Here is a 144179-nt window from a genome sequence, read left to right as displayed (position 1 = left end):
TGGTTCTCAACCTGGGGTCCCCAGATGTTTTTGGCCTTCAATTCCCAGAAATCCTAACAGCTAGTAAACTGGCTGGGATTACTGGGAGTTGTAGGCCAAAAACATCTGGGGACCCCAGGTTGAGAACCACTGTCTTAGGACACCCATCGTAACTTTATGGCAGAATTTGACCACTGAATTACACAAGGACTTAGAGTGACATTCCTAGATTCCTAGGGCCTTCAACGTGAGTCATTGGTCAACTACTGGCAGAAGTTATCCCTAGAATTGGAGAATCTTGAGATGTCTAGAGAATCCTAGAGTTGGAAGGGATCCCCAAGGGCCCTCCAGTCCAACCCCCTTCTGCCAGACAGGAAAAGCCCAATCAAAGCCCTCCTGACAGATGGCCATCCAGCCTCTGCTTAAAAGTCTCCAGAGAAAGAGTTTCCACCAAGGCAGTATTTTAATTAAATCTGTGAATAATCAAATCCTCAAATGTCAAAGCAGAGAGCAAAATGTATACTGCTGAGTATCTCTTATCCAAAATTCTTGGAACCAGAAGTGCTTTGAATTTCAGATTTGTTCAGATTTTGGAATACCTGTATTTTCAATATATATACATACACACACACATACATGATGAGATATTTTGGAGCTTGGACCCAAGGCTCATCATGAAACCTCTATATGTTTCATGTGCACCTGATACACAAAGCCTGAAGGTCATTGTATACAGTGTTTTAAACAATTTTGTGCATGAAATAAAGTCTGTGTACAATGAACCCTAAAAGATGTCATCTCCAAGCCATCTATATAGACAATTCTGGATTTTGGACCATTCGGAGTAAAGGCACAGTAAATCCTTCAAAATAAATCATAAATGATTTCCCAGATTTGTCCACAAGGTGGCAATAATGGAAAAGAAGAAAGAAGCATTTGTAAAATGCATATTAAAGGGAATGTTCTACCATTGGACCCATTTGGGAAGTTACAGTTCTGGGGGATTTTGGAGTTGCCGTCCAAAAAGGGACTTCTCTGAGCTCCAATAACTTTCCCAGATATTTGGAATGGGATTTCTCGCTCAGTGTATTTCCTCTTATTTGTTATTTCTGTTAAGATAAATAAAGTCATGGTGCAGCCCACATCTGGGCAACTACAACTCCCATCATCCCTGCATCTAGATAGATTTCAACTCCCACCATCCTCTATCACCCCCTGCCAACCTGGCCATGAAGGGTATGTGTACCAATTGTGCTTCAGATACATCTTATTTGGGATTAACACAGCTCCCCAGATGTAGCTGGACTATAACTCCGATCATCTTCTATCAATACTTAAGACCTGGTCTGGCTGAAACTCCCATTAGCCACAGACCCAAGTGGTTGCAACTCCCATCAGCCCCAGATCTGACTGCTTCCTCTTCATCCTGGAAAGAAGTGACAAGTGGAGTGCCGCAGGATTCCGTCCTGGGCCCGGTCCTGTTCAACATCTTTATTAATGACTTAGATGAAGGGCTAGAAGGCATGATCATCAAGTTTGCAGACGACACCAAATTGGGAGGGATAGCCAATGCCCCAGAGGACAGGAGCAGAATTCAAAACGATCTTGACAGATTAGAGAGATGGGCCAAAACTAAGAAAATGAAGTTCAACAGTGACAAATGCAAGATACTCCACTTTGGCAGGAAAAAATGAAATGGAAAGATACAGAATGGGGGACGATGATGCCTGGCTCGAGAGCAGTATGTGTGAAAAAGATCTTGGAATCCTTGTGGACAACAAGTTAAACATGAGCCAACAATGTGATGTGGCGGCAAAAAAAGCCAATGGGATTTTGGCCTGCATCAATAGGAGCATAGTGTCTAGATCTAGGGAAGTCATGCTACCCCTCTATTCTGCTTTGGTTAGACCACACCTGGAATATTGTGTCCAATTCTGGGCACCACAATTGAAGAGAGATATTGACAAGCTGGAATGTGTCCAGAGGAGGGTGACTAAAATGATCAAGGGTCTGGAGAACAAGCCCTATGAGGAGCTGCTTAAGGAGCTGGGCATGTTTAGCCTGAAGAAGAGAAGGCTGAGAGGAGATATGATAGCCATGTAGAAATATGTGAGAGAAAGCCACAGGGAAGAGGGAGCAAGCTTGTTTTCTGCTTCCCTGGAGACTAGGACACGAAACAATGGCTTCAAACTACAAGAGAGGAGATTCCATCTGAACATGAGGAAGAACTTCCTGACTGTGAGAGCCGTTCAGCAGTGGGACTCTCTTCCCTAGGGTGTAGTGGAGGCTCCTTCTTTGGAAGCTTTTAAACAGAGGCTGGATGGCCATCTGTCAGGGGTGATTTGAGTGCAATATTCCTGCTTCTTGGCAGGGGGTTGGACTGGATGGCCCATGAGGTCTCTTCCAACTCTTTGATTCTATGACTGGCTGCAAATCCCATCATTCTCTATCAGGCCCCAAGACCTGGTTGGACTACCACTCCCATCAGTGCATGACCTGGTCAGTTGGTAGCTCCGATCAACTCCCATCAGCCCCAGATCTGACTGGCTGCAAATCCCATCATTCTCTATCAGGCCCCAAGACCTGGTTGGACTACCACTCCCATCAGTCCATGACCTGGTCAGTTGGTAGCTCCGATCAACTCCCATCAGCCCCAGATCTGACTGGCTGCAAATCCCATCATCCCCTATCAGGCCCCAAGGCCTGGTTGGACTACCACTCCCATCAGTCCATGACCTGGTCAGTCTGTAGCTTCCAAACTTGGCCAGCTACCCTTCTCACCAGGCCCAGTTCTGGCTGACTGCAACTCCCATCAGCTCCAGATCTGACTGGCTGCAATTCCCATTATCCTCTATCAGGCACCAAGACCTGGTTGGGCAACTACTCCCATCAGTCCATGACCTGTTCGGTTGGTAGCTCCAATCAACTCCCATCAGTCCCAGATCTAGCCAGGCTTCAATTCCTATCAGCCCCAAGTCTGACCAGACTGCAACTTGCGGTTGTCCAGCCCAGCATTCTTGTTGGGCTGCAACTCCCATCATCCCCAGCCTGCTTAGCAAATGAGTAAAGATGTTGGGAAGTAAAACTGCTCTGATCAAGGGCTGATGGGAGTTGCCGTCTGACCAGGACATGGAGTGATGGAAGTTGCAACCAACCAGGCTTTAGGGACTGATAGATCTGGGGCTGATGGGAGATGCATTCTGCCAAATGTGGATCTGATTAAAGTAACAGCCCAACTAGATCTTGGGGTCTGAAAGATGACAAGAGTTAAAACCTGGCCAAATCTGGGGCTGATGGAAGTTGCAACCACTCAGACCTGGGTGCTTATGGTGTGAACCTGACCAGGTGAGCTCATGCTACACGAGGGGCATATCGAAATTGTAGAAATAATGCAGTTCGACACTACTTGAACAGCCATTGTGCAGAATGGTGGGAGTTGGGGTTTTAGGAGGTCTTGAGCCTTCTCTATAAACTACAGCCCTCAGGATTCCATAATTGCATTGAGCCACGACAGTTCAAGTGGTGTCAATCTGCATTTGTTCTGCAGGTTAGAAGCACCTGTCCCAGTGGTGGCATTCAAACCGAGCATGGACTCAGCGCCGCACGCAGCTGTTGCTGCGACCTCAAACTGACATCTCCAGATATAGAAGCAGAGCATCTTTTGGTTTCCTTTTTCAACTTTGCTGAGTTCCATTTCACGCTCTAGAACCTGACTCCGGGTCACAGAAAGTCACAACAGTGTCGAGTGTGTATTGTTTTCTTTGCAAACCTCATCCATTCCAGACATGTCCCTAGCCTTAAACCGTATGGGACACAAACTTTTCTGGGAGTGCAGACAGATGAGACAGGAGGATGCATTGAAAACCCATAGCGAAATGTGCTGCAAGATGTGTTGCAGCTTAATAAACTTTCTCTGTGTTTTTATGATAGAATCAATTCGGAAATAACATTTATAACCCCAAAATCGTGTTAGATAGTGTAATCAGTGTAAGGCTGGATCTACATTGTTCTATAATCCTGTTTCAGAATGTGGATTAACTACGAGGGTTATCCGGAAAGTAAAGTTACAAGGCACGCAGCTCTCACAGGGTATTTTCTAGAGTATCACTGCCGTGTAGCGAGAAACCAATGGAAGTGAACGAGCAGTGCCAGTCATCAGTAGCTCATCACCTGGCGTTGTGATGAAGGTTAGAGATGAATGTCCTCATTCTGTTTCCCTCCAAGTGCACTGTAATACGCTACCTAAATGCTTGCTTACTTACTTACTTAGGCGATCCCTCGTTGGCTGAGTAGGATAGTCTTTCAGGATCAGTATTCTGGTGGGTCTGTAGGTGACTGTGGAGCCCTATTCTTGACCTGCATCTTCTCCCACAGTGAGGGCATGGGTTTCCAGGTGGAAGGCGGTCTCGGTCGGGGTTGGCTTGATGCGCCTTCGTCTTGACACGTTTCTCTCTTTCGCCCTCCATTCGTGCCTCTTCAAATTCTGCAGCACTACTGGTCACAGCTGACCTCCAGCTGGAGCGCTCAAGGGCCAGGGCTTCCCGGTTCTCAGTGTCTATGCCAGAGTTTTTAAGGTTGGCTTTGAGCCCATCTTTAAATCTCTTTTCCTGTCCACCAACATTCCATTTTCCGTTCTTGGGTTCGGAGTAGAGCAACTGCTTTGGGAGACGGTGGTCGGGCATCCGGACAATGTGGCTGGTCCAGCGGAGTTGATGGCAGAGGACCATTGCTTCAATGCTGGTGGTCTTTGCTTCTTCCAGCACGCTGACGTTTGTCTGCCTGTCTTCCCAAGAGATTTGCAGAATTTTCCGGAGGCAGTGCTGATGGAATTGTTCCAGGAGTGGCATGTGACATCTGTAGACTGCCCACGTCTCGCAGGTGTATAGCAGGGTTGGGAGGACAATAGCTTTATAAACAATCACCTTGTCCCGGTCCTCAAACACACTCTGCTTCATTCGGAAAGGTGCAGAGCAGAAGCAGACCTAAATGCTAAGGGCATGAACGCTCCTGTGATTCATCGCAAAATCGTTTCAGTTTATGGAGAGGACGTAATGTCAAGACAGCATGTGACAAAATGGGTATGGAATATATTGCAGAGCCATCCAAAACAAACGTTGTGAGATGCTGATGGCAGGAATCTGTCTCCTTCATGACAACGCCTATCTGCACTTTACTCATACAACACAAGAGTGGTTGACTTCATTTGGTTAGGATGTTTCAAGACAGTTCTCTAACAGCCCCGATCTTGCACCCAGTGACTATCATCTGTTCACGAAATTGAAGGAACACCTGGGTAGAAAACCCTTTTCCTCCTCCGGCGAAGTGAAAACTGAACTGGCTGAAAAAGGCGGAGGGAAACTTCTATGACACAGGCATCAAAAGCTCATCCCACTGATGACAAAATGTATTGAGCTGAATGGTGATTATGTGGAAAAATAGTGTAGTACCTATGCTACAATCCATATAAGATTTATTAAAATATATTCATTTTTTGTATTTTTTTAAAAATTGTAACCTTACTTTCTGGTTAACCCTCGTACATAGAACTGAACCACATCAGTCTATGGAGAGCCGAACTCAGATGGTGGAGCTGGGCGACTCCTGTTTGACTCTCTGACCAGTGGCCTATGGGGTCCCTCACGGCTCAATTCTGTCCCCCATGCTGTTTAACTTTTACATGAAACCGCTGGAAGAGATCATCCAGAGTTTTGGAGTTCTGTGCCAAATTTATGCAGATGACATCCAACGCTATTACTCCTTTCTACTTAATACTAAGGATGCCACCTTGGTCCTAAACCAATGCCGGTCATCAGTAATGGACTGTATGAGGGTGAACTAGTTGAAATTAAATCCAAACAAGACAGAGGTATTCCTAATCAGTCGGAAGGGTTACAGCCTATGTTGGACAGGGTTACACTCCCCCTGAAGACACAGGTTCGCAGCTTGGGGGTGATCCTGTATTCACCGCTGAGCCTGGAACCCCAAGTATCATGGTGGCCAGGAGCACCTTTGCACAATTAAAACTTGAGACCCATACCTTGACCGCCTTACTCATATCCCATCTGGACTACTGCAATGCTCTCTACGTGGAGCTGCCTTTGAAGACAGTTCGAAAGCTTCAATTAGTACAAACAGGCTAGATACAAAGTGTTGGTCATTACCTTTAAAGTCCTAAATGGCTCAGGTCCAGGCTATTTGTCAAATTGCACCTCCTCTGATGTACCAACTCGGACACTATGGTCAGCAGAGGAGGCCCTACTTTCCCACCCCCATCTCAAGCGCAGCTGGTGGAAACAAGAGAGGGCCTTCTCTGTGATCGCCCCCACCTCTGGAATTCCCTCCCTAAAGAAATAAAAATACCCTCCTTCCTCCTCTCCTTCAAAAAATTAATTAAAACTTATTTTTGTACTCTGCCATTTGGAGAGGATGATGATTAGAAGTTTATACTACTCAATAGATCTGTTCCGAATTTGTCATCATACTCTTACTATTTCATCACACTAGAGAATGAATCCACCCTGCAGAATTCTGGCGTTTGTAGTTTAGTGAAGCTGTTAAAGGCTCCTCCCTAAACTACAAACCCCAGAATTCTGCAGGAAGCAGCAACCAGATTTAAAGTGGATTCATTCTCTAGTGTGATGAGGTCCTTAGTTGGTTTTGGCTTAGGTGACTCTGCTGTTCTCGCTGGCTCAATTGCGTCTTTTAGTTATACGTATTGTATTTTAATAAAGATTTTAAATTCATATTAGGTGTTAATTAAACATATAGTTTATGTTTAATGTCTATATCAAACTTTTTAAACAGAGGGCCAGGTCATAGTCCTTCAAACTGTTGGAGGGCCGGATTATAATTTGAAAAAAAACATGAATGAATACCTATGCACACTGCACATATCTTATTTTTAGTACAAAATACACTTTAAAACAATACAGTAATTAAAATGGAGAACAATTTTAACAAATATAAACTTATTAGTATTTCAATGGGAAGTGTGGACCTGCTTTTGGTTGATGAGATAGGATTGTTGTTGTTGTGTGCTTTCAAGTTGTTTTAGACTTAGGTTGACCCTGAGCGAAGGCCGGGTAAATGACCTTGGAGGGCCGTATCCGGCCCTCGGCCCTTAGTTTGAGGACCCCTGGTCTATATTGTTAGATGCTAGATTAACTGATTGGTTTTGTTTCTACTTGTGTATTGGACCTGGCCTTGAATATTTGCCATTTTCTGTTGTAATCCAGGAAGAGACGGTGGAAAATAAATTAAGTTGTTGTTGTTGTACTGCTCTAAAATCCAGATCAATGCAGTTAATCCACATTCTGAAACTGGATTATAGGGCAGTGTGGATCCATTATATGGCAGTGTAAATAGGACCCAGTTATTTAACTAGGAGCAGAATGACTGCAGTTTGGCCCCACTTTAACTGTCATGGCTCAATGCTATGGAATTCTGGGGGTTGTAATTTCCAGGGATCTTTAGCCTTCTCTGGCAAAGAGTGCTGGTGCCTCACCAAACTATATATCTCATGATTCTATATCACTAAGCCATTGGGAGGTAAAACCATTGTTGTTGTTGTTGTTACACTGCCCTAAAATCCAGATCAATGCAGTTAATCTACATTCTGAAACTGGATTACAGGGCAGTGTGGATCCAGCCTAAGACTTGTATTGAACTGCATTCTATGGCAGTGTAAAGGGGACCTAGTTATTTAACTAGGGGAAGAATGTCTGCAGTTTGGCCCCACTTTAACTGTCATGGCTCAATGCTATGGAATTCTGGGAGTTGTAATTTCCTGGTATTTGTAGCCTTCTCTGGCAATCATCATCATCATCATCATCATCTTTCTTTATACCCCGCCACCATCTCCCCCAACGGAGACTCAGGGCAGCTTACATGAGACCAAGAGTGCTTGTGTCTCACCAAACTATACATCTCATGATTCCATATCACTAAGCCATTGGGAGGTAAAGTCATATCAAACTACATTAATTCTACGGAGTAGATGCAACCATGGACAGTTTGCTGACAATGCAGATTGCCATTCTTGCTTGTGACCAGCAGGGGGAGCTTCAGACTGTCCATTTGCAGAAAAGTCATTTCCATTTGGTCCTAACCTTTGAGTGATATTCAACTTGGATATAATGGAACTGGAGCATCTACAGATTTGGAACCAAGCCCCACCAGATACTGAGGGCCCATTGTACTGGGCAGTTATAAAACATGATACATAAATCAATATTCAGGCGATGCAAGAGAGCCAGGTCATTCTGTTCTTGGCCCTTCTGCGGCTTTATAGGCAGAGAGTGTCCCTTTCGCTGTCCTCTTGGACTTAAGAAGCCATTGTACTATCTGGCAAACACTCCTTTCAAGAGTCCTCGGCATTCAAGAGCCTCCAATAAAGGAGGACTCTTGAAAACCTTCAGATTAAATGTCACATTTGAGTGCTATTATGCCTTTCTCCCCTTCTGCACTACACAGGTGGAGCAGCTTGGCCCCATCTTCACTGCCAAAGTCCCATCCTATTAAATCAGCGTAACTGATTGGACAGTTTGGAGAACAAGATATCCATATACGTGTAGGGATCTTTTATCAGAAGCCTTCTGTGCAGTCAGAATGACGTTTTGCAACCATATATGATGGAGCACCAAGGAAGTGTAGTGGGTTGAGCATTGGATTACAACCCTGGAGCAGGCCTGTAGCGAGGGGGTGGTTTTAGGCTCTATTGATAAACTTCGGTGGACACTCAAGAGTGCAAGTCCAGTAAGTCTTTCTTGCCTCATTGTGCTTCTTGTGTATGTTTTCAAACATTTAAGGGTTGAAAACGACCTTTCATTTGTAGCTGTTGACACTGGCAATGTTGCAGAAATCTGAAGAAGTTTCTTCACATTCGGAAAAAACTGTCCATCACAGACAAGATAAAATATGCTTCCAGTGCATTTGATGGTTTTTCTGCAGGTGCAATCTCATAGACTTAGCATGGGGATTTAGTTAACCAGTTAAAATTCACGAGTAAACCAGGTTTTTTTTTTCTAACCTGAAAATTTTCGGGGGGGGGGGATTTATTTATTTATTTATTTGCAATATTTATATTCCACCCTTTTCACCCCAAATGGGACTCAGAGCAGATCACAAAACACATGTACAGCAAACATTCAAAGCCATTATACACTGACAAGAGAGACTGTACATAGATATAGGCTTTCCCATTTTCGGCATCTTGGTGGCTGTGCTCATTTCCGGAGGCTCTCGCTGCATTTCCTCTGCCAAAGAGCTTCGTTCATAAACTTCCTCCTTGATCGAATTGCTGGCATTTTGCTGGCATCTCCTTATGGGTAGCTTAAATACCTCACCGCTTAAATAGTGCCTATTTATCTACTCACATTGCTATTTTCGAAACTGCTAGGTAGGCAGAAGCTGGGCTAAAGGCCAGGAGCTCACGCTGACCCAGGCTTCTGCCTACCTAACCGTTTTGATTGGCAAGATTTACAGCAGCTGGCAGTTAACTTGCTGTGCTAAAGCCCAGCCCTATCTATATACATACATATCTATCTATACACGCACACAGCTTTTTCTATTAGTAGCACTGAAATTAATGTGCATATTTGAATCGATGGCCTCTTAAAATCAAAGAAATTGTTGGGGTTTGGTCTAGATCCATCATATGGGTGCATACTATGCTCTGGATGTAGGTGAGCTATAACTCCTATAAATCCCTCCAAAGACCTCCAGCATTTTTGTTGGTTATGGGGTTTTGTGTGCCAAGATCGTTCCAAGTCCATAAGTGGTGGAGTTCAGAGTGCTCAATGACTGCATGTGAACTATACATCCCAGTACCTACAACTCCTATGCATCATGATGAATTCTAGGTTTGTTTCCTAGATAATTAAATAAAGATTTTCCGGCTATGACTGATTGAATCCATGGCTACAGAAAGCTGGCTGTAATGGGAAAGGCTTAAAATAACCATGCTGTGCAAGCCAGTTAATGCTTGCGTAAACAGGGCTTTTAATAATAATGAAAGCCAACATGGCACTGCCATTCCATGGTGGTGAGATTGGGACAATAGACTGTATTTATAATGTCAGAAGCTGTACAGTAATCGTGTATTTAAAAAGACACAAACAGAGCTAAAAACTTGGCATTACACTAAATGTCCATTGACCAGAAGCTGGCCACTTGGAGTGCCTTTGGTGTTGCTTTGGGAAGGTCCTCCATCGTGCATGTGGCAGGGCTCAGGCTGCATTGTAGTAAGTGGTCTGTGGTTTGCTGCTCTCCACACTCGCATGTCGTGGTCTCCACTTTGTGGCCCCGTTTCTTAAGATTGGCCCTGCATCTTGTGGTGCCAGAGCACAGTCCGTTCATTGCCTTCCAAGTTGCCCAGTCTTCCTTGTGCCCAGGAGGGAGTTTCTCATTCGTTATCAGCCATGGATTGAGGCTCTGGGTTTAGCCTGCCACTTTTGGACTATTGCTTGCTGAGGTATCCCTGTGAGTATCTCTGTAGATATTAGTAAGCTATTTCTTCATTTAAGGCATTTCCTTGCTGGCTGATATCCAAAAAGAGGATGGGCCGGAGATGTCCCTGCTTTGAATCATAGAATCATAGAGTTGGAAGAGACCTCATGGGCCATCCAGTCCAATCCCATTCTGCCAAGAAAGAGGAAAATATCATTCAAAGCACCCCTGACAGATGGCTATCCAGCCTCTGTTTAAAAGCTTCCAAAGAAGGAGCCTCTACCACTCTCCGAGGCAGAGAGTTCCACTGCTGAACGCCTCTTACAGTCAGGAAGTTATTCCTAATGTTCAGATGGAATCTCCTTTCTTGTAGTTTGAAGCCATTGTTCCATTGCGTCCTAGTCTCTAAGGAAGCAGAACACAAGCTTGCTCCCTCCTCCCTGTGACTTCCTCTCACATATTTATACATGGCTATCATGTCTCCTCTCAGTTTTCTCTTCTTCAGGCTAAACATGCCCAGGTTTAAGCCGCTCCTCATGGGGCTTGTTCTCCAGACCCTTGATCATTTTAGTCGCCCTCCTCTGGACACATTCCAGCTTGTAAATATCTCTCTTCAATTGTGATGCCCAAAATTGGACACAATATTCCAGGTGTGGTTTAACCAAGGCAGAATAGAGCATGGGGAGCATGACTTCCCTGGATCTAGACACTAGAATCCTACTGATGCAGGCCAACATCCCATTGGCTTTTTTTTGCCGCCGTATCACATTGCTGGCTCATGTTTAACTTGTTGTCCACAAGGACCCCAAGATCTTTTTCACATGTACTGCTCTTGAGCCACGCGTCCCTCATCCTGTATCTTTGCATTTCATTTTTGACAGAAGTCAAACTCGAAAGCTCTTATTTACCCAGGGTCCCCCTTCCTCTTTTCTGTTCTCTTTTCCCCTTCTAACAATTAAACATCACCTGGCTGTGTTCTTATTTATTTATTTACTGCGCTTATATACCGCAATTCTCAGCCCTAGGGCGACTCATTGCGGTGTACAACATAGAAAAACATAGTGCAAAATACAAAACATAGTGTAAAGTAATCCACTATTCCACATTATCAGAAAACATCTCATCAAAACATCAACATTACTACAAAGCCATTCTGAGTCACTTCATCGTCAACCCACAATCTGATATCGTTTCCATTGTTCCATTCCTATGGTCAAATTACCAGTCATTGCACTTCTTGATCAAATGCCTTCTTAAATAGCCAGGTCTTTAACTTCCTGCGGAATATCAACAGGGAGGGAGCTAACCTGATGTCCACAGGAAGGGTGTTCCACAGCCGAGGAGCCACCACAGAGAAGGCCCTATCTCTCGTCCCCGCCAGACATGCCTGTGAGGCAGGCAGGATCGAGAGCAGGGCCTCCCCGGAAGATCTCAAAGTCCTCGTGGGCTCATAGGCCGAGAGGCGGTCAGTTAGGTATCTTGGGCCGGAACCATCTAGGGCTTTATAGGCCAATGCCAGCACCTTGAATTGAGCCCGGTAGCAGATGAAACTCTTGAGAAACTCTAAAACAATTCAAGCTGTCACAGTGATTTAAGGATGAAGACATGTCAAGAGGTGACCTAGTAAACATGTGCCATGCCAAATGCCTCATTTCTGAAGGATTAGGGTCCAATCTGCCCCTCTCTTCTGATAGGCGGTCCTGATTTATAAAGACTGCATGTAGATAAAAGTTCTACAAATGCTTTGTAGAAATGCCTTCACCTCAGCACTCATAATACAAAGCCTGACTTCTATTTGCATGCAAGCTTCTATGCCAACATAAATGTAGTCTGAACCATTTCATACTTGCCAGCATGATGTAAAGGACCCAGAGTGTAAATGAAATTCAAGGGAGGAAGAGCAACTATAATGTACAATGTAAGGTACAATGTCCCTCTCATAGGAGCCTGCATGTCATAAGCATTTGAATTAAAATTACCATATTGAATTCAAATCTGATTTTTTTTAAAAAAATTATTTGGTGTGCATTGGAAGAGGGGTAGCCTTATACGGCAAGTATATCCAAAACTCTATATTTTAACTGGAAAAGTTGGGGTCGTCTTATATGCCCAGTCGTCTTATATGCCAGAATATACGGTAAGTAAGCAAGTAAGTTTGGTGCGCATTAGATTCAATGGTGCATTCAATAATTACAATGAGTCGCTTGTATCCAGCTGACTAGTTCTTTGCAGATAGTTGAGTAGTGATGTGTAATATGTTACATCCAAGCCCCGGTATTAATAAATGATGTTACTTGCATGGCTGTCTGTCTGGAAGCTTTCGCCCACCTACCCACCTATTAAGTTTGGAATGTAAAATGATCTTATTTCGCCACAGGAATGAGGTGGCCATATCTCCCCGCCTGCCTCCTACATCGTGGTTTTGGAATTCGCTCCCTGCATTGTTTGGGTCAGGCTCCCAGCCACGTGTCGCTCTCTCCCACCCACTTTGAGCAGAGTCCAAGAATGAATGCAGTATCCATTGCTCCTGATGGAAAAGGGGTGAAAGGGTGACATGTGTCCCTTTTCTTTCTTTATTGGGCGACACAACAACATAACCTTTGGAACGCCAGCCTGAGAAGGACCAGAGAGATAAGCAAGGACATGCAAACGTATGACCGAGGACCACAATGCTCCAGAGAGAAAGGTTTAAGTTCGCCATCAGCTGGAGACTCTTCCAAGAGGATGACCTCTTCTGCTGTCATTGTGCCAAACTTTTTCTATTTTCAGAAAGCATCCGAGACCTCTACTGTACCAGCTGTATCTCACATCGCGTTCGCTTATTTCTGCATGCAGCCTCAGTCCTGCTGAGTTCTGTCACCAGGGTTCAAAATAGTAAAGCGTCTGTGTCGAAGATGGCACGATCCAACATCTCCCACTGAACCTACAGCAGAGTTCAACTGCCCTGTATTACATTTCCAAAGTTTCAGAAAGCCTTCCCCGAGTTACAAACATTCAACTTACAAACAATTCATAGTTAAGAATGGGGAAGAGAAAACAGGAAGAGAGAGAAATCTATTCATCAGAAGGGAAATCCACTCCTGGAAGAGTTGCTTACTTATTTACTTAGGTGAACCCTTGTAGCTCGAGGATAATTGTCTCCAAATGTCTTGGCGGTGGGTACATAGGTGGCTGTGGAGCCCTATTCATGATCTGCATGTTCTTCCGCAGTGAGGACATCGGTTTCCAGGTGGAAGGCAGTGCCAGTCGGGGTTGGCTCTTTGAATTCCACAGCACTACTAGTCACAGCTGACCTCCAATTAGAGCACTCAAGGGCAAGGGCTTCCCAGTTCTCTTTGTCTATGCCACAGTTTTGCACCACCTGACATCCGCCAGGTATTACACCACCTGACATCCGCCGGGAAGTAGCAGCCAATAGTGAAAGGACCAAGGCAGTGACATCTCCAGCTCATCCCTTGTTTGGGTATCAGCCAGCATATCAACAACTTAAATCAAGAAATAGTTTTCCAAGAGTATTGAAGGAACTAGCGGAAGTCATTTCGGAACCATTGGCAACCATCTTTGAGAGTTCTTGGAGAACGGGAGAAGTTCCAGCAGATTGGAGGAGGGCCAATGTGGTCCCAATCTTCAAGAAGGGAAAAAAGGACGACCCAAACAACTACCGTCCGGTCAGCCTCACGTCGATACCGGGCAAGATTCTGGAAAAGATTGTTAAGGAAGTGGTCTGCAAACACTTAGAAACAAATGCAGTCATCGCTAATAGTCAACATGGATTTATCAAAAACAAGTCATGCCAGACTAATCTGATCTCTTTCTTCGATAGAGCTACAAGCTGGGTAGATGCGGGGAATGCCGTGGATGTAGCGTACCTGGATTTCAGTAACGCCTTCGACAAGGTCCCCCATGACCTTCTGGCAAGGAAACTAGTCCAATGTGGGCTAGGCAAAACTACGGTGAGGTGGATCTGTAATTGGTTAAGTGGACGAACACAGAGAGTGCTCACTAATGCTTCCTCTTCATCTTGGAAAGAAGTGACGAGCGGAGTGCCGCAGGGTTCCGTCCTGGGCCCGGTCCTGTTCAACATCTTTATTAATGACTTAGATGAAGGGCTAGAAGGCATGATCATCAAGTTTGCAGACGACACCAAATTGGGAGGGATAGCCAATAGTCCAGAGGACAGGAGCAGAATTCAAAACGATCTTGACAGATTAGAGAGATGGGCCAAAACTAACAAAATGAAGTTCAACAATGACAAATGCAAGATACTCCACTTTGGCAGAAAAAATGAGATGCAAAGATACAGAATGGGGGACGCCTGGCTCGAGAGCAGTACGTGTGAAAAAGATCTTGGAGTCCTCGTGGACAACAAGTTAAACATGAGCCAACAATGTGATGTGGCGGCAAAAAAAGCCAATGGGATTTTGGCCTGCATCAATAGGAGCATAGTGTCTAGATCTAAGGAAGTAATGCTACCCCTCTATTCTGCTTTGGTTAGACCACATCTGGAATATTGTGTCCAATTCTGGGCACCACAATTCAAGAGAGATATTGACAAGCTGGAAAGTGTCCAGAGGAGGGCGACTAAAATGATCAAGGGTCTGGAGAACAAGCCCTATGAGGAGCGGCTTAGGGAACTGGGCATGTTTAGCCTGAAGAAGAGAAGGCTGAGAGGAGATATGATAGCCATGTATAAATATGTGAGAGGAAGCCACAGGGAGGAGGGAGCTAGCTTGTTTTCTGCTTCCTTGGAGACTAGGACACGGAACAATGGCTTCAAACTACAAGAAAGGAGATTCCATCTGAACATTAGGAAGAACTTCCTGACTGTGAGAGCCGTTCAGCAGTGGAACTCTCTGCCCCGGAGTGTGGTGGAGGCTCCTTCCTTGGAAGCTTTTAAACAGAGGCTGGATGGCCATCTGTCAGGGGTGATTTGAATGCAATATTCCTGCTTCTTGGCAGGGGGTTGGACTGGATGGCCCATGAGGTCTCTTCCAACTCTTTGATTCTATGATTCTATGATTCTATCTACAGAGACACTCGCTGGATCACCCCAGCAAGTGAGAGTCCAAAAGTGGCAGGCTCAAACCCAGAACCTCAATCAATGGCTGATACCAAATGAGAGACTCCCCCCTGGGCACACGAAAACTGGGCAACTTGGAAGGCGCTGAACAGACTGCGCTCTGGCACCACGAGATGCAGAACCAACCTCAAGAAATGGGGCTACAAAGTGGAATCCACGACATGTGAGTGTGGAGAAGAGCAAACCACTGACCACCTGCTGCAATGCAACCTGAGCCCTGCCACATGCACAATGAAGGACCTCCTTGCGGCAACACCAGAGGCACTCCAAGTGGCCAGATACTGGTCAAAGGACATTTAATCAACTACCAAGCTTGCAAACTTTGTGTTTTGTTTGTCTGTTTGTTTGTTTGTTTGTTTGTTTTGTTAAAAATGTAATACAACTGTCCGCTTCCTCCTGACACAATAAATAAATAAATAAATAAATAAATAAAAGAATTTTTTAAGGTTGGCTTTGAGCCCATCTTTAATTCTCTTTTCCTGTCCTCCAACATTCTGTTTTCCATTCTTGAGTTCGGATTAAAGTAGCTGCTTTGGGAGATGGTGACTGGGCATTCGGACAATGTGGCCAGTCCAGCAGAGTTGATGGTGGAGGTGCATTGCTTCAATGCTGATGGTCTTTGCTTCTTCCAGCACACTGACATTTGTCCACCAGTCTTCCCAAGAGATTTACAGGATTTGTCAGAGGCAGCACTGATGGAATCATTCCAGGAGTAGCATATGACGTCTGTAGACAGTCCATGTTTCGCAAGCGTATAGCAGGGTTGGGAGGACAATGGCTTTATAAACAAGCACTTTGGTCTTCCTACGGATGTCCCAATCCTCAAACACTCTCTGCTTCATTCAGAAAAATGCTGCACTCACAGAGCTCAGGTGGTGTTGTATTTCAGTGTCAATGTTGACTTTAGTGGAGAGGTGGCTGCCAAGGTAATGGAAATGGTTAACATTTTCTAAAGTTACACCATTAAGCTGTATTTCTGGCATTGGAGAGGGACTGGCTGGTGACTGCTGAAAGAGCACTTTGGTTTTCTCGGTGTTCAATGACAGGCCGAGCTTCTCGTATGCTTCTGCGAAGGTGTTTAGAGTGGCGTGTAGGACTTCTTCTGAATGCGCACAGATGACATTGTCATCAGCATACTGGAGTTCGATAACAGATGTTTTTGTGACCTTGGTTTTGGCTTTCAGTCTTCTGAGGTTAAATAGCTTGCCATCTGTCCATTATCATGGGGAAAGGGGGACTCCACTGAAGCTTTATCTCCAATCCTTGTTTCCACAACAAGCCAATTTTTCCAAAATATAATTCTCACAGGGACAGAAAGTGAGGGGAAATCTTCTGGACAGGGGCACAGACAGCAAAACAAACACCATAGCAGTGTTCATCCTTCCCTATGCTGTCCAGAGTTTGTGTGTGTGTGTCCTTGCGTGTGCATGTGTGTGTGTGGCTGGAGTTACACTTAAGCACTGTACCTGTTCTGACTGACATACAAATTCAACTTAAGAACAAACCTACACAGAACCTATCTTGTTTGTGACTTGGGGACTGTCTGCAGGTTGAAAACTAGCACCCAAAGGATCAGGATGATCTAAAAACCATCCCTTAAGTGCTACCTTTCTGTCTACAGGGGATTCTTTAAATATAATGTATTTATATCCAGTCCTGGGTTCGGTGTTAAGGTCATAATATGTCATTTGAATAGTCTACTCAACCAAAAAGGGGAAGCATCTGAAGGTGGGAACGAATAACCTGGAACACAGTGTTCCCTAAAGCCAAGATGCTCAGTGACAGTTGGTGGCATGGCTATCAATCCTATTGATTCCACTTTGGATTTTAGTCCAATTTTTAAGAGAACTATTAGAAATATGGAACTTATGTTGTGAGCTAATGGTCAGCACACTATAAAAACTGGCCTAAAGCTAAGAGTGGATGCACACCCCAAAGATCAGGGCTACCAATCTCCTATCATCCAGGGACCACCGCCCAGCATCTCCTGTCTGAAGGCATTGTCTTGTCCCACTTAAGAATCGGGCCAGCTCTGGCTTAACCATGCAACTCAACAGAATCAAGTTCCACCCTCCTAAGTGCATCAATTTCCCAAATGCCAACGCCACGTTGCAAACCTTTCCCCAGAGTGCACTCCAAAGCACAAGAGCTATGAGGCCTCTCGCACCGGTGCTTCATGGTTTGAAAAGGTTGGGCAAACATTTGCTGTTCCTCTCCTTCTTCCCACCCTCCCTCCTTCTCACTCAGTAAAAGACCAGGTAGCCCTGACCTGGAACAGAGGCTGAGTTGCGCTGGAGCAACACTGAGCTTCTATTGGTGGAGAGCGAGTCAGAACACAATTGAGCACGGTCATTGGCTCAGCCTTACTTGCATCAGTTGTGAACAATTCAAGGAGGCACAGTGTGCTTCATTCCAGCCCCGTTGGCAACATCTTATTCCAAGTCAGCTTTGTCTCAAATTTGATTAGATTTACAAAAGATCTTTTTAACTGTTGTCAAGCTGGTTTTGACTTAGGCGTCACACTGCCATATAATTCAGATTTTCAAAGCAGATAATCCACATTGTCTGTTTTGAACTGGATTATATGGGTCTACACCAGGCATGGGCAAACTTGGGACCTCCAGGGTTTTGGACTTCAGCTCCCACAATTCCTAACAGCAGGTAGGCTGTTAGGAATTGTGAGAGCTGAAGTCCAAAACACCTGGAAGTCCCAAGTTTGCCCATGCCTGGTGTAGATTCATATAATCCAGTTCAAAGCAGACAAACTGGATTTTCTATGGCAGTGCAGAAGAAGCCTTAAAGCAGAGGTTCTCAACCTTCCTAATGCTGCAACCCCTTAATACAGTTCCTCGTGTTGTGGTGACCCCAACCATTAAATTATTTTCGTTGCTACTTCATAATTTAATTTTACTACTGTTATGAATCATAATGTAAATATCTGATATGCAGGATGTATTTTATTCACTGACCCAGTACCCCATATGCCCAAATTTGAAAACTAGTGGGGTTAGGGGGGAGGGATTGATTTTGTCATTTGGGAGTTGTAGTTGCTGGGATTTGTAGTTCAACTACAATGAAAGAGCATTCTGAACTTCACCAACAATGGAATCAAACAAACTTGGCACACAGAACTCCCAAGACCAACAGAAAATACTGGAAGGGTTTGGTGAGTAATGACATTGAGTTTGAAGTTGTAGTTCACCTACATCCAGAGAGTACTGTGGACTCAAACAATGATGGATTTGGACCAAACTTGGCACGAATGTTACATGTAAACACTGGTGGAGTTTGGGGAAAATAGACCTTGACATTTGAGAGTTTTAGTTGCTGGGATTTATAGTTCACCTACAATCAAAGAGCATTCTGAACCCCACCAGTGATAGAATTGGGTCAAACTTTCCACACAGAACCCCCATTTGAACACTGGTGGAGTTTGAGGAAAATAGACCTTGACATTTGAGAGTTGTAGTTGCTGGGATTTATAGTTCACCTACAATTAAAGAGCATTCTGAATCCCACCAGTGATAGAATTGGGCCAAACGTCCCACACAGAACCCCCATTTGAACACTGGTGGAGTTTGGGGAAAATAGACCTTGACATTTGAGAGTTGCAGTTGCTGGGATTTATAGCTCACCTACAATCAAAAAGCATTCTGAACCCCACCAGTGATAGAATTGGGTCAAACTTTCCTCACAGAACCCCCATGACCAACAGAAAATACTGGAAGCATTTGGTAGGCAGTGACCTTGAGTTTTCGAGTTGCAGTTCACCTACATCCAGAGAACAGAAGGAGGGCTTTTGATGGGAGGATTCACCGCCTGTTTCCAAAAAGGAAGAGAAGAACAGGCCAAGAGATCTTCAGCCTTCTCTGCCAAAGGGGTTCCGAAGGCCATCAGAAATATGTGTTTTCTGATTATCTCTGGCGACCCTCTGACACCCCCTCATGACCCCTCTTGGAGTCCCAACCCTCAGAATGAGAAATGCTGCCTTAGAGTGACCCGGTGAATGAAAGTCCTCCAAGGATTGTCCTCCGGGATTGTGGCGCAGCTGGCTGAGTGTCAGCTGCATTAAGATCACTCTCATCAAAAAGGTCATGAGTTCGAAGCCAGCCCAGGTTGGAGTGGGTTTCCAACCAATTGTGTGTAGCCTGTTGTCGACCTTTGCAACCCGAAATACAGTTGCATCTGTCAAGTAGGAAAATAAGGTACCACCTTAAAGTGTGGGGAGGCTAAATTAACTGACTTATGAGGCCATAAAGAAGACTCCAGCAAAGCATTCCAGCGGGGAAGCATGCGGGGAATGCGGAAGTGCTTCATCAGCATCGCAGATGGACGATGAAAGCGACAGATCCCCTGGCGGCCAGAAAAAAGTTAAATAGCCTCTGTGTATGTCTGTATATGTTTGTATGTCAAAAATTGGCATTGAATGTTTGCCATATATTTGTACACTGTAATCCGCCCTGAGTCCCCTGCGGGGTGAGAAGGGAGGAATATAAAAGCTGCAAATAAATAAATAAATAAATAAGTCACCCCATCGTCCACAGGTCTGGTCAAGGGCTGGGGGATTGGAGGAGTTCTAATACAAATAAGGTGTGTATCCACACAAGGGTTGCTTTAGATGAGAAAAAGGAAACAATCCCAAAATCTGGTTCAACTACTTTCACACAAAGGCCATCGTTGTTCAGAGGCACCCAAGGAGAGCCCCATTGAAACCAGAGGCGAATGAACACCCCTTTTGTCTTTGCATGTGCGGATAAGAGAGGAAAGTACCTGAAGGAGAAAAAACTCCATAGCAACCTCTCCATTGTCCTACCTCTGAGGGTCATCTGTATTAAGTATGAAATACAAAGTGTAGGGTTGAGTGTCATTCATCCAAAATGCTTGGTAGCAGAAATGTTATGCGTTTTGGAATTTTTTCAGATTTTGGAACACCTTTACCGTGAGATATCTTGGGGATAAGACAGAAGTCTCAATGCAAAATTCATTTAGGTTTCTTATAGACCTTATACCAGTGGTTCTCAACCTTCCTAATGCCACGACCCCTTAACACACTTATTTCGTGGTGACCCCCAGCCATACAATTATTTTCCTTGCTACTTCATAACTGTAATTTTGCTAGTGTTATGAATCATAATGTAAATATCTGATATGCAAGATACATCCAGAGAGCACTATGGACTCACACAATGATGGATCTGGACCAAACTTGGCATGAATGCTTCATGTGAACACTGGTGGAGTTTGGGGAAACTAGACCTTGACATTTGGGAGTTGTAGTTGCTGGGATTTATAGTTCACCTACAATGAAAGAGCATCCTGGACTCCACCAGTGATAGAATTGGGCCAAACTTCCGCACAGAACCCCCATGACCAACAGAAAATACTGGAAGGGTTTGGTGAGCATTGACCTTGGGTTTTGGAGTTGTAGTTCACCCACACCCAGAGAGCACTGTGGCCTCAAACAATGATGGATCTGGACCAAACTTGGCAGGAATACTCCATGTGAACACTGGTGGAGTTTGGGGAAAATAGACCTTGACATTTGGGAGTTGTAGTTGCTAGGATTTATTGTTCACCTACAATCGAAGACGATTCTGAACTCCACCAACAATATAATTGGGCCAAATTTCCCACACAGAAGCCCCATGACCAACAGAAAATACTGTGCTTTCTGATGGTCTTTGGCGAGCCCTCTGTCATCCCCTCGCGACCCCCCCCCCCAAGGGTCCCGACCCCCAGGTTGAGAAACACTGATCTAAAGTAATTTTATTTCAAGTTCTCACCACAATCCAGAAGAAATATAGTGCAATAGATGGACTGGAATTATGTGCAATGACCTGGCTTATGATTGCAGATAGCGTGGTTTTAAAGTGATGGTAATGTTTTTAAAATGTTGTAATGTATTTCCATTTTGCCTCTGTTCAAAAGTTTCCAAAGAAGGAGCCTCCACCACACTCTCTGCCCTGGAGTGTGGTGGAGGCTCCTTCTTTGGAAACTTTTGAACAGAGGCTGGATGGCCATCTGTCGGGGGTGCTTTGAATGTAATATTCCTGCTTCTTGGCAGGGGGTTGGACTGGATGGCCCATGAGGTCTCTTCCAACTCTATGATTCTATGATTCTATGATCTGAATTTTAATTTAAATGTTTATTTTAATTGTATGTTGTTGTTAAGGCACTTAATTGTTGCCTATCTGTAAGCCGTTTTGAGTCCCATTCAGATGGGATATAAATATAGTAAATAAATCAATAATCCAGAGATGCTAATCTACTGAATCTGAAAGTGGCCACTCCATTCTGATAAGATGCAGACATTTCTGGTGGCCTTTGAACCCAACTTGCCAACATTGATGAACTTTGAAGCCCTGGTTCGATGCCCTTCTTTGACACACTGTATTTTTAGCTTTTCATAGACTCATAGAACAACGGTTCCAGCACAAGATCCTTCACCATTAGCTTTCAATGGCAAATATATCCATTGCATTTATGAGTCACATTCTAACTCCAGGATCAGATTATACAAGACTGTAGACCCTTATATTTCTAAGCGGCCATTGAGACAGGTACAAATAATAATAATAATAATAATAATAATAATAATAATAATGAGTTGCTTTGGGTTTTCAGAGGTGAATGGCCATATTCTGAAGGCGAGGAGGGAGGGGGCTGATCTGATGTTGCAGGGGAGGGAGTTCCACAGCCGAGGGGCCACCACTGAGAAGGCCCTGTTTCTTGTCCCCACTAGGAAGGCGGGACCAAGAGTAGGGCCTCCCCAGACGATCTTAATCTCCAAGGTGGTTCATAGGGGGGGATAAGTTTGGACAGCTGGTAGTAGTAGTAGTAGTATTTTATATTATTAGATATGACATATTATATATATATATATATATATATATATATATATATTATAGATGATGATGATGATGATGGTTATTATTATTATTAACAACTTTATTTATTTATTTATTTTATTAATAAATAAATAAATAAAATAAACTTTATGCCCCACCTTTCTCCCCATGGGGACTCAAGACAGCTAACAACCACACCTCTAATGAATTTTTTAAAATAAAACTACAGATTCCGATATAGCAGACGTATATGTCATGCCCCACATAAGTAGACTATTATCATTATTATTAGTAGTAGTAGTATATATTGTTATATATGATATATTTATCATAATTATATTATTATTATTATTATTATTATTATTATTATTATTGTGTTGTCGAAGGCTTTCATGGCTGGAATCACTGCGTTGCTGTGAGTTTTCCGTCAGGAGCATTCTCTCCTGATGTTTCCCCCACATCTATGGTAGGCATCCTCAGAGGTTGTGAGGTCTCTTGGAAACTAGGTAAATGAGGTTTATATATCTGTGGAATGTCCAGGGTGGGAGAAAGAACTCTTGTCTGTTTGAAGCAAGTGTAAATGTTGCAATTGGCCACCCTGATTAGCATTGAATAGCTTTGCAGCTTCAAATCCTGGCTACTTCCTGCCTGGGGGAATCCTTCCTGCCTGGGGGAATTGCATCGGGACTGTGGTGCAGCTGTCTGAGTGTCAGCTGCATTAAGATCACTTCTGACCAAAAGGTCATCAGTTCGAAGCCAGCCCAGGTCGGAGTGAGCTTCCGACCAATTGTGTAGCTTGTTGTCAACCTTTGCAACCCGAAAGACAGTTGCATCTGTCAAGTAGGAAAATTAGGTACCACCTATGTGTGGGGAGGCAAATTTAACTAATTTATGAGGCCATAAAAAAGACTCCAGCAAAGAACTCCAGCAAAAGCATGCGGAGAATGCGGAAGTACTTCAGTGGTGTCGCAGATGGATGATGAAAGCGACAGCTCCCCCGGTGGCCAGAAAAGTTAAATAGCTTCTGACATCTGTCTGTATCTGTTGTGTGTCTTTGCCATTGAATGTTTGCCATATATGTGTAAATTGTAATCCGCCCTGAGTCCCCTGCGGGGTGAGAAGGGCAGAATATAAATACTGCAAATAAATAATGTGTTCCTGCCAGCTTCAAAGCCTGGCCGGAAGCAGCCAGGCTTTGAATCTGCAAGGCCATTCAATGGCTTGCAGATCCAAAGTGAATAAACCAGATTCACTTACTTGTAAGTGAGTCATTTTGCTCAGTACCTAAGTATCTAGTAGGCTTTGTATCCAGGAACCAAAATCTATGTTTGCTCAGTCCCCTAATATGCAAAGGTAGAATGAAATGGTATCCCTTCTATAAAAACGCTGCTGACACAGAAGTCATCACAGACCCGAAACTCTCATAAAAATGCTTCCGTTCGAACTCAGCTGCCAAAATCGAACCCATGTCTCCACCCTGTCCTTATTTAATCTGGTCCCAATTAGGTGTTTTGACCTGACCCAGTGCAAAAATCAATACCTTCTGTCTATTTTGGCAGGACTGCCTGGAACCCTCGAGATAAGGCTCATGGTCAGATGCGCCAAGCCATGACATTTTGCTGCCTGAAACAGAGTAACAAATGGTGCACCTGCCCTTCTAATGTCAAGGGACCCAAAAACAGCAAAGTTATTTTGAAATCAGGGGTGAACCCTCACAGGGCGCATCTATACTGTGGAATTAATGCAGTTTAGCATTCTATAGCGTGCATATGCCCCTCAGTGCAGAACTACAACTCCCATGGTTCCATAGCATTGAGCCATGGCAGGTAAAGTGGAGTCAAAGTGCAGCCATTCTATAGTGTTCATATGCTCCTAGTTAAGACCTTGAAAAACCACAACTTCCATTGAGCCATGGCAGGTAAAGTGGGGTCAAAGTGTAGTCATGCAATGCTGTACATATGCCCCTCGTTGAGACTTTGCAAAACTACAATTCCCACTGTTCAATAGCATTGAGCCATGGCAGATAAAGTGGGGTCAAAGTGCAGTTATTCTATAGTGTGCATATGCCCCTAGTTAAGGTCTTGCAAAAAAACTACAACTCCCACTATTCCATAACACTGAGTCATAACTGGTCAAACTACAGTCATTCTATAGTGTGCATATGCCCCTCGGTGCAAAACTACAACTCCTACTGTTCTATAGTGTGCATATGCCCCTCAGTGCAAAACTACAACTCCCACTGTTCCATAGCATTAAGCCATTGCAGGTAAAGTGGTGTCAAACTGCAGTCATTCTATAGTGTACATATGCCCCTAGTTAAGACCTTGCAAAACTACAGCTCCCATGGTTCCATAGCATTGAGCCATGACAGGTAAAGTGGTACAGTGCTACATCCATGTAGTGTAAATAGGCACAGCGTCAGGCTCTGGAAGTGGAAAAGTTACTTTTCTCGATCATAACTACTCCCAGGATTTGTTTTTTAGGGAATGCTTCGCCTAAAATGACACTTTCCCAAGCTCTCAGGCCTAGAAAAGAAGAAGGGAAGAAAGAAGAAAGGATGAAAGGAAAGAAGAAAAAGGGAAAAGTGGGAAAGAAATGCTTCTTTTTCAAAGGATTAATATGAAATCCCTTTGCTCCCCTCTTTCCTTTCCCCTCTGTGCTTGCTCACACACACTTTTTTTGCTCTTCTCTCCCTTAAAGAGCTACAGTTTTCCCTGTCTGGTTTCACTCATCAAGTCATTCCACTGGCTACTTTCCTGTTTGCATCATCCACTTTCTCGGTTTTCACATTGCTCAGAACCAAGGGGGCCCAATCTCAGTTTCAAATATTCACCAAAGATGCATCTACACTGTGGAACTAATGCAGTTTTACGGCACTTGGAACGGCTATGGCTCAATGCTACAGACTCTTGGGAGATGTAGCTTCACAAGGTCTTGAGCCTTTCTGGTCAAAGAGTGCTGATGATTCACTAAACTACAGGTTGTGCCAGTCAGCTGACTGGCACAACTTGGGGATCACAACCAGACACAGTGAAGACATCTGCCCTTGCCTATGCTACTCTGCTGCTGAGTATGCATGCCCAGTGTGGAATACATCTCACCACGCTAAAACAGTGGATGTGCCTCTTAATGAGACATGCCGCATTATCACGGGGTGTCTGTGCCCTACACTACTGGAGAAATGACACTGTCTAGCCAGTATTGCACCACCTGACATCCGCCAGGAAGTAGCAGCCAATAATGAAAGGACCAAGGCAGTGACATCTCCAGCTCAACCCCTGTTTGGATTCAGCCAGCACGTCAATGACTTAAATCAATAAATAGTTTTCTAAGATCTACAGAGACACTTGCTGGAACACCCCAGCAAGCGAGAGTCCAAAAGTGGCAGGCTCTAACCCAGAACCTTAATCAATGACTGATACCAAATGAGAGACTCCCCCCTGGGCACACAGAAAACTGGGCAACTTGGAAGGCGCTGAACAGACTGTGCTCTGGCACCACGAGATGACGAGCCAATCTTAAGAAATGGGGCTACAAAGTGGACTCCACGACATGTGAGTGTGGAGAAGAGCAAACCACTGACCACCTGCCGCAATGCAACCTGACCCCTGCTACATGCACAATGGAGGACCTTCTTGCGGCAACACCAGAGGCACTCCAAGTGGCCAGCTACTGGTCAAAGGACATTTAATCAACTACCAAGCTTGTAAACTTTGTGTTTTCTCATTTGTTTGTTTGTTTTGTTAAAAATGTAATACAACTGTCTGGTTGCTCCTGACATGAGAGAGAACCAAACTACAACTGCCAGGATTGCGCCCCCAGTGATGCAGTAAGTTAAACCCTTGTGACAGCAGGACTGAAGACAGACAGGTCGGAGGTTTGAATCCAGGGAGAGTGTGGATGAGCTCCCGTCTGTCAGCTCCAGCTCCACATGCGGGGACATGAGGGAAGCCCCCCACAAGGATGCTATAAATAAATAAATAAATAAATATACCTTTAAAACCAGAGATATTCTTGCTGGGAATAAGAGACCATAAACTAGAAAGAAATACCGACAAACACTTGTTTTTACTAACTACTGCGGCAAGAATATGCTATGCAAAACTGTGGAAAAAACAAGAGATACCAGAAGACACTTGGCTAGAAAAGATACTTGACATAAGAAATATAGACAGACTTGCCTCCCTGATAACTAAATGAAATGAAAATGAAATATGCAAAACAACAATATTTCCAAAACTCAAATAAATGTCGAAAATGGTTATCCAGGAAAATAATAAACAACATATAACGAAAATTATTTCGGAAGGGAAAACCTATTCTAAAGATAAAGAGATGCAGCAACCGTTCAATAAGTACTATAAGAAACTTTATGCAGAAGAACAAATAAGAAAAGAAGACATAATTCATTACTTGGAGAAACAGAAATTGTCTAAAATCACAGAACAACAAAGAGATCAAGAAATAAACGCAGCCATAAATAAATTGGATATCACCAAAGCTCCGGGACCGGATGGGTTCACGGCTATTTATTACAAAGCACTCAAGGATGAATTAAGACCACATCTGAAACAAATAATGAACTAAGCTTTAAAGTACAAGAAGATACCAGATATGTGGAAACAAGGCAATGTAACAATGATTCAAAAGAAAATACAGAACCAGAAGATGTAAAAAATTACAGACCCATTTCCCTATTGAATCTGGACTACAAAATATTTGCAAATATTTTGGCAGAGAGACTAACATCATACCTCAAAGACTGAATCAAAGGTGACCAAACAGGTTTTCTACCTCAAAGAAACATCAAAGACAATGTCAGAGAAATACTCAACATATTGGAATATTACAAAGCTAATAACCAAAAAGAACTGGCATTAATGTTCATAGATGCAGAGAAAGTTTTGTCAATGTAAATTGGAACTTTATAATATTCTTACTCAAAGAAATTGATGCAGGATATTGTTTTATTAATGCCATCCAAGCTATTTATACAAATCAAGAAACCACAATAACTATAAATGGCCAAGAAGATTTTAAAAAATCTGAATCCAGAAAGGGAAAAGGCAAGGATGCCCCTTATCACCGCTATTGTTTATTATGACTCTGGAGATATTATTGAACAAAATCAGAGAGAACAAAAAATTAACTGGAACATAAGTAAGAAAAGAAACCTACAAAGATAAAAGTTTTTGCTGATTACTTGGTCTGTATAGTGGAAAACCCAAGAAAAAACATAGAGAATTGGATAGATACAATTGAAGATTTAAAAAAAGAATATTTCGACTCTGTTTAAAAGGAAGGGAGAAGGAGAAACTAAAGACAGAAAAAGAAAAAGAAAAGAAAAGGAAGACACCTCACGGAAGACACTCAGGAAGTCAAGAAAAACTATTTTGGTAAAGGTTTTTTCTCTTCTATTTTGCTTTTTATTCCTTTTTTTTCTTTTCTTTTTTGGTTTAGTAATTTTTTAAATTTGGATTTTACATAATATGTATTTTAATGAAAACTCTCAATAAAGATTATTAACCAAAAAAAGGATGGTAAAAAATCAAAACATCCAGGCATCTCCTGGGCAACATCCTTGCAGATGGCCAATTCTCTCACACCAGAAGCGACTTGCAGTTTCTCAAGTTGCTCCTGACATGAAAAAAAAAACCTGCCAGGATTCCATAGCATTGAGCCCTGACAGTCAAACTACATTAATTCTACAGCATGGATGCACCTAAGCATCCCCTTACGCCACAAGCTGGGAGTATTAGAGAGAGTGCATGAAATAGAAAGCATAACACTCAACCCAGCTCCTGATTTGTTTGTTTGTTTTTGCTCCAAGCAAAAGTGGCTCCTGGTTTGGGAACCTTGCCCTTCTTTCAATGTTATCTTTGAAGTTTAAACCATCAAGTGAAGGTCCTTAATTGTTTTCTGTTTGCCAAACCTTCCCGGAGGCAGAAACACCTTCTGAGGCTCACCTGTTTAAACAGGGCTTGTTTTGGCTGTCAGTAATGCGGTTTACGAAAGAGCGGTCAAGCCAAAATAAACTACAGAAGAAGAGGAGAGGACCTAGAGACAGAGGGCTGCTCTCTACGGAGGAATCAATGCGGTTTGACACCGCTTTAACTGATGTGGTTCAATGCAATCGAAATCTGGTGGTTGTAGTTTGGCAAAGAGTGCCGCAAACTTCAGATCCCAGGATTCCATCACACTGGGGCATGGGAGTTCAGCCTCAATTTCCACTCATTTTATAATATAAATGCACAAAGACACAATGCACAAATCGATGCAGTTTCATGCCACTTCACCTGCCACGGCTAAGGAGTTGTAGTTTTACAAGGACTTTCACCTTCTCTGCCCAAGAGAACTGTTTCCTCACCATACTATAACTCCCGAGATCCATAGCATCGACCCATGGCAGTTCAAGTGGTATCAAACCGCATCAGTTCTATAGTGTAGATGCAACCAGGTGGGCATAGAGACAGGAAGTTGAAAAGGAAACACGTGAGCAACTAATACATGTGCCCTTTATTTTGGGACAGAGGATTTGTTATTGATTGATTGATATGTCATTGATTTGTTGACAGGGATGCCCAAAGGGAGGTGGTTTTAGAATGCAATATCTGTCAAATGCAGTCATTATCCGAGTCGATGCAATATTAATTGCAATCTCAACAAGATCACAGCAACGTCCGCTGGAAATGACACAACATCCCATCACGGGTATGGCCTGATTTCCTTTTCCCTTTCCTAAGCCCCAGAAGATTATCCACTGAAAGATAGGAGAGATGAATGAGGCATCTCAGTTCAGGCTTGGATCAGAATTAGCTTAGTACTGTGTTTTGGGCACCAAGTTAAAGGAGGGTATTCAAGCTGGAAAGAGGAGGGCAACGTTCTGGAAATGAAACCCAAGGTGGGATGTCTTCAGGACCAAATTAGGCTTAACCTACAGAAGACTGTAGGGTGGTAGGAGAACTGTCTATGTTTTGTTATAGGATGCTGGGAACTGTAGTTTGGTGCAGCTTTGGCACTCTTTGACAGAGAAGGCTCAAGACCTTGCAAAACCACAACCCCCAGGATTCCATAGCATGGAGCCATGGCAATTAAAATGCCATGATCTATACTAACCATTAATTTGGCTAGTATAGATCAGGTATGGGGAAGATTTGGCCCTTCAGGTGTTTTGAACTTCAACTCCCACAATTCCTAACAGCCTCAGACCTCTTCCTTTTCCCCCCTCAGTGGCTTATGGCTGAGGAGGAAAAGGAAGGGGCTTGAGGCTGTTGGGAATTGTGGGAGCTGTCCAAAATACCTGGAGGGCCAAAGTTTACCTATGCCTGGTGTAGATGCATTGAAATCTGAATTGTAAGACAGCTCTCCAAGGTCCTGAATCCCCCATAAGTCATTCAGGGTGACTTAACCAGAGCCTGTGCGCATTATCTGCATGTTTCCTTTAGTTTGCGTACCACATTCATTTATTTGAGATGACTATATCTTGGCACCTAAAATGAAGACTTTATCTTAGGAAGTAAAAAAGGTCTAGCACCTGAAGTACATGGCATGGGCATGAATAAAGGCGGAAAAGAAAATGGATTCTCTTGAATCAACAAATCACTAATCCACTATTACAAAGTAGAACAATTCCAAGCATGTATTTGTTTCCACAACTTGTACAAGACACAATAAGCATTCATATACAATGAAACGTAAGTATGAGGGTCGCCACAACATGAGGAACTGTATTAAGGGATTGCAGCAATAGAAAGGTTGAGAACCACTGGTATAGGGCTTTATAAGTAATCACCTCCACTTAGAATTGGGCCCAGAAATTTGTCATAAGCCAGTGGAGCTGCTTTAAAAGGGGGTGGTATTCTCCCTAAAGTTCACCCAGTTAATAATCTGGCTGCCACTCTTTGCACTAGCTGCAGTTTCCAAGTCATCTTCAAAGGCAGGCCCACATAGAGTCCATTCTGGATATAACTAAGGCATGAACCACCATGGCCAAGTCAGGCTTCTCGAGGTATGGTCGCAGCTGGCACACAAGTTTTATCTGTGCAAAGGCCCTCCCAGCCATGTCCTCAGGGGGGAGTGTAACAGGCAGACATCCTAAACCCAGATCGGCCTCACGACTGACCAAGAGGACCTCTGTGTTGTCTGGATTAAGCCTCAGCTTGTTGACCCGCATACAATCTGTCACAGTTTCCAGGCACTGGTTTAGGATCCGAGATATTAAAAAGCATGGGGGAAATAATAGAACCTTGCAGGACCCCACAGGTCAATAGAGACTGGGGAGCATGGCCTTACTGTGGCTCCACTCCTTCATGGAGGGTCATTCCCAGTTGGTGAAGCTAGGGGACACATGCTCGGACCCCTAGCCATTGACCTGTGGGGTCCTGCAAGGTTCCATTCTGTTCCCCATGCTCTTTAAGATCTACATGAAACTCCTGGGTAAGGTCATCTGGAGTTTCGGAGTATGGAGCCATCTCTATGCAGATGACACCCAACTCTACTACTCTTTTCCACTGAAATCCAAGGAAGCTGGACCAGTGCCTGGCTGCTGTGTCAGTCTGGATGAAGACAAGCAGGTTGAAGATCAATCCTGACAAGACAGAGGTCCTCCAGACCAATCGTCTGTCAGATCAGGGTATAGGGTGGCAACCTGTTCTTGATGGGGTTGTACTCTCCCTGAAGACACAGATCCGCAGTCTGGGGGTCTTCCTGAACTCAGCACTGATGCTTGATGCTCAGGTGTCGGCGGTGGCTGGGAGGGCTTTCGCACAGTTAAAACTAGTGCGCCAGCTGCGACTGTACCTCGTGAAGTCGGATTTGGCCATGGTGGTCCATGCTTTAATTACCTCTACATTGGAGTATTGCAATGCACTCTTCATGGGGCGGCCCTTGAAGATGATCCAGAAACTTCAATTGTTTCAATGCTCAGCAGCCAGATTACTAACTGGAGCAAATTACAGGGAGCGTTCTACCCTCTTGGCTGCCTTTCATTTTCCGGTCCCAATTCAAGGTGCAGGTGAACAAACTACAAAGCCCTGAACAGTTTAGGACCCACCTACCTTCATGACCGCATTTCCCTCTATGAAGCTACATGTCCCCTTCTATCTTCCAAGGAGGCCCTCCTCTTGCTCCCACCTCAGTCGCAAGCGCAGCTTGAGGGGATGTGAGAGAGGGCCTTCTCAGCGGTAGCCCCCCAGCTTTGGAACTCATTACCTGAGAAGATTAGGCAAGCTCCCATCTTGTCAGCTTTTAGGGAAAGCTTGAAAACCTGGCTGTTCTGCCTTGCTTTTAATTAATGAACAACAATCCCCATACCATGCCCGTCCCAGCATATGCTCATCCTTTTGATTCCGAGCGGGTAATTGAGCCCCATAGCTTGTCCCTCCTGTACCTCCCACCAGATAAATTGCTCCAGTTTCCTATCCCGCTCTATGTCCCCTGTTTTTATCTGCACATCTGGCCTAGCCCATCCTGATGTACTCCTTGTCCGTAATTCTTTTTTCACTTCCTACTTGATGTTATATCCCACTGTGTTAACTCTCCTTTATTGTTTTTATGTTATTTTTGTGGTATATTATTTTAATTTAATTTTAATTCTAACTATTATTTTGCTATATGTATTTCATTTGTTTATTATATTCGTCGGGCTTAGCCTCATGTTAGCCATCCTGAGTCCCTGAGGGGAGATGGTAGTGGGGTAGAAATAAAGTTTAATAATAATAATAATAATAATAATAATAATAATAATAACAATAACAATAATAATAGCCATGATTCAAGCAAGTGTCCCCCAGTATCACCATCTGGGTACGATCCTCCAGGAAAGAGCAGAGCTACCGCTACCGCAACGCAGCGCCCCCAAAACCCATTCTGGAGAACCACCCCAGAAGGATACCATGGTCGATGGTATCGAAAGCTGGTGAGAAGTCCAAGAGAACCAGCAGGGACACACTCCCCCTGTCTAGTCCTCTGCAGAGGACATCCACCAAGGAGACCAAAGCTATGATTCTATGAAAGGAAGCCACAGGGAGGAGGGAGCAAGCTTGTTTTCTGCTTCCTTGGAGACTAGGACGCGGAACAATGGCTTCAAACTACAAGAGAGGAGATTCCATCTGAACATTAGGAAGAACTTCCTGACTGTGAGAGCCGTTCAGCAGTGGAACTCTCTGCCCCGGAGTGTGGTGGAGGCTCCTTCTTTGGAAGCTTTTAAGCAGAGGCTGGATAGCCATTTGTCAGGGGTGATTTGAATGCAATATTCCTGCTTCTTGGCAGGGGGTTGGACTGGATGGCCCATGAGGTCTCTTCCAACTCTATGATTCTATGATTCTATGATTCTATGAAAGCTGTCCCAGTTTCGTGACCAGGCCTAAAAACAGAATATCTGCCTTGTATCTGCATATGTCTGCATATGCTGGAATCTGCCCTGAGTCCTCTCAGGAAGATAGGGCAGAATACAAATAAAGTGTTATTGTTATTATAAATACTAGACTTTATTTCGAAGGAAAGAACTGGGAGAAGCAGCACTGGGTTTTCCCTGTGAAACCCATGATCAACAGGTGACTGGGTGCATCAACACTATTGAATTAATGCACTTTGACTCCACTTTAACTGCCATGGCTCAATGCAATGCGATCATGGGGCTTGTAGCTTTACACTCTCTTTAGTCTCCCCTGCTTACAGATGCAAACTAACTCTCTCATCCTCAAAAAAAGACTGACAAAAACTCCCTTGCAACAACCAATAAAAGCACCCTCTAAAAGCTTCCATAGGTCCAGACTGACTTGAGGACACACAACAAAGACAAGAAGGAAGCATGTGTTGGGATTGCAACAGGCTTTGGAGTATTCAGCTCCCCCGTACTAATAGATTGTTCGTCAGGATGGTTTCAACACAGAATAATGACTTTTCGAAAGGAGAATTGAGTCACCCTTGGGATGGATTTAACGATCCATGCAGCACAGAAACTGGGTCTGATTCATATGCGGTTTCACAACTGACTTCCGTCTCTCGATTACAAATACTCCTAATATCTATTGGATATTGGAGATACAGGAAATCCATTGACCATATAGGGCATATGCTACAAAAGTGCTAAGCTCAGGGAGCATCTACACTGTCTAATGAATGCAGTTTGACGCCACTTGAACTTCCATGGATCAATGCTATAGGACCTTGGGAGTTGTAGTTTGGTGAGGCCCCAAAGCTCTTTGGCATAGAATACCAAAGACTTCATAAAACTACAACTGCCATGATTTCTTAACATTGAGGCACATAGCAGTTCAAGTGGTGCCAAACTGCATTAATATGGCAATGCTGATGCACTGATACTTCCATCACACTAGAGAATAAATCCACTTTAAATCCAGTTTTGGCCTCCTGCAGAATTCTGGGGTTTAGTGAAGCTGTTAAAAAATTCTGGATTAATTCTCTAGTGCAGCATTTCTCAACTTAGGGGTTGGGACCCCTGGGGGGGTCACGAGGAGTTTTCAGAGGAGTCGCCAAAGACCATCAGAAAACCTATATTTCTGATGGTCTTAGGAATTCCTTTGGCAGAGAAGGCTGAAGATCTCTCAGCCTGTCCTTCTCTTCCTTTTTGGAAACAGACGGAAAATCCTCCCACCAAAAGCCCTCCTCCGCTGTGATTAGCTGGCCTCTCAACCAAGGGAGGGCTGTTTCTGAGAATCCAGAGGGGGGGGAGAGCAGGCATGCCCAATGCATGGCAGGGTGGTGTGCATGTGTGGGCGAGGGAGAGTGTGTGAGGGTGGAGTCCCTTCAAGGCATGGGGGTTCTGTGTGGGAAGTTTGGCCCAATTCTATCATTGGTGGGGTTCAGAATGCTCTTTGATTGTAGGTGAACTATAAATCCCAGCAACTACAACTCCCAAATATCAAGGTCTATAATCCCCAAACTCCATTTGGGCATATTGTGTTATTTGTGCTAAATTTGGTCCAGATCTATCATTGTTTGAGTCCACAGTGCTCTCTGGTTGTAGGTGAACTACAACTCCAAAACCCAAAGTCAGTGCCCACCAAACCTTTCCAGTATTTTCTGTTGATCATGGGAGTTCTGTGTGCCAAGTTTGCTTCAATTCGATAATTGGTGAAGTTCAGAATGCTCTTTGGTTGTAGGTTAACTATAAATCCCAGCAACTACAATTCCCAGATGAAAAAATCAATCCCCGCTCTCAACCTCACCAGTATTCAAATTTGGGCGTACTGGGTATTTGTGCCAAAATTGGTCCAGTGAATGAAAATGCATCATGTATATTAGATATTTACATTATGATCCATAACCTTAGCAAAATTAGTTATGAAGTAGCAACTAAAATAATGGTGTGGTTGGGGGTCACCACAACATGAGGAAGTGTATTAAGGGGTTGCAGCACTAGGAAGGTTGAAAAACACTGGTGTAGAGGCACTCAGAGTGTTATGTAAAGTGACCCCAAATAGGATTGTGGACAGAGCTTGCGAATGGCACTTTTCCGACCTCCCATATTTCCTGAGACAAACTTTATTCTTGTTTTTAATTGTTCAACATCTTCCCTTCCCTTCCTCTTTCTTTCTTTCTTTCTTTCTTTCTTTCTTTCTTTCTTTCTTTCAGCACATTCCAAGCCCTCTTTCTTCCCAAGATATTCTTGAAAGCATGTGGGCAATGTCAGCTAATACTTCAGGCACCAAGAGCTTGGCAAAACACATTCCAGAGGGTTGAGAGAAAAAAAACTCGTGTGACTTTACCACATGAGTTAGAATTGTGCAACCCCCACAGGCATTGGGGGACTACAACTCCCAGCATTCTCATCATTGGCTGGGCAAGGTAGGGCTGCTGGAAGTTGCAGCCCAGCCAAACCTGGACTGTCAAATGATTCAAAAACATCTCTGTTGTATTCCTTCAAGACATTTTTCTGATTTATGGCCACTCTAAGCTGAACCCATTGTAGGGTTTTCTTGGCAATATTTGTACTTACTTACTTACTTAGGCGATCCCTCGTTGTCTAAGTAGGATTGTCTTCCAAGATCGGTGTACTGGCAGTGGGTCCGTAGGTGACTGTGGAGCCCTATTCTTGATCTGCATCTTCTCCCGCAGTGAGGGCATGGGTTTCCAGGTGGAAGGTGGTTCCGGTCGGGGTTGGCTAGATGTGCCTTCCTCTTGGCACGTGACTCTATTTCGCCCTCCATTCGTGCCTCTTCAAATTCTACAGCACTGCTGGTCACAGCTGACCTCCAGCTGGAGCGCTCAAGGGCCAAGGCTTCTCAGTTCTCAGTGTCTATGCCACTGTTTTTAAGGTTGGCTTTGAGCCCATCTTTAAATCTCTTTTCCTGCCAACCAACATTCTGTTTTCTGTTCTTGAGTTCAGAATAAGCAACTTCTTTGGGAGACGGTGGTCGGGCATCCAGACAGCGTAGCTTGTCCAGTGGAGTTGATGGCGGAGGACCACTGCTTCAATGCTGGTGGTCTTTGCTTCTTCCAGAACGCTGACATTTGTCCGCCTATCTTCCCAAGAGATTTGCAGGAATTTTCGGAGGCAGCACTGATGGAATTGTTCTAGGAGTTGGATGTGACATCTGTAGACAGTCCACGTTTCGCAGGCATATATTTATTTTATTTATTTATTTCGTGCATTTCTACCCCACCCTTCTCAACCCCCTAGGGGGGACTCAGGGTGGCTTCCAGTCCGCACAATTTGATGCCTACAGTTAAACAAAAATATGTATCAACAATAATTATAAATAATTAAACATAAAATTATTACAATAAAATCTCATAAAAAGCCAACTTAGTGGCCATTGTTTCGCCAAGTTCCGTATTTAGTGGCCCATTCATCTTATCATAATCCATTTCCAAAGCTCTTGTCGTCATTGTCCTTGTCAATCTGCCAGATTACCCAAATGCCTGGTCCCATATCCATGTTTTCAATTTCCTTCTAAAAGAGAGGAGGGAAGACGATGATCTAATTTCCCCAGGAAGCGAATTCCACAGGCGAGGGGCCACCACTGAAAAGGCCCTGTCCCTCGTCCCCGCCAGTCTCGTTTGTGGCAAGGGCGGGGCCGAGAGCAGGGCCCCTCCAGAAGATCTTAAATTCCTAGGCGGGATGTAGAAGGAGATACGTTTGGACAGGTACGCTGGGCCGGAGTCATATAGGAGGGTTGGGAGGACAATAGCTTTATAAACAAGCACATTGGTATCCCTGCGGATGTCCCAGTTTTCAAAGGCAATATTTGTAGGCAGGCAGACATAGGATGAGTTGGAGTTCAAATGCAACCCAATGCTGACCATCTGTTTCTCTAGCTCTCTCTTGCCATCCTTCCAATACTAATGCTGCTAAAAAGCATTCAGATGGCTAGAGGATGAGGTAGGAAAGGGGAGATGAGAAAGCATCTAAAGACTTTGAAAAGGGGGCTTCTTTGTCAAAGGTCTTGTTAAATGAGGTACTTTGAGATCTTCCATAGATTCAGCAATCCTTGGCTTGAAAATAGTCCAAAAAGCAAAGCTTGCTTCAGCCATTTTAGGTAAGGGGCACCATGTTACGACATCATTGCATATAATGGGATTGGACCATCCATAGAGTTTGGATCCTGAAACTTAATGTACTGAAAACTTGCTGTAAATATTTGCAAAGCATCCAGCATTGAATGGAACATTTGCTTGATCAAGAAGGACTTACATTCTCGTCTGCCAACATTTGGGCTTCCTGTACCAGCTTCATGTGTGACAAAGCCTCACAAACACACTTTTTCTATGCTTATCTCATCCAGGGTTTTATCATTTATCTTGTGCATTTGGCCCGCCCTTTTTGTTCGACTATTATTATGTTATTTTGCACTAGTCTAGGACTGTGTGATGTATCAACGAATAAAGCATGCAGATCCTGGTAAGGTGGCCTTCTGCAGCTGGCAGATGGTAATTTTGTCAGCTCCTATTGTGTTTAAGTGCAGGCCAAGGTTTTTAAGTACTGCACCCAGTGTTCCGATCACCACTGGGACCACCTTGACTGGCTTGTGCCAGAGTCTTTGCAGTCCTCATATCGTGCCAGCTTTTACAGTTGTTTCTCTTCAATCCTGCTGTCACCTGGGATTGCGACATCAACGATCATATTACTATTATTATTATAATACGTGTGACGTTTGTCTTTGTGTTACAACAAGAATTTGTGTTACAACAAGTTTCTCTCTGGGCTCATCTATACCAGGTATGGACAAACCTAGGTCTGGGGGCTGGATGTGGCCCCTTGGGCTTTTTTCTCAGGCCCTCCTCTTTCTCACCATATTACCCTTACTTCTTTCCTTCTCTCTTTCCTTCCACCTTCCTTACCTCCCTCCCTTCCTTACCTCCCTCTTTCTCCTTCCCTTCCACCCTTTCATCCTTCCTTCCTTCTTTCCTCCATCTCTCCCTCTTTCTCCTTCCTTCCTTCCCTTTTGTCTGTCCTTCCATCTCTCTTTCCTCCCTCCCCTCCCTCTTTCTCCTTTCCTTCATTCCCTTCCACACTTTTGTCCTTCCTTCCCTCTTTCCACTCTCTTTCCCTCTCTCCCTTTTCCTTCCTTCTTTCCTTCCCTCCCTCCTTCCATGCCCTTCCACACTTCCGTCCTTCCGTCCTTCCCTACCACCCTTTTGTCCTTCCTTCCCTCTTTCCTCCCTCTTTCCCTCTCTCCCTTTCTCCTTCCTTCCTTCCTCCCTTCCCCCCCTCCCTCCCTCCATTCCCTTCCACCCTTCCTTAATTCCATCCTTCTCTTCCTCCCCTACTTCCTTCCTTCTCTTTTTCCTTCCTCCTTTCCTCCTGGGGGATGTTGAGCTCGGTGAAGAGAAAGTAGAGAGGGAACATGGGAACCATGTTTCAAGATTTCAAAGGGTGTCCCATTGAGGAGGAGGAATAGGGGGGCTCACTTTCTGATGCTCTAGAGCAGGGATCCCCAAACTAAGCCCCGGGGGCTGGATACAGCCCTCCAAGGTCTGAAACGACCTGAAAGCACACAACAACAACAATCCTATCTCATCAGCTAAAAGCAGGCCCACACTTCCCATTGAAATACTAATAAGTTTATATTTGTTAAAATTGTTCTTCATTTTAATTATTGTGTTGTTTTTAAGTGTTTTTGCACTACAAATAAGATATGTGCAGTGTGCATAGGTATTCATTCATATATTTTTTCAAATTATTATCCGGCCCTCCAACAGTTTGAAGTATTGTGGCATGGCCCTCTGTTTAAAATGTTTGAGGACCCCTGCTCTAGAGCAAGGGTCCTCAAACTAAGGCCCAGGAGCCAGATACGGCCTTCCAAGGTCATTTACCCGGCCCTTACTCAGGGTCAAACAAAGTCTGAAATCACACAACAACAACAACAACAACAATATTATCTCATCAGCCAAAAGCAGGCCCACACTTCCCATTGAAATACTAATAAGTTTATATTTGTTAAAATTGATCTTCATTTTAATTATTTATTGTTTTAAGTATTTTTTGTACTACAAGTAAGATATGTGCAGTGTGTATAGGAATTCATTCATGTATTTATCAAATTATAATCCGGCCCTCCAACAGTTTGAGGGACTGTGACCTGGCCCTCTGTTTAAAAAGTTTGTGGAACCTGCTGTAGAGAGCAGGGCATAAGAGAGCAATGGGTTTAAATGGCAGAGAAAGAGATTTGACTGAAAAGAACTTCCTGGAGAGTGGCATGCTGCCTCAGAGTGTGGTTGAGTCTCCTTCTCTGGAGGCTTTTCTGCAGAGGCTGTCTATTGGGAGTGCTTTGATTGTGCCTCCCTGCATGGCATGGGGATGGACCTGATGGGGTCTCTTCCAGCTCTAGGATTCTAGGATTCTATCTCAGGAGTAGGCAATACAGAGTTTCATGGATACACTTTTCTTCTTCCGCCCACCATCTCATCCTGACCTAGGCCAACCCTTTTGGGATCCAAACGTTTCCTGTCTTTCCTTCACTTTCTGCCTCCGAAAGAGAAGAGGAAGGGGAGGAAAGGGAAGGGGGGGGGGCTTGGGGAGAACCCCCTCCCTCCTGGCCCACCCACCCCTCTCTGGCTATTATTTATTTATTATTTTTTTAGAACTTTTATATCCCGTTCTTCTCTACCTCCGTGGAAGGACTCAGAATGGCTAACAACAGCAAAAATTCAATGCTACACAATAATCATAGAATCAAAGAGTTGGAAGAGACCTCATGGGCCATCCAGTCCAACCCCCTGCCAAGAAGCAGGAATATTGCATTCAAATCACCCCTGACAGATGGCCATCCAGCCTCTGTTTAAAAGCTTCCGAAGAAGGAGCCTCCACCACACTCTGGGGCAGAGAGTTCCACTGCTGAACGGCTCTCACAGTCAGGAAGTTCTTCCTCATGTTCAGATGGAATCTCCTCTCTTGTAGTTTGAAGCCATTGTTCCGTGTCCTAGTCTCCAGGGAAGCAGAAAACAAGCTTGCTCCCTCCTCCCTGTGGCTTCCTCTCACATATTTATACATGGCTATCATATCCCCTCTCAGCCTTCTCTTAAATAACATTTTAAAACAACATACATAATAAATAAGTTATAAAATACATATAAAAGTCAGATTGCCAAGTTAAAAACATCATCCAACTCAGCCCAAACACTGTGGTCCAATAACTACCATACGGCCCCCAAGTTAGAAAATTTGCCTATGCCTGATCTACACTGCAGAATTGATGCAATTCGACACCACTTCAACCACCATGGCTCAATGCGATGGAGCCCTGAAAGTCGTCGCTGTACAAGGTCTTTAGCCTTCTCTACCAAAGAGGGCGGATGCCTCCCCAAACAACAACTCTTAGGTTTCCTTACCATTGCCATGGCAATTAAAGTGGTGCCAGGTTGCATCAATTCTACAGTGTAAACCCTGGGCCCAAAGGTTTCATGCTCCAGGACCTTTGGAACTCTTGCAAGTGGTCTGAGCAGGGCAGAGGTTGCAACGCCGTGGCAGTTTCTGACACCTCCCTCTCTCTGCAGGCGCTAGCTATTCGAGTAAAGCTCTTTCTGATATGCATATAACAGACACATCTTTGGCTACAAATATATCTCTATCCTAGATTGACCCAAGATAAATGGGGCTGCATTCTTCTCCAAATGGCCACCTGTCTCAAGCATTTGGACAAAAGGTCAGTTTCTGTTTCAACAGCAAAAAGATACTAGGAGAAGGAAGAGACAGGAGGGGAAAATAGTCATATTTTAGTATTGTAACCTATATCAGCATTAATTTTGCTTGTCAGAGTGAGTTTTCAAACCGGTTTTAACAAAAGCAGTATTTTAAAAAGCCAAGTCTTTAAAAATAAGAAAAATATATATACATAAATAAGAATACATATACATTAAGATTCCTCCCATATCTAGAGGACTAGATTCCTGGCCTGAAATCATGAATTTGACCAAACGCCATTAAATAACACAATTTCCAATCCTAACATTTATTTATTTATTTAAAATAAATAAATAAATGTGTCGGGATTGTGGCGCAGCTGTCTGAGTGTCAGCTGCATTAAGATCACTCTGACCAAAAGGTCACGAGTTCAAAGCCAGCCCGGGTTGGAGTCGGCTTCCAACCAATTGTGTAGCCTGTTGTCGACGTTTGCAACCCGAAAGACAGTTGCATCTGTCAAGTAGGAAAATTAGGTACCACCTTTGTGTGGGGAGGCTAAATTAACTAATTTATGAGGCCATAAAAAGTACTCCAGCAAAAGCATGCAGGGAATGCGGAAGTACTTCATCAGTGTCGCAGATGGACGATGAAAGCGACAGCTCCCCTGGTGGCCAGAAAAAGTTAAATAGCCTCTGTGCATGTCTGCATACGTTGTATGTCAAATTGGCATTGAATGTTTGCCATATATGTGTTCATTGTAATCCGCCCTGAGTCCCCTGCGGGGTGAGAAGGGCGGAATATAAATACTGTAAATAAATAAATAAATAAAACTTTTATATCCCGATCTTCTCTACCTCCGTGGAGGGACTCAGACCGCCTAACAGCAAGAATTCAATTCTAAACAGTAAAAATCTAAAACCAACATATAACAACAGTAAATTAACAAAACATAAAAAATAAATACACAAAAGCCGTTCGCCAAGATAAAAACATGTCCAATTCAGTCCGTATCTTCAGTCCATGTATTGCGGTCAAAACTTTGGTCGATTATTGGTCTCACCCATCATTCTGCAAAGACCTCGTTACACAGCCAGGTTTTCACTAACTTCCTAAAGGTCAGGAGGGAGGGGTCAGATCTAATTTCCTTCGGGAGGGAATTCTATAGCTGGGGGGCCACCACAAAAAAGCCCCTGTCTCTCGTCCCCACGAGACGCGACTGCGAAGGTGGCGGGACCGAGAGTAGGGCCTCTCCAGACTATCTTAACACTCTTGATGGTTCATAGGGGAGAATACGTTTGGACAGGTAAACTGAGCCGGAACCGCCTAGAGTTTTGTAGGTTAAAACCAGCACTTTGAATAGTGCTCAGAAGCTAATTGGCAGCCAGTGGAGTTGGTGCAACAAGAGAGTTGTGCGGTCCTTGTACCCCGCTCCCGTTAGTAGCCTGGCTGCGGAGCGTTTGACTAATTGCAGTTTCTGAACAGTCTTCGAAGGCAACCCCACGTAGAGAGCGTTGCAGTAGTCTAAATGGGATGTAACCAGAGCGTGTACCACCGTGACCAAATCCAACTTCCCAAGGTGCGGGCGCAGCTGGCGCACAAGCTTTAACTGTGCAAAAGCTCTCCCGGCCACCGCCGAGACCTGGGGTTCCAGGCTCAGTGATGAATCCAGGATCACTCCCAAGCTGCGAAACTGCGACTTCAGGGGGAGTGTAACCCCGTCAAGCACAGGCTGTAACCCTATACCCTGTTTGGCCTTACGACTGACCAGGAGTACCTCTGTCTTATCTGGATTTAATTTCAATTTGTTCGCCTTCATCCAGTCTGTTACAGCGGTCAAACACCGGTTCAGGACTTGAACAGGCTCTTTAGTAGCAGGTGGGAAGGAGTGACAGAGTTGGACATCATCTGCATAACATACCATAGGCTTGGAGGACCTAGAGATTCCTAAAGAGGTGTCCTCTCTAGAGAAGTGCTGCCTTTCTTCCATTCTAAGACACATTTTTTTCCTATATAAACATCTCTAAAAAATGGACCGCAACATAGATTCGCAGGTGTATCTTGTATTTTCTTGTTGGTGATGCTACTGAAATTAGGATGAGTCTTACAATTGATGGCATCTCACAATGGAAGAAATAAAATATATCTTCCTTTAGTATTTGCTTGGTCTCCAAGACAATTTCATGACATTTCCACTTAGGCAGAAAAAAAATGGCATGCAAAGATACAGAATGGGGGATGCCTGGCTTGACAGCAGTATGTGTGAAAAAGATTTTGGAGTCCTCATGGACAACAAGTTAAACATGAGCCAGGAATGTCATGTTGTGGTAAAAAAAAAAGCCAATGGGATTTTGGCCGGCATAAATAGGAGTCTAGTGTCTAGATCCAGGGAAGTCATGCTATCCCTCTATTATTATTTTTTTCTTTTTTCTTTTTTGTCGTGTCAGGAGCGACTTGAGAAACTGCAAGTCGCTTCTGGTGTGAGAGAATTGGCTGTCTGCAAGGACATTGCCCAGGGGACGCCTGGATGATTTGATGTTTTTTATCATCCTTGTGGGGGGCTTCTCTCATGTCCCCACATGAGGAGCTGGAGCTGATAGAGGGAGCTCATCCGCCTCTCCCCAGATTCGAACCTGTGACCTGTCAGTCTTCAGTCCTGCCGGCACAGGGATTTATCCCACTGCGCCATCGGGGGCTCCTCTATTCTGCCTTGGTCAGACCACACCTGGAATCACACTGTGTCCAATTCTGGGCACCACAATTGAAGGAGATGTTGATTCTAAGCTGGAATGTGTCCAGAGGAGGGTGACTAAAATGATCAAGGGTCTGGAAAACAAGCCCTATGAGGAGCGGCTTAAAGAGTTGGGCTTGTTTAGCCTGAAGAAGAGAAGGCTAAGAGGAGACATGATTACTATGTATAAACATGTCACGGAAGTCATAGGGAGGAGGGAGCAAGCTTGTTTTCCGCTGCCCTGGAGTCTAGGATTTTGGTTAGGACAATGGCTTTAAACTACAGGAGATTCCACCTGAACATGAGGAAGAACTTCCTGTCTGTGAAAACTGTTCCACAGTGGAACTCTCTGCCCTGGAGTGTGATGGAGTATCCTTCTTCTGAGGCTTTTAAGCAGAGGCTGGATGGCCATCTGTTGGGGTGCTTTGAATGCGATTTTCCTGCTTCTTGGCAGAATGGGGTTGGACTGGATGGCCCACAAGGCCACTTCCAACTCTATGATTCTATGATTCTATGACATGTTCCATGGGTTACATAAAGGGATGGAAAGGGACACAAAACTTATATCAGTTGCACTATCTTCATAATTTTGACCTCCCAGGATTCATTCATTGACCTCAAAGGACACTTTTTTAAAGGAAATTCCAAAAAACAAAACAAAAAAGCAGATGTTCATGTGAAAGATCTGCACAAGAATGAAGCAAAAGGTTCAAGACTATTTTTTTTTTAGTGTGAATAGGGACAAAGGTATTGTATTACTCTAAGAGCATTCAATCACTTAGCCAATCCAAGGATGCTTGCATTATTGGCTTAACAGCCACTTGTGGGCGTAGACAGCCATATCTTTGTATGTGTATTTGCCTTTCGTTCCCCATCGACACCACTGTTGACACAATCCATCCCCTGAAGCACAGGCGCACATGGCTCTGCCAAGATGAAGCAACATACCCTGAAAGCTGGGCTGTGTCCAAAGAAGCTCACGCCATCATGGAACCGGTTTGTCTTCCAGGTGATGCAAGGCTCTTGCCTTCTTTGCTTGATGGAACTTGGGATCCTCGAGATGCAAAGGGTGCTTCAATGAGCCTACAATTAGGAGATGGAGATTTGGCTATGGGTACAACATCCACCATGTGACACCGCAACACAAATGCCACCCTAAGCTAGACCTATCCTGGGTTTTCTGTGGCCAAGATCACAAGATTCTGTGGGGATCACAACCAAACACAGTGAAGACATCTACCCTTGTGCTTTGCTACTCTGCTGCTGAATATCCATGCCCAGTGTGGAATACATGTCACCATGTTAAAACAGTGGATGTGGCTCTTAATGTGGCATGCTGCATTATCACAGGATGTCTACGCCCCACAACACTGGAGAAATCAGACTGTTTAGCCAGTATCGCACCATCTGACATCTGCTGGGAAGTAGCAGCCAGCAATGACAGGACCAAGGCATTGACATCTCTGGCCCATCTTCGGTTCAAATATCAGCCAGCAAGCCAGTGCCTTAAATCAAGAAACAGCTTTCTAAGATCTACAGAGATACTTAGCAAGCTCAGCAAGCAAGAGTCTAAAAGGGGCAGGCTAAAACCCAGATCCTCAATCAGTGGCTGAGACTGAATGAGAGACTCCCTTGGGCACAAAGAAGAGTGGGCAACTTGGAAGGCACTGAACAGACTGCGCTCTGGAACCAGGAGATGCAGAGCCACAAAGCAGAGTCCATGACATTCGAGTGTGGAGAAGAGCAAACCACAGACCACCTACTACAATGCAACCTGAGCACTTCCACATGAACAATGAAGGACCTTCTCCCAGTGACACCAGAGGCACTCCAAGTGGCCAGCTACCGGTCAAAGGACATTTAGTATAATGCCAAGTTTTTAACTATGTGACACACACATACATTTTAACTGTATTCTCAATTCACTTCTGACATGATAAATACATAAATGTGGTCAAAAGAGTGTGACTTTCCCAAGGTCGCCCAATGGGTTTCCATGGCTGAGTGGAAACTCTGGTCTTCAGCATCCTAGGCCAACCCTCAGAGACCAAACCTGAAGCAGTTTTATTAACATTAATATTACACTGGCCAGCACACATTATGATGTCTCAAATGTTAGCCTTGTCTCTGAGTCTATTTGGCCTGCTGATTGCAAAAAATGGCACCAGTTTTCCTTTATCAGCTCTAATTTTTGAAATACAGAACATATGCCATCTACCAGTCGCCATCAACTCACCCATGATAACCCTGTAAAAGAAACTAAAGCTGTTATCCGGTGCAATTTTTCTGAATCACCTCCCCAAAAAACCTCAGGAACAATCCTAGAAACCAAAGCACCAAGAAATAAAATTGTTTTGCTGGGCTGGGTCATCTTTGTATTTTGGAATTAATTACAGTATTTATATTCTGCCCTCCTCACCCCGAAGTGGATTCAGGGCAGATCACAGAACACATACACGGCAAACATTCAGTGTCATTAAACAGACAAGAGGTATATGTCGGCATTTTTCCCAACTTCGGCATCCTGGGGGTTGTGCTCGATTCCAGCCACAGGGGGGTACTGTCGCTCCATCCTCTATGACAAAGAGCCATTGATCACAGACTTCCTCCTTCCTTTGCCATAAAATACCTCCCCGCTAAGCGGTATGTAATTTCTCTACTCACAACACGCAGCTGTTTTCGAACTGCTTAGGTCAGGGGTCTACAACCTTTTTAAGCAGAGGGCCAGGTCACAGTCCCTTAAACTGTTGGAGGGCTGGATTATAATTTGAAAAAAATGAATGAATTCCTATGCACACTGCACATATCTTATTTTGTAGTGCAAAAAAACACTTTAAAACATTACAATAATTCGACTTCTCGCTGTGAAGCTTTTGCTCAGTTCTTTGCAGACAAAGTCGCTTTGATCCGTTCTGGTCTGGATACCATGTTAACGGCAGTCTCTGAGGATGTAACACGAGCACCTGCTTGTCCAGCTTTGATGGATTCATTTCAATTGGTGAAACCCGAGGATGTGGACAAGATACTTGGAGGAATGAGGCCAACCACATGCATCCTGGACCCCTGCCCATCCTGGCTTCCAAAGGAGGCCAGAGGGGGATTGGCTGAGTGGGTTAAGGTGGTGGTTAATGCTTCCCTTCGGGAAGGCAAGATTCCAGCGAGCTTAAAACAAGCTATAATAAAACCGCTGTTGAAAAAACCATCACTGGACCCCACTAAATTCGACAACTATCGGCCAGTTTCCAATCTCCCCTTCTTGGGCAAAGTCTTGGAACATGTGGTGGCCTCACAACTCCAGGTATTCTTGGTTGACATGGATTATCTAGACCCGGCACAGTCTGGCTTTAGGCCAGGACATGGTACCGAGACAGCCTTGGTCGCCTTAGTGGATGATCTGTGCCGGGAGCTCGACAGGGGGAGTGTGTCCCTGTTGGTGCTGCTGGACCTCTCAGCGGCCTTCGATACCATCGACCACGGTATCCTTCTGGGACGCTTTGCGGGGATGGGTCTTGGAGGTACTGTTTTGCAGTGGCTCCGGTCATTCCTAGAGGGTCGATCTCAGAAGGTGTTACTGGGAGACACCTGTTCAACCCCACAACCTTTGTCTTGTGGGGTTCCTCAGGGCTCAATATTGTCTCCCATGTTGTTTAACATCTACATGAAGCCGCCGGGGGAGATCATCCGGAGTTTCGGGGTACGGTGTCATCTGTACGCGGATGATGTCCAACTCTGTCACTCCTTTCCACCTGCTACTAAGGAGGCCGTCCAGGTCCTGAAACGGTGCTTGGCCGCTGTGACGGTCTGGATGAGGGCGAACAAATTGAAACTGAATCCAGACAAGACAGAGGTCCTACTGGTCAGTCGTAAGGCCGAACAGGGCATAGGGTTACAGCCTGTGTTGGATGGGGTCGCACTCCCCCTGAAGACGTAGGTTCGCAGCTTGGGTGTGACCCTGGATTCATCGCTGAGCCTGAAACCCCAGGGGAGCATTTGCACAGCTAAAGCTTGTGCGCCAGCTGCGCCCGTACCTTGGGAAGTCTGACTTGGCCACGGTGGTCCACGCTCTGGTTACATCCCGTTTAAACTACTGCAACGCTCTCTACGTGGGGTTGCCTTTGAAGACGGCTCGGAAGCTCCAACTAGTCCAACGCTCGGCAGCCATGATCTTAACAGGAGCGGAGCGCAGGGAGCATACAACCCCCCTGTTGCACCAACTCCACTGGCTACCGATCTGCTACCAGGCTCAATTCAAAGTTCTGGTGTTGGCCTTTAAAGCCCTAAACGGTTCCGGCCCAAGCTACCTATCCGACCGCATCTCGGCCTATGAACCCACCAGGACTTTGAGATCTTCCGGGGAGGCCCTGCTCTCGATCCTGTCTGCTTCTCAAGCACGGCTGGTGGGGACGAGAGATAGGGCCTTCTCGGTGGTGGCTCCTCGGCTGTGGAACGCCCTTCCTACGGACATTAGACTAGCACCATCTCTAAAGGTATTCCGCAAAAAAGTGAAGACCTGGCTGTTTGAGCAGGCGTTCGAATAAGTAGTGCAATGATCGGTTAATGAACACTGGAATGGAACAATTTCATGCAAGAAACCAATATGGCCAAAGAACCCCAGAGCAGGGGCAGTAATTACAAAAAAATTAATCTACTTCTTAGAATTGGAAATCCCATTGCTTCAATTTCCATTCCTCCCATGGATTGGTTTTGTGCATTATAGCTTTTGTGAACCAGTGGAATGTAGTGGTTTGAGCACTGGACTATGACTCTGGAGACAAAATGTGCAACCAACGATGGAAACCCACTGGGATCCCATCTATACTTCCATATCATGCGGTTTCAGAATGCAGTTTAACTGCATCGAACTGGATGACATGAGTCTATGCTACCATGTCATCAACTCAGAAATTGCATGATCTGGCAGTGTAGATAGAGCCTGAATGGTCTTGGGCAAGGCACACTCTCTCAGCTTCAGAGGAAGGCAAAGGCAACCCCATTCTAAAGCAGTCCTACTGAGAAACATAGCTTTCCCCGCATTCCATATGTGGCTTCAGATCTTGGCCTGAAAGAGGATAGGTAAAAGGAAAGGCTCACAAGTCTCAATAACGGATGGAGCAAATTCTCCGAAACATGTAGTTTTCTTGCCAAATACGTTCGCCTACCAACTTTGTTCATTCTGTCCCGTTGCCATGGGAAAAATACTTTTTCTTCCCAAGAGGTTCCCACCCTTATCTCACCAGAGGGAGATTTTCTTGGATTCATTATTGCAAACGAGCTCAACTGGTTGGGCTGGGAGGGATTTGGAGCCGGCAAAAAAGCAAGGAATCCTTTTGCTCCCTGCTTTTGCCTCCATGTCGACATTTCAAAATTTTGCCCTCCCCACATCCTACCCACTTATCTCTGTTCATTTCTTTTTATTTCTAAAGAATATATTAAAAGTATTAACAAATGTATTGAACTATGATAAAATAAATAAAAATAGAAATGAAGTATGAATGTGAAAGGTTTAAACCACTCAATCCCACAGGTTCACGAAAACTACCTCACCTACTTCATAGAAAATCTGCTACCAAACAGGAGCTCTCTCAACAAAAGATTCCCCCCGGCACTTCCAAGCCATTGAATCAAGGTGATCAGCTGAAACATTCACAGCTAGCCCCAGCAGACAAAAGTCCTTTGTCTCACCCAGGTTATTCCACAGATATATAAACCCATTTTTCCTACTTCCAACAGACCTCACTACCTCTGAGGATGCTTGCCATAGATGCAGGCAAAACGTCAGGAGAAAAATTGCCTCCAGAACATGGTCATATAGCCCGGAAAAACCTACAACAACCCAGTGATTCCGGCCATGAAAGCCTTCGACAATACAGGAGCTTTTTTGTTGGATTCCAAGGCCAGAGAAGGAAATGGTGAAAACAGAAGAACGGGCTGTTTCAGGGAAGCGTGCTTGCTCCATCAATGTTTACCATTTACCATGACCAGCCACTGCCAGAAGGGACAGAGAGTTTCATCTATGCTGACGATCGTACCATCACCGCCCAAGGAAGAAGCTTTGAAATAGTTGAACAAGCTATCCGAAGCTGTAGGTGCTCTTACTGCCTATTACAGGGGGAACCAGCTGATTCCTAATCCATCTAAAATGCAGACATGTGCTTTTCATCTTAAGAACAGACAAGCATTTCAAGCTCTGAAGATTACCTGGGAAGGAGGGAGGGAGGTAAACTGCCCCCAGTGGCGCAGTGGGTTAAACCCTTGTGACAGCAGGACTGAAAACCGACAGGTCGGAGGTTCGAATCCGGGGAAAACGCGGATGAGCTCCCTCTATCAGTTCCAACGCTCCATGTGAAGACATGAGAGAAGCCTCCTACAAGGGTGGTAAAACATCAAAACATCCAGATGTCCCCTGGGCAACGTCCTTGCAGACAGCCAATTCTTTCACACCAAAAGCGACTTGCAGTTTCTTAAGTCGCTCCTGACATGATAAAAAACCTCGGAAGGAATCCCACTGGAGCATTGCAGCACACCCAAGTACCTGGGAGTTACCCTGGACCATGCTCTGACCTACAAGAAGCACTGCTTGACTATCAAGCAAAAAGCAGATGCTAGAAATAAATAATACAACCTGGGGATCACAACTAGATACAGTGAAGACATCTGCCCTTGCGCTTTGCTACTCTGCTGGTGAGTACACATGCCCAGTGTACACATCTCACCACGCTAAAACAGTGAATATGTCTCTTAATGAGATATGCTGCATTGTCACGGCATGTCTACACTCTACACCGCTGGAGAAATTATACTGTTTAGCCAGTATTGCACCACCTGACATCTGCCAGGAAGTAACAGCCAGTAATGAAAGGACCAAGGCAGTGACATCACTGGCCCACCCCTGTTCGGATATCAGCCAGCACGCCAACACCTTAAATCAAGAAATAGTTTTCTAAGATCTACAGAGATACTCGCAGGAACATTTCAGCAAGCAAGAGTCCAAAAGTGGCAGGATAAAACCTGGAACCTCAAGCCATGGCTAATACCAAATGAGAGACTGCCCTCTGGGCATACAGAAGACTGGGCGACTTGGAAGGGACTGAACAGACTGCGCTCTGGCACCACGAGATGCAGAGCCAATCTTAAGAAATGGGACCACAAAGTGGAGTCCACAACATGCGAGTGTGGAGAAGAGCAAACCACAGACCACCCATTACAATGCAGTCTGAGCCCTGCCACATGTACAATGGAGGACCTACTTACAGGAACTCCAAGTGGCCAGCTACTGGTCAAAGGACATTTAGGATAATGCCAAGTTTTTGAACTCTGCGTTTTAAAAAATACATTACAACTGTACCCACAGTTCACTTCTGATAAATACGAGAGCTATAATACATGGGGCTCAACCCATTTGCTAGGCTCAATTGGAGTAATGGGATTTATAATGGGAATCGTAGCAATGGGATTTACATTGACAAGTATCAACATTCAATTCTTGTAACTCTTGATCTCACTCTGAGCTCCTTGTACAGCATATGTCCTAGTTTTTGTCTATGAAATGTGGGCCGTTGTGCCCTTTTATATGCGGTAAATAAACTTTATTACCGTCGATGACCAGATCATAACGGGGGACCCAGTCCCGCACTTCCACATCAAACTCAATGGGTTATATACTTAAAACTTCAACAAATTTTAAAATTTAAGCTAAAAACCACATATAAGTAATTATTAAGACCTAACTCAACCCACAGGATCATCTGAAGGCAGCCTAAAGTCTTCAACCTGACAGTTAACATCATCAGATTTTGATCCCTGCTTTTACACAAAATCTTTCCAGTGGTTTTTCTTGTTTCATCGTCAACTCTTTTTACCTACAGGTTGCATTCCGTTTGTTATTACCGCAAACTGTTCTGATTTTTCTTCCTTTAAAAAAACATGAAAAGCAGTAAAAGTATGTCCCAAAATATATTTATAACATTTGTGACAAAATTTGGAAAATTTTCTGTTCCTGATTTGAAAGTATTATTTGTATGGTACTTACTTTGAAAAGAGTTGTGATACTGCAGGCGCAGTGGGTTAAACCACTAAGCTGCACAATTTTCTGCTTGGAAGGTTGGTGGACAGGGTGAGCTCCCGTCGTTATCCCCAGCTTTTGCCAATCTAGAGGTTCAAAAACATGCAAATGTGAATAGATCAGTAGGTATTGCTTCGGCAGGAAAGTAACGGTGCTCCATGCAGTCATGACCTTGGAGGAGTCTACAGACAATGCCGGTTCTTCGGCTTACAAATGGAGATGAGCACCAACCCCCAGAGTTGGACATATTTTTTTTTTGTCGTGTCAGGACAGACTTGAGAAACTGCAAGTCGCTTCTGGTGTGAGAGAATTGGCCGTCTGCAAGGACGTTGCCCAGGGGACGCCCGGATGATTTGATGTTTTTATCATCCTTGTGGGAGGCTTCTCTCATGTCCCCATATGAGGAGCTAGAGCTGATAGAGGGAGCTCATCCGCCTCTCCCCGGATTCGAACCTGCCAGCATAGGGGTTTAACCCACTGCGCCACCGGGGGCGCAGTGGACATAACTAGATTTAGTGTCAAGGGGAAACCTTTACCTTTACTTTATGAGAAAATAAATTATAATGGCAGCACTGGCACAACAACTGTTTTCATAGGAAAGAATATGACCTGAAAGTGGCCATACTGTCCCATCTTAAAGTACCACTTCCCTCCAAGATGGGGCTTTTTCTGGTTTTGCAAACATGAATCTGCTCAATTGAAGCATAAATTGGCCACACATAATCAGATGACTCTTCCGTTGCAATGATCTCCTCACTTACTCCATCCCAGTGTCCTTCTACACACAGGAAATATTGGCTTCCTTTCTCAAAAAATAATGAATGACGCAACCCATGAAGCCAACATGCCTGGAATCAGAGATGGGAAGGGAGGCAAGACGGCTGAGGCTGGATCTACAATGCTATAAAAGCAGATAATCTGGATTCATAAACTGGATTGTATGGCGATGTTGAACCAGTCTGAGAGTGTATGTCTCTTCCAAAGGCACCAATGTCTGAGAATGGATTCGAATCCTGGACTTCTAGAGCCATAGGGTACATCCACACAGTAGAATTAATACTAATTAATTAATACTAATAATGTAATGTAATATAATATTATGTATATACATATAATATTTATAATATTATAATATAATATAATAACAATAATAATAATACAATATTATAATTATATATTTTATATTACATGTAATATAGTACAATATAATGGTATAGTACAATATCTATATAAATAAAAATGTAATGTTTGTTTGTAGGATTAACAGAACTCAAAAACCACTGGGGGAATTGACACCAAATTTGGACACGATGCAACTAACAACCCAATGTATGTCCTTCACTCAAAATAACAATGAAAACAAAAAGCAGAAAGGACTTCTAAACTGCATGTCCACAAAGGAGAAACTGCATGCCCACAGAGACCCATGGCCATGCCCCCTCCTCCTCGCGAGGAAACAGCCGGCCGTTAAAGCATTAGGACCCAGGTGCGCGTGCACGGCCACACACACACACACACACACACACACAAGCGAGAGTGGGCACCATGGGAGTGGAGGTGGAGGCTTGCTGCATGGAGCCCCTTCTCTTTCCCTGCTATGTCAGGAGGGCAGTCTCCTCCTCCTTTCCCTGTTGGAAGAGGAAGGGGCAGATGAGTGGCAGCGGCAGCAGCGGAGCCCCCAGGCAAGGAAGAAGGGGAGGAGGCGGCAAGGAAGGTCGACGGTGCTTGAGTGAAGGACCTTCCTTCTCTCCCTCACTCCCTTCCCTTCTTTCCTCCCCTTCCTTCCTTCCTTCCTTCCTTCCTTCCTTCCTTCCTTCCTTTTCCTTTCTTCCTTCCTTCCTTCTCCTTCCTTTCCTTCTTTCCCTCCTTCCTTTCCTTCATGTCCCTCCTTCCTTCTTCCATTCCTTCTTTTCCTCCCTCCCTCCCTTTCCTCCTTCTTTCCCTTTCTTCATTTCCTTTCCTCCCTCCTTTCTTCATCCCCTCCTTCCTTTCCCACCTTCCTTCCTTCTTCCTTCCTTCTCCTTCCTTCCCTCTTTCTTTCCTTCCTTCCTTCTTTCCTTCCTTCCTTCCTTCCTGTCCCTCCTTCTTTCTTTTCCTTCCTTCCTTTTCCTCCTTCCTTCTTCCTTTTCTTCTTTCTAAGATATAAACACAATATTAAATGGGACAGTCAAGAAGTAATGAGAGAAGGAGGGAAAGAGAGAAGGAAGGAAGGAGAGAAGGAAGGAGGGAAAGAAGAAAGGAAGGAAAGGAAGAAAGGTAGAGAAGCAAGGAAGGAGAGAAGGAAATAAAAAAATGAAAGGAAAAGAGGGCAGGAAGAAGAGGAGGAACCATAGATAGGGAAGGAAGGAAGGAAGGAAGGAAGGAAGGAAGGAAGGAAGGAAGGACTTCGAAGGAGAGAAGGAATGATGTACAAAGAGCAAAGAAAGGGAGGAAAGAAACAGGTAGAGATGAAAGAAATAAGAGAAATAGGGAAACAAAAAGAGGGAAGGGAGGAAAGAGGGAAGGAAGGAGAGAAAGAGGGAGGGAAGGTTGGCCACAGCAATGCGTGGCAGATACAGCTAGTAGTAATATATAATTATATTGTACTATGCTAATAATATAATATATTGTATGTATATATATCTTGTAAGCCGCGCTGAGTTCCCTTCGGGGTGAGAAGAGCGGCATATAAATATCGTAAATAAATGTAGTTGAACTACAATGGCTCAATGCTATGTAATCCTGGGAGTTGTAGTTTGGTAAAGACCCAGCACTCTTGGGCAGATAAGATCTTGCAAAGGACAACATCCAGAATTCCACAGCATTGAGCCTTGGCAGTCAAAGTGGGGTCAAACTACATTCATTCTGCGATGTAAGTGCAAAACTTGTCCAGTTCTTTTTCATCATGAGACTTGGCGCACAGCCTGGAGTCCTGCAAAGGCAGATTCACCCCTAAACCTCAGCCTATATCTTCACTGTTGGAGAATACTTGAGCAAACCATTTTCATATTTCCCACCGGAAGCTAGCCATAGCATTGCACTAGAGCAATGGTTCTCAACCTTTCTAATGATGTGACCCCTTAACACAGTTACTCATGTTGTGGTTACCCCCAACTATAACATTATTTTCATTGCTCCTTCATAACGGTCATTTTGCTACTGTTATGAATCGTAATGTAAATAATCTGATATGCAGGATGTACTTTCATTCACTGGACCAAATTTGGCACAAATCCCTGATACGCCCAAATTTGAATACTGGTGGGATTCAGAGGGATTGATTTTTGTCATTTGGGAGTTGTAGTTGCTGGGATTTATAGTTCACCTACAATCAAAGTTCATTCTGAACTCCACCAACAATGGAATTGAACCAAACTTGGCACACAGAACTCCCATGACCAACAGAAAATACTGGAGGGTTTGGTGTGTGTTGACCTTGAGTTTTGAAGTTGTAGTTCACCTACATCTAGAGAGCACTGTGGACTCAAACAATGATGGATCTCAACCAAACTTGGCACAGATACTAAATATGCCAAATGTGGAAACTGGTGGAGTTTGGGGGAAATAGACCTTGACATTTGGGAGTTGTAGTTGCTGGGATTCATGTACAATCAGAGAGCCTACAATCAAAGAACCCCTTGAACCCTACCAATGATAGAATTGGGCCAAACTTCTCACACAGAAAACCCATGACCAACAGGAAATGCTGGAGGAATTTGTGAGTAATTGACAGTGATTTCAGAGAGATGTAGTTCACCTAACTCCGGAGAGTACTGTGAACCCAAACAACTATGTATCTGGACCAAATCTGACACAAATACCTGATACTCTGAAATGTGAATATGAATACTGGTGGAGTTGGGGGGGGGGGGGATTGGTTTTGTCATTTGAGAGTTGTAGTTGCTGCCAAAGGATTTCCTAAAACCATCAGAAATATGTATTTTCCAATGGTCTTTGGCAGCCCCTCTAAAAAAAAAAAAACCCTCGCAACGCCCCCAAGGGTCCCAACCTCCAAGTTGAGAAATACTGCACTATAGATTCTTAGGGTGCCTCTACGCGGGAGAAGTTGTGTGGTTTGGCATCACTTTAACTGCCAAGGCTCCATGCTACTGAACTGTGGGAACTGTGACTGGACCTACACTGCCATATAATGCCGTTTGAACTGCGTTATTTGGTCCAGCGTACCTGTCCGAACGTATCTCCTTCTACGTCCCACCTCGGAGTTTAAGATCTTCTGGGGAGGCCTTGCTCTCGGCCCCGCCTCTGTCTCAAGCACGCTTGGCGGGGAGGAGAGACAGGGCCTTCTCGGTGGCGGCCCCCCGCCTGTGGAACTCACTTCCTGGGGAAATTAGTGAGGCAGCCTTGTTATTGTGGAAATGGGAATAAGGGGGGTGTACTGCCAAATAAGGAAGGTGAAGGGGGTGTCCCGTGTGCAAAAAGATGAGTGTGGGGCTTTGTGCAAAAGCTTGAGTGCGGGGTGCAGACCATCATTTGATTTCCCGGAAATCACCTGATTTAAGGGAAATGGGAAACTTTCGTTTTTCAAAAGGTATATATAGAGTTCAGTTCACCAGAAAGGGGTCGCCTCTACAGATACGCCTCGTTGCGTGGGAGGCGGCCAGGCAGCTGCTTTTGAAACTTAATAAACTGCTTTTCCCTTGGATGAATCAAGTTGTCTGTCCCTTTTGACTCCTGCCTGCGCTCGCTTTGAAGGTTACAAGATAAGCTTTGGCAGAGGGGCCCTATTTGGGCAAAAAGGTCTGCTACATTAGGTCATCGTCAATCCCTCCTCACCTTTAGAAAGAAGGTAAAAGTGTATCCACTGTGGGACCAGGACTTCAGGTAATTAGGTGAAAATGACAGTGTTGACAATTATTATTATTATTATTATTATTATTAACTTTATTTATACCCCGCTAACATCTCCCGAAGGACTCGGTGCGGCTTACAAAAGGCCAAGGTCCTCAAAAAACAACAGCATAACAAATACAACAATAAAACTCATAAAGCAAACAAAAAAAATAAAGCAATAACAATAAACATTAAAAACAGTAACACCACTAATGCATTTAAAACTAAGGCCGGGCCAAATGTAATGAATAAAATGTAAAAGTGCTGGACATGACAGGTGACATGTATAGGTTTTTAGAGGTAGGTGCGATGTGCAGACAATCTTAAATCTCTAGTAAAGTGCATTTGGGACATGGTGCTAGGAGCTTCCTATTCTGGAAAGGCACACTGGAACAGCCACGTCTTCAAGCTCTTCCTGAAGACTGCCAGCGTTGGGGCTTGTCTAATGTCCTTGGGGAGAGAGTTCCAGAGTTGGGGGGCTACCACAGAAAAGACCCTGTCCCCACCAGTCACACTTGCGACGCAGGTGGGATCGTGAGCAGGGCCTCTCCAGATGATCAGAAAGATCGTGTGGGTTCATATACAGAGAAGCAGTCACGCAGGTAGGTGGGTCCCAAACCGTTTAGGGCTTTGTAGGTAAGCACCTGCATCTTGAATTGGGACCAGAAAATGAACGGCAGCCAATGGAGCTCCTTAAACAGGAGGGTTGACCTCTCTCTGTAAGGAGCACCAGTTAACAATGGCTTGGAAATGGATTGTGGATAAGTTAAATGGACTACTCAGTTACAGAATTCGGCTAGATAATGGCCACCAGACTGGTAATAGTTTAGTAGATTGTAAGTATATTGTTTTAATGTTTTTAACTATTATAATTATTGATTGTTGTATTTTACTATGTGGCATCGAATTGTTGCCAACTGGAAGCCGCCCTGAGTCCCCCACCCAAGGGGTTGAAAAGGGTGGGGTACAAATGTTCAAAATAAAATAAAATGTCGATGTACATAATGCAGATTGACTGGCACTGAACTGGACCACATGAGTCCACACCGTCGTATAATCCAGTTCAGTACATTCTGAAACTGCATTATATGGTAGTGTAAATCCAGCACCAAACTAGTCTTTCCAAAATTCTATAGCATTGAGCTATGGCACGTACAGGGGTGCCAAACTGCATTGATTCAACAGCATAGATCTATCCGAGATCTCCATTTTCTAGCCCAGTTTTGGAATCTGGAACTAATATTTCCTTGATGGATGGACACCTGGAAAAAAGAGGGAGAAACCCTCTCTTTGTTCCTATATCAAATCACCCGTTGTTAGGATCTCTCCTAGGGATGAAAGGAAATGGCGTATTTATTGACTTTATGAACAGGAAACAGAATTTCCTTAGCTGCTTCGAAACCAGCTCTTCAAAAATAGCCAGAATGGGTGGGAGGGGATTGAACGTAAATGTGTCTGCGTCTATATGGAGCGATCTTGTTATCTGGGCCTTGTGTTGCAATCTGCATGGAAACAGGTTTGTAGATTGTCCCTGTGTATCTGATGCGGGGAAACATGCCTGTTGTTTCCTGTCTTGCTTAAATTGGGTGACTTTCATGGTTGGTATCCGTAAAGCAGGAAGTGATGTGAAGTTTCCATAGTACAGAGGAAGGAAATTCTAGTTTGGACTGGCTAGCTTCAATACTCCACTCCCTTTCCTTTCTGCTCTGGATATACATTGCCATATAATTCAGTATCTGATCTCAAACCTCACCTGCACTGCAATATAAAATCTAGATTATCTTCTTTGAATTGGATTATATGGCAGTGTAGACTCATATAATCCAGTTCAAAGCAGATAATCTGGATTACCATATATGGCAGTGTAGGTTATATTCCAATTCAAAGCAGATAATCTCTTCTCAGCAACTGAATGATATGGCAGTGTAAATCAAGCCTCAGACTTGGTCTACACTGCCATATAATCCAGTATCTGATCCCAGATTATCTGCTTTTAACTGGATTGTATGACCATGTAGACTCATACAATCCAGTTTAAATCTGATAATATGGGATCATAGGGCTCCCTGGTGGCTCAGTGGGTTAAACCACTGAGCTGCTGAACTTGCTGACCAAAAGGTTGGCGATTCAAATCTGGGGACTGGCATGAGCTCCTGCTGTTAGGCCCAGCTTCTGCCAACCTAGCAGTTCGAAAACATGCAAATGTGTGTAGATCACAGGGCTATAACTGAGTAGCCTCAGATTCATAAAGCTGAATAGGAATTGGTGGCAATCTCTGTTTCTATAATATGAGCACCCAGGCTGAATGGACTCACGGTGCCCTTCCATACAGCCATATAACCTAGAATATCAAGACAGATAACCCACATTATCTACTTTGAATTGGATTATCTAGACTGGCATATAATCCAATTCAATGTGGATTTTATACACCTGAGTGGAAGGGGCCTATATCCCAGATTATCTGATAATCCCAGATTATCTGGTAGTGTAGACTCAAGCCCCATCTACACTACTATATAAAATCCAGATTATCTACTTTGAACAGGATTATATGGCAGTGTAGACTCATATAATCCAATTCAAAGCAGATGGTGTTGTTTATTTGATTTGATAATCTGGATTATATGGCAGTGTAGAAAGAGCCTCATATAATCCAGGAAGGAGCCAGGTTTTGAAGCTGCAAGGCCATTCAATGCTAATCAGGGTGGCTAATTGCAACATCCACACTAGCCTCAAACAGAGTTCTTTCTCCCACCCTGGACATTATTCCACAGATATATAAACCCCACTTGTCTAGTTTCCAACAGACCTCTGAACCTCTGAGGATGCCTGCCATAGATGTGGGTGAAACATCAGGAGAAAATGCTTCTGGAACATGGCTATACAGCCTGGAAAACTCACAGCAACCCAATGTTGTGTATTGTTTGTCCTCCTCCATAAAAGTTCTCTCAAACATCAAGCTGGAAATGGCCTTGGGCAGCAGTGGTGTGTTTAGCATAAATATGCATTTAGTGTATACATCACACAATGGTATGAGGACACCACCCAAAGTGGGGGAAATGTGTTGCGATAGTGGAAGGATCCATCTTCTCCTATGTTTTTACAGCATTTCCATCTCCTGCCCCAAAGGCTCCACATTTTGGGGTTCTTTTCTTTCTAAGGTTGCATCTACACTGGAGAATGAATGCAGTGTGACCCCACTTGAATTGCTCTGCCTCAATGCAATAGAAGACTGAGACATGCACCTTATGTTAGGTGATAGATCCCAAAGTGCGGAAAGCATTGAGAGTTGTCCATGCCAACACCACTTGCCCTTTACTCCCCTGAGATACCTTTGCCCCTCACCTTGCCACAGAATCTCAGGTGAGGCAAGGCATTCAGGTTCAATCGTCTAGACGCCTTTTGAATGGGAAACTGTCTTATCTGACTCAAGCAGCCAAATGTTTTATTGCATTAAGAAATTATGCATTCCTCATTTTCTCATGCATAGATATACACACACATCTTCTATATCAGGGGTCCTCAAACTAAGACCCGAGGGCCGGATACGGCCCTCCAAGGTCATTTACTCGGCCCTCGCTCAGGGTCAACCTAAGTCTGAACCGACTTGAAAACACACAAAAACAACAACAACAATCCTATCTCATCAGCCAAAAAGCTGGCCCACACTTCCCATTGAAATACTAATAACATTATATTTGTTAAAATTATTCTTCATTTTAATTATTGTATTGTTTTTAAGTGGGGGTTTTTTGCACTTCAAATAAGATATGTGCAGTGTGTATAGGAATTCATTCATGTTTTGTTTGTTTTTTCATATTATAATCCAGTTCTCCAACAGTTTGAAGGGCTGTGACCTGGCCCTCTGTTTAAAAAGTTTGAGGACCCCTGTTCTATATAAATAAAAATGTAATGTTCGTTTGTGGGATTAACACAAACGAATTGCTGCCAAATTTGGACACAAGACACCTACTAACCCAAGGAGTGACCATCACTAAAAAAATTGATTTTGTCATTTGGGAATTGTAGTTGCTGGGATTTATAGTTTGTTTACAGTCAAAGAACATTCTGAACACCAGTGATGGAACTGAACCAAACATGGCATACAGGACTCCCATGACCAACAGAAAACACTAGAAGAGTTTGGTGGGCATTGACCTTGACCAAATTTGACACAAATACCCAATACAACCAAATATGAATACTGGTGGGGTTGGGGTGGATTGGTGTTGTAATTTGGAAATTGTAGTTGCTGGGATTGATAGTTAACCTACAATCAAAGAGCATTCTGACCTCCACCAACGATAGCAATGAACCAATCTTGGCACACAGAACTCCCATGACCAATAGGAAATACTGGAAGGGTTTGGTGGGCATTGACCTTGCGTTTTGGAGTTGTAGTTCACCTACAGCCAGAGAGCACTGTGGACTCAAACAATGATGGATCTAAACCAAACTTGGCACAAATATTCCATATGTCCAAATACAGGGTGAGGCAGCATAACTTCCTTTTTTCAAAACTTAATAAAACCCATTGTATGAATCAGAATTTTTTATTATTATTTTTATAATGTAGGCACATACCTAAAGTTTTGTTCTACGTAGTTTTGAAGATTAGGTAGGTGACGTCCCCCATTCTCCATTCTCCAAACAATGAATAAACCGATTTCTGGCGTTTGTCATGACTTGCCAGCATAGCAGGCATTATGTTGGCAATTTCTTCCTGGATTTTGGTCTTCAAATCTTGTAGGGTCCTTGGACGGTTCACATAAACACGAGATTTCAGAAAACCCCATAGAAAAAAATCACAAAAGGCCAAATCTGGAGAGCGGGCCAGCCACTCCAAATCTGCTCAAAAAGTAGGCCTCAACGGCAAAAGCACGCTCCTCACTGTTCTAACGCATGACGGCGACTGAACTGTGTCAGGACAAAACTTTATACTCCCGCCTCTTGAACAAGACCACTAGCGCTCCACTACGTCTTCAACCGACTGAATGGCACGCATTTTAAAAAAGGAAGTTATGCTGCCTCACCCTGTGGAATTTGCGGTGACCCCCTTGGGGTCCTGACCCCCAGGTTGAGAAATGCTGCCTTAAGGCCATCCAGTTCAATTCCTTTCACCAGGTCAAGAAAATATAATCAGAGCCCTCCTGACAAAGAGCCACCCAGCCATATAGATAGATAGATAGATAGATAGATAGATAGATAGATATGATTCACACACACATACTTATATGTATATGACAGATATAGTATCATAGATTTGAAAGGGACCCCTAAACAAGGACAATTATATGTTGCATGTTCTAGAGTAGGTAAACCAGACAAGCTCTGCATCAATACTGACAAAGAAACAACAGAAATACTGTTTATCCACAAGCATTAAAAATTACATATATTAGAAACCAACACTTTCTCATTACTTTATTTTCCAGATCACCAGAATGGGCCACAGCAATGCATGGCTGGGGACAGCTAGTGATTTCTAAATATAATTTATTTGTCGTGTCAGAACAACCAGTCAAATTAGATTACATTTCTAACAGAAACAAAGCAAACAAGCAGATTACAGAATTTGTGAGTATGAGAGTTGATTAAATGTCCTTTGACCAGTATCTGGCCACTTGGAGTGCCTCTGGTGTTGCTGCAAGAAGGTCCTCCATCGTGCATGTGGCAGGGCTCAGGGTGCATTGCAGCAGGTGGTCAGTGGTTTGCTCTTCTCCACACTCGCATGTCGAGGATTCCACTTTGTAGCCCCATTTCTGAAGGTTGGCTCTGCATCTCGTGGTGCCAGAACGCAGTCTGTTCAGTGCCTTCCAGGTCGCCCAGTCCTTTGTGTGCCCAGGGGGGAGTCTCTCATTGGGTATCAGCCATTGGTTGAGGTTCTGGGTTTGGGCCTGCCACTTTTGGACTCTCGCTTGCTGAGGTGTTCCAGTGAGTGTCTCTGTAGATCTTAGAAAACTATTTCTAGATTTAAGTCGTTGACGTGCTGGCTGATACCCAAACAGGGGATGGGCTGGAGATGTCTCTGCCTTGGTCCTTTCACTATTGGCTGCTACTTCCCGGTGGATGTCAGGTGGTGCAATACCGGCTAAGCAGTGTAATTTCTCCAGTGGTGTGGGGCGCAGACACCCTGTGATAATGCGGCATGTCTCATTAAGAGCCACATCCACTGCTTTAGTGTGGTGAGATGTGTTCCACACTGGGCATGCATACTCAGCAGCAGAGTAGCACAGCGCAAGGGCAGATGTCTTCACTGTATCTGGTTGTGATCCCCAGGTTGTGCCAGTCAGCTAAATATAATGAAATGGGAGAAATATTGTGTGTGTGTGTGTTTGTATCTATATCTATCTAGATCTAGATCTATATAAAATATATGTGTGTGTATGTGGCTGGGGTGACCAGTTCCACAGACCCGATCCCACTTCCACTAACAGCTTTAATCCACAGTGCTAAGGAGCCACCAAAAGCCCCCCCTCTCCAATGACACTTTAAGTCACAGCGAGTGCCATGTACATGTAGCTCAACCCCTGCCAATGTCCTCCCCAAACACCATACTGTCCACCACCCAAGGAATAGGACAATTTCATCCTAGATTTTACATGGGACTAACAGCGAGAGCTCACACCGCACCCCAGATTCAAACCACCAACCTTTCAGTCAGCAAGTTCAGCAACTCAGTGGTTTAACTCACTGCGTCACTGGGGGCTCTTATATATATAAATTAGCAATAAAACTAGAGATACATACACACACACACACACTACATAATGGATTTTAACTGTTAATTTTAAAACTGTTATGTTTAATTATGTTTTAATATTTGCATATTTCTATATTTTAAATTAAATTACCGTATGTGGCCGTACTTTTAATTGTAATCTTCTTTTAGTCTCCTTTAGGAAAGATCAAGTTGGGTATAAATAAATGTATGGTTATATATATATATATATATATATATATATATATAGGGAAATATAATTCAGTAAAGTAGGGGTGAGCGCATGAGTATATTTAAATAAAATAAGGGGAGACTATATATAAACATGGGGCCCTGGTGGTGCAGTTGAAATTGCTGCTGAAATTGCTGATCGAAAGGTTGCCGGTTCGAATCCGGGGAGTGCCATGAGCTCCTGTTGTTAGCCCCAGCTTCTGCCAACCAAGCAGTTCAAATGCATGCAAATGTGAGTAGATCAATAGGCCTTTCGGTGGCACTTCATTCAGTCATGCTGGCCACATGACCTTGAAGGCTTCTACAGAAAACGCCTGCTCTTCGGCTTAGAAATGAAGATGAGCACCACCCCCCAGAGTCAGAAACAGCTATACAATGTCAGGGGAAAACCTTTACCTTTACTATACACACACACACACACACACATATATATATATACTAGCCATCCCCTGCCACACGTTGCTGTGGCCCAGTCTGGTGATCTGCAAAATAAAATAATGAGAAAGTTTTGGTTTCTAATATATGTAATTTCTTTCTCCTTGTGGGTAAACAGAATTTCTTGCTGTTTCTTTTTCACTGTTGATGTGGAGATTGTCTGGTTTGCCCACTTTGGACCATGCAACATATAATTGTCCTTCTTTAAGGGTCCCTTTCAAATCTAGGATACTATATCTCTGTGTGTGTGAATCATATCTATGGCTGGATGGCTCTTTGTCAGGAGGGCTTTGATTACGTTTTCTTGCCCTTGTGAAGGGAGTTGGACTGGATGGTCTTAAGTATTTTCTGTTGGTCATGAGGGTTCTGTGTGGGAAGTTTGCCCCGATTCTGTTGTTAGTGGGGTTCAGAATGCTCTTTGATTGTAGGTGAACTGTGAATCCCAGTGACTACAATTCCCAAATGCCAAGGTCTATTTCCCCCAAACTCCATCTGTGTTCATATTTGGGTGTATTGAGTGCTTGTGCCAAGTTTGGTCCAGATCCATCATTGTTTGAGTCCACAGTGCTCTCTGCATGTAGGTGAACTACAACTCCAAAACCCAAGGTCAATGCCCACCAAACCCTTCTAGTGTTTTCTGTTGTTCGTAGGTATCCTGAGTGCCAAGTTTGATTCAATTCCATCGTTGGTGTTCAGAATGCTCTTTGATGGTAGGTGAACTATAAATCCAAGCAACTACAACTCCCAAAAGACATTTTTTATTTTTTTTTAGTGATGGTCACTCCTTGGGTTAGTAGGTGTCTTGTGTCCAAATTTGGCAGCAATTCATCCAGTGGTTTTCGAGTTATGTTAATCTCACAAACAAACATTACATTTATATATATATATATACTAGCTGTCCCCTGCCCTGTGTTGCTGTGGCCCAGTCGGTGTATATGTGTTTTGTGTGTATATTTATTTATTTGTTTATTTAAAACATTTTTATTTCGCCCTTTTCACCCAGAAGGGGACTCAGAGCGGAGCACAGCATATACACAGCAAACATTCAATGCCTGGATACAATACATAAACATTAAAAAACATTTATCGAAATATTAAAATACACCATTTAAAACTGTCCTAGCCATCCGCATCAAATCCAATTGGCCCTGTCATCTTTCCCATTGTTGCTTCATTGCCCTGTCCCGAAAGCTTGGTCCCACAGCCAAGTTTTTACCATCCTTCTAAAGGACAGGAGGGAGGGGGCCAACCTGATCTCACCAGGAAGGGAGTTCCATAGCTGGGGAGCAATCACCGAGAAGGCCCTGTCTCTTGTCCCCACCAATCGTGCCTGTGACATGGCGAGATGGAAAGCCCGGAGGATCTTAATCTCCGTGATGGTTCATAGGGGGAGATGCGTTCGGACAGGTAATTTGGGCCAGGGCCGTTTATATTTATGTATATGTGTATATATGTGTGTTTGTGTATATATGTGGTTTTGCGCCTGCATTGAAATGTATTGGGGGGGGGGGGTTGGCCTTTTTAGTCTCTTCTGCTGTGTTTTTCCTGGACATCTCAGCCTCTTTCGATACCATCAATCATGGTATCCTTCTGGTACGACTTTCTGGGATAGGTCTCAGGGGCACGGTTTTGTCGTGGCTCCGGTCCTTCCTGGAGGGTCGATCCCAGATGGTGAAGTTGGGAGACGCCTGCTCAGACCCCTGGCCTTTGACCTGTGGGGTCCCGCAAGGCTCTATTCTGTCTCCCATGCTTTTTAACATCTACATGAAACCACTGGGTGAGGTCATCTGGAGTTTTGGAGTTGGGTGCCATTTCTATGCACTCTATGCACTCTACCACTCATTTTCACCTAATTCCAAGGAAGCCCCTCGGGTGCTGGACGAGTGCCTGGCCGCTATGGCTGTCTGGATGAGGATAAACAAGCTGAAGATTAATCCCGACAAGACAGAGGTCTTCCTGGTCGATCGTAAACCGGAATGGGGGTATAGGGTGGCAACCTGTGCTGGACGTGGTTACACTCCCCCTGAAGTCACAGGTCCGCAGTTTGGGTGTTCTCCTGGACTCATCACTTACGCTTGAAGCTCAGGCGTCAGCGGTGGCTGGGAGGGCTTTTGCACAATTAAGACTCGTGTGCCAACTGCGACCATACCTCGTGAAGGCGGATCTGGTCAGGGTGGTCCATGCCTTGGTCACCTCCAGATTGGATTACTGTAATGTGCTCTACGTGGGGCTGCCCTTGAAAACGGCCCGGAAATTCCAATTGGTCCAACGGGCGGCAGCCAGGTTGTTAACTGTTGCTCCTTACAGAGAGAGGTCAACCCTCCTGTTTAAGGAGCTCCATTGGCTCCCGTTCATTTTCCGGACCCAATTCAAGGTGCAGGTGCTTACCTACAAAGCCCTAAACGGTTTGGGACCCGCCTACCTGCGTGACCGCATCTCTGTATACGAACCCACACGATCTCTTCAGTCATCTGGAGAGGTCCTGATCACGATCCCACCTGCATCGCAAGCACAACTGGTGGGGACGAGGGACAGGGCCTTCTCTGTGGTGGCCCCCTGACTCTGGAACTCTCTCCCCAAGGACACCAGACAAGCCCCAATGTTGGCAGTCTTCAGGAAGAGCTTGAAGACGTGGCTGTTCCAGTGTGCCTTCCCAGAATAGGAAACTCCAAGCATCATGTCCCAAATGCACTTTACTAAAGATTCAAGATTGTCTACATACCGCACCTATCTCCAAAAACTTATTCATTTCACCTGGTCACGCCCATCATTTTTATAATTTTTAATCATTACGTTTGGCCCGGCCTTAGTTTTAAATGCATCGTGGTGTTATTGTCTAATGTGTATTGCTATTGTTTTAATGCTTATTGTTTTGTTTTTATGAGTTTATTTATTGTTGTATTTGTCATGCTGTTGTTTACTGTTGTGTTGGGCCTCGGCCTCTTGTAAGCCGCACCGAGTCCTTCGGGAGATGTTAGCGGGGTATAAATAAAGCTTTATTATTATTATTATTACTTCAGTGTTTTTATGAGTGACGGTCACTTGTTGGCTTGACAATTGTATTGTGTCCAAATTGGGTGTCAATTTATCCAGTGGTTTTTGAGTTATGTCAATCCCACAAACTAAAATTACATTTTTCTTTATATAGAACAGTGGTTCTCAACCTTGCTAATGCCGTGACCCCTTAATGCAGTCCCCTATGTTGTGGTGACCCCCAACCATTAATATTGTTTTCGTTGCTACTTGATACCTGTCATTTTAATACAGATATAAATCGTAATGTAAATATCTGATATGCAGAATATATTTTCATTCACTGGACTAAATTGAGCACAAATACCAAATTTTGTAATTTGGGAGTTGTAGTTGCTGGGATTTATAGTTCACCTATAATAAAAAAACATTCTGAACTCCACCAGCGATGGATTTAAACCAAACTTGGCACAAAGAACTCCCATGACCAACAGAAAACACTGGAAACGTTTTGTGGGCATTGACCTTGTGTTTTGGAGTTGTAGTTCACCTATATCCAGAGGAGCACTGTGGATTCATGCAATGATGGATCTGGACCAAACTTGGCATGAATACTCAGTATGCCCAAATGTGAACACTGGTAGAGTCTGGGGAAAATAGACCTTGACATTTGGGAGTTGTAGTTGTTGGAATTTAAAGTTCACCTACAATCAAAGAGCAACAATAGAATTGGGTCAGACTTCCCACACAGAATCCCAATGACTACCAGAAAATACTATGTTTTCTGATGGTCTTTGGTGACCCCTTTGACACCCCCTCACGACCCCCTCAGGGGTCCCGACCCCCAGGTTGAGAAACACTGATATAGAAGATACATTTATCATTTTAAATACAATCAAATAGGAGACTGTATTGCTAATCTTCCTGTTGTATTGTTTTGAGACACTTCTAATAAATAAATAAATAAATAAATAAATAAATAAATAAATAAATAAATAAATAAATAAATAAATAAATAAATGCCAAGGGGCGGAGCCAAATCGGTGACATCACCGGCGGAGGTAAGTGGGGGGTGTCTGCGGAGGCGGAGTCGCTGATTGGCTGAAGGGCTCTTTGGATTGGCCTGCCTTGAATGGGGAGGGGCGTGGCCTGGACTAGGCCGCGGGCCAATGAAATCCACTCCCTTTCCTCGCCGAGAGGAATTCATTCATTCGCCTGTGGCTTGGCGGGGAGAAGGCGAGCAGGAGAAACTCTCGTGAAGTTGCTGTATTGTTTTTTTAAAGGGGGTTTGGTTCTTCTTTTTTTGCCGGAGGGAAGAAAGGGGTGAAAGGGAGAAGCAAAAAAATAGCACCAAAAAGAAAGATCCGGTGGTGAATTTTAGTTTGCCGAAGTTACTTTGTTTCTGTTTCCTGCCAATGGCCAAAGGCGAAGGAGCAGAAAGCGTCTCATCGGCAGGGCTTTTGCAACCGAGTATCCTAAAGCAAGAGGATTTAATACTCCCAAAGGTAAAATAATACATTTTTGTATATGTATATGCCTTTCTTTTGTGTATGTGTGTATATATATTAATATAATATGAATATAAATACATACATGCGCCTCTTTTGTGTTTGTGTATATCTATATATTTATATTTATCATATAATTAAATATATTTATCTTTGTAATACAATAAAACATGAATATATATAATATCGTGTGAACATGGCTCCGGATCCGGGTTAAGGAAGAAAAGGATGCAGGCCTATGCCATATAAGGCTCCTACTGTCTTCCTATATATAAACTAAGAGGAAAAGGCTCGGGGAGACAATGTGGGCCCCTGACACGCGTTTTTCCAGCTCCGACACGCTTCTTGAAGGTTATCACGTGTGAATGGGGCGAAAAGGGGGAAAGGAGGCGGTCGGAGGGCATTGAGAGCCCCAAAAGGAGTGAGAATTGCTTCCATTGCTGTTCCAATTAAAAGTATCGTCAGGGAGTGGGGAAATTATGCGTCGCACGAGTTGCGTGTATAAACGCAAGATGCGTGTCGCGCCAGAATGAGGGCGGTCGGAGGGTGTTGTGAGCCCCAAAAGGAAAGGGAACGGCCTCCATTGCAGTTCCAGTTGAAAGTATGGGCAGAAACTGGGGAAATTGCGCGTTGCACGTGTTGCGTGTTTACACGCAAGTTGCGTGTCGCTCCAGAATGAGGCGGTCAAAGGGCGTTGGGAGCTCCTAAAAGGAACGGGAACGGGTTCTATTGCTGTTCCAGTTGAAAGTGTGGTCAGGGAGTGGGTTAATTGTGCATTGCACAAGATGCGTGTTTACACGCAAGTTGCGTGTCGCACCACAATGGACTCCACGAAACTTCTCTAGAGTCAATCCTCCTGGGAGCCACACTGCAAAGTTATAGCAGTTGTACCCACCTGTAATTATTACCATGCTGGGAATTATATTATTCAATTATATTTATATTATATTTATATTATTATATTGTTTATAGTTCTCCCTCCAAGGCTTTCCTTCGAAACTACATATCCCAGGCTTCTGTAGGATGGAGCCATGGCCCTTAAATCGGTTCCCAATGGTTCTAACTCTCCCTGTGGCTCAAGTTCATTCATTCAAAGGGAAGGGCAAACTTGGTATTTAAAGGAGCCGCGTCCCCATTTTGGGGTGGTCCTTGGAATGAGTGCAGTGGAATGAATTCAGTTCATACTATCCTCTCATTCATTGCATCTCAAAAATACAATGTAAATATCCTAGAAGGGAAAGATAAAATGGCTAGAGCAGACATGGGCAAACTTGGGCCCTGCAGGTGTTTTGGACTTCAACTCCCATCATTCCTAACAGCCTCAGGCCCTTTCCTTTCCCCCCTCAGCCGCTTAAGCGGCTGAGGGGGGAAAGGAAGGGGCCTGAGGCTGTTAGGAATGATGGGAGTTGAAGTCCAAAACACCTGCAGGGCCCAAGTTTGCCTGCGCCTGGGCTAGAGTAAAACAATGTCTCAAAAATAGAGTGCCTTCTTCTTTAAGACCTAATCCCAGGTTGCTAATGCTGTGAGTTTGAACCCGCTTTCACTACCATGGAATCCTGGGAGTTACAGTTTTGCAAGGCCCCGTTGCCTTCTCTACCAAAAGACCCAACAAACTACAAATCTTACATCTCAATTCTCATGGCCTCATGTAAGCCGCTCCGAGTCCCCTTTGGGGAAATGGTGGCGGGGTATAAATAAAGTGTATTATTATTATTATTATTATTATTATTATTGACCCTCAGCAGCCTTGCAAGAATTGAATGAATTCGAGCAAAGAAGCATACAGTGCAAAGGGTTAGTAATAAACGGTTGCGTTGACCTTGGTTAAGGGCACCAGAAAAGAATCGTAATAAAGTTTCATTTTGCAAGCCAGTGAAAGTAGAGCATTCTTTATTTAGGAATCATAAATGTTCTGAAATTGTCCTATACGAGAGTGAGTGAAACTGTTGCTTTCTGGTAGTTTAACAGACACAATCTTTGTTTCATGCACGAAACTATTAAAATATTGTAGAATCATAGAGTTGGAAGAGACCTCATGGGCCATCCAGTCCAACCCCCTACCAAGAAGCAGGAAAATCGCATTCAAAGTACCCCCGACAGATGGCCATCCAGCCTCTGTTTAAGAGCTTCCAAAGAAGGAGCCTCGACCACACTCTGCGGTAGAGAGTTCCACTGCTGAACAGCTCTCACAGTCAGGAAGTTCTTCCTAATGTTCAGGTGGAATCTCCTTTCCTGTAGTTTGAAGCCATTGTTCCGCATCGTAGTATCCAGGACAGAAAACAAGCTTGCTCTCTTCTCCCTATGACTTCCCCTCACATCTTGATACATGGCCCTCATCATGATTCCTCTCAGCCTTCTCTTCTGCAGTCTAAACATGCCCAGCTCTTTAAGCCGCTCCTCATAGGGCTTGTTCTCCAGTCCCTTGATCGTTTTAGTCACCCTCCTAAGGACACATTCCAGCTTGTCAACATCTCCATGGAGCCCCTGGTGGCGCAGTGGGTTAAACCCCTGTGCCGGCAGGACAGGTCGCAGGTTCGAATCTGAGGAAAGTCGGATGAGCTCCCTCTATCGGCTCCAGCTCCTCGTGCGGGGACATGAGAGAAGCCTCCCACAAGGATGATAAAACATCAAAACATCCTGGTGTCCCCTGGGCAACGTTCTTGCAGACGGCGAATTCTCTCACACCAGAAGCGACTTGCAGTTTCTCAGGTCGCTTTTGACACAACAAAAAAAATCTCCCTTCAATTGCGGTGCCCGGAATTGGACACAGTGTGATTCCAACAGACCTCACAACCTCTGAGGATGCCTGCCATAGATGTGGGTCAAATGTCAGGAGAGAATGCTTCTGGAACATGGCCATACAGCCCAGAAAACTCACAGCAACCCAATCTATAAAATGTTGCATACTGAAGTTATCTATACAGTTTGATCCCAGTATCTGGAGCGACATACAGGGAGCATACCACCCCACTTGTGTCAGCTTCACTGGCTGCTGGTCCACTTCCAAGCTCAAATCAAAGTGCTGGTTTTGACCTATAAAGCTCTATATAGTTCTGGCCCTGCTTACTTGTCCGAACGCATATCCCTCTATGTCCTGCCTCGCAGTTTAAGATCATCTGGGGAGGCCCTGCTCTCGCGCCCGCCAGCATCACAAATACATCTGGCGGGGATGAGAGACAGGGCCTTCTCAGCTGTGGCCCCTCGCCCGTGGAACTTGCTTCCCACTGAGGTAAGATCACCTGTGTCCCTCCTGCCAATTAGGAAGAAACTGAAGTTGTGGTTCTGTGACCAGGCTTTTGGACAACAGACATAGATAACACTTTGGTCATGGAATTTGATATGGAATGCACTGGAATGTTGTTACGGCTATTAATACTGTTTTTTACTGTTTTAATGAATGTTTTACATATTGTTTTAATTGTTATTATATTGCTGTGGCATCAAATTGCTGCCAAATGTAAGCAGTCCTGAGCCCCCCTTTGGGGGTTGAGAAGGAATGGGATAGAAATACTGGAAATGAATAAATAAATCTGCAGTTTCTTTTATCCATGCCTGCAACATATGGTCCCTCTAAGCATTTCCTAGGTCCTCTAAAATAATTCTATTATATTCTTGGTCCATTATATTATATTCTTCCTATTCTTTTCAATAGGAAAATATTATCTGTAGCTTCACGCATTGGGGAGCAGATCCCTGCGAAAATGGAGGCGTCATACTAGGTTGGCAAAAATCAACATTTGCCTTTGTAATTTTTTTAAAATCAGTTTGTGGATAGGGAATAGAAGCTTGACTGTGCATTGTTTATTATGAGTTTAACAATCTTATCAGTTTTCCCGGCTCTGTTGCTTTTTTTCTGATACACACAATTCATTTGTTGTTACAAATGGTTAGACTGAGTCACTGTCCTTGCAATAAAGTACGAAGCTTGCTTAGGACAGGATGAAGATTTTGATTAGGAATACAGCTCTGGAGACCAGGGTTCGAATCCCCGCTCAGGCTTGAAAACCCATTGGGTGGTCTTGGGGGAGTCCCACTCTCTCAGCCTTAGAGAAAGGCACAAATCTGGCCAAGAATCCCCACTACAGGGTTGCCATAGATTGGAAATGATCATCTAAATATATCTGTCAGCAAGGTCTACCCCCTACTAAATGCATTTTACATGGGAAACCCCCAAGTAGGGTCATCATAAGTTGGAAATGACTCAGAGTCACATAATAACCCACGGTTGTAGGAAGGAAGTGTCTTTCCCATCAATATATAAAGTGGGTTGCTGTGATATATGAAGTGTTCCAATGGCATGTGAAGACATCAATGCTGGAAAAGTGAAAGCTGTATGCCCATTGCGTGAGAAACATATTTCTGATGGTCTTAGGAAACCCCTTTGGCAGCAACTATAACTCCCAAATGACAAAATCAATCACACACACCGCAACTCCAACAGTATTCAAATTTGGGTATATCAGGTATTTGTGCCAAATTTGGTCCAGATCCATAGTTGTTTGGGTCCACAGTGCTCTCCGGAGTTAGGTGAACTAAATCACTGTCAATTCCTCCCAAATCCCTCCAGTGGCTTGTTTTGGTCACAGGGGTTCTGAGTGGGAAGTCTGGCCCAATTCTATCATTGGTAGTGTGCGAAGGGGCTCTTTGGTTGTAGGTGAACTATAAATCCCAGCAACTACAACGCCCAAATGTCAAAGTCTGTTTTCCCCAAACTCCACCAGTGTTCACATTTGGGCATATTGAGTATTTTTGCCATGTTTGGTCCAGATCCATCATTGTTTGAGTCCACAGTGCTCTCTGGATGTGAGTGAACTACAACTCCAAAACTCAAGGTCAATGCCCACCAAACCCTTCCAGTATTTTCTGTAGGTCATGGGAGAACTGTGTGCCAAGTTTGGTTCAATTCCATCGTTCGTGGAGTTCAGAATGCTCCTTGATTGTAGGTGAACTATAAATCCCAGCAACTCCGCTTCCCAAATGACAAACCCAATCCCTCCCAACCCCACCAGTAATTTGGGCATATCAGGTAGTTGTGCCAAATTTGGTCCAGTGAATGAAAATGCATTCTGCATATCATATTTACATTACAATTCATAACAGTAGCAAAATGACAGTTATGAAGTAGCAACAAAAGTAATGTTATGTTTGGGGGTCACCACAACATGATGAACTGCGTTAAGGGGTCACGGCATTAAAAGGTTTGAGAAACACTGGGCTAGGGGATTCTTGGCCGTGGGATCCTCCTAATAAAGGAACCATTCGTCCCAGTTCCACCCAAATAAAGGAACTGTACCAAGCTTGGCTACTTTGCATAGATTGCTGTTTTTGCAACGCACACTGTGCGCAATTGCACACCGATGCTATTGCAATGCATGTCTCTCTCCTTTTTTCAACCCCTTTCCTTTCTCTTTCGTCTTGGTTCCTGGGGAAAACATTCCAATTTCACCTGGAGCACAACCATGTGCATTTAAAAGTGTCAAGGCTTTCGAAGCCATCCAGACAAAATTTTTAAGACGCATCCTTAGCCTCCCAAGCTGTGTGCCTAATGTAATTTTGCTTCTGGAGATAGGTGGGATCACTGTTGAGTCTCGGATCTGGATGTATAAACTAAATTTTTGGTTCAAACTGATGTTTATGCCCAAAGGTTTGACCCCATTGACCTTTGGTGATCCATTCCAATCAAGGTGGAAAAAGTTAGTTGATGAGAAAATCCTAAACCTTGGATTCTCACCAAATACCATCCTAACTATGGGCTACACAAAAGCCAAAGAAAACATACAACAGCATGTCTAGGACACTGAGTTGCAAAACTATTTAAGTGCAGCCTCTATTCCTACCAGTCTTCAAAGACAATGGAAGGGCGCTTCTCTCTGCAGAGTACTTAGGCAACCTAATAATCCCAAAACATAGGAAGGAGTTTTCTTTGGCTAAATTCAATGTACTCCCTTCTTCTGTACTCAAGGGAAGATATAACAAAGTACCATATGATGAATGCCTATGTCCTTGGACAGTGGAAACTCTGGAGCATATTTTGTTGTACTGCACTTTTTACTGAGACCTTTGTAAACATTTTACAAATCCAATTTTAGAAAGTTTACCAGGGAGTTCTGTAAGGTTTTATGTTGATTATCTTTTAACTGACCAACACCCCAAAATTACTGCGAAAGTTGCTATCTTTTGTGCAGCAGCAATAGCTTGTCGGCACAAGATGCTATCAGAGTCTTCAAATGTTTTAATATTTATTTCAGTTTTTACCATTGTCATTTTAGCATATAAATGTTTAATACCATTTTAACTATCATATTCAATACTGAGTTTTAAGTATGCTTTTGACTCTTTCTTAATACCTAAATGTATATGTTCCGATTCTGGCATTTGTATATTTTTTGGTGCTGGTTATTGACTGTAATAAATACCTTGTAGTAATAATAATAATAATAATAATAATAATAATAAACCTTTATTTATACCCCACTACCATCTCCCAAAGGACTCGGTGCGGCTTACAAGAGGCCGAGCCCAAATACAACAATAAAAACAACAGCAACAACAACAATGCAATAACTCAAAAAAACAAAGCTGTAACATTAACAACACCCAATGATGCTATTAAAAACAATGGCTGGGCCAAATGTAATAATTAAAAATTAAAAGTGCTGAGCATGGCAAGGTGGGGAGTTTGGAGGGGGATGGGCATGCAGATATCCTGAATCTCTGATAAAGTGCTTTGGGACATAATGCTAGGAGTTTCCTTATTCTGGAAAGGCACACTGGAACAACCACATTTTCAAACTCCTCCTAAAGATTGCTAGTGACGGGGCCTGCCTGATGTCCTTAGGGAGAGAGTTCCAGAGTCGACGGGCCACCACCGAGAAAGCCCTATCCCTCGTCCCCACCAATCTCGCTTGCAATGCCGGCGGGATCGTAAGCAGGGCCTCTCCAGATGAACAAAGAGATCGTGTGGGTTCGTACACAGAGATGCGGTCACGCAAGGAGGCGGGTCCCAACTGTTTAGGGCTTTGTAGGTAAGCACCTGTACCTTGAATTGGGACCAGAAAATGAATGGCAGCCAGTGGAGCTCCTTAAACAGGAGGGTTGACCTCTCCCTGTAAGGAGCACCAGTTAGCAACCTGGCCGCCGCCCGTTGGACCAATTGGAATTTCCGGGCCGTTTTCAAGGGCAGCCCCACATAGAGTGCATTACATTATTCCAGTCTGGAAGTGACTAAGGCGTGGACCACCCTGGCCAGATCCGCCTTCATGAGGTACGGTCACAGTTGGCACACGAGTCTTAATTGTGCAAAGGCCCTTCCAGCCACCGCCGACGCCTGAGCTTCAAGCAACAGTGATGAGTCCAAGAGGACACCCAAACTGCGGACCTGTGACTTCAGGGGGAGTGTAACCCCGTCCAGCACAGGTTGCCACCCTATACTCCGATCCAGTTTACGATCAACCAGGAAGACCTCTGTCTTGTCGGGATTGATCTTCAGCTTGTTCTTCCTCATCAAGACAGCCCCTGAAAATTAGACCTAGTAGGAATTTTGCTGAATTACTAAATATAAGGCCTCTCATGAGGGTAAGACCTAGCAAAGCTTTGTGTTCATAAATATTGGGATTGGTAAATGTACCATAGATCAATGTACATGGAAATAATGGTAATAACAAGATATTCTTAATAACCAGCATAACCAGTTTGCCTGGTTATGCTGGTTTGTGATGACAACTACTGCATACTATAAAATGTTCATTTTTTGTTTGACAATAAATGTGAATTCTTCATGGAAAAATAAGTCATCCCGTGAAAATAAGACCTAGCACATCTTTGGGAGCAAAATTTAATATAAGACACTGTTTTATTTTTGGGGAAACAGGATATGTGTGTGTGCGTGTGTGTGTGTGTGTGTATCTTCCAATTTCACCAGTGATACTGGCTGGTGGGTTCTGGGAAGGGCCCTAGCCAAGGAAAGGAACCGTCCTGCACACACTCCAGGCAATTGTGCAACATTGCTGTTACAGTGTATGTCTCTCTTTTTCTTTTCTATCTCTTGTTCCTCTCTCTTCTGCCTCAGTTCCTGGGGAAATTCTTCCAGTACAGGCTAGGGAATCCATCCAAACAAAGGAACTGTTCCAAGCCTGGCTACTTTGCATAGAATGCTGTTAATGCAACACACACTCCGGGCAGTTGTGCCGCTATTGTGATATGTGCCTCTCTTCATTGTTTCAATTCCTCCTTCCTCTCTCTTTTGTCTCAATTCCCAAATTTTGCCAGTGATGCTGGCTGGGGGATTCTGAAAGAGGCCCCATCCAAAGAAAGGAATCATTCCAAGCTCTTCTACTTGTCTTAGATTGCTGTTAGTCCAACCCACACTCAGAGCAATTGCACACCAACGCGACTGCGATGCATGTCTCTCTTTCCTCTTCTCTCTTCCACTTCCAGCTGTTCCCCAACCTCTACAGAAAAGCAGCTGGGCTTGCAAACGTGGCCTCTGCCTTGCGATTATTTGCCACCCCCCCTGACAATTCCTCACTCCCTTTTCTGGACACTACTTTCCAAGAAGGAAAGTTGCCTGATAACTTACGGCAACCCTATTAAATTCAAAATATGAGAGGTGTTCCCACCATTGCCTCCAAAATCTAGTGTGCAGCACCTAAGATTCCTTGGCAGTCCTTCTGGATTTGGGAGAGCTTCATCTTTCAGGACTGTTGCTCCCAGAATCCCCAGCCAGGCCAAAAAGGCATTTTGGACATTCAAGCCTACAGCATTTTGGGAAAAGGAACCATGACCAGATCTGGTGTATGTCTGCCTTCAAGACACCTGCCAATTTACGCCAACCGAATAAACATCAAAGGGTTTTCATAGGCAAAGAACTGATTCAGAGGGCATTTTGCCAGTTCTTTTTTTCTGAATTAGATCCTATGTCACCCTGGCATCCATTGACTATCTCTTATCCAAGTATTAGACCAACCTGACCTACTTGGCTTCCAAGGTCTAATGGAGTTTGGTGCTTTTGGGGCACTTAGGCAACTGATCATTACATACTCTCTAAGCTCTCCTTCATCTTGATATTGGAATTGGGAGAGGTTCCTTTTGGATGGCCAACCTTGTTCCCCAAAGTCTTTCATAAGAAACAGGTTCAAGACAATGGTTCACTTTCAAGGAAGACCTTTGGAATATCCACAGAACACATATACAGCATTGAATATTTGCCGTATCTGTGTTTTGTGATCCGCTCTGAGTCCCCTTCGGGGTGAGAAGGGCGGAATATAAATACTGTAAATAAATAATACAATATAATGCAATGCCTTCTTCCATCCAAGTGCTATCCAGGCCTGGCCCTGGTTAGCTGCCAGGATCAGACACTATCTGGTGGCTTGGGAAAATAGGATTATCAAGAGGTTCCTTACCAGAGCATCTTGTAGGTGGGGATTATAGGAGTTGTAGACCTAAAAGCATGTCTTTCACACCCACTGAAAGAGGGTGCAATCGTACATGTTGCATGTGGCAGAAAGGGCTCTGGTTCTTGGCAGAGAGAAGTGCCTTAATAGTAGCCATATTTGTGGTGGCCCTTGCAAACCGGCTGGGGTTGTGTTCAGATGTGGGTATTTTGTGGAGTAAAACCACATTGTGTTACTATTTAGAGCTGGCTTGGAGGTGCTGCTTGCAATTTCTTATTGCGGTATACATTTTTGAGTGTTGACAGGTTCAAATATTGGGAAAAGAAAATTGGAAGTGTGTGGTTTGATTTGTGTCTTTTCCATTTAGCAGTGTAGCATCCTATTCCTCTTGAGGTGCAGCTACACTGCAGAATGAATGCAGTTTGATACCACTTTAACTGCCATGACTCAATGCTATGGAATAATGGAACACCAAGACTCTTTGGCAGAGAAGGCTACAGACATGGTAAAACTTCCAACTCCGATGGTGATGGTGATGATGGCAACGACAGTAATAATATGAGAAGCAACAGGAAAAGCTTACATGATATGAAGATTTAAAGATATAACTGCAAAGACTCTGGCAGAAGCCAGTTAAGATGGTCTCAGTGGTGATCGGCACACTGGCTGGATGCAGTACCTAAAGACCTTGGCCTGCACTTAAAAACAATCTGTGCTGACAAAATTCCCATCTGTCAGCTGCAAAAGGCCACCCGACTCAGATCTGCACGCATTATTCACCGATACATCACATAGTCCTACACACTTGGAAAGTGCCTTACATGTGATCAAATACAAAAACCAGCAGAATGATCTTGTTTGCTGTGTACTAATCTTGTTGTGTATCTTATAATCATCATCATCATCATCACAATAAATAAAATAAATTCCAATAAACATAATTACTTGCAACTTCATCAAGTAATTTATATGACATCAGTCATATAAATATAAGACTTTAAACAATCTAGACCAGGGGTCCTCAAACTTTTTAAACAGAGGGCCACGTCACAGTCTCTCAAACTGTTGGAGGGCCGGATTATAATTTGAAAAAAACATGAATGAATTCCTATGCATACTGCACATATCTTATTTGTAGTGCAAAAAATACTTAAAAACAATACAATAATTAAAATGAAGAACAATTTCAACAAATATAAAATTATTAGTATTTCAATGGGAAGTATGGGCCTGCTTTTGGCTGATGAGATAGGATTGTTGTTATTGTTGTGTGCTTTCAAGTCGTTTCAGACTTAGGTTGATCCTGTGCGAGGGCTGGGTAAATGACCTTGGAGGGCCGCACCCAGCCCTCGGCCCTCAGTTTGAGGACCCCTGATCTAGATATACAGTGTCATTAAAAATATCAAGGGTCCTACTCTTGATGGTAGAAACAGATGCTATAATCTCACAGCATTGAACCACGGCAGTTCAAGTGGGGTCAAAATGCATTAATTCAACAGCGTAACTGCACCCTGAGTTGCTGCAAGATGGAACTAAATCGTCCAAATATCTTGACAATCTCAAATAATGTCTTCTGTTCTCAAGTTAGTTGCTATGCGCCACACAACTGAAAGGAGGAACTATATTCAGATTAATTCTTCCCCACCCTGTTTAAAATCTTTTTTTTTTTTTTGCTTAGACCTCTTTTTGGGAAACAGTTATGAAAATATTCCATCTATATAATGAGAAGGCTTCTTTATTGTTTGTATGCTGTATCCAATTGTATAGCCAGGGTGGAGAAAGGAAGTTGTAGTAATCACACAGGAAGCAAATATTTGCACAGTATTTTTTTTTTTTTTTGGGAACAACTATACTTTGCATACTGGGTCAACAGAGAGTAGTGGTTTGAGCATTGGATCACGTTTCCGAAGACCAGGGTTTGAATAATTGCTTAGGAGATTCCACCTGAACATTAGGAAGAACTTCCTAACTGTGAGAGCTGTTCAGCAGAGGAACTCTCTACCCCAAAGTGTGGTGGAGGCTCCTATGGAGGCTTTTAAACAGAGGCTGGATGGCCATCTGTTGGGGGTGCTTTGAACGCGATTGTCCTGCTTCTTGGCAGGGGGTTGGACTGGATGGCCCACGAGGTCTCTTCCAACTCTGATTCTATGATTAGCCATGGAAACGCATTGGATGACCTTGGATAGAGTTACAACCTCTCAGGGTGCATCTCCAGTGTTTCACCTATTGCAGGAATAACTGACTGATTCCTAATCCATCTAAAACACAGATATGTGCTTTTCATCTTAAGAACAGACAAGCATCTCAAGCTCCGAGGACTACCTGGGAAGGAACCCACTGGAGCATTGCAGCACACCCAAATACTTGGGAATTCCCCTGGATGGTGCTTAGAATATCAGGCAAAAAGTGTCTCTGTCCTCCATTGTGCATGTGGCAGGGCGCAGGTTGCATTGTAATATGTGGTCTGTGGTTTGCTCTGCTCCACAATCACATGGAGAGTCCACAATCGCTGGAGATATCAATGCCTTGGTCCTTTCTTTACAGGTTGCTAGAAACAATATCATACAAAAGCTGACTGGCACAACCTGGGGATCACAACCAGACACTGTGAAGATATCTGCCCTTGTGCTTTGCTACTCCACTGCTGAGTATACATGCCAGGTGTGGAAGACATCTTACCACGCTAAAAGAGTGGATGTGGCTCTTAATGAGACATTCCACATTATGAAAGGATGTCTACCCGTCACACTTCTGGAGAAATTATACCGTTTAGCTGGTATTGCATCACCTGTCATCCATCAGGAAGTAGCAGCCAGTAAAGAAAGGACCAAGGCAGTAACATCTCTGGCCCATCCTCTGTCTGGATATCAGCCAGCATGCCAATGCCTTAAACAATGAAACAGCTTCCTAAGGTCTACAGATATACTCCTCAGCAAGTGAGAGTCCAACAGCGGCAGGCTAAAATCGGGAACCTCAATCAGTGGCTGATGCCAAATGAGAAACTCCCTCCTGGGCACACATACGACTGGGAAGGCAGTGAACAAACTGCGCTCTGACACCACGAGATGCAGAGCCAATCTTAAGAAATGGGACCACAAAGTGGAGTCCATGGCATGTGATTGTGGAGCAGAGCAAACCACAGACCACCTACTACAATGTAACCTGAGCCCTGCCACATGCAGGACCTTTTTACAACAACACTAGAGGCACTCCCAGTGGCCAGCTACTGGTCAAAGGACATTTAGCATAATGCCGAGTTTTTAATTTTGTGTTTTTAAATATATTATAACTGTACCCTCTGTTCGCTTCTGACACGATAAATAAATAAATCTCCACTGCGAAATGAATGCAGTTTCAGACTGCTTTCATTCCCTTGGCTCAGTGCCATGCAATTCTGGGAGTTGTAGTTTGCTGGCACTTCAACACACTTTAACAGAGAACGCTAAAGAGTTTATAAGACTACAGTTTCCATGATTCCATAGCCTTGAGTCATGGCAGTTTAAGCACAATTCCTAACAGCCGGTCGTTGAAGTTTGCCCACCCCTGGTTTAGATGCTCTCTGGCTCAAGCAAACTGCATTAGTGTGTTTGGAGAGTTTGCGTTTTCAGACTGGCTAATAAAAAAAGGGAGAATGTTGTAATTGCTTTCTTATCATTGATTTTTATCTGTGGTTGAATCCTGTGCAAGTAAGAAATGGAGTTGCAAAACTTTTCAGCCCCGAACGAGATTTCAAACCAAAGGTTTACAATGCCAGAAAAGCAACACATGGGATCATTCTTCCTAAATAGTGTTGTGATGCAGTGATGGGTTGAGGGGATGAATCATTCCTTTGCTGCAAGAGAAGGACTTGATCTTTTAAGACCGGCTTTTGCAAATCCACTTATCTGGCTGGAATTGGGTTATCTTGATATCGTCAAACAAGTGTGAATGTGGCATCTGATCCCTCGTGATGCGCAAATGACCATCTTCTAATAGAGGGATCACCATTGTCTCTCTTAAGGCGTCACTTTTCAAGGCTTGTTTGCTTCTCACCAAGAACATTTTGCAAAAACATTGGAATGGACGCTTCCATAGTGCTGGGCAAAGGGATAAAAGAAGGCAAGATGTAGCTTAAACAAGTTCAGACCCTAGTTCAGTGGTTCTTAACCTTCCTAATTCCTTACTACAGTTCCTCATGTTTTGGTGACCCCCAACCATAAAATTATTTTCCTTGCTACTTCATAACTAATTTTTCCACTGTTATGAATCGTAATGTAAACGGATGAGGAATGGAACAGGAAGACATAGTTTTATAATTTTTGTTGTTTTATAGTTTATTGTTTTTATTGCTTTTATGGTTTTTACACGTATTATGATGTGATTTATTTGCTTTTAACTGATGTATGTATTTCTATATGGCATCTAATTGTTGCCGATTTGTACGCCACCCTGAGTCGCCTTCGGGCTGAAAAGGGCGGGATAAAAGTGAAGTAAATAAATAATAAATTATGTAAATATCTGATATGCAGGATATAAATATCGGATGTAAATATCAGTAAATATCTGATATACGTTCACTGGACCAAATTTGGCACAAATACCCAATACAACCAAATATGAATACTGGTGGGGTTGGGGTGGATTGGTGTTGTAATTTAGAAATTGTAGTTGCTGGGATTGATAGTTAACCTACAATCAAAGAGCATTCTGACCTCTACCAACGATAGCAATGAACCAATCTTGGCACACAGAACTCCCATGACCAATAGGAAATACTGGAAGGGTTTGGTGGGCATTGACCTTGCGTTTTGGAGTTGTAGTTCACCTACATCCAGAGAACACTGTGGACTCAAACAATGATGGATCTGGACCAAACTTGGCATGAATACTCAATATGCGCAAATGTGAACACTGGTGGAGCTTGACACTTGGGAGTTGTAGTTACCAGGTTTTATAGTTCACCTACAATCAAAAAGCATTCTGAACTACACAAACAATGGAGTTGAACCAATCTTGGCAGACAGAACTCCCAAGACCAACTTGATCTCCCCTTACTGCTTGGAGTCTCTGAAACAGCCCTCTCCTTGGCTGAGAGGCCAGCTGAGAGGCTGGCCAATCACAACAGAGGAGGGCTTTTAGTGGGAGGATTTGTCGTCTGTTTCCAAAAAGGAAGAGAAGGACAGTCAGAGAGATCTTCAGCCTTCTCTGCCAAAGGGGTTCCTAAGACCACCCGAAAAATGTGGTTCTTGATGGTCTTTGGTGACCCCCCTGAAACTGTCTTCGCAACTCCCTCAGGGGTCTCAACCCCCAGGTTGAGAAACGCTGCCCAGGTTGGTCTGAACCTGACTAAGGGAGCTCACGCTACACAAGAGATTTCTCAATCTGGGGGTTGTAAGGGGATGTCAGAGGGGTTGCCAAGGATCATCAGAAATTTCTGAATTAATGCAGTTTGATACTGCTTTAACACCCATGGCTCATTGCTAAGGGATCATGGGAGTTGTCGTTTTTCAAGGTTTTTTGCTTTCTCTGCCAAAGAGTGCTGGTAACTCACCAAACTACATTCCAGTAAGTCAATAGCAATGAGTAATGCAGTTAAAGTGGAGTCAAACTGCATTCATTCTACAATGTAGATGCACCCAATGGCTAGTTTGCCACAGCTCTAAGCTACTCCTTCATCATTTAGAAAGCCATAGGTTAGGTGCACCTTTTAAAAGTCTCAAATAGACTGACGTTTTTTAAAAAAACACACAAGTCTACATATACTTTTCCACTTCCCAAGAATAACAAAGTGATGGAATCAGTGATAACATGATCAACCGTGTTGTTTGAGTTCCAATGCTTCTGTTCTGTTTGGGTGCAACAGTGGATTTATTGCAACGTTTCCATCTTTTCACAATAGCTTTGGGTCAGTAATTGTGAATTAATTCATCTCTGCTTTGCTCCTTTTTGCAGAGGGAAAGCAAAGGAAAGCTCTCGATATGCAGCAAGGTCTGTTACGCCATTGGTGGGGCTCCCTATCAGATCACCGGCTGCGCTTTGGGCTTCTTCCTGCAAATCTACTTGCTGGATGTCGCACAGGTAAGACCTAGAAGCTTCCTTTTGAGAAAAAGCAAACAGTGGCAGAAGCCATTTATGACTGGATTGAATTAGAGTCATCCCTCGGCATTTGTAGGTTAAGCTTCTGTGGATTTGATTATTTAGCCATTGCTGTGTTTGCCGCCCCCTTTGGTGCTACCGTCCTATAAGAGAGGTTCTCTCTCGGCATTCCTGGGTCCTCCAATAATATTCTGAGTGAAAAGGGACTGTAGAATTGTGTTGGAGGACCTAGAAATAAAAGTGTTCTCTCCGTGTAAAGTAGTGGGACTGTACTCACATTTCCTCCCCATTTTTGCAGGCTGAAATTTACACCAGGAATGGGTTATATATGGTGCCCAAAGTGCAATTTTATGGCAACTCAATTGGAAGTTGTTCATTTCAATGACATTTCACTATTATCATTAGTTCCCAGTTTCCACAAGAAATTCTAGAACATATGCAGAGTCTCCTCCGCTGACCACAGTGCACAGGATGGTCTATATAGGGAGATGCAATTGGACAAATAGCTTAGACTCAAACTGTTTAGGGCTTTATAGGTAATGACCAGCACTATATATTTAGTCCGGAAGCAGATCGGCGACCAATGGAGGTGTCGCAGCATGGGAGTAGGAGCCCCCGGTAGCGCAGTGGGTTAAACCCTTGTGCTGACAGGAGAGCTCCCTCTGTCAGCTCCAGCTCTCCATGCGGGGACATGGGAGAAACCTTCCACAAGGATGGTAAACCATCAAAACATCCATGCATCCCCTGGGCAATGTCCTTGCAGATGACCAGTTCTCTCACACCAGAAGCAACTTGCAGTTCCTCCAGTCGCTCCTGACTTGGGGGGAAAAAAAGCATGGGAGTCATCCTCTCATGATACAATGCTCCAGTTAGCAATCTGGCTACTGATCTCTGCACTAATTTACACTGGAGAAGGACGTTTCTTAGAGGACATTTTAGCCAAATCCATGAATAACACTATGTAACACGATTTTTGTTCCTGGGTTATAAATGTGATTTCCTAATTGTTTCTGTCATAAAAACATGGAGAAAGTGTATTAAACTGCAAAAACTTTGTTTTTGCGAGACATCCTGCAGCACATTTTGCTATAAATTTTTAATGAATCTCTCATAGAGTCTCAACCAATTCAACGTAGTTTGCGGCAGCCACAAAAACGCAGTTTATGAAGTATAACAACTACTTTCAAAGGAAGAACTGCACAATTAAACAGGAAATAACACTTTCAAGTCAGAAACAGAAAAAAAATCAAATTTTCTTACATAGTGTAATCAAATCTGCACATGTCAAAACTCCAAATGTGGAGAGACATCTGTAATGACAGTTCTCTCCTTTGTGAAGCATTTCCTTGTGTGTTTATGGGCTCCATTGCCCCAGGTTTTAAATATCTCGGGCTGAACTGTCTCCTTTTTCTTCCCTTCTCCCAGCTGGACCCCTTCTATGCCTCCATCATCCTTTTTGTGGGCCGCGCGTGGGATGCCGTGACCGACCCCTTGGTTGGGTTCTTTATCAGTAAAACGTCATGGAGTCGCTTTGGACGCCTGATGCCCTGGTAAGTTCGTCTTTGTTGAAATCCATCACACAAAATAATATTTTGTGACTGGACTGCATTTTTGCCCAGATGGGAGTGGAGCAAAGGTGTCTCCAACTACTTTTGTACTCTGTTCTACCAAAAATAGCAATTCTATTTTTCCTTGACAGATTCTAACTGCTCTCCATGTGTTGTGACTCGGGTAACAGAGATTGTCTTACACAGCATTTGAAGTGTTAATAGCAGTCTGAACTGGAATTGTCAGCTGTATCTTTAAGTCTCTTATTCAGGGTATCATCATCACTGTCAGACTCACTGGCCACCCGCTTTACTCCCCGGTAATCTGACTCTACTAGGTCCTCAGGGCCGAACCCTGCAAAGTCCTCCGAATCACTCGGGGCCAAAATGATATCACGAATACGCTTCAGCTGACGCTGATCCAAGTCTGACTCAGCATCACTCCTCCTTCTCCTGCAACTGGTAGTAGATACGTTGCTGTGACGCTGAGCCTCAACACCATGGATTCTGTGTCGATCTTTACTTGTTCTATCCTTTCAGCAACTTTAATAAATAATTATAAACTTTATTTATACCCCGCCACCATCTCCCCAATGGGGACTCGGAGCGGTTTACATGAAGCCAAGCCCAAACAACAATTACAATAAAGAAAAACCGAAAACGCGAACCGAAAACACGAACAATAAATAACAACATAATTACATAAAACATGTGAATACAAAACAATATAAAATTACAATAAACACAATGACAATGGGCGGGCTACATGTAATTATTAAAAGAAGAACTAATTAAAAACTCGGGCAAGATAAAAGAGAAGCAGGTTATTTGTGGAGGAGGGCTCATTATAGCGGGGATTGTGGAATCAGGCTCTTATATTGTTTTATATGTTTAAGTGTTTTGCTATATTTCTGTCCTGGATTGCATTGCTTGGTCCAATCAGGTTGGCACAAAATATGAAAAATTATGTTGGCATCACGAGTGCATTTTCCGCATCCATAGAGGGCAACCAAAAAAAGCTGGGCCAAAAAATGGGATGAGTGAAAAGCCAGTGGATCCACGGCCAAAAAGATATTCACTAAAGCAGCAGCATGGTCTCCAGGTTTGCTAGCAATGGTTGCCCTAATTGGAGCATTCTCACCATCCTGGGATCTGCTTATATTTTGGGTACAGTTTGCCTTTTGGAGCAAGGCATAATAATAATAATAATAATAATAATAATAATAATAATAATATCACTTTATTTGTACCCCGCTACCATCTCCCCAAGGGACTCGGTGCGGCTTACATGAGACCAAGCCCAAACACAACAATACAAGCAATAACAACACAGTACAAGCAATTAAAAACACATAGACAATAAGATATGCAACATTATCAATGAAACAGCACATAATTAAAAACAGTGGGAAGGCCAAATGTAGAGTTAAAATTGGAAACAATGCCGGGACATGAACAGAAGGTGATACTGGTGTTTGTGGAAGGGCATACGAACAGACTTAAAGAAATGTAAAGTGCTTTGTAGAAATGTAAAGGAGGACAAAGTGCTATGGGTCATTATTCTGGGAAGGCACACTGGAACAGCCACATCTTCAAGTTCCTCCTGAAGACTGCCAAAGATGGAGCCTGTCTGATGTCTTTAGGGAGTGAGTTCCAGAGTCAAGGGGCCACCACCGAAAAGGCCCTCTCTCTCGTCCCCACCAATCGCGCCTGCGATGCTGGTGGGATTGAGAGCAGGGCCTCTCCGGATGATCGAAGGGATCGCGTGGGTTCGTAAATAGAGATGTGATCATGGAAAACGAATGGCTAGGCCTGGAGTTTCCCCTTCTGCTCTTTGCCTGGCATCAACTTTCGCTTTGAAGATCATGGTGGAAATGTAATGGCAACCTCTGTAGATGGACAACCACAATTTCCTTGGCCTTGAAGGCATTGCTTAGTGAGGAAGAGAACCTGGCTCAAATATGAACTTGTCTTAGACAAAAAGGATCAGTCCAAAGAGAAATTACAGACAACCTTCTCTTCTAAAGCATGATTACACCCTTCTCTCCATCCTTTGGGGTTTCCTAAAAGCATGGGGCATTCATTATAGACAGTTCTGTGTCTGTGCCTCACGTCAATAGTTATTTATTTATTGTATCAGAAGCGAACCAAAGGTACAGTTGTAATGTATTTTTATAAACACAGAGTTCAAAAACTTGGCATTATCCTAAATGTCCTCTGACCAGTAGCTGCCCACTTGAAGTGCCTCTGGTGTTGCTATGAGAAGGTGTTCCATTGTGCATGTGGCAGGGCTCAGGTTGCATTGTAATAGATCAGTGGTTCTCAAACTGTGGGTCCCCACGTGTTTTGGCCTACAACTTCCAGAAATCCCAGCCAGTTTACCAGCTGTTAGGATTTTTGGGAGTTGAAGGCCAAAACATATGGGGACCCACAGGTTGAGAACCACTGTAATAGGTGGCTTGTAATTTGCTCTTCTCCACTTTGTGGCCCCATTTCTTAAGGTTGGCTCTGTGTCTCATGGTGCCAGAGCGCCTTCCAAGTTGCCCAGTCTTCTGTGTGCCCAGGAGGGCGTCTTTCATTCAGTATCAGCCATGGCTTGAGGTTCCGGGTTTTAGCCTGCCACTTTTGAACTCTTGCTTGTGGAGGTGTTCCTGCGAGTGTATCTATAGATCTTAGAAAGCTATTTCTTGATTTAAGGCGTTGGCGTGCTGGCTGATATCCAAACAGGGGATGGGCCGGAGATATCACTGCCTTGGTCCTTTCTTTATTGGCTGCTACTTCCTGACAGATGTCTGGTGATGCAATACCAGCTAAACAGCATAATTTCTCCAGTGGTGTAGGGCATAGACATCCTGTGATAATGCTACATGTCTCATTAAGAGCAACATTCACTATTTTAGCATGGTGAGATGTGTTCCATACTGAGCATGCGTACTCAGCAGCAAAGTTCAAGGGCAGATGTCTTCACTGTACATGTCAATAGTTGATAAGAGGGAGACTCAAGGAATTTCATTGGGCTTTCTTAAGAAAGTAATACTCCAAAGAGGTTGGAGCAAAATGCTATCTAAACACATTGGTGGTCTTCCATCCAGGTTGTAACCAATGCATCTACCTCAGGCATGAGCAAACTTTGGCCCTCCAGGTGTTTTGGACTTCAACTCCCACAATTCCTAGCAGCCTGCCGGCTGTTAGGAATTGTGGGAGTTGAAGTCCAAAACACCTGGAGGGCCAAAGTTTGCCCATGCCTGATCTAGCAGGTTATTGTTGCATTAAGACTACTATGCTGTTTGAGCCACTAACCTGTTTGTGAAATAGTCAGCTGAGTTGTAGGTGGCAAAGGTGCTAATGGAAGATAAAGAGATTCCCCCTGTAAGTCGAGTGAATCAAATGCTCTGAATATTTGGTCTGATTTAGTCATTGTAAATGTTTAAAAAAAGGGAAGAGATTACGATCGCTGCTGTCTGCCGCACCCCACCCATCTTTAAAGGGAATGCGTGTGCCTGGACCGTATCATGGATGTATAGCAGCTCCACCTCTGAAGAAGCCTTAGGAAATCTTTTGCAAGCAGGCTTATTGCAAAACTTGAAGTCCTTTCTTACCCAGGCAAAGGCATCTTGTTGCACCTTCAAGACTTAACTGAGAGAAGATAAGCTTTTGTAGACCCAGGGTGATTCCAATCTACACAGTTTGGCATGGTTTGAACTGCCATGGCCCAAAGCAATGGAATCCCATACTCTTTAGGCCTCTTGGCCAAAGAGTGCTGGTGCCTCACCAAATTCCATTGCATTGAGCCTTGGCAGTTCACATGGTGTCGAATTGCATTCCTTCAACAGTGTAGATGCGCTCTTAGGCCCCATCTACACTACTGTATAAAGCAGTTTCAGGATCCAGATTAACTACACTGAATTATATGGCAATGTGGACTCCTATAATGCAGTTAATCGAATTCTAAAATAGCATTATATGGCAGTGAAGTTCTTGCCCAGGGTTTCTCAACCTGGTGGGGGGGGGGGGTGTTGCGAAAGAGGTTTCCTAGGGGTTGCTAAAGACCATCAGAAAACACATATTTCTGATGGTCTTTAGCAACCCCTAGGAAAGCTCTTTCGCAACCCCCCCCCCCCTCCGGCCAGGTTAAGACACATATTTCTGATGGTCTTAGGATCCCCTTTGGCAGAGAAGACTGAAGATCTCTCCAACTGTCCTTCTCTTCCTTTTTGGAAACAGACCACGAATCCTCCCACCAAAAGCCCTCATCCTGCTGTGATTGGCCAGCCTCTCAGGCAAGGAGAGGGCTGTTTCTGAGACTCCAAGCAGGGAGAGGTGAGCAGGCGTGCTCGGCGCATGGCAGCGTGGTGCACATGTGCGGGTGAGGGAGAGCTTGCAAGGCTGGAGGGAGGCTCATGCCAGTGAGTACCTTCAAGGCAGGGGGTTCTGTGTGGGAAGTTTGGCCCAATTCTATCATTGGTGGGGTTCAGAATGCTCTTTAAGTGTAGGTGAACTATAAATCCCAGCAACTACAACTCCCAAATGTCAAGGTCCGTTTTCCCCAAACCTCCACAGTTATGAAAGAGTAACAAAAATAAAATTTTGGTTGAGGGTCACCACAACATGAGGAACTGTATTATGGGATTGCGGCATTAAGAAAGTTGAGAAACACTGTTCTAGCCAAAGTCTGCTTCTTCAGATGGGAAAGCTTATACCAACTCCATTCTCTCATCCAATCTCTAAAATTATACAATGCTGATATTTCCAATTAACATGGTTATATTTTTGAATTTTTGATTCTGAGGGCATGTAAGTCATAGTCAAGAGGGATCTGAATTATGGCTCAGACCTATTGAACTTTGCCTGCCACTTGGTTGCCCTTCTGGGTGTGGTACCATTGCTGCATTGTTGTTGTTTGTATGGGGTTTTTTTTTAGCGACTTACCCACACGACTGCCTCCCCTTCCCTTTCTATTCTGGGTAGCCAGTGGAAATATTGCTTCCTATGGAAGTGTCAGGGGCTCGAATGGTCCTCTTGGCACCAAGAGGCTAAGCTTAGCAGTTTCTGATGCAAGAGGTGTCTGGAGCAGATGGCCCTCGAGGTCATGTCCCAAAAAAAAAGGAGTCCGCATGCATCTTTCTAAAACTACCCTGTCTTCATGCACGTCCTCCTCTCCCTGCAAAAGTGCCAGTATACAGTATAGGTTTACTCAATATGAAAACCTCTTCATTGAGTGGAGTGTAGTCCCTGCATAGGCTTCGAAAGAAATTCGCAAGATCGCTTGTAACATCTGGTATTTACAATCGAGTTCTTCTATGACAGAAGTGTTCAATTCATGTTCTGGAGTGCTGTGTTGGGTCTTGGCAAATGAATCACAAGATTGTGCATGAGTTTTCCTGAAAGATTGCCATTACATTAATGTTTGTGAATATCACTTGTTCAAAGAGCTGACTTCTAACAAGGTCTAACAAGGTCATGCTTTCCTTGACTAGTGGTTTTCAAAAGCTGGTCTCCACATGTTCATGGGGATTCACATTTGCCAAACGGATATGACATGATAACTGCACAATAAGGTTTTGGTGCAGTTATTTCCAATAGGCTATGGAATTTCCAATACTTTTCCATTTCCATTTCTGGATGTTTTTAAGCAAAGGCAGGGTGGTTATCTAAACAGTTCTGGCCCAATTTACTTGTCCGAACGCATCTCCCCTTATGAACCATCTAGGACCTTAAGATAGTCTGGGGAGGCCTTGCTCTCGATCCCGCCTTCATCACAAGTACGGTTGGCAGGTACGAGGGACAGGGCCTTCTCAGTGGTGGCCCCTCAGCTATGGAACGCCCTACCTAGGGATATCAGATTGGCTCCCTTCCTTTTAACATGTCGGAGGAAAGTTAAGACATGATTGTTTGAGCAAGCGTTTACAAATGCCAAGTAACTGACATAGGAAATGGAATGACTAGACCAGGGGTCCTCAAGCTATGGCCCGAGGGCCGAATATGGTCCTCCAAGGTCATTTACCCGGCTCTCACTCAGGGTCAGCCTAAGTTTGAAACGACTTGAAAGCACACAACAACAACAAGCACAACAACAATAATAAAAACTAAACAAATCAATGAAATATAAATTCATAGTGTCTCCTTGGTAAAAACGTTGTCCAGACTCATTGTCTAGTCCAGGGATCCTAACTATGGCCCAGGGGCCAGATACAGCCCTCCAAGGTCATTTACCCGGCCCTCACTCAGGGTCAGCCTAAGTTTCAAATGACTTGAAAGCACACAACAACAATAAAAACTAAACAAATCAATGAAATATAAATTCATAGTGTCTCCTTGTTAAAAACGTTGTCCGGACTCATTGTCTAGTCCAGGGGTCCTCAAACTATGGCCTGGGGGCCGGATATGGCCCTCCAAGGTCATTTACCTGGCCCTCAATTAGGGTCAACCTAAGTCTGAAACAACTTGAAAGCGCACAACAACAACAATCCTATCTCATCAGCCAAAAGTAGGTCTTATATTTATTAACATTGTAAGTAAGTTTATATTTGCTAAAATTGTTTTTCATTTTAAGTATTGTATTCTTTTAAAGTGTTTTTTGCACTACAAATAAGATGTGTGCAGTGTGCATAGGAATTCATTCTTTTTTTTTTTCAAATTATAATCCGGCCCTTCAACAGTTTGAGGGACTGTGACCTGGCCCTCTGTTTAAAAAGTTTGAGGACCCCTGGACTAGACAATGGAACTGGACAATGTTTTAACAAGGAGAAGCTAATGATGTTGGTTTTTATTGTCTCTGTTGTGGTTTTATATTGTAATTTAATGTTTTTATTTGCATTTTGATATTATGTGTATTGACTTGCTGCCTGTAAACTGCCTTGAGTCATCGAAAGGCTGAGAAAGGCGGTATACAAATACAGTAAAGAAATAATAAATCTGTTGGGAATGCTTTGATTGTATGTTCCTGCGTGGCAGATAGGGGTTGGACTGGATGGCCCTTGGAGTCTCTTCCAGCTCTATCATTCTATTGATGTCAAGCACAGACTGCGCTCAACATCACTTTGAAATGAGGTTGCCATAGATCAACAGGTGGCTTGGAAGCAGACACAGATCAATCTTTGATCCTAAATTTGCAATCTAGAACATCCACAACTTGTAGGAATGTGTCTTTTTGGACTAGCTGGTGGAAATTCATGAGGTCGCCATAAGACAAGAGGCAGTTTGAGGGGATATGCACAGTTTCCTTTCCTTCTTTGAGCTAAAATCACTAGGAACCAACTTCCTTTCTGCTGTAGAGCATCTCTGGTGGAAGAAAGTTCTTGCTGCACCCGCCGAGCAAACGGTTAAATCCGGCTGCAATTCTGGGGGCGGAGGAGAGGCAGTGGCAGAGGAACACACCACCGGGCTCCACCAATGGGGCTCAAGCAGGGTGTGCACATGAGGCTGTCTGGCCTGCTCCTTAGATCTCCGTAGATCTTCAGTCGGTCGGAGGTTACTAGGAGTCAAACGGCTGGGAAGCAATGGGTCACTCCCAGGGAGGCAGGAGCCCAGAGGGAAAGAAGTCTGGCCTATGCAACACCTTTTGGGAGGGATGGCAAAATGAAGACATTGTGTGCTGATCGTCCCCCAAATAAAAATCTTGCCACCCCATATGAAATTGTCCTTGCATGACAAAGTTTGAGACATTAGATTTTTTTTTCATGAGTCTCCTACATTTGCATTTGATGTAATCCCCGAAATACACAGTGACAGACTTTGGGTGCATCTACACCAGTGTTTGTCAACCTGGGGGTTAGGACCCCTGGGTGGGTCGTGAGGGGGTGTCAGAGGGGTCGACAAAGACCCCTAATACAAAAATTATTTTCATTGCTACTTCATAACTGTAATTTTGCTACTGTTATGATACGTAATGTAAATATCTGATATGCAGGATGTATTTTCATTCACAGGTCCAAATTTGGTGCAGATACCCGATACGCCCAAATTTGAATACTGGTGGATTTGGGAGGGATCGATTTTGTCATTTGGGAGTTGTAGTTCACCCACAATCAAAGAGCATTCTGAACTCTACCAGTGATGGAATTGAACCAAACTTGGCACACAGAACACTCATGACCAACAGAAAACACTGAAAGAGTTTGATGGGCATTGACCTTGAGTTTTGGAGGTTTAGCTCACCTACATCCAGAGAGCACCATGGACTCAATGATGTATCTGGACCAAACTTGGCACAGATACTCAATATGCCCAAATGTGAACACTGGTGGATTTTGAGGAAAATAGACTTGACAGCCGAGAGTTGTAGTTGCTGGGATTTATAGTTCACCTACAATCCAAGAGAATTCTGAACCCCACAAACAATAGAATTGGGCCAAAGCTCCCACACAGAACCCCCATGCCTTGAAGGGACTCGCTGGCGCAAGTGTCCTCTTATGCTCTCTCTCGCATGCGCACCACTCTGCCATGTGCCGAGCATGCCTGCTCTCTCCTTCTCCTTCTCCAAAATAATAATAATAATAATAATAATAATAATAATAATAAAAACAATGGGGACTCGGGGCGGCTTACATGAGGCCAAGCCCAACAGCATATTACAATAAAATAAAACCAAAATACAATAACAATACAATAAAATACATACCAAAAAACCAACACGATAAAGCAAAATCATACACAATAAAATAACAATGAGCGGGCCGCATGTGCAAAATAAAAACTAAAATACTAAAAATACTAAAATCAGGATGATAGAGGGATGGAACAGATTGTTTGTAAGGGAGAAACTTATAATGGAACGGAGTCATAAAAATATACCTTCATACAGGTGGGGAAATATACTGTAGGGACAAAAAACCGTTATGGGGGAGCAACTGTGTATGATAGTATGACTACTCTCCAAAAGCGCATCGGAAAAGCCAGGTTTTGAGATCCTTCTTGAAAGTTTCTAAGGTGGGCAGGGGGGGGCTTCTTCTTGGCTGAGAGGCCGGACAATCACAGCGGATTTATAGTTCACCTACAATCGAAGAGCATTCTGAATCCCAACAATTGAATTGGGCCAAATTTCCCACACAGAACCCCCATCTTGAAGGGACTCACTGGTGTGAGCCTCCCTCCAGCCTTGCACACTCTCCCTTGCCTGCCTATGCATAGTTCACCTACAATCTAAGAGCATTCCGAACCCCACCAACAACTGAATTGGGCCAAACTTCCTGCACAGAACCCCCATGTCTTGAAGGAACTCACTGGTGCAAGCCTCCCTCCAGCCTTTCCCGCTCTCCCTTGCCTGCACATGCGCAGCATACTACCGTGCGCTAAGCATGCCTGCTTTCCCCCACTTGGAGTCCTCCCATTGGCTCAGAGGCTGGCTGAGTGATGGCCAATCACAGCAGAGGAGGGCTTTTGGTGGGAGGATTTGCCGTCTGTGTCCAAAAAGGAAGAGAAGGACAGGCGGAGAGATCTTCAGCCTTCTCTGCCAAAGGCGTTCCTTAGAACATCAGTAATATATGTTATCTGATGGTCTTTGGCGACCCCTCTGAAACCCCCTCGTGACCCGACCCCCAGGTTCAGAAACGTTGTACTAGTTGGATCACTTATAAAGGGGGCCCTCCAAAAGTGGAAAATCTCCAAGGCCGGCCTCTTTGGTTTTCTAAGCCAAAGCCGTGTCTGAAAGAGAAACAAGGTGTGAGTCAGCTAGAGGGCAGAGGGGCAAAAAAGAAAAAGAAATGTTATGGAAACATTGAGTAAGGCAACACATTTAGTACGCTAGAGACAGCCGTAAGAGGGTGCCTGCTACAGGTTGGAGGCGTTGCATGCTTTCCTCGCCTTTTCCAGACACGTCATCCTTGCTCCCAGCGTCATGGGAAATGACTGACTGGGAGAAAAATGCCCACGTGGCCTCTGTAAAAGGCTTGATCTTCTTCCCCTCCTTCTTCTGCAGGAAGAAGGGAAGGTTTCTCTCCTCCTTCTGCTAAGAGAGAGACATTCCAACTCTCTCAGCCACGTGGCTCTGGGTCCGAAGTCAGCAATGAACTTGTCACTTCTTGGAGTGGCTTTCTCTAATCTTCACCCGCTTCTGCCAGTTTTGCTTTCTCATTTGAATGGTCTCCTTCAGACCTGCGGTTATTTCATGTCACATTAATGAGAGGTCTGTAGAGAACAAGGTGGTGGAACAATCGCATCTGAACAGCGTTGCTTCGTAGGTGGCCTTTTCTTCCCACGGGATCTTTCTTGCTCATAAACATTCCTGCTGAAGGGCCAAGTAGCCCGAAGGAGAACGTCATGCGCTCACCTTCAGTAGAGATGTTCTGTGCCAATCTTTCACTAAAAGAATGGCAAACTCTGCAAGAACGCAGTGGCCTTCCCCATACATTTCAATGAAGCTTATACACAAAGCCCTCCCTGTGAATTGTGCTGTTGAGAGAGGACTCTCACACGTTTTCTTTGTCCAGAGTTTGCATATAGCTCTTTACCCATGCATGCGCATGCAGCTATGCACACGTACGTGAACACATTCTGAAATGGTAACTCTGTTTGTATCTTGCAATGAAACGCACATGAACAAATTCCCGGATCAGATAGAATCTGGTGCCTTTGAAGTATTAAGGCATTGAGTGTCTATTAAATATATTAAATACTAGCTGTCCCCTGCCACGTGTTGCAGTCTGTTGATCTGGAAAATAACGTAATGAGAAAGTGTTGGTTTCTAATATATGTAATTTCTTTCTGCTTTTGGGTAAACAGTATTCATTGCTGTTTCTTTGTCAGTGTTGTTGTGGAGAGTGTCTGGTTTGCCCACCCTGGAACATACAACATATCATTGTCCTTCTTTAAGGGTCCCTTTCAAATCTATGCTACTATATCTCTGTGTGTGAATCATATCTATCTATTTATCTATCTGTCTATATATATATATATATATATATATATATATATTGCTGGATGGCTCTTTGTCAGGAGAACTTTGATTACGTTTCCTTGCCCTGATGAAGGGAGTTGGATTGGATGGCCTTAAGTATTTTCTGTTGGTCATGGGGGTTCTGTGTGGGAAGTTTGCCCCGATTCTGTCGTTCATGGGGTTCAGAACGCTCTTTGATTGTAGATGAACTGTGGATCCCAGTGACTACAACTCCCAAATGTCAAGAGTTGTAGTTCACCTACATCCAGAGAGCACTGTGGACTCAAACAATGATAGATCTGGACCAAACTTGGCACGAAGACTCAACACGCTCAAATGTGAACACTGGTGGAGTTTGGGGAAAATAGACCTTGACATTTGGGAGTTGTGTTTGCTGGGATTTATAGTTCACCTACAATCAAAGAGCATTCTGAACCCCACCAATCATAGAATTGGGCCAAACTTCCCATACAGAATCCCCATGACCAAAATAAAATACTGTGTTTTCTGATGGTCTCTGGCGACCCCTCTGGCACCCCCTCGTGTCCCCCTCAGGGGTCCCGACCCCCAGGTTGAGAAACACTGAGGTCCTAAAGCTTCAGAGAGCACCTTCCTACTGCCTTTTGGCAAATTTGGCAGGGACAGCCATAGGCTGCATTTCTTCTGTATAATTAATGTCATTTGACACCACTTTAATTGCCATGACTCCATGCTACAGAGTTGTAGTTTGTTGAAGCACTAAGGTTCGTTGGCAAAGAAGGCTAAAGACCTTGTAAAACTACACGTCCCAGAGTCCCATTGAACCATGACAGTTCAAGTAGAGTCAAACAGCATTAATTCTGCAGTGGAGATTCAGCCTTGTTGTTTTCTTATGGCTGGTAAGAAGAGAAAACCCATTTTGTATAAGCCTTTCAGGCGGCTGCCCACACCTGCTTCTTAGTCATTGGAGGCAGCTAGGCGTGTGGCAACGTATGTGAGATACGTGTCCAAAAGAAAGCTAGTTAAGTCATTCTGGTCCCTCTCCTCCCTTTTTAGGGAAAAGGCGGTGGCTTCAGTTCCTTGTTTCGCTTTTCCATGTCTTACACGCCCGGCATGCAAACCTGCCTTGCCTTCCTCGCCTGGTTTTTATCTCTCCTGCCAAGACTCTCCTTTGTGGCTCCCAATGGGGTTAGTTAGCCCATGAGCTTGGGAGCAAAGCCCAGCTCCACCAAATTGTGCTCTGTTTTGTTCCCCCCCCCCCCCCCCCCGGAAAATTGCCTCTTTCCCACACAAGCACAGCAGACACAGGCTCTGATGCACCTGGAATTATAAGCTTGTAGTGGCATCTGAAGGTCATTTGATCCTTGGCCATTGAAATGTGAAAGCGTCCTGGAAAAAATGACAATAATTTTAAAGTCTGACCATGAACTTGCCATGGCATTGCACTTGTCTTTTTTTCAGACCTCGGGAATGCAACTTCCAAAATCCCCCAACCAGCTTGCCAAACATTCAGATCTAATGGTTACAATGACAGAAGTGTAGATTTTGATTCAATTTTCAAAGGACCTTCTTGACAGTGAGAGTGAATCAGCCATGGAACCAAATGCTTATAGCAGTATTAATAATAATAATAATTATTATTATTATTATTATTATTATTATTTATTTATATGCCGCTCTATCTCCCACCAATCCCACCCAATTCTTCGTGCAAAAATTACTGTTAGGGCAATTTTTTTTAAAAAAAATGGGCCTAGGTCAGTTAAAAGGGCTAGATCAAGACTAGTGCAAAAACAGGAGATGGGGGGAATGGGTAAGGTGCAATAACCAGTCCCAAACATAGTAATAGTGGGGTCTGTGGCTGCTCAATTCCAGGGCCTATTGGGGGACTAACTGGGATAAAAGTTAGGGGTGTGAGGCCAGATTCTAATAGTGTCCAGGGGCTGGGCTGGTACTAGTCGTTCTCAAAGGCCTGGTGAAACCACCATGACTTCAAGATCTTACGAAAAGAGGATAGGGATGGGACCTGTCTTATTTCCCTTGAAAGGGCGTTCCAGAGGCGGGGAACCACCACCGAGAAGGCTCTCTTGCTCGTCCCCACCAGCCGCACTTGTGACAGTGGTGGGAGCGAGAGAATGGCCTCCCCGGAAGATCTTAGAATTCACGCCGGTTCATAGAAGGAGATGTGATCGCGAAGACAGGCGAGACCCGAACCATTTAGGGCTGTATAGGTTATAACCTGCACCTTGAATTTAGCTCGACAACTTACTGGCAGCCAATCGAGCTGTTTTAATAGGGGCGTTGTATGCTCTCAACCTTCCTAATGCTGCAACACCTTAATACAGTTCCTCATGTTGTGGTTACCCCCAAACATAAAATTATTATCCTTGCTACTTCATAGCTGTAATTTTGCTACTGGTATGAATCATAATGTAAATATCTGATATGCAGGATGTATTTTCATGCACTGGACCAAATTTGGCACAAATACCCGATACACCCAGATTTGAATACTGGTGGGGTTGGGAAGGGGGATTGATTTTGTCATTTGGGAGTTGTAGTTGCTGGGATTTATAGTTCACCTACAATCAAAGAGCCCCTTGAACCCCACCAACGATAGAATTGGGCCAAACTTCCCACACAGAACCCCTATGACCAACAGAAAATACTGTGTTTTCTGATGGTCTTTGGTGACTCCTCTGACACTCCATCGCGACCCCCCCTCCCCCGTGGTCCCGACCCCCAGGTTGAGAAACACTGGTTTATAGGGTTACTGGCTTTTTCTTCAAAAGGAGGCTGCTACTGATGCCATATTGAGTTGGACATTGGATTCAGCGGCCCATGAGTCCCCTTCTAACTCTTATTATTTTACAATAGTAATGATGGAACCATGGAATGACTCCTTGGAAAGGGAGTTTTCTGAACTCTGAAATTTATTTTTAGCATATCGTACCCTGTAACACTTCACAAGTGAACAACAGAATGCATCATAAAATTCACAAAGATTATGAGTGAGGAAGGACAGTGAAGCAAGGACAGAGCAGCAGATTGATTTGTCCTGAGTTTACTGGGAAGGACAGTAAGAGGCAGTTCCCCTTTTTCTTTTCTCCCTGCAAATATGGAGGCTTTAGAGACCAAAAAGAGTCCATTTGCGGCATGCAGATCATGTTATGCTCGTACCTTCTCGTCACCTCATCCTGAAATACCAGAGCTGTGCAGTATAGAAAAGCATTTTAGACACATCTATATTATAGAATGAATGCAGTTACATATCACTTTAACTACCATGGCTCAATGCTATGAAATCCATGGAGTTTTACAAGGCCTTTGATCTTCCCTGCCTAAGAGCGCTGGTGTCTCACCTAGCTATAGCTTGCATGATTCCATAGCAAAGGACCGTGGCTGTTGAAGTGGAGTCAAACTGCATTAATTCTACAGTGTAGATGTACCCTTTGTCTCTCCTTTTTTCCAGTCCCCCAAGTTGTATGTAGTCCCATCATTTTGCTTCCTTTCCCAACAGGATCATCTTTTCCACTCCCTTTGCTGTGATCTCCTACTTCTTGATCTGGTTCGTGCCGGACATCTCGAAGGGGCAAGTGATGTGGTACCTTTTCTTCTACTGCATTTTCCAGACCCTCGTGACGGTGAGTCTGAGTCTCTGTATTTTGTTGTCCCGTGCCTTTTTTGCCTTTGGGAACAGCATTCAACGGAACAGTTGAGGAGCATGGCTTTGCACTGATGCCATTGTGCAGATTACACCGTTGCATCGCCAATGTATAACTTGCATCTGGTTCACTTTGTGAGGGTTGGTAAATGTGTATAAGCAGAATAAGCAGAAGCTTTACCACAGTATTTAAACCAAGGTATATCCCGCTATATAATAAAAAGTCACTCAGGCTTGTGAAACAAAACAGTATTTTTACATTAGTTCAAAAGTTCAAACATGATAGCAATATATACATCAATCTCTTTGAATACAAAAAGAGATCAGAGGAATAAAATAGCCCTTTTTAAATAGTCTTTGAAATGCCTTAAAATGATCAGTCCTTAAGATAGTTGGCAGCCAGCAATATCTATTGACCATCCAAAGTGAGAACAAATGGCAGAATGACAGTTAGAACCATTGGCCTCAGCAGCCAGTCAGAGGCAGTAGCCAATCAGAACCCTGGCCCCTGGAACACTCAGCCATATCATGGCATCCTTTTTCAAATCCTAACACACTTGCCTATTGTGCAATGGTCATTTGTTCCCCTGGTTTAGTGGTGAATGCAACACTAAAAGGGGCACACTTCTGTAACATCTTCAAAAACACAGCCTCTCACAAGAGTGCTGTGCAACAAATTACTACCCTAATCTGAATTCAAACTTTGCACATTTTCTCGAAGTCTAGTGGGGAGACTCTTTAGAGAATCAGTCTGTGTCCTATGCTATTATTCACAGCCATGTTTGAGTGTTAACTTGTGTGGATTTGATTCATATGGTCTCTGTAGGAATCTCTAGATTTTTCAACACAGCTCTACGGTCAAGCACCACTGAAAGAGTCATGCTGGGAGACCTAGACACTTCTCTGGGCATTTGTAGGTTGTCCAGCAAACTAAAGAGATGCACTGGAGGACGTAAACATTCCTAGTGAAGAGTGAAACAAAACGTGGAGGTTTTGTTTGTGGTTTTTACACTTTTGTGGAGTCCCGTGACCCTAACCACAAAGCAAAGTGATTGCAAGTGAAACGTAAACAAAAATGTGTGGTTTCAACCATCTCTATTTTCCCCCTTTCCTACAGTGCTTCCACGTTCCGTATTCAGCCCTCACCATGTTCATCAGCCGGGAGCAAAGCGAGCGGGACTCGGCCACTGCTTACCGTAAGGACCTTTGCCCTCTGGGTGCTTGTCCCCTCCACTGCCACAGACCTGCCTTTGAAATGTTTTGGGTCACCTCCTTGTGTCCTCCTTTCCCCCTTTTCCCATCTGTTTGGGAGCAAAAGCAACCACATCTAGAAGACGGGCATGAATGTGTTGCCATACCCCTTTTGTAATCATGTGTAGGCTTGGGACATTGAATGGATGCAGTGGATGGTGGTCTACTAGCATGTGAGTGTTGACACACCGCAACCCATGAGGTATACGTTCCTTAAGGTATCATGGAGCCGTGGAAGTATGGATAACAGCAAACCCTATAAAATGAATGACCCCCCCCCCCCCCCCCCCACACACACACACAGAAACCACCATCATAGAGCCACGCTGCAGGAACCTATAACATTCCTAAAATTGCATAATTACTCTGGAGGATGTAGGTTGCACCGGGACTGTGGCTCAGCTGGCTGGGAGTCAGCTGCATTAAGATCACTACTGACCGAAAGGTCATGAGTTCAAAGCCAGCCTGGGTCAGAGTAAGCTTCCGACCAATTAGTGTAGCTTTTTGGCGACCTTTGCAGCCCAAAAGACAGTTGCATCTGTCAAGTAGGAAATTTAGGTACCACTTATGTGGGGAGGCTAATTTAGCTAATTTACAAGGCCATAAAAATCTCCAGCAAGCACGCAAAGAATGAGGAAGTACTTCATCAGTGTCACAAATGGACAGTGAAGTGACAGCTCCCCTGGTGGCCAGAATACCCTCATGAAAAAAACTGTTAAATAGCCTCTGAGTATCTGTCTATATATGTTGTGTGTCTAAGGCATTGAATGTTTGCCATGTTAATCCGTACATTGTAATCCGCCCTGAGTCCCCTGCGGGGTAAGAAGGGCGGAATATAAATACTGTAAATAAATATGATCAGGCCCCTTCAACGAGGTTTTTCAGAGCTATTTTGCAGACAAGATCTTGCTACTTCGCCGGGACCTCCCTGCCACAATTGATACAGTGAGAGAACTTGAGACTCCGTGGCCACTTGCTGGGCCCGTCCTCGACCGGTTCATCCCGCTGGATGCAGAGGCTGTCAATAGGCTCATAGCTGCAGCTAGACCGACCACTTGCTCCCTCGATCTGTGTCCCTCTTAGTTGGTGAAATCCTGTTTAGAGGGATTACATGACCCTCAGTTGAAGATTATAAACAGCTCCCTTGAGCAAGGAGTTTTTCCAGAGGGTTTAAAAGAGGCAGTGGTCTCTCCCCTGCTGAAGAAACCAGACTTAGATTGTTCGGTTCCCTCCAGTTACCACCCAGTTTCGAACCTCTCGTTCCTGGGCAAGGTGATTGAGAGGGCAGCAGCGGAGCAGTTGCAGCAATTCTTAGACGACACAGCCGGACTAGATCCCTTCCAGTCCGGCTTCCGTGCGGGGCATGGGACAGAGACTGTGCTGGTCTCCATCACGGATCACCTTCGATGCCAGCTTGACCAGGGCGGGTCAGCGCTGCTTGTGTTATTTGATCTCACAGCAGCATTTGACACAGTCGACCACAATCTTTTGACCCACCGCCTTGCTGCTGTTGGAGTCAGGGGGACAGCTTTAAACTGACTGTCCTCCTTTCTTCACAACTGTGGACAGCGAGTGGAGAGGGGAGGCCTGGTCTTTGAGAGGTCCCCTCTATCTTGTGGGGTTCCTCAGGGGGCCATTCTCTCCCCTCTGTTGTTTAACATCTATATGGGACCACTTGCTCAGCTGGTTCGAGGTTTTGGGCTGGAGTGTTACCAGTACACTGATGACACTCAGCTGGTGCTGAGGATGGAGGGCAGACCAGACTCTGTACCCGATTATTTGTGATATGGAATCCTGGAGTTGTAATTTTGGTGAGGCACCAGCAGTATTTGTCAGAGAAAGCTGAAGACCTTGTAAAACGGAAACTCATGATCCCACAGCATTGAGCCAAGGCAGCGAAAGTGCTATCAAACTGTATTAACTCCATAGTGCAAATATACCCCTAGTTTATTATCTGAACTGCAGAACTCTGCCTTATTCTTGGCTTTGTCCAAACAGGCACTCGCATTTGACTCGATTCCCATGTAGCGATGTTTTATGCGTTAGCATGTTAAAAATGAAATCCTATATTCCAGCTGCAGTGCTACCGTCCTCTTTTACAATATAAAGACTGCTTCTTTTTAGTGCAGAGGATTTAGGTACCGATTCATTCTGTGGGTAAAAGTTTGCTGTTTTGCAAGCAGTCTTGCTCTTTTCCTCTGGAGGTTAATGGCTGTAATTCACAGCCTTCGTTGCCCTGTTTTTCTTCGCCATATTGTGAAAGAAAACTGCCTAGGAAATTGGAGAAAAGGGCACATTCTCTTGACTTGCCCTTGAGAATATTCATCGGTCACTAAACGGGTTAAGCCAGAAAGGGACTCGAGTGACAGATTAATATTTGTTAGCCATACTCTTTCTATTGTGTTGTGTTTGTTTTGTATACACCTTTGTTGGTAAACATTGCTTAAGCAGTATCCAGGAATATCTCAGTTGACAAAGCTCCTGACAATAAAACCACCTTTATACATAGCTTTTTAAACCACCCTTTTCTTCCTCTTCCTCTGTCTTGCTGGATGTTCTTTTGCAACATCAGCATTGAGAGAAATGTCATGCATTCGTATTGTTATTTGGAATACATATTCTACTGAAACAGACAATATTGGGGTCTAGTCTTCCCATGTTATTTGCTCCGTTACAGGTTGAGTATCGCTCATCCAGAAATCCTCCCAAAATTGTACATATGAGAGGCCAGTGGAGTGATATCTTTGCTTTCTGATGATTCAATATACATAGACTTTGTTTCATGCACAAAATTATTTAAAAGATTGTGTGCAGAGTTATTTTCGAACTATATGTATAAGGCGTATAGGAAGCATTTCATGTTTAGATTTGGGTTCCTTCTTTAAGATGTATGTACAATAACTCTCAGTTAACCAGAGCTCAAGAAACCAGCGAAAAAGGGGAGAAAAATACTTTATGGCATACTGTATTCACAAGGCTGTTTTTATAATACTGCAAAACATAAATAAGCATTAAGTTTATTTGCTTCAATTTGCCTTTAACTACTGTATTTCATTGCATTAAAGAGCCCCTTGTGGTGCAGTGGGTTAAACTGCTGAGCTGCTGAACTTGCTGACCAAAAGGTCAACAATCCAGGGGTGGGGTGAACTCCTGCTGTTAGCCCCAGCTCCTACCAACCTAGCAGTTCGAACACAGTCGAATGTGCGTAGATCAATAGGTACCACTCCAGCGGGAAGGTAATGGCACTCCATGCAGTCATGCCAGCTACATGACTTGGAGGTGTCTACGGACAATGCCGGCTCTTCAGCTTAGAGATGGAGATGGGCACCATCCCTGAGTCGGACACGGCTAGACTTAATGTCAAGGGGAAACCTTTACCTTTTGCTGTATTTCTTTATTAACAAGTCAGTACAGAGCTTCCCAAACATTTCATGTCAGCGACACACTTTTTAAACACGCATCATTTTGCGACACAGTCATTCAGTTTTACTAGCAAACCGGAGATGAAATTGTAATACATTGTAATATTGACATGGCTCAACATATCTCATGAAAATCTTTGATTTATATTTTTAAAAATATGTAATGTATTGCTTATTTCACATGGATTCAGAGGTATCTCATCATGTGAAATACTTACAAACTGCAGCCAACACACTACTGGTTTGTGAGATACAATTTGGAAAGCTCCAAACTATGGAATTGTATAGTATTGTATGGGGTATATAATATTAGGTCTATTTTAGTAGTGATTTTCAAGCAACCAAAAACTACATTTGTCTGGCATCTGCCAATCCCCATGGGTGCCGGTTAATTGAGAGTCTTCTGTATCTGCAAATCCCAAACACTTCTCATTCAAGAATTTTGGTTAAAGGGTGCCCAACCTGTTCAAGAACACATCTTTGTTGACTAGGAAACACAAGCGCTTCTTAGCCTGACTGTTGTGTGTTTGTGACTCTCTTTTGGGCAGGAATGACCGTGGAAGTGCTGGGCACCGTCCTGGGAACAGCCATCCAGGGGCAGATTGTGGGCAAAGTGGACACGCCATGCATCCCAGACCCTCTCCTGCTGGACCTTGGCAACTCCTCTTCGGTGGCCATGGAGGAGGTCAACATCACCCATGACACCGGCTCTCTCACAGACACGGTACAGAGAGGCCCCTGATCCCATTCGGTTGGGATTACCTAAGGCAGGGGTGGGGGTCGCAGGACATTCGGTTGTGGCCAGCAGCTTTAGCTATTGGAGAGGGATGGTGGATGTTGCAGTTCCAACCATCCATAGGGCCATACAATACAGTATGATATCCCTTCCTGGACTTCACAAGGATAATAACAAGCCCTATAGAAATAAAGGACTTCTAGCCCAAGAATATCATAGGGTCATGCCATAGATTCTGATATAGCAGACATAGATGTCGCACTACACATAAGTAGGCTATTATTATTAGTAATAGCAGTATTGATAGTATTTTATATTATTGTTATTTGTTTGTTTATTTAATTACTCTATTTATACTCTGCCTTTCTCTTCCCCAAAAGGGGCTCAAGGCGGCTTACATGTAGGCAATTACTCAATGCCTTAGAACACATACAATTCCAATAAAATTTAAATTAAATTAAAAATTAATCCATATTGAGCATTTGAAAATACATTACATTCAATATTAAAATCACGCCATGCATAATGGCAGTCCAAAGCCATTCCATAGTCATTGCACATATTCCAAATCTGTTATTACACTTCACTATTCTCCAAAAGCCCGATCCCAAAGTCAGGTTTGATGTCGCAGGGGAGGGAATTCCACAGCCGAGGGGCCACCACTGTATAAATAATTTTATTCCTATATCCCACTGGCTTATGTGGGGACCAAGCCCAGTAAAAACAAAGGTTACAAAGTAACACAATGAAGAACATATAACAGTAAGATATGTTAAAACAATAAAAGCAATAAAATATAAGGCATCATAATACATGAACCAAACATCAAATAACCAGTAGCCGAGAGAAGTGGGGATGTGCAGAGTTGAGACTAATAGGGCAGGACAAGGGCTTGCGCAAACGCAACCTGTAGGGCCGAGGCTGGGAATAAAGTGCTGGGGATCCAACCAGAAAATCAGGGCTAGGCAGACTTAATCATTAGCTAAACCATTATTCAAAGGCACATTGGAACATTCAAGTCTTGGAACATCATCTCTTGTTCCCACCAATTGCACCTGCGAGGAAGGCAGGACCGAGAGCAGGGCCTCCCCACATTATCTTAATCTCCGAGGTGGTTCATAGGGGGAGATACGTTCGGACAGGTGGTAGTAGTAACAGTAGTAGTCTTTTATATTATTATATATTAAATATGATGTAAGAATTATTATTATTATTATTATTATTATTATTGGGTTTTTGTAGGTTTTTTGGGGCTATATGGCCATGTTCTAGAGGCATTCTCTCCTGACAATTTGCCTGCAACTATGGCAAGCATCCTCAGAGGTTGTGAGGTCACCTCATAACCTCTGAGGATGCCTGCCATAGATGCAGGCGAAACGTCAGAGAGAATACTTCTAGAACATGGCTGTTCAGCCTGAAAAACCTACAACAACCCAGTGATTCTGGCCGTGAAAGCTCTTGACAACACATAGTCCCTAATCATGTTTCTTATGACCTCATCATACTTACTAAAATAAGTGTCTTGGGACAAACCACATGTCACTAATGCACAGACAGGTCTTTCTTTGAATTGTTATTATTATTATTATTATTATTATTATTATTATTATTATCTTCATCATCATCAACAACGACTTTATACCCCACCTTTCTCCCCATGGGGACTCAAGGCGGCTAACAACCATGCCTCTAATGAAAAATGTTAAACAAAGCTACTGTATTTGGTTGGATAAATAAAACCATAAATCCCAATATAGCAGACGTAGACGTCATACCATGCATAAGCAAGCTAGTAGTAGTAGTAGTAGTAGCAGCAGCAGCAGCAGTAGTATTTTATATTATTATATATCATATATTTATCATAATTTTAATACTGTTATTATTATTATTAACAACATTATACCCTGCCTTTCTCCTCATGGGGACACCATCTAATAACAATTTAAAACAAATACATTTTAAAAAAACAAATATTTGTGTGTGATTATCAAGTTGAAATACAATAAATAGAACTAAATTGCTTTGAAAACTGACCATCCTCTCAAAATACCACCCACAAAATACATAATACCTTTTAAAGGTGTTTTGTGTGTTGTTTTCTTGGAGTACAGAGTGTCACTCACAGTTCTTTTTGTTGCCCATTATATGGTCTCATTTGCATATTTATCCTATATCCCACTCTCTCTTATTCTTCCCATCTTGGTACAGAGAAACGCCTACATGATTGCTGCCGGGGTCATCGGTGGAATATACATCCTTTGTGCCATCATTTTGACACTTGGAGTTCGGGAAAGGCGAGGTGAGAAACCACTATCGACTCAGAATTAGCTTTCCATTTGGAAATATAGAGAGATTTGGGAAGCAGAGCTTGGGAAAGTTCCTTTGGGACTGTTTCTGGGAGCTGTAATTTTTTTAAAAAATCACTCTTGAGAAGAGCCATGCATCAGATTGTCCAGAGTATAAGCAAAACATTGGCTAGGTTCTTGTGGGTTTTTTCGGGCTATAGAGCCATGTTCTAGAGGCATTTTTCCTGCCTCTAGAACATGGCTCTATAGCCCGAAAAAACCCACAAGAACCTAGTGATTCCAGCCATGAAAGCCTTCGACAATACATAAAACATTGGCTCTTTCAACAGTCACCATTGTTTTGCTCATGTGCAGCACATTTTCCATTGAGGCAGAGAGAGGCTAGCTTAATATTTGCTGTTCTTCTTGCTGACAAGATCAGGTTGGGCTTTTCCCCCCAATTTCCTACCAAGAGAAGGCAAAGATTGAAGCCACAACAAAGCACACAAAGCAGGGTCCTTCCCGTTGAGTCTAGGAGTAAAGGGATTTAGCAGTCTTAGTAGACCACAAGCTGAACATGAGTGAACAGTATGATGCAGCAGCACCTCATGTTGTGGTGACCCCCAACCATAAAATTATTTTCATTGCTACTTCACAACTGTAATTTTGCTACTGTTATAAATCGTAATGTAAATATCTGATATGCAGGACGTATTTCCATTCATTGGACAAAATTTGGCACAAATACCCGATATGCCCAAATTTGAATACTGGTGGGGTTGCGGGTGACTGATTTTGTCATTTGGGAGTTGTACTTGTTGGAATTTATAGTTAACCTACAATCAAAGAGTGTTCTGAACTCCACCAACGATGGAATTGGACCAGACTTGGCACACGGAACTTCCATGACCAATAGGAAATACTGGAAGGGTTTGGTGGACATTGACCTTGAGTTTTGAAGTTATAGTTCACCTACATCCAGAAAGCACTGTGGACTCAAACAGTGATTGAACTGGACCAAACCTGGCATGAATACTCAATATGCTCGTATGTGAACACTGGTGGAGTTTGGGGAAAATAGATCTTGACATTTGGGAATTGTAGTTGCTGGGATTTATAGTTCACCTACAATCAAAGAGCATTTTGAACCACAACAATGATAGAATTGGGCCAAACTTCCCACACACAACCACCATGACCAACAAAAAATATTGTGATGGTCTTTGGCAACTCCACTGTCCACTCCCTTGTGACCTCCCCCAGGGCCCCCAACTCCCAGGTTGAGAAACGCTGCTTAGGAGCAGCTTCTTGATGCAGATCTTAATATGCTTCCTGAGACTCTCCACTGAGGTTTTTAAGCAGAGACTAGGTGGCCATCTGTCAGAAGGGCTTGGGTTGTGTTTTTCTGCATGGCAGAATGGGATTGGACTGGGTGGCCCTTGCGGTCTCTTCCAACTTCCATGACTCTGCCATGCTGTGCTGAATGTGCTTTCCATCATCTTTCTCCTAGTCATTCAAAAGTTCTGATTAAGGAGATTAAGGAGAAACATCTCAGGGTTTTTTGGAGATGCTATTATGCCGGCTAATTGCTGGTTTGCTCATGACTGTCTCTTTGGCTCTCCTCAAAGCATCTCACTTCCAAAGTTCCCTCCCACCAACATCTCATGATCTCCTTGAATGGGGCCTTCCAGCCTTGGTCCACTCCCACGTAATGAATGGCTTGAGTCCAAGTGGCCACACTGCAGGGAATGTCCAATTGCATCAAGCCAGCCTCATCTGATTCTTGTCAGAACCTCCTGACTTTCTGGTTCCAACCAATTTTTTTATCGTGTCATCAGCAACCATACCATTGTATTACATTTCTAACAGAACAAAACAAACAAACAGATAAAAAAACACAGATTTTGCAAACTTGGTAGTTGATTAAATGTCCTTTGACCAGTATCTGGCCACTTGGAGTGCCTCTGGTGTTGCCACAAGAAGGTCCTTCATGATGCATGTGGCAGGGATCAGGTTGCATTGCAGCAGGTGGTCTCTGGTTTGCTCTTCTCCACACTTGCATGTCGTGGATTCTACTTTGTAGCCCCATTTCTTAAGATTGGCTCTGCATCTCGTGGTGCCAGAGCGCAGTCTGTTCAGCGCCTTCCAAGTCGCCCAGTCTTCTGTGTGCCCAGGGGGGAGTCTCTCATCTGGTATCACCCACGGATTGAGGTGCTGGGTTTGGGCCTGCCACTTTTGGACTCTCGCTTGCTGAGGTGTTCCAGCGAGTGTCTCTGTAGATCTAAGAAAACTATTTCTTGATTTAAGTCTTTGACGTGCTGGCTGATACCCAAAGAAGGGATGAGCTGGAGATGTTACTGCCTTGGTCCTTTCACTATTGTCTTCTACTTCCCGGCGAATGTCAGGTGGTGCAAAACCGGTGTAATTTCTCCAGTGGTGTAGGGCGCAGACACCCTGTGATAATGCAGAGACACTGTTTTAGCGTGGTGAGATGTGTTCCACACTGGGCATGCGTACTCAGCAGCAGAGTAGCATAGCACAAGGGCAGATGTCTTCACTGATATTGTTTCTAGCGCCCACTTTTTGCTTGATGTTCAGGCAGTGCTTCTCGTAGGTCAGAGCACGGTCCAGGGTGACTCCCAGGTATTTGGGTGCGCTGCAATGCTCCAGTGGGATTCCTTCCCAGGTAATCCTCAAAGCTCGGGATGCTTGTCTGTTCTTAAGGTGAAAGGCACATGTCTGTGTTTTAGATGGATTAGGGATCAGTTGATTTTCTCTGTAATAGGCAGTAAGAGCACCTAGAGCTTCGGAGAGCTTCTGTTCAACCATCTCAAAGCTCCCTGCTTGAGCGGTAATGGCACGATCATCAGCATAGATGAAACTCTGTCCCTTCTGGCAGTGGCTGGTCATTGTTACTCTTGGACTGTCGTTTTAAGCTTGCATTCGCACTTTACACCACGCACTTTATCATCTTCTCCAATAATGGTCGAATGGCCGGAGAGAACTGGAGATGGTTTTATGAATCAGAGGAGTGGAACTATAAGAACGATGAAACTGATATATTGACAACGGGCCGGGTTAATGATATGCTACATAACAGTGCAATACTAGATTGTCAGGATGTAAAGAACGGGAGTGGTAGGGAGGGGGAGAGTTCCAGTCCTCGGGGGGGGGGCATAGAGGTGATGATGGGGAGGGGGAGATACGGGAAAGGGAGAGATAAAAAACCAATTCGGCTAATTCGTGAACAAACTTTGAGGAAAATTCCAAAATTTATTTATTTATTTATTTATTTATAAAATGTTCTCCTGACTTGGTAAACGTGGGTTCCAAGGTAGACGGTCCTCCTGGGTTGAAGGTGGTGCTGTTGAACGCCAGGTCTGTCAATGGGAAAACATCAACCATTCAGGATTTAATACTTGATGAAAAGGCAGATCTGGCGTGCATCACGGAGACCTGGTTGGATGAGGCTGGAGGGGTTAATCTCACCCAGCTTTGCCCACCAGGTTATGCTGTGCAGCACCAACCGAGATCCGGGGGGTGGGGAGGCAGAGTTGCAATAGTCTATAAAGATTCCATCTCCTTGATCAGGTGCCCAGCCTTACAGTCGACCTTGTTTGAATGTGTCCACCTGAGGTTAGGAAACTGGGACAGAATAGGGCTGTTGTTGGTGTACCGACCACCCCGCTGCACCACAACCGCCCTACCTGAGCTTGCAGAGTTCGTCTCGGGCCTGGCATTGGAGTCCCAGCGGCTTGTAGTGCTAGGGGACTTCAATGTCCATGCAGAGTCCACTCTTTCAGGAGCGGCTCAGGACTTCATGGCCACCATGGCAACTATGGGGCTGTCCCAACTAGTATCTGGCCCTACCCACTGCGCTGGACACACACTTGACCTGATCTTCTGTCAGGGCTGGGAAGAAGGTGGCGGTGTGGAGGAGTTATCAATCTCTCCTTTGCTGTGGACCGACCATCATCTGATCAGGTTTAGACTCGCTGCAACTTCTAACCTTCGCAGAGGTGGTGGACCCATTAAGATGGTCCGCCCCAGGAGGCTTATGGATCCTGAAGGACTCCTGATGGCTCTTGGGGACGTTCCCGCTGCCTTGGATGGTGATTCTGTCGATGCCCTGGTCACTCGCTGGAATAGTGAGTTGACTAGGGCAATAGACACGATTGCTCCGGAGCGCCCCCTCTTAAGTCGCCGGACTAAACCATCTCCTTGGTTTAACGAGGAGTTGGTGGAGTTGAAGCGAACAAAGAGGTGGCTAGAGAGCGTGTGGCGGAAAAAACCCAGCGAGCCAAACTGAACATGCCTGCGCCTTTATCTAGAGGCAGCGCAAAATGCTTTCTATTCGGCCAGTATTGCGTCCGCAAAGATCCGTCCGGCGGAGCTGTTTCAAGTAGTCAGAGGGTTGTTGAACCCCGCCTCGAGTGGGTCCCCTGACGACTCGGCAGCTCACTGTGAAGCCTTTGCTCAGTACTTTGCGGACAAAGTCGCTTTGATCCGTTCAGGCTTTGACACCACTTTAACAGCAGTCTCTGAGGATGTAAAACAAGCATCTGTTTGTCCAGTTTTGTTGGATTCGTTTCGATCTGTTCAACTCGAGGTCATCAGGGTTCTGGGGGAGGCGAGGCCTACCACATGCATCCTAGACCCCTGTCCTTCCTGGCTGGTAAAAGAGGCCAGAGGGGGTTTGGCAGAGCGGGTAAAGGTGGTGGTTAATGCCTCCCTTCAGGAAGGCAATATTCCAGCCAGCTTAAAACAAGCTGTTATTAAACCGCTGTTGAATAAACCATCACTGGACCCCACTCAATTCGTCAATTTTCGGCCAGTTTCCAATCTCCCCTATTTGGGCAAAGTCCTGGAACGTGTGGTGGCCTCGCAACTCCAAGAGTTCCTGGTTGACACGGACTATCTAGATCCGGCACAGTCAGGCTTTAGGCCGGGGCATGGTACTGAGACAGCCTTGGTCACCTTAGTGGATGATCTTCGCCGGGAACTGGACAGGGGGGAGTGTGTCCCTGTTGGTTCTGCTGGACCTCTCTTCGGCCTTCGATACCGTCGACCACGGTATCCTTCTGGGACGCCTCGCGGGAATGGGTCTTGGGGGTACTGCTTTGCAGTGGCTCCGGTCCTTTCTCGAGGGTCGCTCCCAGAAGGTGTCACTCCTGCTCGACTCCTTGGCCATTGTACTGTGGAGTCCCGCAGGGCTCAATACTGTCCCCTATGTTGTTTAACATATACATGAAGCCGTTGGGAGAGATCATCCGGAGTTTTGGGGTGCAGTGTCATCTGTACGCAGATGATGTCCAACTTTATCACTCCTTTCCACCTGCTACTAAGGAGGCTGTTGAAGTCCTGAACCAGTGCTTGGCCGCTGTAACGGACTGGATGAGGGACAATAGATTGAAACTAAATCCAGACAAGATAGAGGTACTCCTGGTCAGTCGTAAGGCCGAACAGAGTATGGGATTACAGCCTGTGCTGGGCGGGGTCACACTCCCCCTAAAGGCGCAGGTTCGCAGTCTGGGAGTTCTCCTGGACTCATCGCTGAGCCTGGAGCCCCAGGTTTCGGCGGTGGTCAGGAGAGCTTTTGCACAACTAAAACTTGTGCGCCAGCTGCGCCTGTACCTTGGGAAGTCTGACTTGGCCACGGTGATCCACGCTTTGGTTACATCCCGCTTAGATTACTGCAACGCTCTCTACGTGGGGTTGCCTTTGAAGACTGCCTGGAAGCTGCAGCAAGTCCAACGCATGGCAGCCAGATTACTAACGGGGGCAGGGTACAGGGAGCACACCACTCCGCTGTTACACCAGCTCCACTGGCTGCCAATTAGCTTCCGAGCACAATTCAAAGTGCTGGTGTTGACCTATAAAGCCCTAAACGACTCCGGCCCTGTTTACCTCTCCGAACGTATTCTCCCCTACGAACCATCATGATTATTAAGATCATCTGGAGAGGCCCTGCTCTCGGTCCCACCGGCCTCGCAAGCGCGGCTGGTGGGGACGAGGGACAGGGCCTTCTCGGTGGTGGCCCCGCGACTCTGGAACTCTCTCCCACCGGAGGTCAGAACCGCCCCGTCTATCCTGACATTTAGGAAACGGGTGAAGACGTGGCTGTGGAGTCAGGCTTTCGATGAATGAGACAACACCCTAGGATTCTGGATGGAAGATGATGTAGATCTGATTTTAATACGACGACTGACCACCGTAGTTTTATATATAGTGTTATTTTAAATCTGTTACTGTAATTGTGATATATGATATTTTAATAATTGTATGTGTTTTTATGGTTGGAAACCGGGCTGAGTCCCTCAATGAGGTTGAGAAGTTCGGTATAGAAAACTTTGAAAGAAATAAATAAATTTGTGTAAATGTTGAACATGGATGGAGCGAGCACGCTCCCCTGAGGCAGGCCGTTCTTCTGTTTCCGCCATCTGCTTCTCTGGCCCTGGAACTCAACAAAAAAGCTCCTGTTTTGTAGCAGGTTTCCTATAAGGCGGGTGAGGTGCTAGTCCTTTGTGATATTATACATTTTTTTCAGGAGAAGGTGGTGGTTCACAGTATCATAAGCTGCTGACAGGTCTATGAAGACAGCTCCTGTGATCTGCCGCCTTTCAAAGCCATCTTCTATGTGCTGAGTCAGGTTCAGCACTTCCAACCAATGACTAAGGTCCAGTTGGTTCTGGTTGTTTTCCCTCCACATTATCTGCTCTGAAGCAACTTAATTGTGTCTTCAGCTCCTCATTGTGAGCAGTGCATACCCAAGGGCTGTGCTGAGGGCTACGCTTGGAGGACATTTGTCAATACAACCACTCCTTTGCTGGCAAATATTGCCACCCAAACACACCACAGCTAAGAAAGTCAATAGCTTACTTGGAAGGAGACGTCCTGCCAAGACCTCAGCAGTCCATCAATTGGAAACCTCCAACTTGGCTGAAAAGTCTATATTGGCAAGGAATGGGAGGTTTTTCGAAAGACCCACTTGCCTCCTTGTTTTTGTTTTGCCCAAGAGAAGGCCTCCTGGACAAAGTAGAAGCCAGCTCTGTTGACCTAAATTAGTGGGGGAATTTCTCTAGTTGGCATTGTCATGTCCTTCCCCAAGAACATCGATCACAAAGGTACACATACACAAAAGCAGAGGAATGCTTGGGGAGAAGAATTTGCTTTCTTTCCCATGTATGGTAATGCTGCCTGTTTCTCTTTCCCCTATGACGTCTTAAGAAACTGGTATTTGATTCCCATATATTGGGAAAGAAATCTCTTGTCTCCAATCAGTACCTGCTCTTATCTCCAGTCCTACTAACTGGAGATAGATGGCCTTGAATGGATTCTGGAGCTATTCTCATAGATTCAGTGTTCATTTACTGAAACTTGAGCATGTAATGGTTGGGAATTCCTTGGGTGCTTCTACACCAAGCATGGTCAAATTTTGGCCCTTCAGGTGTTTTGGACATAAACTCCCACAATTCCTAACAGCCTCAGGCCCTTTCCTTTTCCCCCTCAGCCGCTTAACCCTGTTAGGCTGTTAGGAGTTGTGGGAATTATAGAATCATTGGAAGAGACCTCATGGGTCATTCAGTCCAAACCCCTGCCAAGAAGCAGGAAAATTGCATTCAAAGCACAGACAGATGGCCATCCAGCCTCTTTTTAAAAGCTTCCAAAGAAGGAGCCTCTACCACACTCCGGGGCAGAGAGTTCCACTGCTGAACAGCTGTCACAGTCAGGAAGTCATTCCTAATGGTCAGATGGAATCTCCTTTCTTGTAGTTTGAAGCCATTGTTGCGCGTCCTAGTTTTCAGGGAAGCAGAAAACAAGCTTGCTCCCTCCTCTCAATGACTTGCCCTCACATATTTATACATGGCTATCATGTCTCCTCTCAGCCTTCTCTTTTGAAGGTTAAACATGCCCAGCTCTTTAAGCCGCTCCTCATAGTGCTTGTTCTCCGGACCCTTGATCATTTTAGTTGCCCTCCTCTGGACACATTCCAGTTTGTCAATATCTCTCTTCAATTGTGGTGCCCAGAATCTAACCAAGTCTAACCAAGGCAGAATAGAGGGATGGCATGACTTCCCTAGATCTAGATACTATACTTTTATTTATGCAGGCCAAAATCCCAATGGCTTCTTTTGCTACTGTACCACATTTATTTGTTTGTTTGTTTGTTTACAGCTTTTATATTCCGCCCTTCTCACCCTGCAGGGGACTCAGGGCGGATTACAATGTACACATATATGGCAAACATTCAATGCCAATTTTTGACATACAAACATATACAGACATACACAGAGGCTATTTAACTTTTTTCTGGCCGCCAGGGGAGCTGTCGCTTTCATCGTCCATCTGCGATGCTGATGAAGCACTTCCGCATTCCCCGCATGCTTCCCCGCTGGAATGCTTTGCTGGAGTCTTCTTTATGGCCTCATAAATCAGTTAATTTAGCCTCCCCACACTTTAAGATGGTACCTTATTTTCCTACTTTCGGGTTGCAAAGGTTGACAACAGGCTACACACAATTGGTTGGAAACCCACTCCAACCCGGGCTGGCTTCGAACTCATGACCTTTTTGGTCAGAGTGATCTTAATGCAGCTGATACTCAGCCAGCTGCGCCACAATCCCAGTGCATTGTTGGCTCATGTTTAACTTGTTGTCCATGAGGACTCCAAAACACTCGGAGGGCCAAAGTATGCCCATGCCTGATCTACAATGTAGAATTAACACTGCTTTAACAGCCATGGAATCATGGAAATTGTAGTTCTACAAGATCTTTAGCCTTCTCCGCCACAGAGTGCTGGTATCACGCCAAAGTAGAAATCCATAGCATTGAGCCATGTCAATGAAAGTGGTGTCAAACTGCATCAGTTTTACAGTGCAAACGTCACCCTGGAGTTATGGGGCATCTGATCACTCACTGCCTGGAAACTTCTGGGCAATCTAAAACATAGATTGACCAAGGAAAGTGGTTTCATCTTCTGCTTTGCTCCTCAGAGTCATCAGAGCTGCAATCGCCTGAGCAGGGTTCCTTCTTTGAGGGCTTGAAGCTGGTGATGAAACACGGCCCTTACATCAAGCTCATTGCCGGATTTCTCTTTACCTCCTTGGCGTTCATGGTAAGGCATTTTTCCTCCTCTATCCACCATTCAGAGTGCATTTGTGTTTCCAAGTCGCCTATTGACTTAAGTTGACCCCATTATTTTTTCATAGTGTTTTCTTAGGCAAGGAATATTCAGAGGTCAGGTTTGGCCAGGTCTTCCCTCCGAAATGTAGCCCACAGCACCTGGTATTTGATTGTGGTCTCCCATCCAAGTACTAATCACATCTGACCCTGCTTAGTTTCTGAGATCAAATGAGATCTGGTACATTTAGGGCTATTCAGGCCCTACTCTGTAGAGACTTATGGCAAAATAGTCATTTGAAGGGCTGCAAGCATTTCTTCGAAGGTAGACCAGTAGTGCTTCTGCAGCAAAAGGAAAGATTGTTTCCAGTCTAAACATAAGAGGACATTAGGGAATGTCTTTGGGTTGTGAATGAGAGATATATACCAAGGAAGCACACAGCTTGAAGTGAGGAAATGGCAGCCCCCAAATCCAACTTCTGTTTCCCTATATGTTTTTAGTTCCGTGTTTCTCAACCTTCCTAATGCTGTGACCCCTTAATACAGTTCCTCATGTTGTGGTGACCCCCAACCATAAAATTATTTTCGTTGTTACTTCATGACTGTAATTTTGCTACTATTATGAATTGTAATGTAAATATCTGATATGCAGGATGTATTTTCATTCACTGGACCAAATTTGGTACAAATATCCGATATGTCCAAATCTGAATACTGGTGGGGTTGAGGGGGATTGATTTTGTCATTTGGGAGTTGTAGTTGCTGGGATTTATAGTTCACCTACAATCAAAGAGATTCTGAACTCCACCAATGATGAAATTGAGCAGCACACAGAACTCCCATGACCAAGAGGAAATACTGGAAGGGTTTGGTGGGAGTTGTAGTTCACTTGCACCCAGAGAACACTGTGGGCTCAAACAATGCTAGATCTGGACAAAACTTGGCACAATTACTCAACATGCTCAAATGTTTGAGGAAAATCTACCTTCATATTTGGGAGTTGTACTTGCTGGGATTTACAGTTCACCTACAATCAGAGAGCATTCTGAACCTCACCAATGATAGAGTTGGGCCAAACTACCCACACAGAATCGCCTGCCTTGAAGGGACTCACTGGCATGAGCCTCCCTCCAGCCTCTCACACTTTCCCTCACCCACACATGCGCACCATGCTGCCATGCGCCAAGCACACCAAGCATTTTATTTATTTATTTCGGGGTTCTTTTACCCTGCCCTTCTCACCCCGAAGGGGACTCATGCCTGCTATCCCCTCCCCGCTTGGAGTATCAGAAACAGCCCTCCACTTGGATGAGAAGCCGGTTGAGAGGCTGGCCAATCACAGCAGAGGACGACTTTTGGTGGGAGGATTCGCCATTTGTTTCCAAAAAGGAAGAAAAGGACAAGCGGAGAGATCTTCAGTCTTCTCTGCCAAAGGCCATCAGAAATATGTGTTTTCTGGTGGTATTTGGTGACCTCTCTGAAACTCCCTTTCGATCCCCGGGCTCCCAACCCCAAGATTGAGAAAAACTCTATTCGTTTCTTTATTCCCACTTTGCTACTAGTCTGACTTTCCTGTATTTTTCCTTTCCAGCTGCTGGAAGGCAACTTTGCCTTGTTCTGTACCTATACGTTAGGATTCCGCAACGAATTCCAAAACATTCTTCTGGCGATCATGGTATGTTTGTATATTCTTTTGAAAGAGGGTGGTCTCAGTTAGTCCTATAAATCCAGAGAAATAGTTGTACTGTGTTTTGAAACTATTTGGTTCCATATAGGATTGCTTTGGTGCTTTGCAGTTTGGGTTAAGATGGGACAGGATTGGTGTTAGGACGGGAGCAAGGATTCAAACCCTAGTGTCCTGGAGTCCTATTCAAGCAATTCTGCCATGCTGCTTCTCAAGACTTATCCAGAGTTTTGCCACTGCCTTGAAGCTGAGAGAGAGGGATTTATCCAAAGTTGCCCAATGCTTTTTCATGACCGAGCAGGGATTCAAACCCTGCTCCCTAAGAATCTGAGTCCAGGATTTTAGCACACATCACTTCACTTCACTTTATTTCTTAATTGGTCGCTCTCCACCAAGGTGCTCCGAGCGACTGACAATCTAAAATAGCATTTACACAATATAAAAACATTCAACATAAAAACATTCAACAGTGACTATTTGGCAAATTAGAATCTGATTACTTAAATGCACAACCAAACAGCCAAGTCTTGAGTGCCTTTACAAAAGGTCGCAACTCCGACATTGCTCTAATGTATGGAGGCAATGAGTTCCACAGAATTGGAGCACAGGTCGAAAAAGCTCTACACCGTGTAGCTTCCAGGTGTACCTCCCTAGGACCCAGTATGTATAGGAGATTTTCCTGGGTGGATCGAGGTGACCACTGATGGAGAAAAGGAATGAGGCGGTCCTTAAAAGATATAAAGGCCCTTGGCCATTTTGAGCTCTAAATGTCAGGATAAGTATCTTGTAAGAGATCTGATGTTTTATTGGTAGCCAATGCAGTTGTTGCAGAATCGGTGTAATATGGGATCTTATAGATGATCCCGCTAGCAGCCTGGCCGCTGCATTTTGGACCATCAGAATCTTCTGGGTTGTTGACTTCGGAAGGCCAGCATATAAGGCGTTGCAATAGTCCAACCCCGTGGTGACTGTTGCGTGGATTACTGTTGCTAATGCTTCTACCGAAAGGTAGGATGCCAATTTCCTTGCCTGGCAAAGATGGAAAAAAGGCCTGCTTACTTATGGCAGTGATCTGGGCCTCCATTGTCAGCGATGAGTCCAACACAACCCCAAGGCTTTTAACAGTGGCAGACGGAACCAGAGCTTCCCCATCGAAATCAGGCAGAGACTGGATTAATTCTGGCGGCTGGCCGGGCCAGAGTATCTCAGTTTTTTCAGGATTCACTTTTAGTCTGCTCGCTCGCAGCCAACTCATCACTGCTTCCAAACACAGCCTAAAGTTCTCAGGAATCGCAGTTGTTCCTGGTTCGAGACGCAAGAGTAGCTGGGTATCATCTGCATACTGGTAGCACTCTATGCCAAAGCTCCGTACCAGTCCAGCAAGTGGCCGGACGTAGATGTTAAATAACAGGGGCGAGAGGATAGCACCCTGGGGGACTCCACAGCAAAGGCAGGCGCTCTCAGAGCTTTGGCCTAACCACTCCACCCTCTGTCTCCGGTCCCGGAGGAATGAATTGAACGATTTGAGGGCTAAACCTCGTACACCAGACAGAGCCAATCGATGAATCAGCAAGTCATGGTCCACGGTGTCGAATGCACACAATAGGAGCATTTGCTTCCAACTATACTACTGATAATCTCACATTATTGCAATGGTTTGGACTCCAATTCACAAACATATATCACTGTTCCACCCTCCTTTGGCTTGCTTCTCCCATCCTTTTGGGTTTTGGACCTTCCGCTTTGTGATTCAATGAAGATATACAAGCGGGATATAAATCAGTATCATTATCATCATCATCATCATCATCAGACATGAGAGGGTTTATGAACTGCACAGAAGGAATGCAGAAAGCCCACCATAGAGGTACTTAGGCTGTCTGACATCTCAAGGGAACTGGAAGGCACCGAAGAGTAAGGAAAGAGCGGCTACTCGACATGGTTGCTGAAAAGTCTGCAAACAGTGCCTTCTTTGTCCGTCTCCGAAGCTGGCCCTGAAAAGAAGAATAGGAGCCGTGTGAGCCTTTTGTCTCCTTCTCGTCTCCGACCCTCCCAACCTCGGCCCTTAATCAGGAGAAGAAAGGAGGCTGAAGTGTTTACGGGACAGGAGCCCTGAATGGAAGGAACGGAGCCGATTTGTCTGGGACAGGCTCTGCATCCTGAATGGGGCCCTTGGGGGCATTGTGTGCTGTGAAATGCCAGAGGGGGAGAAAGGGGACCCCAGCCCCCAGGAAACGTTGGGAGCCAAAAGGAATGCAACCTGTCGCTCTACTTTTTGCCAAGAAGAGGGGAGATTCAACCCACGGCACGCACCAGCCGTAGGATGGAACAAGTCCAATGAGTCTCTTGGCAATGCTACTTATTTTGGACTTTGCCGCCAACTCTGGCTGCATTTACATTGCAGATTGAATGTAGTTTGACTTCACTTTAACTGCCATGACTCGATGCAGTGGAATCCCCAGAGTTGTAGTCTGGTGAGGCACCAGCATTCTTTGGCAGGGAAAACGAAGGATTCAATTACATTGAGCCATGGCACTCCAAGGGGTGTCAAACAGCATTCATTCTGCAGTGTAGATGGAGCTTTTGTGAAAGAGAGTGGACCAAAAAATGTGGTCATCACACCCCTGCTCAGGCCATGCAAATTCTAGGCTGAATTTATCTTGCACTTGTTTTCTTTTCTTGCTGCCTTCCCTACAAGAAGAATTGGCAGCTTTTGAATAAGACACGTTGGTACATGATACGCCCAAAGTACAACCGCCTCCATTGAGTCATTTTCTCTCCAAGGGAAAGTCCACGCTTTATTTATTCTACCAGCCAAGTATTTGTCTTAACGACTATCCATTGTATTGTTCATTCAGTAACACGATGTGATTTTCCTGTTAATTTTTCTCCACCCTCTAGGTTTCACAATCAATACATAGGGAAACACTATGGCATGTTTTATTCCAACTTGGGAGTCATAGTTTGGTAGCTTGGAAATCCACTGTGTGCCCTTTGGCATATCCTAAGAGGAAAACAAAGGCAATAATCATCATCATCATCATTAGATACACTGCTGGGATTGTGATCTGGACACATGCAGAGCTGGATGATCTAGACAGGAAAACAAGAAAACTGATGACAATCCACTACTCATTACACCCGCGTAGTGATGTCGACAGACTTTACCTGCCCAGAAAATCAGGAGGCAGAGAGAGGGCTTCTGCAAAGGAAACAAATGGTAGAAGAAGAGAAACAAGCACTGGCAGATTATGTGAAAGGCAGTCAAGAACCAACATTGAGGGAAGTCAATAGTAGTAAAGTGCAAAAGACCAAGAGGGAATACCGTAAAAACACAATCCAGAGCAAAAGAGAAAACTGGCAAAAGAAGGCTCTCCATGGACAGTTCCTGGGAAAAATTGAGAGCCAAATTGACAAAGAAAAAACATGGCTGTGGCTCACAAATGGAACTTTGAAAAAGGAGACGGAGGGCCTGATTCTGGTAGCCCAAGAACAAGTCTTTAGAACCAATGCCATCAAAGCCAGAATTGAAAAGTCGACAACAGATCCCAAATGTAGACTCTGCAAGGAAGCAGATGAAACAATACATCACATCCTCAGCTGCTGCAAGAAGATCGCGCAGACAGACTACAAGCAGATGATTAATTGGAACTTGTGCCACAAATACCATCTGCCTGTGACAAAGAACTGGTGGGATCACAAGCCGGAAAAAGTTACAGAGAATGAACCCGCCAAACTCCTCTGGGACTTCCGGATTCAGACAGACAGAGTTTTGGAGCATAATACTCCTGACCTCACAATCGTGTTAAAAAACAAAGTGTGGATCGTTGATGTCGCAATCCCAGGTGACAGCAGGATTGCAGAGAAACAACTGGAAAAGCTGAGACGATATGAAGATTTAAAAATCAAACTGACTCTGGCACAAACCACAAGCCAGTAAAGGTGGTCCCAGTGGTGATTGGCACACTGGGTGCAGTGCCTAAAGACCTTGGCCTGCTCTTAAACACAATCAGCGCTGACAAAATTACCATCTGCCATCTGCAAAAGGCAACCTTACTGGGATCTGCACGCATTATTCGCCGATACATCACACAGTCCTAGGCACTTGGGAAGTGTCCGACGTGTGATCCAATTCAACAGCCAGCAGAGTGTCTGCTGTGGACTCATCTTGTTGTGTTTATAATAATAATAATAATAATAATAATAATAATAATAATAATAATCTTTATTTATACCCCGCCACCATCTCCCCGATGGGGACTTGGGGAAGCTAACATGAAGCCAAGCCCTTTTAAAAATACCATACAACACAGTAAAATACAGAATACAAAAAACAAAATGCATCAGAAAATAAAATACAATAACACAATGAAATAATAAAGCAAATTCACACAGTATAAAATCGAAGAGGATGGTCAGGCCAAATGGACAAGATAAAATGATAAAAAAACCTGGGTGAGGTAGGAATGGAAAATATGTAATTGATGTGAGCCCAAGAAAATACAACAGTGGGGTAAGACTTTCAGTTTGGAATGGGGGAAAGTGCGTCATAGAGGCAACACTATAGATGGGGCAACTAAGTTAGGATGGATGGTCACTCATAGAATCACTCTCCAAAGGCACATCGGAAAAGCCAGGTTTTCAGATTTTTCTTGAAGTCTGCTAAGGAGGGGGGGTTGCCTAATCTCACCAGGTAGTGAGTTCCAAAGACGGGGAGCCACAGCGGAGAAGGCCCTCTCCCTCGTTCCCACAAGTCTTGCCTGTGATAGAGGAAGAGACGAGAGGAGAGCCTCCCCGGAGGATTGGAGAGATTGTGCAGGTTGGTGGTAGGAGATGCGGTCACAGGGGTAGGCGTGAATGCACCTACCTCTGAATGCACCCATAAGTCCCATAATGTAATGTACTTGGAGAGAGCTCTGTTACAGCTTCTCCGCCATCTTCAACTCTAAATTAAGAGAATGAGACCCTCAAATTCCTATAATCTACCATCACCCACTAGACGGACACCTTCAAATTCAGTTAGTGGGGAATATCTAAAGAGTATGTTTAACTTTTTTGCCACCTCTGGTTTTGCCGATACATTCCCCAAAGTCAATAGCTGTTGGGACGGAATGGGGCATTGGTTATAGAGGTCTTCTCCAGCAGCCTTGTCCTACAGTAGGGTTGGGCCACAGTTCCTGTCATCCTCAATCTTTAGCTATTCTGAGCAGAGACTGATGCAAGTTGAAGCATCTTTGAAACTAATTTAGGTTGGGCAGAACAAGATAGTGTGTTTGGTCTGAAGCTCAAAAGATCTGACCACAGATACATAACACACCCCAAGAGAGATGCTTAGCTTTGCTGGATGCTGAGGCTGACCATGACTCATGCCTTATGGAGGGCGTGGAGCATTTTTTCCTCGCCTGATCCCAGCTTTCTTGGCAATGCGTCGTCCGATGGAAGAATCCAAAAACTTCTGCCAATCTCAGTTATGTGCAGCCATTCTCTTCTCCCCTTTCTCACTAAATGGGAAGAGAGAAGAAAGGTTTTTTGTTTTTTTCAGCCAGGCCATGTGCACATTCCTGCCTTGATCTAGGACTGATTGAGGTCAAAGCCAATGCCTTGAGAATGAAAGGGGCAAGGAACATGATGTTGACTGAACTTGTGAGAAAATTTGGTGCTTTTTGTTATAGGAGTGGCAACAGTTTGTGATTCCTTGGGTCATTTTAGACTAAGGAAGGAGCGTAAACAAAGACGTCTCTGTTTAATTTCAAAAATAAAAAGCCATTATTTTCATATGCATATGTGCCTTCAAGTCACCTGTGTTGACCTATGGCAACCCCATGATTTTCATAGGGTTTTCTTAGGCAAGGAACATTCAGAAGTTGTTTTGCCAGTTCCTTACCCTGAAATATAGTAGTAATAACAACAACAACAACAACAACAACAATGTAGCCTACAGCAACTAGGATTTTGGGTGGTCTTCCATCCAAGTGCTGTTTTTGTTGTTGTTGCTTGTCTTAAAGTGGTTTCCAACCTATGACCACCCTGTTAGAAGGTTTCCTTGGCAAGAAGAGCTTTGCTTTTTCTTTCCTCTGAAGTTTTTGATATAGGATGGGATATAAATGACAGATAGCAAGCATGGCATAGTGGTTTGAGCATTGGACTATGACTTCAGAGACCAGGGTTGGCTTGCTTGGCTGTGGAAACCCATTGAGTGATTTTAGACAAGTGACACACTCTCATAGAATCAAAGAGTTGGAAGAGACCTCATGGGCCATCCAGTCCAACTCCCTGCCAAGAAGCAGGAATATTGCATTCAAATCACCCCTGACAGATGGCCATCCAGCCTCTGTTTAAAAGCTTCCAAAGAAGGAGCCTCCACCACACTCTGGGGCAGAGAGTTCCACTGCTGAACGGCTCTCACAGTCAGGAAGTTCTTCCTCATGTTCAGATGGAATCTCCTTTCTTGTAGTTTGAAGCCATTGTTTCGCGTCCTAGTCTCCAAGGAAGCAAAAAACAAGCTTGCTCCCTCCTCCCTGTGGCTTCCTCTCACATATTTATACATGGCTGTCATATCTCCTCTCAGCCTCTCAACCCCAGTAAAACCCATAGGGTCCGCGTATGTCAAAAACTACTTGAAGGTCCACACAAACAATAATAAATACATATTTTAATGAATTCATGAAGTAAAAAGTAGATGTTTCTGAGATATTTTCATACTCCCCAAAACTCCTTATCCCAAGGAGCCTCCTTCATATATTTCATGCAGAAAGAGAACGTGAGGAAGAGTCCAAGAGAAAGGGACTTGGAGGGTAAAGATAGAGGCAGCAGGTAGAAAATCCATGTTTTTTAGGAGATTGGAAAGCTGGGCAAGTTGGGCTTTGTCATATGTAGATGTTCAAGGCAATAATAGGTGGGGAAGGAGAATTGAGCAGGCCTTGTTTGAGAAGAGAAGTTTGCCTAAGGATCTGAGAATCGTAGAGGGAAACTCATGCAAGCAGACATCAAGGCAGAGAGGGCTTCAAAGAAAGTCAGTCAGTCCTGGATCTGGGAGGGGATGGGAAGACGGGGTACAAATTAGTCAGCAGGCATCTTATGGATGGAAAAACTGGTTGTTGGGGAATCATCTTGTCATTCCGCCTTGTCTTGATGAAATCTGTCAGAGAAAACCACAATGCAAGAACATGCAAAGAGCATTTTTTCTCTTCCTTGGGTGCATGCTTATGAATATGTGCATGGATTCCAATGCTTCTGCACCACTGAGATGGAATATACCATTACTCCAAGTTAACCATAGTAGGCATAGGGCCTCTTCAGTATTCATTTGAGGCAGATGTCGAGCTTATTTGGAGAGATGCTTGCAAAGTCTGACTCAACTCAAGTCAAACTATTCTCTCCTTCCCTTCCTCCTTTCTCTCTTGCAGCTCTCTGCCACCCTGACCATCCCCTTCTGGCAGTGGTTCCTGACTCGCTTTGGGAAGAAGACCGCTGTCTACATTGGCATCTCGGTGAGTTAAATATCTCACAAATAGATACATCTCAAGAAAACAAGACATATAGAAAGGGTGTGGTGCATCTTTCTTTAATTTGGTCGCTGCCATGCCTACGATAGTAAGAGACCAGCACATCTCTATGCTGTTCAGGACAGGCTGATGCAGTCAAGGTCTTGGGTGAATTATGTGATTTAGGATTTTCTCTGGGTTAATTACGCTTTTACATTTTACAAAGCATGATTAATGTCTAAGGTTTGTTCTGACCTCTTTCTCTCTGGTTCTACAGTCTGCTGCCCCATTTCTTATCTTGGTTGTCATTATGGAGAGCAACCTCATCATCACCTATGTGGTAGCTGTTGCCGCCGGGATGAGCGTTGCGGCTGCCTTCCTTTTACCCTGGTAAGTGGGTTTTATTTTTATTCTATTTATCATTTTTGTACAAAAAGCCAATTACAGTTGGGTTTCTTTAGAAATTCCTTAATACATTGTAGTCCTGTCCCCAAGGGGTCGATGCCCATGTTTTAATGAGCCCACATTTGACAAAATGTCCTCTGGAATAATTTTTTGCATCCTCCACGATATTCTGTGGTATGATGGTGCCATAGGTTTTCATAGATTTGTCCAGGGGCAACAAGCAAATAATTCTCCCAGTGGACTTCCATGACTGAACGGGGGATCGAACCCGGGTGTGTATAGTCATCAACAAATGTTGAAATCCTTTCACAGTACTAGGATCCAAGTCTAAATAAAATGCATTCATTTCTGTTTGTTCCATCTACAGTATTGTCCTCATGATGCACTTTCCCCATCCTTAATGAAGCCCTAACCCCACTGATCGTCCTTTTTTGGGCTCCTCCCTCGCAAATGCACTTTTTCTACTCCTATCTCATCCAGGGTTTTATAATTTTATCCAGTGCATTTAGCCCGCCCATTGTGTTCGACTTTCCATTATGTTATTTTGCACTATTTTATTTTATTTTTTTATTATATGTTTTTATTCTGATTTTTTTTGTCTTGTATTTTATTGCTGTATTGTAATTTCGGGCTTGGCCTCATGTTAGCTGCCCCAAGTCCCCTTTGGGGAGATGGTGGCGGGGTACAAATAATAATAATTATTTATTTATTTATTTATTTATTTATTTATTATGCACAGATAGGTTTGTGTACATTGAGCCATCGGAGAGCAAGGGTGTCATTTTCTCAGCTACATAAAGCTGGCCAATTTTGGAGCATTTCTGATTGGGGATTTCTGGATAAGCATCACTCAGCCTTTACAATCAGCCCACCACATTTGCAGTCTTCATTTTTGCAGCATGGATTATTTGCAAACTTTGTTAATATGTTATCTCTAGGAATACCTCCAGTGAAACTGTATTGTCCATTAGACCCAGAAGTTATCTGTAGAATTGCACTGGAGGACCAAGAGATTCCTAGAAAGAACACTATTCCTAGAAAGAAAAACAATACAATAATTAAAAAGAACAATTTTAACAAATATAAACTTATTAGTATTTCAATGGGAAGTCTGGGCCTGCTTTTGACTGATGAGATAGGATTGTTGTTGTTGTTCTGTGCATTCAAGTCATTTCAGATTTAGTTTGACCCTGAGCGAGGGCCAAGTAAATGACCTTGGAGGGCCATATCCAGCCCTGGGCCATAGTTTGAGGACCCCTGGTCTAAAGGATGAAGAGTTTTAGAGGTGTTGTATCTAATTTTTAATTATTTTTTTCTACTTTTGTGCGGATCCTTGGTTCCTAAATCCAGTGAATGTGGAGAGCTAACTATATTTCCAAACCATTTACTGAAAGTGATATGTTTTCCAATTTTCAGTGGTTTTCTGCAGGCTGTGTTTATAGCATTTGGGTGTTATTTTCATCATGTTTTTTGGCCTCCAGCTTAGAAAGCGAAGGTCACTGGGAGGACTTCACAGGGACTTACCACTTTGCTCTTCTTTTCTTCGTTCCGCCCAGGTCCATGTTGCCAGACGTCATTGATGACTTCAACCTCCAGTACCCGGATTCCGGTGGCCATGAAGCCATTTTCTTCTCCTTCTACGTCTTCTTCACCAAGTTTGCCTCTGGGGTTTCTCTGGGGATTTCCACACTCAGCTTGGAGTAAGTGCCTTACTACTTCATGGGCTGGTAGCGTTTCTGCAGAAGCAGTAAGCTGACTGCTTTGGGGTTTGGCAACAGGCTGGTCTTGAATTACTTGTATTCAAGAAATAGCTCCATTGAGTGACCTGTCAATAAGCTATTTCTGGCTGATAGAGAAAGTGCTAATGAGGAAATAGCATGTTGGTCCTGCAAAAGGAGAAGCCCGGAAGATGTGGGATGAAACCAGTGCCTCGTCATGAGTTCTGTTTGCTTGAGAATTGCTCCAGGCAGGGCTTGCAATCGCTCTTGGTTATGGCTCATTCTCTCTAAAATGGACGTGCTGATATCACCCCAGCTGGCGTGGGAGTTAAAATAAGGGCTGTTTATGTTTGTGCTGCGGGATGGAAAGATCAGGACATTTTTGTATCCAAATTCTCCATCAGAAAAAGTCCTGCAGCTTCTATAAAGTTTTGTGGCTATTTTTACTAAAAGAACAAGGAGTGCCAAGATCCCAGTATCTAAGAAATACGTCTCTGTCTGGATCACAGTTGTCTCCAACTATGGGGCCATTAAATTGGTGTAACTGCAGATGTGGGTTCTGTGGTTACAGGGTCTTACTGTAATATATAATACTCAGATGTTATATGTACCCCACCCTTCCTCCCAAGAGTTCAGGGCAGGTAGCTCTGTGTAAAAACACATTAATATTAGTATTGGTATTAGCATTGGAATTAGTATTATTCTGCTTTAGCTCTCTAAAAAGACACCCGAAGTGGTTGAAATCACAGATTGAGTATTAAGTCTGTGAAATAAAATAGGAGTAAAACACTGTATTATTATAATTAGTCGCCTAAGGGCTGAGGAAAGCGGTATATAAATGAAGTAAATGAATTAATATTAATATCCTGATTTAACAGCGGCTGGTGGGGATGAGAAACAGGGCCTTCTCAGTGGTGGTCCCTGGGTTGTGGAACTCCCTCCCTAGCGACATCAGAGCAGCTCCCTCCCTATTAGCCTTTAGGAAAAGAGTCAAAACCTGGCTCTATGAGCAGGCCTTTGGCCACTAAAGCAATGCAGTATTTTTGAATCGAAACCTTATGCAATTGACCTTGGAACGGACTCAGATCATGAACTTGGATGCCGTGTTTTCTAAGTTTTAATTTTAAACCTGATTTTAACTCTGTTTATATGTGCAATTTTAGAAATGTTTAGGTGATTGTTGTTGAGGCACAACGTTGTGCCATTGTAAGCCACCTTGAGTCCTCCTATTGGGGTAGAGAAGGGCGGGGTACAAGTATGGCAAATAAATAAATAAATAAATAACACTCTTAATAATAATAATAATAATAATAATAATAATAATAATAATAATAATAATAATAAGTGCTAGACACTTGGGAAGTGTTCGACGTGTGATTTTTTGATACGAAATCCAGCATATAGCTCTTGTTTGCTGTGACATACTGTGCTTTTGTGTCAGTAAAATAAATAATAATAATAATAATAATAATAATTTTTGTTACTATTATTCTGCTTTATCTAAAATTAGAGACCCAAAGTGGTTTAAATCACAGACTAAATATTAAAATACTAAATTGCCAATGCCTGGTGAAATAAAATCGGAGTAAGACAAACAACCACCAAGGCAAAATAAACCAAACTCTTTCTCTAAAAAATTGTAGGAAGAGATACTGATTTTAAATGGTGCCTGAAAACCAAGTGTCTGAAGAGCAACCAGAAGGAAAGGTAGAGGGAAATCCCATAAGCAAGGTGTTGCCACTTAGAAACCCCCATCATGATATGCAGAACCTCAAATTGACCCACCCTCTAAGTCAGTTTCATCCTTTTTGGCCTATTGAGATTTGTGTCCCCATGAAGAGTTTCTCTTAGTTTTGCCTAATCAATTTGTTAATTTAATAAAATTAGGTCTCAATTGAGAGAGGAAAACGAGATATAAACGAGATGATAATGATGATAGGCTTCTGAACTAAACTATCGATCACTGGACACTTGGCTCAGCCACCCCATAACTCTTGTTTTCCTGGTTTTACAGCTTTGCTGGATATAAAACCCGGGGCTGCTCCCAGCCAGAGAAGGTGAACTTCACTCTGAAAATGCTGGTTTCTGTGGCTCCTGTGGTTCTGATCGTCCTCGGCCTCCTCCTCTTCAAGCTGTACCCCATCGATGAAGAGAAGCGGAAAGAGAACAAGAAAGCCTTGCAGGAATTAAGGTGAGACCCTGGCGCTGGTCAGAACTCCGTCGCATTAAAGTGGAGTCAAGCGCATTCATTCGATAATGTGGACACGTCCCGTGACTTCTCAGCACTAGTAAAATCCCTGGGATTCTAAAGACACCCCTTTGTGTGGCTGCAGGTTCAAATCTTGCAAAGGCAGGGAGGGGAAGTTTTGCACTGGATAACCACCCGGTTTTATCACTGAAGCCTAAAATAGAGCTGGTATTTGGTGGCCCTGAGACAACCGAGTGTCCCATTTCTCTGACATGGCGTTTTGTGGGTGAGTTGGGAATGGGAGCTAAATATAAAATACGAAACCCTACTTGCTGGGTTGGCGAGATCAACTTGGCTCCCTTATTGGTGGGGACGAGGGAGAGGGCCTTCTCGGTGGTGGCCCCCCGACTCTGGAATTCACTTCCCAAGGACATCAGACATGCCCCAACGCTGGCAGTCTTTAGGAGGAGCCTGAAAACGTGGTTGTTCCAGCGTGCCTTCCCAGAATAAGGAAAACCCTTAGCAATATGTCCTCAAATGCACTAATATTGATCTAGGATTGTCTGCGTGCCCTCATCTTTCTTTGAAAACCCTATCCTAGTTATACCCTACCTTGTTCATGCCCAGCATGATTTTTTAATATTTTTAAATTTTAATTATTACCTGGCCTGGCCTTAGGTTTTAAATGCTTGTATGTTATTGTTATTGTTTATTGTGTATTTTTTGTTTATGAGATCTATTTTAACTGTTTCGTATTGATTATTGTTATTGCCTTCGTTTATTGATGTACTGCGGGCTTGGCCTCAAGTAAGCCGCACTGAGTCCCTTGGGGAGATGGTAGCGGGGTACAAATAAAGTATTATTATTATTATTATTATCATTATCATTATCACTTTTTTCATTCACTTGGTTTCCTTATTATCCAGAATTGCACCAAGAATCAATTTTGCTCTGATCTTGTTCATTCGTTCAGTCGCTTCCGACTCTTCGTGATGGATGCTCTAATCAGATGCATCCATTAATACCCAACTGATCAGAAACAGTACTATCGCTAGAAAGGATTCTCTGCAGAAGTGGTAACTAGTTCTGGATGGTTAACCAGTGGTGCTCACTGGAGCACCAACTTTGGTTTATTTTCGAGCATTGCCTCCTCTCCGTTGGGAAAATATTTTAATTATTTGTTTTACTTTTATTTATTTTTATTTGAAAATTTTGAAAGTATATTGCAACAAAGTTCAAGGAGCAATCGCCCTGTATGTTAGCAAGATCCATCGCCTTCCAAGTAGGATTATGCTGAGCCTTGCGTAGAAAGGTTGTTGGGGTTTTTTTTGTCGTGTCAGGATTGACTTGAGAAACTGCAAGTTGAAAAGCGTAGAAAAGTGATCATAGAATCATAGAGTTGGAAGAGACCTCATGGGCCATCCAGTCCAACCCCCTGCCAAGAAGCAGGAATATTGGGTTGTTGTAGGTTTTTCCGGGCTATATGGCCATGTTCTAGAGGCATTTTCTCCTGACGTTTCGCATGCATCTATGGCAAGCATCCTCAGAGGTAGTGAGGTCTGTTGGAAGTAGGAAAATGGGTTTATATATCTGTGGAATGACCAGGGTGGGACAAAGGACTTTTGTCTGCTGGAGCTAGGTGTGAATGTTTCAAGCAGGAATATTGCATTCAAAGCACCCCAACAGATGGCCATCTAGCCTCTGTTTAAAAGCTTCCAAAGAGGGAAACTCCACTACACTCTGGGGCAGAGAGTTCCACTGCTGAACAGCTCTCACAGTCAGGAAGTTCTTCCTCATGTTCAGATGGAATCTCCTTTCTTGTAGTTTGAAGCCATTGTTCCATGTCCTAGTCTCCAAGGAAGCAGAAAACAAGCTTGCTCCCTCCTCCCTGTGGCTTCCTCTCACATATTTATACATGGCTATCATATCTCCTCTCAGCCTTCTCTTCTTCAGGCTAAACATGCCCAGCTCTTTAAGCCGCTCCTCATAGGGCTTGTTCTCCAGACCCTTGATCATTTTAGTCGCCCTCCTCTGGACACATTCCAGCTTGTCAATATCTCTCTTGAATTGTGATGCCCAAAATTGGACACAATATTCCAGGTGTGGTCTAACCAAAGTAGAATAGAGTATGGATAGCACGACTTCCCTAGATCTAGATACTATGCTCCTATTGATGCAGGCCAAAATCCCATTGGCTTTTTTTGCCGCCACATCACATTGTTGGCTCATGTTTAACTTGTTGTCCATTATGCCTGCAGGCCGGACGTAACCAAACACAACCTCGTACTGTACTTTTTTTCCTGACAAACGAGGACGCCAAGATCTTTTTCACACGTACTGCTCTCAAGCCAGGCATTGTCCCCCATTCTGTATCTTTGCATTTCATTTTTTTCTGCCTAATGCCTTGGGATGGGGGGGAGTTGTGGTTTCACAAACTCTTTGTCTTTCTTCACTTCGACGTCACCAAACTACAACTCCAAGGACCCCATAGCATTGAACCAGGGCATTTCAAGTGGTGTCAAACTGCATTAATTTTATAGTGTAGGTGTACCCTGTGATTTTCAGGATGATTCTGTGATCAACATCTCCATCAATGACTTACCTGTCGATGCCTTTGCTTCCGCAGGGATGAAGAGAGCAGCAGCAGCACTGAGTCAGACTCCACAGAGCTGGCCAGCATTGTCTGACCCCGGCTTGCCTTGATGACCCTGGTTTGCCTTGATGACCCACCTTCATGCACTGGCATTCGTCGGAAAACAGGGAACAGGGCTGCAAAGCTGGGGGATTGTTACTTGCTCCTTTGGGGCCATGTTCGATGAGACGTCCTTCCAGATTTCTCTGGAGAGCAAATACTGGGGGACGTTGTGCCTTAAGGGAGGGATCCATGGAGCACTGGGTTTTGGGGTTTTGTTTTTTGCATACGCACAGTATTTGGTCCAGAAAGAAGGTGCCTTTGGTTGGGATCCGCGCCCCAAATCAGCGCGTCTCCGGCCACAATCGGTTTGCAATACTTGAGCCATGACGTTTCCGGGATGCGCGCAACCTATCACAACTCCACTGCACTGAATGTGGTACAAGGCGTCGCAGTACTGTTGCCTTTGTTTCCGTGTGCGTCTGTTTTAATTTTGTTGTCTTACCATGGGCCCTGATGGTGCTTCCAGGCGTACATTATGCCTGCAGGCCGGACGTAACCAAACACAACCTCGTACTGTACTTTTTTTCCTGACAAATGAGACACAACTAATGTAGAAAGCATCCTGTGGCGTTGCTGTTTTTATATATGTAATATATATGTGTATGTATGTATAAATATATTTGTATATATAAAGAGCTAATAGATTAACTTAAATGATGTTGTAAATATTACAAAGTCGACCACACGGTTTCCTTGTTTTGTAAATGTCTGTACAGAAAGAAGACTGGATCTATTAATATTAATTTACGTTACATGCCAAAATGTTTTGTGGCAGCAAGAGAGGACTGTGGACCTGTTAATATTAATTTACATTAAATGCAGAAATGTTCAATGTGCACTGTTGTGTTTTTTTCCATCTCTACAGGCCATAGGAAAATAAGCAAAGGCGTATGGAAATGCTTTTGGATCTCTTTCCTTGCTTCCCATTGTTTCCAACTTTAGGGCTCTCCTAAGGCACACCTATCACAGTTTTTACTGTGAGCTGCTTTGAGTCTGTTTGATGTATTGTCGAAGGCTATCATAGAATCATAGAGTTGGAAGAGACCTCATAGGCCATCCAGTCCAACCCCCTGCCAAAAGCAGGAATATTGGGTTGTTGAAGGTTTTTCCGGGCTATATGGCCATGTTCTAGAGGCATTTTCTCCTGACGTTTCGCATGCATCTATGGCAAGCATCCTCAGAGGTAGTGAGGTCTGTTGGAAGTAGGAAAATGGGTTTATATATCTGTGGAATGACCAGGGTGGGACAAAGGACTTTTGTCTGCTGGAGCTAGGTGTGAATGTTTCAAGCAGGAATATTGCATTCAAAGCACCCCAACAGATGGCCATCTAGCCTCTGTTTAAAAGCTTCTAAAGAGGGAAACTCCACTACACTCTGGGGCAGAGAGTTCCACTGCTGAACGGCTCTCACAGTCAGGAAGTTCTTCCTCATGTTCAGATGGAATCGCCTTTTGATGAGGAAAAATACCGGAAAATCGGTAAAAAGGACAGATTGGACCCTTTTTTATGAGTGAAAAAAATAGAAGAACAATAGAGGCTAAGAATATATAAGTTTGATCAAGAAGCATTTAGAGAAGATCCTGAGGCTGGAGTGGAAGTCATTTTAGAATAGTTCGTGTGTGTGGGACTATCATTTGTTTTTGTTTTTGTTTTGTTTTTGGTAGCTTTTTCGGACTTTTCCTATTTTGACTTTTTGGTCTTTTTTTGTCCTTTTTTCTTTTCTCTCTTCTTTCTCTCTCTTTTTTTTTTTTTTTTTTTGAGGGTGATAGGGTTTCCTACTTTTCTATCTTCTTTAGTATTGTTCCCCCTCTTTCCGTGTGTTGTTGTTTAAAATGTTTAATAAAACATATTCAAAAAAAATAACATCGGGGACAAGATTGAACCCTGTGGGACTCCACACAACAACGGTTATAGGCCCGAACAGGTGTCACCCAGTAACACCTTCTGGGACCGTCCCTCAAGGAAGGATCGGACACACTGCAAAGCAGTGCCCCCGAGCCCCATATCCATGAGGCGCCCCAGAAGGATACCGTGATCGACGGTATCGAAGGCCGCCGAGAGGTCCAGCAAAACCAACAGGGACACACTCCCCCGTCAATTTCCCAGCGAAGATCATCTACCAAGATGGCACATGACGCCGAAGAAACTACTGGGCCACTCCAGCCCCAAGGCATTGCCTTCCCTTAACCCTTTGAGTCCCTGTAGTTAGTATTCTAGGTGTCTTAACACCACATTGTATGGGTAACAGTAGGTGACTCCGTATTATCCAACATTTTCTTTATCCGACATTCTGCTGGCCCGTTTATGTCAGATAAGTTTTGTGTGTGTGTGTGTGTGTGTCAGGAGCAACTTGAGAAATTGCAAGTGGCTTCTGGTGTGTGAGAATTGGCCATCTGCAAGGATGTTGCCCCAGAGTATGCCTTGATGTTTTGATGTTTTACCATCCTTGTGGGAGGCTTCTCTCATGTCCCTGCATGGGGAGCTGGAGCTGACAGTAGGAGCTCACTCATGCTTGCCCCGGATTTGAACCTCCGACCTGTTGGTCTTCAGTCCTGCCAGCACAAGGGTTTAACCCATTGCGCTACCAGGGGCTCCACCTGTCGGATAAGCGAGACTCTATTGTATATGGAAATAGTGCTCACCTTTTGGTCTAAAGAAATCCCTCAAGACAAAAATATATATTAGCCGTCCCCTGCCACCCATTGCTGTGCTCCAGTCTGGTGATCTGGAAAATAAAGTAATGAGAAAGTGTTGGTTTCTAATATATGTAATGTCTTTATGCTTGTGGGTAAACAGTATTTCTTGCTGTTTCTTTGTCAGTGTTGATGTGGAGATTGTCTGGTTTGCCCACTCTGAAACATGCAACATATCATAGTCCTTCTTTAGGAGTCCCTTTCAAATCTATGATACTATATCTGTGTGTGAATCATATTTATCTGTATCTATGGCTGGATGGCTCTTTGTCAGGAGGGCTCTGATTACATTTTCTTGCCATGGTGAAGAGAGTTGGACTGGATGGCCTTAAGTATTTTCTGTTGGTCATGGGGTTCTGTGTGGGAAATTTGCCTCAATTCAGTCGTTTGTGGGATTCAGAATGCTCTTTGATTGTAGGTGAACTATAAATCCCAGTAACTACAACTCCCAAATGTCAAGGTCTATTTTCCCCAAACTCCATCTGAGTTCACATTTGGGCATATGGAATATTTGGTCCAGATCCATCATTGTTTGAGTCCACACTGCTCTCTGGATGTAGGTGAACTACAACTCCCAAACTCAAGGTCAATGCCCACCAAACCCTTCTAGTGTTTTCTGTTGGTCATGGGAGCCCTATATGCCACGTTTGGTTCAATGCCATAATTGATGGAGTTCAGAATGCTCTTTGATTGTAGGTGAACTATACATCCCAGCAACTACAACTCTCAAATGACGAAATCAAAAAATGTTGAGTGAAGGACATACATTGGGTTGTTAGGTGTCTTGTGTCCAAATTTGGTGTCAATTCATCCAGTGGTTTTTGAGTTCTGTTAATCCCACAAACTAACATTACATTTTTATTTATATAGATATCCACTAACGGAAGGGAGGTGGTGTGGTATAGTGGTTGGACTATTGTTTGTTTGTTTGTTTGTTTCATACATTTCTACCCCGCCCTTCCACAAGGGGGACTCAGGGCGGCCTCACATAAGCATCAGATGATGCTATCAACATATACACCACAAGAATTACAATTAAAACAGTAAAAATCATTTTAAAATATTATGCAAATTCATCAAATAAATCATTTAACAATAAATTAACGTAGAATCATAGAATCAAAGAGTTGGAAGAGACCTCATGGGCCATCCAGTCCAACCCCCTGCCAAGAAGCAGGAATATTGCATTCAAATCACCCCTGACAAATGGCCATCCAGCCTCTGCTTAAAAGCTTCCAAAGAAGGAGCCTCCACCACACTCTGGGGCAGAGAGTTCCACTGCTGAACGGCTCTCACAGTCAGGAAGTTCTTCCTAATGTTCAGATGGAATCTCCTCTCTTGTAGTTGAAGCCATTGTTCCGCGTCCTAGTCTCCAAGGAAGCAGAAAACAAGCTTGCTCCCTCCTCCCTGTGGCTTCCTCTCACATATTTATACATGGCTATCATATCTCCTCTCAGCCTTCTCTTCTTCAGGCTAAACATGCCCAGTTCCCTAAGCCGCTCCTCATAGGGCTTGTTCTCCAGACCCTTGATCATTTTAGTCGCCCTCCTCTGGACACATTCCAGCTTGTCAATATCTCTCTTGAATTGTGGTGCCCAGAATTGGACACAATATTCCAGACGTGCCACAATTCTAGAGACCAGAGTTCGAATTCCTGCTGGGTGACTTCGGGTCACACTTTTTCAGCCTTAGAGGAAGGAAGTGCAAACCTCTTTTGAACAAATCTGGCCAAGAAACCCCCTTGATAAGTCGGAAACGCCTTGAAGGCACACAACAGCAACAATACTGATGGAAATGAAATAGTAAAGGGAACAAGTCCAGTCTCTTCTAATAGGGGATTCCAGAGGTTGAGAGCAGCCACCAAGAAAACCTATTTAACTTTCTGACTCATTGTAGATAACTGCCCACCTCTCTGCAATGAAACTGCCTTTCTATGGAGTAAGCCCATTTGGCAACCTGGCCCAGTATTGGCAAGAGTGAAAGAGTGGCTCCCTGTGCTTCCAGGGCAACCTGTTTCACTTTGAGTAAGATTTACACACAAATGCACACCCAGGATGAATGAACCCCACCCAGTTTCTACAACAATTTGTAGGTGTTTCAAAAGGTTGCTCAAAAACCTGTATATATTCCAATACACCCAAAACAAAGTGGCATGCATTTTTTTCTGAAAATAATTATATTTGGACCGGGTTCTTGATGATGATGATGATGATGATGATGATGATGATGATGATGATGATAATAACAACAATAATACTTTAATTGTACCCCGCTACCATCGCCCCAAGGGACTCGGTGCAGCTTACATGAGGCCAAGCCCACAGTACATCAATAAACAAAAACAATAACAAAACAATCAAAGCAATACAATTAATATAAATCACATAACAAAAAATCTATATAAATAAAAATGTAATGTTCGTTTGTGGTATCCACAGAACTCAAAAACCACTGGGGCAATTGGCACCAAATTTGGATCACGATACACCTAACAACCCAATGTATGTTCTCCACTCAAAAAAATTGATTTTGTCATTTGGGAGTTGTAGTTGCTGGGATTTGTAGTTCACCTACAATCAAATAACATTCTGAACCCCACCAACGATGGAATTGAACCAAACTTGGCACACAGTTCTCCCATGACCAACAGAAAATACTGGAGGGGTTTGGTGGGCAGTGTCCTTTGGTTTTGGAGTTGTAGTTCACCTACATCCAAAGTTCACTGTGGACTCAAACAATGATGGATCTGGACCAAACTCTACACGCATACTCAATATGCCCAAATGTCAACACTGGTGGAGTTTGGGGAAAATAGAATCTTGACATTCGGGAGTTGTAGTTGCTGGGATTTATAGTTCACCTACAATCACATAGCATTCTGAACCCCATCAACGATAGAATTGGGCCAAACCTCCCACACAGAACTCCCATGTGGGCCACAGCAACACGTGGCAGGGGACGGTTAGTAAACAATAAATCAACAGTAACACACAAGCATTTAAAACCAATAGCCGGGCCAAATGTAATAGATTAAAATTAAAATGGACAAGGTAGGATATAACTGGGGTAGAATTTTCAAGGAGAGATGAAGGAACGCAATCAATCCCAAATCAATGGTAAAGTGCATTTTGAGGGCATATTGCTGAGGGTTTTCCTTATTCTGGGAAGGCACACTGGAACAACCACATTTTCAGGCCCCTCCTAAAGACTGCCAGCGTTGGGGCATGTCTGATGTCCTTGGGAAGTGAGTTCCAGAGTCGGGGGCCACCACCGAGAAGGCCCTCTCCCTCGTCCCCACCAATCAAGTCTGCGAAGGAGGTGGGAGCGCAAGCAGGGCCTCTCCAGATGATCGAAGAGATCATGTCGGTTCGTATACGGAAATGTAATCACGCAGGTAGGCGGGTCCCAAACCGTTCAGGGCTTTGTAGGTAAGAACCTTCACCTTGAATTGGGACCAGAAAATGAGCGGCAGCCAGTGGAGCTCCTTAAACAGGAGGGTTGACCGCTCTCTGTAAGAAGCACCAGTTAGTAACCTGGTTGCCGCCCATTGTACCAGATGAAATTTCCGGGCCGTTTTCAAGGGCAGCCCCACATAGATTGCATTACAGTAATCCAATCTGGAGGTGACTAAGGCATGGACCACCTTGGCCATATAGAGAATTACATTGAAAATTTGCATCGATAGGCGAAAAAAGAGAAGGAAAGTTGCATTCTAGTTTGCAGATCGTTTGGGGGAAAAAAGGATTAAATTGATGTGGGTTGAAATGGTTTAAAATCTCCATAGATACCATGGGTTAATTGAGAGTACATCTTTCCACTTAGTTAAAGGGCATCTTTGTTGCTAGATATGTGAAATAGAATATACCACCTTCTCTTCCTTCAGCTTCCAGCCTTGTTGTTCTTGCAGGTTGGGAGTAGTGGAATTCCTTAATCCGGACCCTTCCCCAATCTTACTCCATTCTTCTATTCACGTAACCCCTTGGCTCTCCTGCAGTGGGAGCCAATGAGAACTCAACAAAGGCCCTATTCTTCCAAGACACTCATAAAATGCAAATAAGAAGAAGAAAACCAAGGGAAAGCAAGAAAAACTTTGGTTGCCAGTTGCTCCAAACATGAGCGCTGGAAAATCGGAAGCAGGCAAGAATGGAAGAAAAAAATTAACCTGACCTTGTAATGAGATGGGAAACTTTAAAACACACACAACTCCTATATGCCACAGTTTGCAGCAGCGAGTGTTATTTATAGCCCCTTTTTATGGCTTTGGGCCACAAACAATCTTGACAGATTAGAGAGATGGGCCAAAACTAACAAAATGAAGTTCAACAGGGACAAATGCAAGATACTCCACTTAGGCAGAAAAAACGAAATGCAAAGATACAGAATGGGGGACAATGCCTGGCTCGAGAGCACTACGAGTGAAAAAGATCTTGGAGTCTTCGTGGACAACAAGTTAAACATGAGCCAACAATGTGATGTGGCGGCAAAAAAAGCCAATGGGATTTTGGCCTGCATCAATAGGAGCATAGTGTCTAGATCTAGGGAAGTCATGCTACCCCTCTATTGTGCCTTGGTTAGACCACACCTGGAATATTGTGTCCAATTCTGGGCACCACAATTGAAGAGAGATATTGACAAGCTGGAATGTGTCCAGAGGAGGGCTCATTTTGTCCTTACCATGGAGACTATCCTCTCACTTTGCCACAAGGATTAACTAAAATAGAGCCACAGGATATTGGTTTCCACATGCATTTGTTTTTCCAACTAAGAATGCTCTGTTTCCTCCTGGTGTGATGCAAAAAGATGCACTTGGAAAATTGCTTGGGATCCTAGGATGTATAGTTTGGTTGAAGTCGAACATGACCGCACCCCACCCCCATAAAAGATAATAAAACTTATAGTTTTATTAAGGACAAGGACACCAAACTGGATAATGAGGGTTAAGCCTTGGTCAATTTGCCAAGACACTAACAACAAGGACCCTTCCCATGTTAGACAGGGTGTACATTTAATCAAGGTTTTATGCCCTAGGTTTCATATATAGCAGAAGGTAGCACATTTATTACTGAGAAACCACCTCCCTTTACACTTATGTACTCTCTTGAACCTCTATGGGACACTGGGGGGGGGGGGGGATAACTGGGTATGTTTCCTATATCATGATTTCTATATTTCTATATTTCTCCCTGTGTATCTGACCTTTTCCTGACCCTTTTGCCCAATTCCCCTTTATTGGAAAATGTATAAAAATATAAGGAATCGCCCTCCATGACCCTGGAAAGGAGGAAATCAGTTGAAAAGACCCTTATCTAAAGACACTTTTTGCATGGACAATAACGATAGATCATGACCTTTGGGGCTCAGAGTTGCCCCCCCCCCCCCCCCCAGGGGAGGCGGTTGTTTGGCACAGATGATCATATCTCAATAGGACAAAGGGAGCCTTCGGAAAGCCACCCTTTGTCCTGATCTGTTATTCATTTAAATCTCCTTCCACCGAAACTTCAGTCAAAATTCCCTCATTGTTTCTATATCTCAGCACTCAGAAAATCCGGATCTGGCAGGCTTGCCAGACATCAACGTTTATCACAGCTAATCAAAGACAATAGGAATGGCTGGCTTGCAGGCCCCCAGGACTCGCTGGCTGCATGGACATCTCCTATCTTCATAATCCTCTCAAGAATCCATTGCTTCCCTCTTGTCCTGCCTCCCTCTCTCCTGATTCATCAGGGAGCTGAGGCGGCAGAAGCTCAGCCATTGGCCCAGGTGCTCGGGAGGCGGCCAAGACTCCTTCCAGCTGTAGCGCGCAAGCCAATCATAGTTGAGCCGGCAGGGGGGGCGGGGAGCGGGAAATTCAAATCTGACAGCTCTGTTTCTGTATAAAAAAGGCTTTTGTTTGTGTACATGTTATGCTTTGCCTGGTGAATTATTGCAGCTTTGCATCCTTTCCAGCTGGATCGCAATAAAATCATCTCAGTGGCACTTCCTTCAACTTTGGTGAGATTTCTTTTGGGAACTTAGGAAAATCTTTTAAATTGCAGCTTCTCTTTGCTCACCATTGTAGCAAGCCCTCTTTGGTGGGTCCGCAGGGTCTCTCCTTCAGGGCAAGACCCTTTTAAATTCCCCCTCGATTTCATGGTGAGGAACCAAACCTCTTGGGCAGAGAAGGCAAAAGATGGTGCAAAACTGCAATTCCCAGGATTCCATAACATCGACCCATGGCAGTTTAAACAACATCAAACGGCATTCATTTGACAGTATAGATACACCCGGAGAGATTCTTAAGAGCTGGCAATGTGAATGAATCATCTACACAAGTGTTTCTCAACTTGGGGGTCGGGACCCCTGGGGGGGGTCACGAAGGGGTTTCAGAGGGGTCAGCAAAGATCAACAAAAAGACTTATATTTCTGATGGTCTTAGGAACCCCTTTGGTAGAGAAGGCTGCATGTCCTTTTCCCTTTTGGAAACAGAGGGCGAATCCACCCACCAAAAGTCCTCCTCCGCTGTGATTGGCCAGCCTCTCAGCCAAGGGGAGGGCTGTTTCTGAGACTCCAAATGGGGAGGGGAGAGCAGCATGCTCGATGCATGGCAATGTGGTGCGTATGTGCAGGCGAGGGAGAGTGTGCGAGGCTGGAGGGAGGTTCTTGCCAGCAAGTCCCTTCAAGGCATGGGGGTTATGTGTGGGAAGTTTGGCCCAATTCTATCGTTGGTGGAGTTCAGAATGCTCTTTGATTGTAGGTGAATTATAAATCCCAGCAACTACAACTCCCAAAAGTCAAGATCTATTTCCCCCAAACTCCACTAGCATTCACATTTGGGCATATTGAGTATTCGTGCCAAGTTTGGTACAGATCCGCCATTGTTTGAGTCCACAGTGCTCTGTGGAGGTAGGTGAACTACAACTCCAAAACTCAATGTCAATGCCCACCAAACCCTTCCATTACTTTCTGTTGATCATGGGAGTTCTGAGTGCCAAGTTTGGTTCAATTCCATTGTTGGTAGGGTTCAGAATGCTCTTTGATTGTAGCTGAACTATAAATCCCAGCAACTACAACTCCCAAATGACAAAATCAATCCCCCCCACCCCAAACCCCACCAGTATTCAAATTTGGATGTATTGGGTATAAGACCACCAGCACTGAAGCGATGGCCCTCTGCCATCAACTCCACTGGACTGGCCATGTTGTCCGGATGCCCGACCACCATCTCCCAAAGCAGTTGCTCTATTCCGAATTCAAGAATGGAAAGTGGAATGTTGGAGGACAGGAAAAGAGATTTAAAGACGGGCTCAAAGCCAACCTTAAAAACTCTGGCATAGACACTGAGAACTGGGAAGCCCTGGCCCTTGAGCGCTCCAGTTGGAAGTCAGGTGTGACCAGCAGTGCTGCAGAATTTGAAGAGGCACGAAGGGAGGGTGAAAGAGACAAATGTGCCAAGAGGAAGGCGCATCAAGCCAACCACGACCGGGACCACCTTCCACCTGGAAACCAATGCCCTCACTGTGGGAGAAGATGCAGATCAAGAATAAGGCTCCACAGTCACCTACGGACCCACCGCCAGGATACTACACTTGGAGGACCATCATCCTTGGACTACGAGGGATTGCCTATGTAAGTAAGTAAGTAAACATAAGAGTAGCAAAATTACTGTTATGAAGTAGTAACGAAAATAAATTTTTGTTTGGGGGTCACCACAACCTAAGGAACTGTATTAAGGGGTCACGGCATTAGGACGGTTGAGAAATGCTGATCTACACAGATAATTCTTCCTGTGCATCCTTTCACAATCCCAAATGCCTCCCTTCTACTCCCTAACCAGTCTCCTTAACTCTGAACTGGGGGAGGGTAGCTTGGTTCTGCTCAGTCACCTCTTTCTATTTCCTCCCATGGCACCAGGGAGAGGTCACAACCCCCCTCTTTTGAGGCAAGTGCATTGCTTTTCTAAGTGCCCAGTCTTCCTTTGCCTATTCAATAAGGCATTTCTTCTCCCCCTGCCTTTGTTCCCTCCTCCTCGGTCATCAGAGGCCTCTGATATTTCCCCTTGCCTCCTTTCCCAGGCTGGAGAGCACTCCCTCTCTAAACCCTTCCCTGACCTCCAGCTTGCCTTTGTTTGGAGGAATGAGGCCAACTCCAAAGAAACCCAATACATAGCCTCTTGCCATCCATCAGCTCGCTCCCAAAGGAGGATGAAACCCCCCTCCTTCCTTCTCTACCTAAAATGCCTCAAGGCACTTATCAATCCTTTGGCTGGGAAACAAGGATACTTTCAGTAGCGAGGGAGCCACCCAGAGTGGCGCACAATGCCAAAGCCCTCTCATCCCATCAGCCTTGTCATATCCCAGCCTTCAGAAGGGATTTGCCTCTATCCTTGATTGGCAGAGGCCAATGGCTTTGCTCTGCTCCTTTCGGACTTTGAGGATGGGATGCATCCTCTTTATCGAGGGGCCAACCCAGCAATTCCTTTGGAAGGATAATCCCCTTTTATAGCATTCAGTCCGCCCCTCCTTCCAGCCCTGCAGCTTTGTTCGGCACTCAAGTCACCCTCCATGCTCCCATCACATCCACCCTCCAAGAATGGTGCTCCATGGAGGTGAACGCAACCACCCTCCCGGCCCTTTTGGCCTTGAGAAAGAGGATTGAAAGGGTGCCAAGGTGGCACAAAGGAGAGGCAAAACCTTTCTACCTTTGGAGCCTTTCCCACCACCCTGGGATGGGAGATATCACGTTCTTGCAGAAATCAGTCAAAGAATGGAACAAAGGAGATTCTTCCTATGACACTAGATGGGGCTGAGCCAGAATTTGCTTTCTGCACTAGGAACCTAAGCTGTCCATAGGGGTCATTCATCTGTTCCAGAACTACCATCCAGTTATTCCACCATTATGGCACCATTATGGCACCATCCAGTTATTCCACCATTATGGCACCTACCCTACCCCATAGCTGCTGCCAGAGGTGAGGGTCTCAACATATCCCTCAATGTGGCTGAGATGGCAAAAGTGACAAATGCAAGATACTCCACTCAGGCAGAAAAAATGAAATG

At 44.2% G+C, this 144179-nt stretch overlaps 1 protein-coding gene across 1 annotated transcript; it reads left to right on the top strand.

Moving 5' to 3' along the window:
• The first annotated feature begins 67628 nt into the window (after positions 1-67628).
• On the top strand, positions 67629-133288 carry MFSD2A (MFSD2 lysolipid transporter A, lysophospholipid). Its single transcript, XM_060784614.2, has 14 exons — positions 67629-67929; positions 83259-83384; positions 84828-84952; positions 99322-99445; positions 100583-100661; positions 104687-104862; positions 107083-107173; positions 116152-116273; positions 117870-117953; positions 125369-125452; positions 125724-125836; positions 127408-127551; positions 129584-129760; positions 132384-133288. Exons 1-14 carry the CDS (start codon positions 67840-67842, stop codon positions 132442-132444), a joined length of 1596 nt encoding a protein of 531 aa, XP_060640597.1. The 5' UTR covers positions 67629-67839; the 3' UTR covers positions 132445-133288.
• Positions 133289-144179: the final 10891 nt, after the last annotated feature.

Source organism: Anolis sagrei, chromosome X (genome assembly GCF_037176765.1).
Source record: "Anolis sagrei isolate rAnoSag1 chromosome X, rAnoSag1.mat, whole genome shotgun sequence".
Lineage (NCBI taxonomy): Eukaryota > Metazoa > Chordata > Lepidosauria > Squamata > Dactyloidae > Anolis > Anolis sagrei.
Note: the sequence above shows the minus strand (reverse complement) of the source record. Positions and strands in the feature narration are given on the sequence as shown.

Excerpts from the sequence above, each read along its gene's own strand:
- MFSD2A (XM_060784614.2), top strand. The coding sequence starts at position 67,840 with ATGGCCAAAGGCGAAGGAGCAGAAAGCGTCTCATCGGCAGGGCTTTTG. Across the intron at positions 84,953-99,321 it reads TTTGGACGCCTGATGCCCTG|GATCATCTTTTCCACTCCCT; the intron begins GTAAGTTCGTCT and ends CTTTCCCAACAG. Across the intron at positions 125,453-125,723 it reads CTGTCTACATTGGCATCTCG|TCTGCTGCCCCATTTCTTAT; the intron begins GTGAGTTAAATA and ends CTGGTTCTACAG.